This window comes from Platalea leucorodia (genome assembly GCF_965183815.1).
Source record: "Platalea leucorodia genome assembly, chromosome: 7".
Taxonomy (NCBI): domain Eukaryota; kingdom Metazoa; phylum Chordata; class Aves; order Pelecaniformes; family Threskiornithidae; genus Platalea; species Platalea leucorodia.
In genome coordinates, this window is record NC_138829.1 from 52,130,621 (window position 1) to 52,274,799 (window position 144,179).

Consider the following 144,179-nt stretch of genomic DNA (forward strand, 5'->3'; position numbering starts at 1 on the left):
AATACTAGCTGCAAAAGACGTGGAGTAGAGCTGGAGCCCAGCGCCGCAATTGCAAACGTCCAGGGATTCCTCCCAAACCAAAGTGGCCAGAACCAAAAGCTCTTGCTGCTCTTCCAGTACGTACGCCACCCCATTCACAGCCCCACAAACGCAGGCGCTCTCTCTTTCTAGAGCCTCCCAAAGGCCAATACTATCTGACAGGGCTAAGGAGCTACAGCCCAGCTCAGCAATTGTGAACATACAGGGATTCCTCCCACCCCAAAGGGGCCAGGAACAAAAGCTCTTGCTGCTCTTCAAGTAGCTACGCAACCCCATTCACAGCCCCACAAATGCTGGCGCTCTCTCTTTCTAGAGCCTCCCAAAGGCCAATACTAGCTGCCTGGGACGCTGAGGAGAGCCGGAGCCAGGCTCATGCAATTGCGAACGTCCAGGGATTCCTCCCACCCCAAAGGGGCCAGGAACAAAAGCTCTTGCTGCTCTTCAAGTAGCCACGCAACCCCATTCACAGCCCCACAAACGCTGGCGCTCTCTCTTTCTAGAACCTCCCAAAGGCCAATACTACTTGCGTGGGACGATGAGGAGAGCCGGAGCCATGCTCAGCAATTGCGAACGTCCAGGGATTCCTCCTACCCCAAAGGGGCCAGGACCAAAAGCTCTTCCTGCTCTTCAAGTAGCCATGCAACCCCATTCACAGCCCTACAAACGCTGGCGCTCTCTCTTTCTAGAGCCTCCCAAAGGCCAATACTGCCTCCATGAGCCGCTGAGCCGGAACCGAGCTCAGCAATTGTAAACGTCCAGGGATTCCTCCCACCCCAAAGGGGCCAGGACCAAAAGCTCTTGCTGCTCTTCAAGTAGCCACGCAACCCCATTCACAGCCCCACAAAGACTGGCGCTCTCTCTTTCTAGAGACTACCAAAGTCCAATACTACCTTCCTGGGCCGTGGAGTAGAGCTGGAGCCAGGCTCAGCAATTGCGAACGTCCAGGGATTCCTCCCACCCCAAAGGGGCCAGGAACAAAAGCTCTTGCTGCTCTTCAAGTAGCCACGCAACCCCATTCACAGCCCCACAAACACTGGCGCTCTCCGTTTCTAAAGTCTCTCAAAGTGCAATACTATCTGCCTGGGACGTGGATTAGAGCCGGAGCCAGGCTCATGCAATTGCGAATGACCAGTGATTCCTCCCACCCCAAAGGGGCCAGGAACAAAAGCTCTTGCTGCTCTTCAAGTAGCCACGCAACCCCATTCACAGCCCCACAAACGCTGGCGCTCTCTCTTTCTAGAGCCTCTCAAAGGCCAATAATATCTGCCTACGATGCTGAGATTAAGCCAGGCTCAGCAATTGTGAACGTCCAGGGATTCCTCCCACCCCAAAGTGGCCAGGAACAAAAGCTCTTGCTGCTCTTCAAGTAGCCACGCAACCCCATTCACAGCCCCACAAACGCTGGCGCTCTCTGTTTCTGAAGTCTCCCAAAGTGCAATACTATCTGCCTGGGCCGTGGAGTAGAGCTAGAGTCAGGCTCAGCAATTGTGAACGTCCAGGGATTCCTCCCACCCCAAATGGGCCAGCACCAAAAGCTCTTGCTGCTCTTCAAGTAGCCATGCAACCCCATTCACAGCCCCACAAACACTGGCGTTGTCTCTTTTTTGACACTACCAAAGTCAAATACTGCCTCCATGAGCCGCTGAGCTGGAACCGAGCTCAGCAATTGAAAACGTCCAGGGATTCCTCCCACCCCAAAGGGGCCAGGAACAAAACCTCTTGCTGCTCTTCAAGTAGCCACGCAACCCTATTCACAGCCCCACAAACGCTGGCGCTCTCTCTTTCTAGAGCCTCCCAAAAACCAACACTATCTCTCTGGGACGTAGAGTAGAGCTAGAGCCAGGCTCAGCAATTGCAAACATACAGGGATTTCTCCAACCCCAAAGGGGCCAGGAACAAAAGCTCTTGCTGCTCTTCAAGTAGCCAAGCAACAACATTCACAGCCCTACAAAGACTGGCGCTCTCTCTTTCTAGAGCCTACCAAAGCCCAATACTGCCTCCATGAGCCTCTGAGCCGGAACTGAGCTCAGCAATTGTGAACGTCCAGGGATTCCTCCCACCCCAAAGGGGCCAGGACCAAAAGCTCTTGCTGCTCTTCAAGTAGCCACGCAACCCCATTCACAGCCCCACAAACGCTGGCACTATCTTTTTCTGGAGCCTCCCAAAGGCCAATACTACCTGCCTGGGATGGTGAGGAGAGCCAGAGCCATGCTCAGCAATTGCGAACGTCCAGGGATTCCTCCCACCCCAAAGGGGCCAGGACCAAAAGCTCTTCCTGCTCTTCAAGTAGCCATGCAACCCCATTCACAGCCCTACAAACGCTGGCGCTCTCTCTTTCTAGAGCCTCCCAAAGGCCAATACTGCCTCCATGAGCCGCTGAGCCGGAACCGAGCTCAGCAATTGTAAACGTCCAGGGATTCCTCCCACCCCAAAGGGGCCAGGAACAAAACCTCTTGCTGCTCTTCAAGTAGCCACGCAACCCCATTCTCAGCCCCACAAAGACTGGCGCTCTCTCTTTCTAGAGCCTCCCAAAGGCCAATACTACCTGTCTGGTACGCTGAGCCAGAGCCAGGCTCGGCAACTGTGAACGTCCAGGGATTCCTCCCACTCCAAACGTGCCAGGACTAAAAGCTCTTGCTGCTCTTCCAGTAGCTACGCAACCCCATTCACAGCCCCACAAATGCTGGCGCTCTCTCTTTCTAGAGCCTACCAAAGGCCAATACTGCCTCCATGAGCCGCTGAGCCGGAACCGAGCTCAGCAATTGTAAACGTCCAGGGATTCCTCCCACCCCAAAGGGGCCAGGACCAAAAGCTCTTGCTGCTCTTCAAGTAGCCACGCAACCCCATTCACAGCCCCACAAACGCTGGCGCTCTCTCTTTCTAGAGACTACCAAAGTCCAATACTACCTGCCTGGGACGCTGAGTAGAGCTGGAGCCAGGCTCAGCAATTGCGAACGTCCAGGGATTCCTCCCACCCCAAAGGGGCCAGGAACAAAAGCTCTTGCTGCTCTTCAAGTAGCCATGCAACCCCATTCACAGCCCCACAAAGACTGGCGCGCTCTCTTTCTAGAGCCTCCCAAAGGCCAATACTAGCTGCAAAAGACGTGGAGTAGAGCTGGAGCCCAGCTCCACAATTGCAAACGTCCAGGGATTCCTCCCACACCAAAGTGGCCAGGACCAAAAGCTCTTGCTGCTCTTCCAGTAGGTACGCCACCCCATTCACAGCCCCACAAACGCAGGCGCTCTCTCTTTCTAGAGCCTCCCAAAGGCCAATACTATCTGACAGGGCTAAGGAGCTACAGCCCAGCTCAGCAATTGTGAACATACAGGGATTCCTCCCACTCCAAAGGGGCCAGGAACAAAAGCTCTTGCTGCTCTTCAAGTAGCTACGCAACCCCATTCACAGCCCCACAAATGCTGGCGCTCTCTCTTTCTAGAGCCTCCCAAAGGCCAATACTAGCTGCCTGGGACGCTGAGGAGAGCCGGAGCCAGGCTCAGCAATTGCGAACGTCCAGGGATTCCTCCCACCCCAAAGGGGCCAGGAACAAAAGCTCTTGCTGCTCTTCAAGTAGCCACGCAACCCCATTCACAGCCCCACAAACGCTGGCGCTCTCTCTTTCTAGAGCCTCCCAAAGTCCAATACTACTTGCGTGGGACGATGAGGAGAGCCGGAGCCATGCTCAGCAATTGCGAACGTCCAGGGATTCCTCCCACCCCAAAGGGGCCAGGAACAAAAGCTCTTGCTGCTCTTCAAGTAGCCACGCAACCCCATTCACAGCCCCACAAACGCTGGCGCTCTCTCTTTCTAGAGCCTCTCAAAGGCCAATAATATCTGCCTACGATGCTGAGATGAAGCCAGGCTCAGCAATTGTGAACGTCCAGGGATTCCTCCCACCCCAAAGTGGCCAGGAACAAAAGCTCTTGCTGCTCTTCAAGTAGCCAAGCAACCCCATTCACAGCCCCACAAACGCTGGCGCTCTCTGTTTCTGAAGTCTCCCAAAGTGCAATACTATCTGCCTGGGCCGTGGAGTAGAGCTAGAGTCAGGCTCAGCAATTGTGAACGTCCAGGGATTCCTCCCACCCCAAATGGGCCAGCACCAAAAGCTCTTGCTGCTCTTCAAGTAGCCATGCAACCCCATTCACAGCCCCACAAACACTGGCGTTGTCTCTTTTTTGACACTACCAAAGTCAAATACTGCCTCCATGAGCCGCTGAGCTGGAACCGAGCTCAGCAATTGAAAACGTCCAGGGATTCCTCCCACCCCAAAGGGGCCAGGAACAAAAGCTCTTGCTGCTCTTCAAGTAGCCACGCAACCCCATTCACGGCTAAACAAACGCTGGCGCTCTCTCTTTCTAGAGCCTCCCAAAAACCAACACTATCTCTCTGGGACGTAGAGTAGAGCTACTAGCTGCCTGCGACGCTGAGCCTCAGCCAGGCTCAGCAATTGCGAACGTAGAAGCTCTTGCTGCTCTTCAAGTAGCCACGCAACCCCATTCACAGCCCCACAAACGCTGGCGCTCTCTCTTTCTAGAGCCTCCCAAAGGCCAATACTACCTGCCTGGGATGCTGAGGAGAGCTGGAGCCAGGCTCAGCAATTGCGAACGTCCAGGGATTCCTTCCACCCCAATGGTGCCAGGACCAAAAGCTCTTCCTGCTCTTTAAGTAGCCGTGCAACCCCATTCACAGCCCCACAAACGCTGGTGCTCTCTCTTTCTAGAGCCTCCCAAAGTCCAGTACTAGCTGCCTGGGACCCTGAGTAGAGTTGGAGACCAGCTCATAATTGCGAATGTCCAGGGATTCCCCCCACCTCAAAGGTGCCACGACCCAAAGCTCTTGCTGCTCTTGAAGTAGCCAGGGAACCCCATTCGCAGAGTGAATCACCTGGTGGAGGAATTATCCTCAATGCACTCCAAGAGTCTTCTCCACAGCTTACAGCTTGCTCTGCTGTTTTTCCAGCAGATGCCAGGGTGAGTGAAGTCCCTCAGCATGATTAGAGCCTGCGAGCATGATGCTTCCTGTGTTTGACGTAAGAACACTTCATCAACAGGCTCCCTGCAATCAGGCATCCTGTAGTCAACACCAACCATGAAGTTTCCTTTGTTGGCTTGGCCCCTAAGTTTTACCTGTAAGCTCGCAATGTATTCATCTCTGGTTTTCAGAGACAGGTCTGTGCAGTCAATCCATTCTTTTACACAGAGGATAACTCCCTGTCCCTCCTTCCTTGCCTCTACCTTCTAAACAGTTTATAGCCATTGATTGCAGCGTTCTAGTCGTGTGATTCATCCCACCACATTTCAGTGACAGCGATTAGAGTGCAGCTTTCTAGCTGCACAGTGGCTTCCAGGGCCTTCTGTTTGTTACTCATGCTGTGTGCATTAGTATAGAGAACTTCAGCTGGGATATCAACCTTGCCACCTTTTTAGAGGAATATGCCCTAATTCCTCTAAGGCATTTCAAAAATGTTTCCCTGATTGTTGCTGATACATCAGCAGCCACTCTCTCTTCTCTGTTGCTCAAAACTCCGTTCCCTTCCCCCACTCAATTTTAAAGGTCTCCAAATGAGTCTGGCCAGCTTGTTGGCGAAGACCCTCTTGTTCCACTTGGTTAAGTGAATCTCATCAGCTCCCAGCAGACCTGTTTTCTCAAAGGCAGATCAATGATCACACAAGCCAAAGCCTTGAGCATGGCAGCAGCCACGCAGCCACTCATTCATGACCTGTTCAATTTGTCTCCTTCATCCTAAACTGCTTCCTTTTATGGGGACGGTAGATGAGACCACCTATGCTTGAGATCCTTTTAACATTGCTTCAAGGGACATATAGTCTCTTTTAATGGTTCTAAGTTGCCTTACTACTCCACATAGTATCATTATACTCTACGTGGAACAGTAGGAGTGGATAATGATCTGTAGGGGGTCACCAGGCTCAGCAGCCTCTCAGTGATATCACAAATGTTAGCTCCTGGTAGGCATAAAACTTCTCCATAGAAATTGTCTGGACAGCAAATGGGTCTTTTGGTGCCATTGAGTAAGGAATCTCCAACTAGTAATATTTTACATGTTTTTCTGGTGGCACTAGTTTTAATACGGGTGGTTGGATCACGTTCGCATGTTACACTTCTGCATCCAGGCCGTTACTCACGTGCTCTTCATTCTCTAACCCTAGAGCATCACATCTGTTGTGTATGGGCACTTTAGGGCAAGTGGGAAGATTCTTCCTTCTGCCCCATGCAGAGACAAGGATCCCATCTGCTTCATCTCTCAGGTACTTGTGCCAGTCAGCTCAATGTTGAATTCAGGCTTACCTTCCCATTGAGCAGCCTTAAGGCAGGGCTCAGACTGCGACAGCACACAATATCACGCATCAATCTCTCACTCACATTCCTGGATATTGCGCTGCCTGTTGAGCGACTCTTGTAAAACATAGCTACTTTTTTGAACAGTTCTTCTAGCTGGGCACAGTGGTAGCTATGACATCCACCGTTGCCTTCAGGTGCTAGGGGGACTTCCAAGTGCTGGAGCTCCCTGCAATCTAAGGTCTGGACAGCTATTTCAGTCTTTAGGAGGTCTGTTTGGGTGGAGACGTCAGCATACATAGGCTGTAGTGCTTCTGTTCGGGTTTCAGCTTCGTTCTTGCAGTTGTGGCAGGCTGACTCCACTGTCTTTCAGCAGGTCGCAGTCTCCTTGTAGTCCTCGCAAAAAAATGGCCCACTTAATTATAAAATGGTAGTTGTTTTGAAAGAAGTCATCTTTCTAATTCTAATTTCTTGGAGACCTCAATCTTCTGGCTAGGCTTGCTCAGCCACCGGCTAGCTGGAGTGACCATTGGGGCTGTGGCCTAAGTTTGCATGTGAGCAGAGCAAGCAGCAGCTTGACAACTGGCAGAGTGCACTGTCCTTCTTGCATGCCATTCCACACAAATTGCCAATGCTGGGCCCTTCTCAAAGTGGTCATGGCCACTGGTGCTTCCTAGGGGCCAGCTATATGCAGCTTCCCACAGTTTGAACTGGCTGTGGGGATCATGGCACTGCCCAACTCTCACCTGTCCCTCTTGTGGGACCTGTCGCCTGGCAGCTTGTCCCTCCACACACACAGAACCCAAGGATGCTTGGGACCCAGAAACCTCCTCAGACACCCCCAGGGACCTCCCCAAGCCTTGCATTCCTCTCAACATGCGGCAACAAATGCTGCTGCCACTGCCTGCGTCAGCTTCTTCTGGTTTGGACTGCTAATACAAGTCTGCCACACTCCACACTGATATTGTTTGCAGCAGCACACCAGGAAGTCCTTTTGTTTCATTAACAACCAAAGGGCACGCAGGGATCACTAACATCTTTGTCCTCGGACCCTTCAGTCCTTTTCTTGGTAGAGGAATCCCAGCTGACTCCATCCTAATATTCACTGGGCTAAGTAAGTACATGACCTCATTTCCCAGGACAGACACTATGCCCTAACGTCCTAACTGCGTGTACTTGGGTCTCCAGTATGTCCCTCTATACTTGGGCTTCCAGCTCATCCAAGCTCAACCTGTTTTTCAAACTTTCCAGTTTTTCTTGCAATTGTCTTGGTTTTGTTCGGTCATTTTCTAGGGCAGCCAGGTGTCCAGATTTTCCAGTTGTGCTCACAATTCTCTTGTTTTCTTTAGCTGACTTTCTGAGGTGTCCCCCTTTATCTAGGCTTCCAGTTTATCCAAGCGCAACTGGGTCTTCAGATTTTCCAGTCGTGCTTATAATTCCCCTGTTTTCCTTCATCCACTTTCTAGGGTCTCCCGCTGTTGATGGAGGCAAGTTAAAAACAACCAGATACTACTTCGATCTTGTTGCCCTCTGCCTCACCCTACTCCTTGCTTCTGTAAGCATTGCTCAATATCCTTAGGGATGAGGTACTGGGGTAATTTTTTCTCAGATTCCAAATACACTGGGTGGGGGGGTGTCACTCAGGATAAACACTGTGTGACTGGCTCACATGACTGTGTGCAGGGCCACCCTGAACTCATTTCACCTTTTCCTGCTCTCCATTATCCCTCATCCAAAATGTCATTTCCTATTGGAGTCCCATGGGTTGTACGGTAAGGCAGTAGGAGGCCCTGGGATGCATGCGTACATAAGTACTTGGGGCCCGCAGGTGGAACGGAAAGGCACTTAAAGGCCACTGTTGAACCCAGAAACACAATTGGCATGCACAGAAAAGCATGCTGAACAAAAAAGCTCTCAGAAGCCCCTGTTGCACACATAAAGTGACTCAAAGGCCTCAAGACAGCATGAAGGGCACCCAGAGGCCCTGAGAACAGACTGAAAATGTCTACACACAGAAGCAATCAGAATCAAGGATCTGAACAGAAAGGCACTTGGAGGCCCATAGGCAGCACAGAAATGCACACAGAAACACACAGGCTAAACAGAAAAACTTCCAGAAGCTCCTTGGGTTCAACAGAAAGGCAGTCCGAAGCGTCTGGGGCACACAGAAAGGAAATGGAAGGACCCCTCAGGACAAAGAAAGGCACTAAAAGGTCACATAGAAATGCATTCAGAGGCCTCTTGGTCAAACAGAAAGGCACTGAGAAGCCCTTGTCCCTAACAGAATGTGACAAAGAGGCTCCTGGGAGACAGAAAATCACATGGAGGCCCTTGGATTGCACAGAAACGCACTTGGAGGTCTCTGGGCCCTACAAAAAGGAACTCAGAGGACCCTGAATCTAATAGAAAAGCTCACAGAGTCCCTTGGTTCAAACAGGAAGGCACTCAGATGCCCCAGAGCCACAAAAAAAAGGCAATCTGAGGCCCCTGAGTTGAACAGAAAGGTGCACCATCCCAGGGTCTCTGAGTACCTTTCCTTTTCCACATAAGGGCCTTCAAGTGCCTTTTCATGCACCCCAGAGATCTCTGAGTGACTTTCTTTGCTTCCCAGTGGCCTTTGAGTGCCCTTCTGTGCGGACTGGGCCTTTGTGTTCATCTCTCACCCCTTGGTGTCCCTTTCTGTGTGGCTTCAGGCAGCAAACTATGATCCTGTGCACCTCAGGGTCCTCCAAGTGCCCATCTTCACAGCCCAGGGACCTCCATGTACAGTTCTGTTCACTATTCACCCCTCAGTATCACTTTCAGTGCAGCCCCAGAGCCTCCAAGTGCCTCTTGGTGAGACCCACGGGCTTACTTGGGCCTTTCTGTGCACGTAAGGGTCTCCATGTGCTTCTCTGGGGTGGCCTTGGGGATTCCTTCTGCCTATGTGTGCAGCTGTAAGGCCGCCAATTGCCTTTCTGTTTGACACAGGGCTCTCCCAGAGCATTTCTGTGAGGCCCTGGACTCTCTGAATGCTTTTGTGTATTGACCTGGAGCATCTGAGTGCCTTTCTGTGCAACCTTGATGCCTCCAAGCACATTTTTGTTCATGCCAGGGATCTCCTAGTGCCTTTCTGTGTGCCCCAGTGGCCTCTGAGTTCTTTTCTGTGTGTCCAAGGGGACACAGCCTGCCTTTCTCTGCAGCCCATGGGCCTCCAAATACCTTTCCATTCAGTCTAATGGCCACCAGGTGCCTTCTTGTGTGGCCCTGGGTTCTATAGGTGCCTTTCAGGGTGGACCAAGGGCCTCTGTGTGCCTTTCTTTGCTGCCTAGTAGGAATGGTGCATTTTTCTGTGCACCCCAAGGGCCTTCAAATGCCTTTCTGTGTCTTTGGGGGTCTCCAGAGCTTTGTGTGTGTCCCATGGCTCTTCAAGAGCCTTTCTGGGCACCTTTTCCCCTCAGTGGCACCTTCTGTGCAGCCCTAGGGGCCTCCTGCTGTCCAGGGGCCATGGTATGGTTTTCTGTGCATCTCAGAGGCTTCTGAGCCCATTTTGTTGCACCTGATGGGTCTTGGATTGCCTTTCCAGACACTCCAGGGCCTCTAAGTACCTTTCTGTGCACACTAGGGGTCTCCAGGTGCTTTTATGTGAATGCCTCAAGGTCCTCTGGGTGCCTTTCCATGTATCCCAGAAGGCTCAGAGGACAATCTGTCCAGCTGAGGGGCATCTGGGTGCCCTTTTTTGTGCCCATGGAGCCTCAAAGTGCCTTTCTATGTGGCCAAGAGACATCCTAGTACCTTCCAGTGAGACCTCCATGGCTCCCTGTGCCTTTCTGTGCTGCCCAGGGGCCATGGTATGCTTTTCTGTGCACCCCAGGGACCTTTGAGTGTGTTTTGGTGCATCCCTGAGGCTTCCAAATGCCTTTCTTTGTGGTCCAGGGGTCTTCAAGGACCTTCCTGTTCATGTATCAGCCCTCAGTGTCACTTTCTTTGTGGGTCGAGGGCCTCCGAATGCCTTTAGGTTAGACCCATGAGCCTCCTTCGGCCTCTCTGTATGTCACATGTTCATCTCAGTGAGACCTCTGGGCTTCTAAGTGCCTTTTGATGCACGACAGGGACTTCCCAGTGCCATTCTTTGCTTCCCAGCAGCCTCTGAGTGCCATTCTTGTGCAGCCCTGGGGCCTCTGAGTGCCCTTCTTTGCACCTCCATGGACTCCTGTATGCCCTTCTGTGCTTCTCCAAGTGCCTTTCTGTGCACTACAGGGCCTCTGAGTGCCTTTCTGCATGACCCAGGATCCTCACTCAGCATTTCCTAGGATAAGGTTGATGAATAGAAAGCACCAAGAGCTTGGGCTGCTTGTGAAGACATGCCAGGCATACAACAAATAAATTACAACAGCTTGAGACTGCCACAAGAGTGGTTTGCTTCACATGCCAATCTTGCTCTCCCCTTTTTTAAAGCATGCCAGCTTTTGTCTTAAACCTGTGGAATTTTTCTGTGTTATAGTCAACTTTGTTCAGTTAAAGTGAACTAAATAATTCTGGGAACAGTTAAGTACCTCCAGGAAGTAGGTAACTAACCCCTGTAGTCCATAAGCACACCTTAGTTTAATAAGTCATCAGTTATAGGAGATAACTTGCACAATTTTTGCCTTTGGTGCTGAGTCTGCATGTCTCACAGCAACTTGTCCTGTACCTCATACTGTGTTTCTTCTTATCCCCTTACCTTAAATATATATATTTTTGTGAAAATGATTTCTGAAAATGAACTGGTGGTGTCACCTAGCAGAGAAGGGTATTGCAAATACCAGACATGCTCCAAAAATACACATTCTTCAACTCTTTCTGTCTTATTTTTCACTCCTGTTAGTGGGATTGGTGGTCTTGGAAGTTGAACCCCAGCTCCCATTCTCTGTGGTTGTGGAACAATCTAGACTGCAAAAACTAAAAGCCTATAATATAAAAACCCAGAAGACTTTAATATAAGAATTACTGCTGAATGTAGTTTTTTTGAGCATTGATAAAGTTCAGCATTGCCATTTAGATGGAAGGCCTGAAAATCTTAAAAGTGACAAATTAAAATACAGTATTTTATATTAATGCTACTCTTGGTGTTGCACATAACACAGCATGTTAAGGACTTGGTGTTCTCTGCAGCAGTCATCAAAATGGTGGTTCATCTTTAAGCACATGAACGCTGTCATGGAATGCACATGTAAATGATTTAAGTGCTTTGCTGGATTGGAGCCAGGGACTCAACATCTCACAGCAGTGACCTCTCTTGGGAAGACGGAGGATTTACAACTGACTTTGGTTCTGTTCTTGATAAGAATCGATCATTACAAATGGTAAGGGCCTGCCCCAAAAGTCAGCCAGGACTGTTTACTTAAATGTAACCAGGATGCAGGTGTGGTAAGTACAACTAGTAATTTTACTGAAATGCTCAGATTCTTTAGGCTGTGTGTGCACTACAAGCTGTAGCCTAGAAGAGCACGGATGGGCTTGAATGAGCCACTTGGAATAGTCAAGGCAATCAGCTGTCAGAGCCAGGATGTCAGCAGCCTAAATTAGCAGTCTTGCAGTGTGGATGTAAATCTTTCTGTAGCTTCTTCACCCAGCAAGCCAATGCCTTTCATAGAGTGTGTCATGTGAAAAGTTCACCCTGGGCTCTGAGACATTGCCACACTGTGGCTGTAGCCAAGAGAAATAAGTGAACTGGGTTGGATTTCATAAGAGACTCCATCAAAGTGCAGATATTTCTTGGGAAGCCCTGTCATTTTAACGAAGGTAAAATGAGTCTCTGCAACTTTCTTGCTTCATTAAAGTAAAATATTTTACTTTAAAGTTAATGTTTTGAATCACTTCCTTTTCAAATTAAATGGTTCATTGTTCCAGTCACTATATAGATACAACACAGAGTATAGTCAGAGGACCAGATTTGTAGCTCTAACTCCCACAGCTTAACACTTCACTCACATTGGAAGAATTGGGGGCTAACTGTACAGTACTGTGGTCATTAGTGGGAGCAGGCAGGCAGTATTTGGCCATAAATAAACATTACTGGACCAACTTATTTGTGGAGACATCCATCTCTCTAGTAATTTTACCAACCAAGCTTGTTGCTTGGTTTTCTTTTTCTTTCGACTTGTGTGAATAACTTGAGCAGATGGTAAACTGCTTCCACCATGTCTGGTTGGTATTTGGTGGGATTTGCTGAGCAAGATGTGATTGAGCTACACTTGTCCACCTTGACTGTTAGCAGGCTGAAGTGTAAACACCAGAGTAGGTGATAGTGTCCTAGCACCAATATTTACGGAGAGGGAGAAATAAATAAGTTGCTAAACCTCAAACCATATAGCTTGTCCAGTTCAAGAGTCCATTTTGGGCAAGGGTGCCAAGAGTTCTTGTGCCTGTGGCCTTCTTTTGAAAGGACAGGCTGTTTGAGAAAATCTCCCTCCCCCTATTTGTCCCCACCATTTGTTTTCAAAGGCAGACTCAAAGGTCTCTACTGTCTCTTGACTGCAGCAAGAATGTCAGGGAGGGAGGGGCAGGAATGGAGAACACACCTAAATCTTCCCAGTAAAGTCAGGTCATATACCTGATATTGACTCTACACATATACTGTATGCCTACCTCGTGCACCTGCACATGCCATATACATTGCTTAACATGCCTAGTTGAGGTAAGGAGTGTGGACAACTGACAGCATCCTACACACGAAACTCCAGGCAAAGGACATCTTTGGTGGGTAACGGTTCTCCATGCAATGCTGGCATCTCATTACATTAGAGGGTGACAATTCCACTTGCAGGCTGCAAGTACAACGTGGGAGGGTCACCCATGAGCTCACAGAGCTAATAATGTTACCAGTGTAATCAGTAGGATTAGAGGAGGATTATGAAGGTATGTGAAAAAAACAGAGACTGTGCAAGGTCATCTATGTTGCATTATTATTACAGCCAGTGAAAAGTAGTGATGGATACAGCAAAGAGCCCCTCTACAAAAGCTAGCAATGAAAGGGGGTGAGTGATGTTAGCTAATCTCCAAACAGTCCAACATATTTGCATCGATGTTCATGCATTTTGCACATGTTCACAGGAAGCCCAGCAAAACTATGCACTTTTCTCTTTGAAAGTCATGTTCAGCTCAGATCCCATGAGAGGGGTGAGAACTGCAGATATCTGTGAGGAGTCTGCAATATGTGGGAGTTTTTACAACGATAAAAATGAACAAACAAAAAAGTCTTAAACTTTCAAAGGGGCTTAATAGAAGCACCCTTTGAAAAAAAGTATGAAAGTAGAGTAACTCTGCATTTAGCGAATTTCTCAAATGCAGTAATCAAAAACTATTTAAACACCTTTCATGCTGGGTTTTTTAAGAACATTGACCTCCATGCAAGTAATCCTATGCTCCTGAGGAAATTTTGAAATAACAGAAGATCAGTCACAAAAATTATAAGATGAAAAAATGAATCCATAATTTCCTTCATATGTCCAAACAGAAGAGCCAAAATACCTCGTCAGATTTAGAAGAGTCCAGAAATAGTCGGACAATGTAAGATAGCTGGGTCATCTAGTCAAGTGCTGGGCTATGACAAGTCACAGCTGCTTCAAAGGCAAGAAAAGAAAGTTTCACAATGAGAAAAATGTGCATTCTATGCTTTGTGAGTGCCTGTTGCTAGTAGTTATGTTGGATTAAATCCCAAAGCGCAATTTTTTATTTTTTTTTTTTTGTAATAGCCACACGAGGGCAGTAAGCGGTATTTTCTACTAAAGGAAGTTTTCTTTTTTTCTCAGTTTCTGAACGTTGCACAAAGTGCTTGTTCAATAACATATGCAGCTGATATTTGCACAGTAAGGACCTAATGTGAAATAGTACAGTATCTCACCAAGTTTTCAAAGTGATGATCACTTTGACATCCTGAATCAAATTCAGGATTCATGAAAATAACATTTAATGGGGATGTATCATATGGCCTTTTTAAAACAGCATTATTCTAGAGCATATAATTTTCCCACATGTATTCTTTCTACAATGTTATTTTCATGTATTTGTTTCTAAAACCAAAATTTGCCTGCATCAAGTTCTTGACTGAAATCATATTACCTTCCTAGAAAAGCCACATAAAATCAGTCACTGGCAGAGTCATAAACACCTTGCTACAAACATTAGGCCTGCATTAAGATATGCTGAGAAATACTGTTCTACTCTTTTCATGGGCTTTGGTAGAAAGCAGTCTTTCCTTGCATTCTGTGATGTCTCACAATACTGCTTTTTTCCACTATTATTCATTTTAAATCATCCAGAAAATTATAGCCTTTGAAGGAGATGTGCAATTTCAGTCCCTCCTCTGACCAATTAAATTTCTTATATATTGTCATATAGAAGAACACTGAGACTTCTCAGCCCTATATGCTTTTGATAATTCCACATACTGATAGATTTCTTTTCTTAGCCATTTTTCCATTGATCCTTCTGTTCCTTCATTAAACCGGAAGAACATGTTTATGTGTGGTGCTATTCCAGTCATCCAGCAGGTCATCTCTTTGAGTCTTAAATTCATTACCTTCCCAGGCACAAATGCAACTTAGGCTTATTCTCACAGACGATGACAGTATAGAGCTCCAGCAGGCAGAACATGGGGCTTTGCAATAGTCATTCACTGGCTGACAGTATTTTGAAAAGCATCATGGCAGATATGGCTTACCTAGGAAGCTGACCTGCCTATAAGTTAGTAAATAGCCCACAGTCATGTATATTATATTTCTTTATGTCCTGGAAAACTTGTTTGTGAAACATGTTGATGATCTGTGCTTCCAGTCACCTTTCCTTACCTGTTCTCTCAGACCTGCGCCTACTCAGTCACAAATATGGACAAAGTCCACTGGATGTTTACGTCATTTCAAAGAGTCAGCCAAACACCACAAAAGTACTTGTGCACTGCTTAGTTTACTTTCTGCTGGTCATCTTGATAGGAGCTGAAGTTAATGTTGGTAAATAGGTTAGTCAAACATTTTCCTTTCTGTAACAATTTTTATTACTCATTAGGATGGTCTGATAAACACGAGGTCCTTAAACCTGACTAAATACTTCAATTTTTCCAGAAACTGAAAAATATTATGGTTCTTTTCTTAGCTATTTACCCACAGAGCCAATATTTCACCTGCTTCTATTTAGGTGAAGAGTGCCACAAACTTTATTGCCTCCTGCACCAAATGTAAATGACTTTTTCCAGACTCACTTTGCTTGTAGATACCTCGATATGCTCAGGAAATATTAAATTATAAAAATATAAAGGCAATACATTTTTTCCAATTAAGTGAGGAAGAAAGACCAACATGACAAATTGTTCTGGAATAGGCTTCCTCATGCAGGGAGGAGAATAAATACAAAGAGCAGAACAGAAAACTATAGAATAAAACAACACCCAAACTAACTTTTGGACCTGGTAATTCTCCAGCCTTTAAACAATTTTCCTCACTAGTAAGGCCTAAGTGGTAAAAACTAGCCATTGACTTTTTTGGTGTCAGTTTCTGATAGGGAAAAAAGGGAAAAAAGGGAAAAAAAAATCTTGCTTGATGCCAGAGATTCCATGGCAAATGAAAGGAAGATTTGGGCTTCTAATTTAAACATTTATGAGCATCAACCAAGATGTTGGTTTTGCAGCTACAGCTTTGAGCATTATAGCTGGGATCCATCTTTTGTAACGCTGTGTTTAAAGCACATTATTGGACGGTCTGCTAACTAGTTCATCACACTGTGCTGCTTCAGTCTTGGAGAACCAGAGCTGGTATCAGCATGTTCCCGCTGCTTCATAGCTGTCTTTGGCAGTTATGAAATCTCAGCATAAGTGTGGGTACCACCCATTTTGGGTACCATCTGTGAGTATCTGGCACTGCTTTGACAGCTGTGCTGTCCCCCACCCCCACAATGTTCCTAGAGACCACTTGAGATATTATGGCAACATTTGCTTGCCTTTTAAATGCATGTTTCCTCTCTATCCAGTAAGGATGCAAGAAGATTCAAAGTGCCATCAGGGCCAGCAAAGGCAACAGGGCACAACAGAAGCTGAAAAGGAGGAAAGTGGATGCCAGAATCCTGCAACAGACTTCATATAGGCAGAGTGAGGAACTAAAATATCTTTATGCAAGGGTTACCACCATAAATCCACAAAAGAGCTGTGATATTTGCTGCCACAACAACCACACAAGCATACTAGACTACCTGATGAGGACGATGATCAGGTGCTGAGGCTCAACAGTTGTGGCAAGGACAACACACAGAGCATCATGCCACACTGGACCTGCCCCCAGCAGCAGCCTACACATCACTGCTGCAGGTGAGGAGCCACTTCAGTAACCTGTATGTGCACTATAACTATGCAGAGAGATTTTAAACTGCTTCTCTTCCACTGCAAACATGGTCCACGCCCAAGCTGTCTCACACTTGCTTTTTCATGTCCTGCTCCAATTTCTGAAGGATTTTTCCTCTTCTTACCTACTCAGCACTCTGCTTTGCTTGAGTTGGTGGTACTATAGAAGTTAAAGGAAACACATTGGAAATAAATTATGCTTTATTATGGCTGCAGATACAGAAAGATAAGGAAGTTCAATAGAAAAAGTACAAAGGTAGATTTTAATTGTATGTGTGCACTCAGCTTTGACTGAAGATGAGACTTGCATATGCTGCAAATCTACAGGGCCTTATAATCTCTTGGTTATGCATTATACATCTAAAACAAAGTCTATGGAATTGAGCTCATATTTCCACCTGTTTATGGAAATCTACTGGTGCGATAAGAGAGCAACTACAGCACAGACAGTTTTTACTTTGGCATGAACATTATAAGGAAAATGAGCCATCTTTCAGGACTTTGCATAGTTAGAATATCCTTTTCTAAAACTGGTTGGGGAACAGTCTTTGAAAAGAGTAGCACTGTGGATCTTAGTTTGATTGCTGTGACTATAGTTTTCAGTACTGGATACTTTACCTGGCTTAGTTTGGAAGTAGCTCTGGCACTGATATTAGATGCCAAGAGAAGCTTGATGGGGGCAGGGTTGGTCTGATCTAAATTTCCTGTATTTTCTGGAAGGTATTCTGAAATGTAGAGCAAGAAAATCACAAAGCACTATGCAGAATGGAAGAATATGTCCTCACACAGCTGTATTCATCACTAAAGAAGGTATATATGAGTGAGCATGACAATTAACAAGGAAAATGCCATAATGAAATGTGGATGTGTTTCAGTAACCTATGGATGAACTGCTGGCATTTGAATGGAAAAGGCTACACTGACACAGCAATGTTACATAACTGACAGCAGTCCTAGTGAGTATTGTGATGCTTTGGGGTTTTATTTGTTCAAAAGTTATGAAGAAAGTGGAAGGAGAATATTTTAATCCACTCAGCTGGAGGCATGTAGTCTTATCCTGTGCATTTTTCATTCAATGGCAAAATCATGTGAAATAAAAGGAAGTTTCTCCTCCTTACTCTCCACCTGCACAGATCGGTTTTTGCATGGCCTTCCCACTTGCTCTGCTTAGCTTGAACTACAAATACCATTGAGAAACTCAGCTTTGTCCCTAAAGTAGAGTAGCAAGGAATTGAACTCACTTCCTTCATTTTAGGCTTGGTCTCTAAACAGCAGTTCAATCTCCTTCAATCTCTGGACACAGTACGAGAATTACTGTAAGGCACATAATTGCTATACTAGAAATCAAACAAAGAGTCACAAATAGTTAACACCATTGTCCTTGCAGACCTATGTGGGTAGCAAACAACCAGTTCCGCTTCCATCCAGGGGATTGCAGCAGGAAGTAGTACATACAGTATCTGTTGTCCAATCAGCAAAAAAACATCTGCAGTACCCTTTAGTTATCCTTCGGCTGGGGCTGCACGGCTAGAAGGCGCGTCCCCTGGGTGGTGGATAGGGGATCCCTCTCGGGAGGGTGCACCGGATAAAATTGAAGAAGGTGCCGCGAACCAACGCAGCCTAAGGGAAGGCCACCCTGACAGAAAAACCACTGGCCCTCCAAGTCATGGGGGTTGGGCAGGAGGCCAACTACTTCCTCCTGGAAAAAAAAATAAAAAGTTGCAGAAACGACGAGCATCAGAAATGGTGGGGATGGAGAAAATTGTAACGAAGTGAGGAGGAGGAGATGGGGCTGGATCGGTCATGTCCTGAGGGGGAAACCGACGGAAGACTGCGCTGTGGCCCTTGACTCCAGAGCACGCAGCCGCGGACCGATCGAAGTGGAAGAACGATGTTCGCGCCTTGTGTGCCTCCTGGCACTGAGAGAATTCAGATTCAGATTCAGACCCTTTAGTTATGCCTCACATTTGATACTGTTAAGGAAAACTATGACATCAATTTGTGAGCAACTGTTAGTCTGAGTGACAGATTTTCTATTGACAGTGGATTATTTTCAATGTTTTACAAGTGGACATAACAGTGTCTTCCCAAAAGTATCTGCCAGGTCCTTCAATCTGAACAAACCAACCTCTAAATAACCTTCCAAATAATCTCTAAACAAATATCTGCTCCTTGCTAATAATGATGATGTGTATTTTCAGGCCAAGGAGTTTTCTTTCTCAAAGCTTTGCAGAGTTTAGGGAGTGTCACAAACACAACCACTTTTAGGTTGCTACATTCACCGTGGCTTTTTCTAATATATAGTGACCTGTAGTATTGTATTTTTGACTTGCTCCGTTACCTTAGAAAACTTCCAACTACATACTTTTCTTTCAAAACATGGCCAGGCTCCATTTTGCTACTGTTAACACAACCTTAGGCACATGCTGTGAGGCTTATAAGTTATGTCCTTCATACCTGGGATGTCACCCATCTTCTCACATCTGGGAGGGTATCAGGAGATCCATATTCCTCACCCAATGTGACTGGGAAGGACAAAGCCAGGAGTCATAAATATGCAAAGTAAGAAAAAAGAACTGAAACATCAGGAGAGAAATGAAAACCAGGAGATCTAAAAATCGGGGGGGGGGGGGGGGGGGGGCAGATCTGTCACTTGCTGTGGGTGTTTCTACCAAATAGCCACTTGACGCATTTTTCTGAGTGGAGGATCCCCTAAGAGCTTGCCCAGAAGGGCTATCTCATCTGTATTCCATGGCAGTACTATTAATTTTGCTCTTACTGATCAATATTTAGTAAAAATAACTTGGAGAGACAGTGAATTGCTTGGAACGTGTTTTTTTGAGTATGCAGGTGTCAATTTCTTTTGGACTCTTCTGCCAAAGATGCTCAGGCACTTTTAGAAAAATCTCAATGGGGTAAACCCATGGTTACTTGATTATAAATTTAACCTTTCCTGAAAAACTTGGTACTTTCTAAGTTTATGGACATTTTGGTCAGCAGCGTATTAGACCTATACCTATCCACTTCTCAATGGATATTGATAAGTGCTTGTGTTTACCTGGTCTCCTCCTCCCCTTGCTTTCTTCTAGGCTTTATGCTTCCTTCTGAAAGAATAACATCTTCTTAAAATTGCATTATTAGGTACAGAACACTAGAAGGGAAAATTCAGAAGTGTTTGGTTTGGTTTTTTTTCATTGACATGGCATGATCTTAAGGGTAAGGGAGAGGCTTGGTCTGTAGTGTCCATGCTTCTGGATTTGGTCATATGTTTGTATGCTTTGGAGCCTTCAGCCACATCTGGCAAATTGCAGCAGGCCGGAGCGCGTAGCTGGGTGGGTCTGCCTCTAAGGGAAAAATGTATGAATCTCAACTCATACCAGTTCAAAGAAGAGACTTCATACTGACACCACTGCAGTCTGACAGGCCATGACCTCCTTTTGGGACAGAGCAGTCTTTGTGCTGTTATCATACTGAAAGCAAACAGAGCATCAGATATTCAAGCTCTGAGCTTTTGAAAGTGATCAGCCCATTACAAACTTAAAAAGTATCAATTTCAAATTGAGTGCCATTCTACCCTGAGACTGACATATATGCTTTCGTTTGAATTACTTTCACGATTTTGCACTTTTTAAAGAATGCAATTACTTTTGCTGAGATGTATTGTATTTGCTGGAGCAGAGTGGGCTGGCTGGTCCTTCCCAGGGAGGCCATCTTGGCTCCATGGCTGCACTCCAAACAGGTACCCCACGCGCAGTGCTTCCCCAAGGTGCACCTTTTCTCGCACACATTTACACCCCTAGGGCCTCTCCTCGCAATCCCTGGAGCTTCCTCCCCCGGGACGGCTGTGAGACCACGGACACTGTGTTTCGCGGTGCCTCCGAAAGGCAGCCTGCCGTACCCCCAGGCCTCCTCCCCGCTCCAACTTCCCCCTCGGGTCCGGCAGGGCCTCCCTTTGGCCCTGCCCCGGGCTCCCCGCCAATCACACAGCCCAATCCTCCCCTCCCCCGCCTATCGCGGCCCACCTCCCTTCCCGCCTCCGCTCCGCCCACACGGGCCGCGCCCTCCGCCTCCTCCCCGGACCCGCCCCGGACCCGCCCCCCTGCCTTCGGCAGCCAATGGGGGAGCGGGCGGCAAGCCCGGCTCTCGCAGGGCGTGTGAGGGAGCGGTCCCGATCTCACTTGCTTTTTGCTCGTGCTCCCGGTCGTTTCAGCCCGGCTCGGCTTGCCCCGCCTGAGCGCCGGTAACCGCCATTCTCTCGGCAGGTGAGTGGGAGAGGGGCCCGGTCGCCGACAGCGGGCCCCCGGCATATGTGGGGCGCAGGTCCTTGATCGCCGGCTTTCCTGGTTCGGCTTAGCTCCGCCGCCTGCAGGCGGTGGGCTGCGGCGGTCCCAGGGGAATGGGGTAGGGGACAGCGACGGGCTGTGTTCCTCTGTGTCTGGCTGATTCATTGCGGGCTGCCGCTCCACCCCTTTCCCCCTCCCCCCCAGCCGCGACGCGCCTGCAGCGCACCGCCGTCCGCGTTGGGGCTGAGGGAGGACAAGACGGGGGTCTGGCGGTTGGTCAACCGAGACGGGCTCGGTTGGTCTGTTTTTAGCCTAATTATTATTTTCATTAGGGCGAGCACGAAGTTCTGGGGTAAATGTGCGAGTGTGCCGGGTGCTGTTTCCTAAGCGGAGCTTATCCTTGCTGAAGGAAAGGGTGAGAACGCAGGGAGGGTGGTGGGAGCGGAGCCGGCGGGCGCGGGAGGGTCCACCCGGGCGGGTGCGGAAGCGCCCTGGAAAGGCAAGGTGTCCCTGGCATCCTGCTCGCTTTTTCGCCTGGCTTGAGGGTTAGTGCGATCCTGCCGCCGATAAGGGAGCGGAGGGGGGGAGGGGACGGGGGCAGGGGCAGCGGTGTTAGAGTTACACGGGGAGATTCACTAAACCTGCGCCGCGTGAACGAAGACGACATTGGTGACCCGCACCTTCGCGGATTAGTGGCGCTGCTTTGACCCATTATCAGGACGAGTTTCAGCTCTGTAGAAGTGTGCACGCGGCTTGGTATCAGTGGAGGGTTTTCAAGTGTGCGTAAACTTAAATACTTAAGTGTATGTGTGTGTGTGTGTGTGTGAGAGAGAGAGAGACTAGTCCATATACTCATGTGATTCCAGGCTGTTAAACTTTTAAAAACCGCAGTCACTGCAAACTGCTTTTGAGATACACACAAAGAGAAAATGTTATATTTTGTTCATGGTGTGGCAGGTTTATTGCATGAGAATGCTAATTCGACTTGGTGCAAAAGGTAGATTAAGATTTTTGTAGCATCTCGGAACTCCATTTTCTTGCCTCCTTTTCGTACAACTTTTTTTTTATTTTGCGCTATGTTTTCTGCTTTAAATAGAAAAATCAACCTAGAATGTGACTTCAGTTATAATCCACTTATAACAGATCTATACTATTGTTGATGGCACTATAACAGGAAGCACCTTTTTGGAAAGACAAAAGTGCAAAGTGGGATCAAGACAAATATCTTATTCTTCCTCTTATCTGGCAATTTGTCAGCACTTAGAGGACAATCGTATTGAAACTCTGCAGTCTAGAGGAGATTACTGTACAGAAAACTACTCGCTTCCTTATCAGATGTTTGTAGGAGTGTAGCGCTGAGAATGGGGAAGATCTAATGCCTTCATTCTTTCCTTAAACAATTATGTTTTCCCGAATGTCTAACCTCTTCAATTTCCAGATCTACAAGTTCTTTTATGAGTTTTCTGACCAATGTGAACAGATGTTATAGAAAAAAGTATTGTAGTCTTCAGCGGTAATTAGCAGGTTCTTTTCGTGTTGTGAGCATATCGATATACTGATATAAACTAACAATTACCAGTTTATAGTAGCAGAGGTGATATTGTAGGTAAGTATGATGTGGATCTCTATTAGTTTAGGAAATGTAACTTTACATGATTACACAAGCTCTGTCATAGCTGTGACTTGGTTTGAAAGAGAAGTTGATCTGAGGGCTCTTGAAAATTTTGGGCTGCTACAGCCTTGATTCAAGAGCCTCTTCCAGGAAGAAAACATTACTCTTGGTTAAAGAAAACTTGAACATCAAAGAACTGAGGCTTTTTAGCAGAATAGAAACTGTGAAGTTGCACAAGCTAAGTACACCCCTTTTTTTCTCCTAGCTTTGAGATATACTTTGCTTTCTTCATTGCCTGCCGTCCTTCTCGTTGGAAACTTTTGTTTGGCGTTGGCTGTGCCTTCACGGCCCGTGTAGAAAAGCCTGGAGAGGCTGGGGGTGCCGGTACCCCGGGGCGGGGCTGTCCCCGCCGCAGGCCCGGCTGTTGTTGGCCTGCGCGGTCCTGCGGCGGCGCGACCTTTCACCCACTTCTTGGGAGTGGTCACGTGAGCAGGCCCGGAGAGGGGAGGAGCGCCTGGGGGAGGGGCGCGCCCCGCAGAGGCGTTCCTGCGGAGCCGGAGCTGACCCGCCAGCTCCCCATGTTCTGGGGTGGATATCGGGGAGAGAGGAGGCGGAGCAGCGCACGCTCCAGAGCAAATAAAAGCAAATACAAGTTCTGGAGCGATCGGCGGTTAGATGTGCGCTTGGCAGGGAGGATGCTTCTGTTTGCTGCATGCAGGGATAGTCAGTGTTGAATCCTCAGCATGACTGGTTTTGGAAAATCTTGGGTAAAAGGTGACTTAAATGAATGCTTGTATTTAAACAAAACAAAAAAACCCACCTAAAAACTGTGTATTTTTTTAATATTCCAAAACCATTGTCTTTGTCCTGCAGCATGCTGTCTCATAGTTTTGAACTCCACATGTTCAGAAAAACAAGATCTAAATCACTGAAAAGCAACCCTCTTTTTCCAAGTCTGAATTAACTTTAATTTGAATGATCAATTTAAATATTTGTGAAATGTTTGGAACTGGTTCTTCACTCTTTCAGCCTTGTACAGTAAATGATCATTGAACTACTGTGAGAGCAATCCATTCACTTTGCCTTTGGTCAACACACATTGTTGTCCATCTTCCAGGATCTCCAAAGTCCTAAAATGTGACATTTTGCATGTCTTGTAAAAGTCCTGCCATTTCAGAAATATTTGTTGTTGTAGAGAAGATAATAATTCTTCTCTACTGCACAAGCATAGAAGCTCATTAGTGCAAATGGAGAGAGAAGGAAGAGATAAAACTTATATAACTGAAATGTCTAGGTATGTCTTTTATAGCAGTATTAAAAAGAAACACCCAGATCCTGGAGCCTAGGTTTTGGGAGGTGGGGGAGGTTTCTGCATGGTATGGTAACTGCTCAGTGTTTTAGTTTTGCATGTTTATCTCTTGCTCAGCAAGATTATTCTGAATTTCTAGAAGGTCAGAGGAGGTTAAAGAAAGCTTGCTTGGGATATGTACAATATAACATGTATTGCAGTAGAGACTAGAATAATCTAAAAGGTCTAGGAACAGTACAGTAGCCCTACTCTGTATCAGGGAAAAAAAGCATAAATAATATGACAGTTGTAAAAGTTTCTGTTTTGATTACCGTTGTGGAGCATGTCAGTGTTTTGTTTTGGTTTTTGTTGTTGTTGCTGAAGTGTACATTTTGGAACTGTCTTTTACAAGAGCATGCTGTTTGGGAAGAGGAGAGAGGTCATATGTTCTAGAAACTGTAGGGGTTGATATTCCTTAGTGTTAGCCTAGTAATTAACACATTGTCTGCTGTAGCCAGTCTCCTCTACTTCTTTGTCAGACTGTCTCCAATTTGATCAGGTGAGAATACAACTTACTGTCTGTGGCTTTTCTCTTGGAAGTGCCAGTGAAAACAGTTTGTTCTGTGAACATCTCTCCAAGAAATTTTGATGGAATCTGTGTTGACTGTAAGGGGAGTTTAAAGCCTGTAGGCAAACACTTGGATGTCTTAAACTGAAAGATGAACTACGGTTGGAGTCTAGTCCCTGAGATCACCTTGCTTATTGCACTAGCTAGTGATCACAAGTTTGAGCTCTCAAAAATGACTGAGTGGGCAGCAGATGCTGAGTGGGCATCTCAGAGCTGTTAAATGAAGACAGATCCATCCAGATAATACATTCATCCAGTGTAATGGAAAACTGTTTCAGAACTGCTGTTTGTAACTATTCTCTCCACTGCCATCAATTTTTCTAAAATGGTTCCAGTCTTATCCAGTCCCTCTGAGCAGTTGAAAGCTCTGTGTGAATCAAAGCTCAAACTGTTTTTCTTGACTTTGTTTCAGAGCTACAACTGACTGTTTGCCTTTGCTGTAGTGTAATGTTTATTAGGACCTAACAGCATTGGAACGAATCTGCTCCTCAGTGTGTCCTAACCTATTCAAGATCCCAGCTGCAGTGAGCTTGTGGGACAAAATATTTCTGTGTGACAAATAGACCTCAAGTCTGCTTTTAAGGAAGACAGCTGTTCAGGTATGCTTATCTTTCATTCATTGGTCTGTCTGTTATTATCTCTTCCCTTCCATATATGCCTGTTGCTCCAGTTTACCACTTGGAAAGGAGATAAAGAAATTGGCCCAAGATTCCAAAGGAGCTGCCTGCAGAGGGTAGTTAATATTCACCCACAGGTGATCTTGGAAAACTGCTGTGGACAGGACACAAGCTGATAGGTTTGTCAGTTGGACAGCAAGTTACTGTAAACTTCTTAGCTGTTCTGACTTCAAACTGTCTGCTGTGGGTGAGGTTTGCAGTAGGTCCCAGTGTTGCTGTACCTGGGCAAATACATATATCCAGTTCTCCACCTTGGCTTGAACCACAGCATTTGGTCATTTTTTAGATATGAGAAATCCTTTAAGACATTTGCAATTCCAAGGGACCACAGCTGTCAGCTCTAGGTGAGGGTGGGAAGGATTGGAGCCAATGATTAGCAATAACCAAAGATGAGAACTTGAAATTTACATGTCAAATGATGGTTGTTGGAGGAGAGGCTTCTGTGTCTTTCCAAGTGACTTAAGCTGCTTCAGTCACGGCATAGTAATTTTACTTTGTGGACCTTATGAGAGAGAACTGCTGCATAAATAACAGATTCAGTTTTTAGGAGGCTTAAACTGGTTTTAGCATGTGTCAGTCTCAACGAAAGTGCAATGAGAGAACCTGTCAGTTTAACTTTGTTTTCATCAGAACAAATGATAATTGATTGAATGCTATGTTAATTCAAGTTTTAAAGGAGAGCAATTCTTTGGTTTCTGTTTTATTTCTATGCCATAATAACTAGGTTCACCTGAGAAGCCCTGTTGAGTGAATTTAATCCACATGACTATTTATTGCACAGAAATGATTTGGCTTCACTCCTTTCAGATTTCTCTTAATGATTTTGTGTCTGTAGAATGTGATTAATCATTGTAACTTAGGTGAGTTATTGGTAAGACTTGAAAGCAGCAAGTATCAGTGTCTTTTTATAGGCTGAAGCATGATTAGATACTATTGAAGGTTAGTATGCAAGGAAGCTATTTAGAAATAGAAATTGTCTAGAGAATAACAGTGTCTGGTTAATCTTTATAATAAGTTCAGAAGTCAGCACCTTGCAGAATATCACATGAACTATGAATAAGCTGTCTACTCTTTCTGAGGCTTTGATATCTTGTTAACTTTTTGCAGAAGTGTAGTATACACTGCCAGAAAGTGGCATTAGCTAGTAGAATATCCAAGAAACAGATATAAGAGAGACCAGGCAGTCTTTTTGGTCATATGTTTAAATGTTTGAGTGGTATATTTTATACTGTTTACTGAACATTTTATAGATCAAAACTTGAATTTCCTTTGAAAGGCATAAAACTCTAGCCAACTTTGATCTTTGTTTGGATTTCTGTTAAACTGAATGCTTTTTCTTTAGCTTTAGTTTTAACTTTGTTCAACTGTGCGTCAAAGGAGCACCAGATCCACATGAGTAAAAGCATTTTGGGCATTCTCTGGTTAGCTGGCTTACTTAATTGACCCTCTAGCATTAGGGGAGAATTCTGGTATTTATGTCAGATAGTGGTGGGGAGGCAGTCACTCACATAAGAGTGGATGAGACCTTGAGTTACTGAGTCAGTGCTGGATGCTGCTGTACAGCATATACTTTAGTGTCTGAAACTTGCATTTATAGCATACTCCATGAAAACACTTTACTGAAGTCACATCAGTTTTATTATTGATAATACAGACTTTCTTAGTTTGATAGGAACAGTCAGTGTTTCCTCTAGATAGGTATATACATGTAACATGAAATTCCAAGGGCTTATTTTTTATTAGTAGTTTGTACTGTTTTCCACCATATCACTGTAGTATACATGGCACTTAAGGTCAGCTCTAGAAATCTACCTGCTGCCTTAAGACTAGCAGACTCTCATTGGACAATGTAGTGGCGTTTAAAATACCAACATACATTTAAAAACCTTGTATAATGACACACTGATGCTTTTTAGTGAGGGCGAAGTTACTGGCATAATGTTGAAAAATTCAGATGAAAATCTGAAAATTTCATGCAAAATCTCTGTAAAAAATTCTACTGCAAAATCCAGCTTCTGTTATCCTCCAGACTAATAGTACATTTTTGTCAGTTGCAGAAAACTTGCTCTTTTTGAATGTTTGGCTGCTACTACCAATTTGACTTCCAAGCTATGCTGTTCATTTAAAGCAACTGAAGCACAGGATTTCTTGTTCAGGCCTTAGTGTTCTCAAGTTTCTTTTTTGAAGCAGATCTATTATAAAAACTCCTACATTAAATTTTATAAAGCATCTCTGCTAGGTATACAGTTAAAACTGTATAAAAAATAGGATTGATGCTTCCAGCCCTTAATCCTCTTAGTGGCTCTTCAGTGGACTCTCTCCAGTAGTTTCATTTCTCTCTTTTACTGGGGAGCCCAGAACTGGACACAGTATTTGAGATGGGACCTCACCAGTGCTGAGTAGAAGGGAAGATTCAGCTCCCTTAACTTGATGGCAACACTGCTCCTAATGCACCCCAGGATTCTGTTAGCTGTCTCTGTTGCAAGGGCACCTTGCTGGCTTGTATGCAACTTGCTGCAAAGTTGCTTTCTAGCCAGTCTCCAGCATGTACTAGTGTATGGTATGCACTCCCTAGGGGCAGGACTTTGCACTTCTCTTTGTTGAGCTTAATAAGGTTCCAGCCGGTCAAGGTCCATCTGGATGGCAGTGAAATCCTCTGGTCTGTCAGCCACTACTTGGTCTATCAGTCCCTGTACTTGTAAATCCATCTGCAGTTTGGTTCTTTTTTTTTTTTCCTTTGTTTTTTGCTGTCTTCAACCTTTTAAATAGGTTTGACAGCTACTACTTTTGCATGAAACATCTGGAAGGGTGTTAAATTGATAGACTTCAGAACCTCTGCAGAATTCAGACAGGTGAAGACATACTTGATGAATGTTACAAAGACAGCTACACTTACAAAAATTTTTTTTTAAGTCTTTAACCCTTTACATCTGTGTAAGAAGAGATCCTGCTACTTGATGTAAGTATTTGATACACTTTTTGGTTTGGAGAGCCTTGTTTACACAAGTATTTTTCAACCAAAAACTCAAGCAACGTTGATTATCCATAGATTGCATCCACTTCTGGGATGACTGTATAGATCAATGTTACCATTAAACTGTAGCTGGTGGCAAAGTGTGGAAGTAAACTAACATGCTAACAAGTTATTTTAAGATGTTGGCACTGGCTTTGTTGTGCTTCACTACATATCATTTAATTGCAAGCACACTATCTAGGCAAAGTCAGCTGCCACAGAGTAGTCTGAATTACTTTGTGTAGGTGATACTGAAGGCTTGGACTGACACCAATAACAGAAATCTGAAGAGAAATTTGGAATGAAGAGACTTGGCTGGACATCTCAATGTTTGGAATTTTCTTGCTTTAATTTAGTATCTGGTATGAAATCAACAGATTTGAGCATAAACAATTATTCATTGATTTGTATAAAACAAAATGCATTCATAGTTTTGGCTTTCTATGAGAGCAGAAAATGCAAATTTCTATAATAATAGCTTAAACAGGTGAGAGAAAATACTTGATCACTGTCTCAGCACAAACAGAGCGCAGATGTTCGTGTTTTAATACTGGCTCTGATTTCATTAAGTCTGTCCTCAGACTCTTGGAATTCAGTGATCTATCCTAAAGTGCCAAAATTTGTTAACAAATGAACATACAAATGAAATTTTTTTAAATGTCTGTTCTCTTCCAAAATCTGTAGCAAGCTCATCCCCTGAAGGGAGATCTGATGTGTGGACAATAAAATACTGGATAAAACTTTTTCAATGTTTTCAATATTTAAACAAGTTTCAGAGTTGAAGTCTTTTAAGAGAAGTTGAGAGCTCCAGAATTTTTTTCCCATTCTGTATGGCTGCTTGTAACGTTCAAACAGTAACTCTTATTGCTTTGCATTTTGATAGAAATGGAATTTCCCCCTCCCGCCGCCCTTTTCGCTTTGAAATAAACCGTTTTGGGGACAAAGGCAGTATGGCACTTGCTTGTTTTTCTAAGACCTTCTGAGTTCAAGGTGTCTAGCTTTAAATGGAAATCTTAATATAGTTCTAAGTATGTTTCCTAAATAAAATTGGGTTTAATGTACTTTCAAGTGGTAGCTCTCTCCACATCCCATCTTGAAAGCTTCCTTAAACAATGTAATTGTAAATAATTTAGTGTCGCTCTTTTCTCCTCACCAGTCTCTATTCCTATTTGAAGTTTTGAAGTTGTAAGTTTATTTTGACAAAGAAGTGAAGAATTCTTCAAGGTCAGGTTTCTGTTTGGTGGGGGGTTTTTTGTTGGTTTTTTTTTTTAGTTTTTGTTTGGTTAGGTTTTTTTTGTTGGTGGTGGTTTGTTGTTTTGTTTGTTTGTTTTTTGTTTTGTTGTGTTTTTTTTTTTTTTTTTAACTTTTAAGCTTGCTAGTAGGAACTTGGCAGGAGTCAGAAGACATTACCTACATAAGATGCTTCTCATTGCTTCATTGGTGGTACCTTGCATCGGCATGAAGTTATGAGGTCTTCCAGGTGCTTCTGAATTCAGAACTGCCATTATACTTCAAGATGCAGCATGTTCTAGCTCTTAGCACAGGGGCATGGAATGCTGCAAGTCTGCTCACTCTCTATGAACAGCCTGTGGTTTGGGTACCAAAGGTGTCTATTTGAGGGCTCTGACAGTATGAAACCTGTGTGGGGTGGTACGTAGCAGTGTTCTTGGACAAACTGTAGGCAGCAGTCACTGCTTTTCAAAGAAAACTGTCAACCTTTGATTGTCAAAGTAGAATAATTGGAGAGAATTGTTTTGTGGGCTTAGTTTGGTTACTGACAGCTAATCTATAAATAGGTGTAAAAAATCTGTGAGGAGAGCCTCAAACTAAATTGTTGAAGTAGCTTGCAAGTGAGAGTCATAGAATTAAGTCTTTCACCAAGGTTTTAGCTATTCTGGGTTATGTGAGTAAGACTTCTTTCCAGTTTTTCTCTGAATTTGTTAACTGGCTTCCTTTGCAGGAAAAGGAGTTATAGATGTGAAAACTACATTTAAATAATATGTCTCTTTCCAGTGGATGTTTGGACTCCTGCCAAGGAGAAATGGCAGGGTTTTCTCTATTCCAAGAGCAATAGGATATCAGGGAAAAAATGGATTGTATGAGCCAAGCAATGTATGGGAAGCAAGTGGCTGAGTTCTGAGAGGTTGCAGTTCTGCAACCTGAAATCATGAGGTCTGTGAGCAGTCTGTGAGTTAAACCTCAATCTTTGTAGTGTAAATATCCTGAGACTGCAAAAATAGTAGCTGAGGAGGCTTTATGCACAGTAGATGTAACAGCATAGTTTTTCAGACCAGCAGGTCTATCAGGGCTTAGGCCTTCTAAGGTGCTGTGTATTTTCTTGACTTAAAAGTGACATCCAACCTAGCAGTACTCATTTATAACAATGGAAAAAAATTAAGTTTTTTGATTGGCTCAAGCAGGGGTATGGAAAGGGAAGAGGAGAAACATCTGCAGCTGTTACAGCATGTTGGAATTGAAGTAAAACCAGAAAAGAGCAAGGAACAGACAACTTTCTCCTTTAATTAAAAGAAAACAAAAACAGAAACAAAAAAACACCACCAAGTTTTAAGGGGCAAGTGTGTGTTTTTAAGGTACATTAATATGATGAGAGAACACTGAAAGGAATGAAAATAGCCATTGCAGATTACTTTTAGAAATTATTGCACTCTTTTTTTCCCCTTTAAGTAAGACTTTGCCAAACTGCTAGGAAAGTCAAAAGCTCTTGTTTATGGCTCTCTGTTTGCAATGAGGTTAATTAGTATATGCTGTACAGAAATATTTTGCTGACCGAAATGCCTGAAGTTAGAAGAAGTTATTGTTTCAGTGTTAGTTAGCTGATTGATGTGGGTGCTGCCTTACTAACGTTGGCAAGTCAAGTTTATAAGTCTAACGCATGCTCCTTTGTCCTGTGCCCTTTTACCTACTTTGCTAGCAAGCACGTGACAGCAGAGGAATGCAAAGGAGGGGAAGTGTACAGCAGCTTATGATTAAATTGGCCTTTAAGGAGGAAAATAAGTGTTCAAAGAAAGGGACTTCAGGAAGTCTTTGGTGTGCAGCCATCATAATTCAGAACAGTCTTAAAGGCTTGCAGTTTTCTTAAGTAAAGGAAAAGGATATGAAAAGAAACAAGCCATTTGATTGTTTCACATATTAGGGTCAAGTAATACAGTCCTACAGCTAGACTTGTCTTTGTTTTCAGGGCTTGTTTAGTTGATTCAGGATTAATTCTTGCTGGATTAATATTTCTTCATTTGGGAATAAGGAATATTTTCCTTATTGAAGCTTATTTAATTTTATGATCATGCTAAGTTTTAATTCATTAAAATATCAAGTTGACTGTTTATGATTAATGCTATTTATAATTTTTTCTACCTTGGACAGTAGAAATGCATGTGCCTAAAAAGGGAAGGGTTCCTGAAATTATCTCTCTTCAGAAACAGAGAGGAGGATGGTTACAAATTCCCACGCTGAGAAGTCACAGGGGAATTGAAGGGTAATAGAAACTAGTTGATCTGGTACTTAAGACACTGGCATTCCAGAATATAAAATTCCATGTGTGAACTGGAGAACCTGTTGGCCCTTCTTGAGACAAATCCAGGTGCCTGATTCTCCATATGGGGATATGGTTGGTTTTGTTGGTTTTTTGTTTTGTTTTGTTTTTTTTTTAAATACCAGTCTTAATAGTACTGCTAAACATATGATGAATTCTTAACTTTGAGTGCTTTCCCCTTTTGCAAACCTTGTTGAGTCCAGGATATAACATGTATTACTACTGCCTGTCTCTGTTTTATTGCTCTCTTGCAGTTTTGGTCTCAATGTCAAACTTGTGAGGCACAATTTTAATGAATGAATGGACAGCTGACTTTGACTTTCTGATACTTGTCTACAGCAAGGCCCCTATGAATAAGCAGTTGTTAGTGATGAAGTCGTTAAGTACTACAAATTGCAGTTGTTACTAGGGCATACAGGGCTTGTCTTAAAGGTTTTGAAACTGGTGTTCAAAGCTGATTTGGTTTCTTTGTTGTCCTAATCAGACACTGTACATGCATAGATTAAATTGTATACTATCTGTATGACACTGTGAGCTTTAGCTACCCTGCTGGAAACCGGGAAGCCTGATTCACCCAGGACTCAGCCTCTAAAACTTGAGCAGTCCTGGTGGATTTGGGAGGTCTGTGAATTACCATCAGCCACTGTAGCAGTAGTTGTATTGCAGAAGTTTATCATTGCAGGCTGGTCTAGGGATAGGCACTTTCAATATTGCAAACAGTCACTACCTATTGGTCAACAACCTTACTAGATGCTTCACAACAGCACTTATCTTGGTCATCTCTGCCTAATGCTCCTTCTCTTCCTATACTGTGTATTTATTTCCTAAGCCTACTATTACTGCAGCATTCCCAGTGCTTACATTCCCTAGTTGTCTACTCATACACCTTTGCACCCGTTCTTTGTGCTCCAGATGACTTTGACATAGTAGAATATTTACAGACTAGAGGAGCAGCACTACAGTCATAATAAACTGCTTTTGAAGTGCCCAGCTAAACTGCACTGGTTAGCCCTCACATGCTGTTCAACAGGGGATGAACGTCTACCAGAATTTAAGTTTAGTTACAAAGTCTAAGGTTTACAAAAGAAATGTAAATTTCAGCATTTAGGATTCAAAGGGCATGAAGTAGTTGTACTTTATTTTGATTTTGCTTAAATAGAAATGCCAGTGCCACCTTAAAACACTTGGTATTGATAACATCGTGTTTTGTACCAGTAAAAATGTGAAATTAAAACTTGTGCTTGAATCCTGACCTACAGATGGGATTATGGATTTCTCTACCTTGTTGCCATACTTTTAAGAGGATATTGTTTTTAGGATTATGCACAGAAGTTTTGGTAAGCTAATAAATGAATGGGGACAAAAGACTTTGGAATCACAATAGTCTCAGGAATATGTAGTTTGGACCATTTCAATGTTATACATAGAGCCTGTCTGCAAAAATCTGTGTTCTGATTTTAAGTGCTCAAACAACATACTCTGAATTAATGATGAGTAGGGGTAACTTCCAGGATATTTATGTAGAAATGGTGGATACAGAAAGAAAGAAGCTATGAAGATGAGCTGATAAATAAGAGCATACAGTTCAATTTGAATTGGCTGTATCCTCAGACAGAGTTGAGACGTAAATATGTAAACAGAATCACAGTTACATTTCTGTTTTAACTTCCAGTGGTTTTTATTTGAGCCTGTTATGCCTGCCCATTATGATGGTCTTTTGCCTATATTGGCACCATTGTTGATATTTGTTTGGGTAGTTAAACTGAGCTGCAGTTCTATTAAATTTCCTCTTAATTTCATGTTTGTTTACATGAAGGTCATTTTTCTGACAGTTGTGATTTGGTTTCCTCCACTCTGCATAGTTTTGATTTTGCATTTATTTGCCGGACAGAACTCAGATCCACAGGGGCTATAGTGTCTTATTGTTGTGACTGATCAGCTTGAAATTAGGATATGAAAAAAATTTCAGAGGAAGATATGGCCAGAAGCAGCTTTGTTTTGCTAGCCGAGGTGAAGACTTTTGTTTCAAAATGATGAAAAAACCATTTTCTGAATCTCCTTTATCATTGCAGAGTGAGATGCTATGTACCTGCAATACACTTTTTCTAAATATTATGGCTTTAATTTTCTGCTCTGCTCTGAATTTCTATATATTGCATGTATGCACGATATTCAGCTTGCTGCAATACTGCCAAAAGGCCTAAGTTACATGAGAGTGTTTCGCTTCCATTTTCAGCTGTTGTGGTTAGAAGAGGTACCTTAATTAACATACTGGATGTTCAGACTGAGGTGCAAGCATAGTCTGTAAGGAAGAGACAAGTACTGTATGTAAATTTGGCACACTTTGAAATATTTCCCCAAATTACTGTATAGAAGATACTTTGCTAGAAATGGACTAGTTTCTAGTTCCTTTGAACAAAGAGGAAATAATTTTTTAACTTTGCTTTTTGACAGAACTCTCCCTGAAAATGGCAGAAGCTCATCAAGCAGTAGCTTTTCAATTTACAGTAACTCCAGATGGGATTGACCTGCGAATGAGCCATGAGGCACTCAAACAAATTTACCTATCTGGTGTCCATTCTTGGAAGAAAAAGTTCATCAGATTCAAGGTATTTTAAATTAGCCAAGTCCAAACTAAAGACCAACCAAACTTGAGGGTTATTTAATGTTTTATAGATTTATTGAAGTTTTGTTTAGGCAAAACTTATTTTTTTTTGCAAATAAAGTTCCTTATTGGGAAAGACTTGTGTGGGTTTTAGTTAAGACAAGGGATACTGAGGAAGGTAGCACTGGGTGATGCTGTAAAGACTGAAAGGGTACATCTTTTTTATTTATTCTATGGAAACAAGATGAAACAGATGTAGAATTTAACAATAGCTTTAATTTACTTCATTCTCTTCGTAATACATTGCATAATTATGTAATCTTTTAGCATAAGTCAGAAATATAACTAGTTGTGATTTTTAGTGTTATGTCGCTTAGTACAAGACTACACTCTTGATTTTATGTATTCTTTGCCAAAATTAAATTTTCAAATTAACAAGAGTGTTTGCTGTTTTCAAAAAAAATACCTGAACATTTATCTTGTACAAGGTATGCTAAGTAGTAATGTTTCTGATGAGGTATTTGATATAGATTGTTGTGATTTTATTGCTTTGTTCATGGGATCATAAATGGTAAGTATCTATTTTATTAGTAGCAGACTAGATAAGCTACAGGCTATCTTCAACATCTCTTTCAAAAACATATTTTTAACAGTAATCTTAATAAAATCTTCTTATAAAGCTATGAGAAGGACTGTTTAAATGATATAACACCCCCCCCCCCCTTGATTCTGGTTTTCAGTGTCTTGTTCAGTAGAATATTTTTGCTATGTATTCATTTAGAGAGGCCTAACTCAGTGTAAGTGGGAATTATTGAAGTGTCATTTGTTCCAAAGTTGTTTGTTAATTTCAGTATTTTTAGTAAGACTTGCAGCAGAATCAGTGTTGTCTACAAAAGAACTTAAAAGTTCCTTTAATTCTTGATTTGTGACAATTTTCTGTAGCAGTCGAACTTAATCCATTCTCTACTTCTGAGTTAAGCATACGTAAGAATATGTTGGATAATCTTAACCTTTTGTTTAAAACTAAATGACTTAAATGTGGTGGGTTTTGTTTCTTTCCATGGTAATATGAAGTCAACCACTTTGGTATGAAAAAATTATGTGAAGGCTTTTCTTTCCAGAATGGAATTATCACTGGCGTTTATCCTGCTAGCCCATCTAGCTGGCTCATTGTAGTTGTGGGTGTGATGTCAACAATGTATGCCAAAATTGATCCTTCTTTAGGAATAATAGCTAAAATCAACCGAACACTTGATACAACGTAAGTAGACTGAAAAGTTACTGTTCCTCTAAAGGAAATCAGTTTTATTTGTAGCTACTCTTAAAGCTAATCCTGTTAAAATGTATCAGTTTTTGAACAGTATGTTTGTGACGGAGGAAGCCCAGTGAGCAGATGTATGATGGTTGTTAGGTAGGTTGTTATACCAGTATTACTACATTGTTTTCTGAGTATTTGGGAAGCACATTTGGCAAATTGCGTTGCCTTTGAGTTGCTGCATGAGAGAGTGTTTGGAAAGGAGTTTATGAAAAAGGGCTAAACAGGCGTGAAGCTTGTGTAATGCCTGCCCGTAGTACCATCAGACTTATGTTTGCAATATTACGTTCTCTTTAGAACTTAAACTGACATTAACTGGTACATGCTGGCTCTTGTTTTAAACAGTGGCTATATGTCAAACCAAACACAGAATATCGTGAGTGGAATACTTTTTGGCACAGGACTTTGGGTTGCCCTTATTGTCACAATGCGCTACTCTCTAAAAATGCTGCTTTCCTATCATGGTTGGATGTTCGCTGAACATGGCAAACTTTCTGCAGGCACCAAGTTTTGGATGGTAAGGATATATTGTCTTCCTGTTTCATCTTAACTTCTATCTGATCTGTATTCAAAGCCCTAAAAGAGAAAACTTTGTAGGTTGTTCCTTTCTCGTGTTTTCTGTGTCATGGGACAGGATGCTGTTGGGTAGATATTTCTACTAATTACTGTCATCCTTCTGATGCTATAATTAAACTATTCAGGATGGCCTTGTAGAAGGAAGAGTAAACACTGCAAGAATAATTTCTAAATTTGCCAACACCTTTGGACTGTGTGACTCAAATACCTACTTTTTCTCTATGTGCAAGTACAGCTTAAAGAACTCGGGCTGCAGCACTGAAGAATCTTGTCCTCCCCAAAAAGTGCTGCCCTAATTCTTTGTTGAAATGTTAGGATTTCTTGTCATCCATTCTAAAATTTTTCTTATGCTTGAAGAAAATAATATTGAATGCCCTTTCAATTGATTTAGTGGTATGCCTCCAAAATGAGTTGGAGAAAAAGTGTAGGGTAGGTAGCTTGTTATGCAATTTTCACATAAGGATAAGATGAGAGTGATCTGGCTCCTGTTGATTATTGTGGTGCTTTGGAAAAGCATCCTTAAAGGATGCGATAGGCACAAAGTGAGGAAATGTACATATAGGTGCTCCAAGAGATGAAGTGGGTTTTTGTTACTTGAATTCAGTTGTTTCAACTCACTTTTGCCAGTATTGTTATAGAAATAACTTAAGTGCCCTACTATGATAAACTTAGTCTCTGTGGCCTCAAAAATTAACTGGTGTGTGTTAGACTAACAATGTGTCATAATTTGTTATGAAATATGTTCAAGAGCAGGTATCCAGAATGGTACACTAAAATAGAATTTAATGTTCATCTGTTACAAATGAAATTTCTAATTGATAGCTTCTCCTGGAAGCGGTATCAGGAGCCTCATGACTCGAATTTGTACAGTACAGGCTCTGAATGGTAAGGCTTTCTGTCAATTGCTTGAAGCTGTAGCTGTCTGAGTTTTCAGCATGTCCTACCAGATAGATATTTTAAAGCTGTTAATATTGCCTTATCAACCTTAAACAGTATGAACTGTAATCCTACTTACCATGCTTTGTTGCATATTGTATTCATAAATTTGTCTATTATATATGTTGCATATATATTTTGTTGTGTGTTATATATGTTTTAAAATAGAGAACACTATAAAGGTGTATGCCCAACAGTGTCTCGTCTATACTTAATATGAAGCTCTATTTTAATACCTTATTCTTCCTTTAGCTAGTCCTAGCAAAAGAGAAGACTGGTTTCCCTAGTAAAACAGTACCAACTACCTTAGCTTTCTAGATTTTTATTATCCTTTAATATTGTGTAATTTTCTGGAGGGGTTTTCCTGTTGTGGTTTTTTTTTTTTCCTTAGCTGTTTTTCATGCTGATTAACAGCATGAAAAATGCTGTCGTGAATGTACTGTCTTCTGTTCAAATAGTCATGCAGATCAAAAACCTTTAGATGTGATTTCAGTCACAGTACAAAGTGATTTTCAGGCTGGTTGGAAGTCTGCTGGCACTTTCAATGAACATATTTCATCTTCTAAAGTCAAATTTCCTGTACCAGGATTAGGGGAAAAATCTAAGTATTAGCTGCTGTTTTAATAAATAAGTTTAATAATAATCTGTGAACAGATGCAACACATGATAGAATGAGATTATTTGCTGTGTCTGCATATGAAATCAGAGATATAATTATATGTGTCTGTCAGATCACTTTAATGGTCTCAAACTTATAAATTCTCCGCTACAAGTCTACTTAAGAGATAAATACTGTGAAACATGTTTGGTTTTGTCAGTTGAGCAGGTATTCTCTGTCTGAAGATAATTTCAGCCTTTCCTGGCTTAAGAGTTCTGCAATAAAGTTGTCTCCAAGTATGGAATTAAATTTTTCTTATGAAAAGCTGAGGTTTTTTTTCGCACCTGGCTTCAAATTTATCTTGTCATGAAGCACAACTAGATTTAATTAGGCTGATCACTGTGGTGCATCCAGGTACATCTGATGACCCTTGATACAGATCCATTTGCAGAGAGGTCTTTCTTGGTGGTAATACTCTGCAATTCTTAATAGTTTTGTGCTGCCTGAAACAACCTCCTCTAGCTGTGCTACCCAAAGAAATTGGAGGGGGGGGCAGGGAGGAACTCTACATAGTAGAGGTTTTTTTTACTAAGTAGTTTTGCCAGTTGTGGGGGGATAGAAGTTCCTAAGTTCTAGGAATTTAGTAGTGAAATGACATCCTCTGTTTTCTGTCTTTAGTCTATTGGCCTCTATACAATATACGGTATAGGATATTGGAGCAAGATTGGATTTTGACAATAAAGGTTCCACTGGATTGTTGGTGTAATACTTGACCTTACTTTCATGCTGAAATAGGGTGATAATGTCAAAATTCTTTCATGTGTAGCCTAGAAGTTGCATGGTCTAGACGTTCAGCCTAGTCCGTGTCACAGTTGAGAATTAGTCATAGCCAGAAATGCTGCTTCTGTCTTCAGTCTCCCATGGAAAACAGGAGATGCTGTAATATCTGAAGCTAAGATGGGAATTGTTGTCTCTGGCTTTTTTGTTTGTTGCTGTTTTTTTGTAACACAAGCACTGAGTATAACACTGGCATGCTTGCACAATTTGGTATGTTCAAATCATGCAGCAGACTACCTGAGGTAGACTCATGCTTGAAGAAACTCCCGGTAACATCAGTACTATTATTGATGCTGAGCTATAACTTTGGAAAATATTAAATAATGATTTCAAATCATAATTATTAATTTTTTTAAAGGTGGCTATAGTTATCTAGGATCCTTAGCTGAGTGATGGGCTTGGTAATGATTCCTGTTTGGAAGCACAATATAGATATTTTTGTCGTATCTACTATATAGTAAAAGATCAACTGGTAGACTTGCTTTTTTAATCCTTAGAGAGGGAAATGTATGAAGAAAAGAAGTACTAAGTAATTCTGTCTTTATTTTCTGTTGAGATGAAGGTGTGCCATTCATAAACAACAGTATTGCCTGATGACCAGAAGATTGTCTGGGAAGTCAGGAATGACTATGACCGTCTTTCTCGTCCACTGACATGCTGTTTAACCTTTAGGAAGTTAGTTTATGTCACTGCCTTTTTTATTTGTGAACGAGTGATAAATATGATAGTTTGCTAAATTTAGGACAGTATAATTTACCAGTGAAAAGAACTATGAGGTACATTACACTTTATTTCTCTGTCATTTTTCTTTTGTTGAACCTAATAATTTGACGTGTGTATTTCCTTTTTATTTTTCTTCAGGCACTTGTAAAACTCTTCTCAGGACGTAAACCCATGTTATACAGTTTCCAGACATCTTTACCACGATTGCCAGTTCCAGCTGTTAAAGACACAGTCAATAGGGTGAGTACGTTCATTAATTAATTTTCTTCAGTAACACCAAATCCATATTTAGATGCCCTTGTGTTTGGTTTTTTTTTTTTTTTTGCCATGTCTTATAAAAGTATTGCATGGTGGTATTAATGTGGTGTAATGGATTAAAACTTCTGCATAGAAATTAAAATAAAGGCTATGACAAACCACTGAAACTGGTGACAATTTGAAGCCAGTGTACTTCATATTGGATGATGTGATGTCTGTTGATGTAAGACTATGCAACAAAGTGTGGTTTCCAGGGCTTTTAAAACATACTGGGTTTGTTATCTTCCACAGCTTGAACACATAAATGTGTGTTTTATGACACAAAACCTTATAGCAAAGTGTGTAACTAGGACAGTATGTCACAGAAACTGAAGGGTTGATTTTTTAGAGACTAGAAAATATGTCTGCCTGATAATGAAGAAGCAGTACGTCTTTCCCTTTTGAGTGGAAAATGTATCTTTAGAAAAGTAACCTCTTCCACTTATGATTTGCTGACAAATGTCTGGAAAAAGATCTCATTTTTGTCATTTGCAGACAGATGTTTAGAAGAGCATGTACTCTTATTTTAACAACATAGTATTTGCAGCCTTATGAATTGAGTCTGGATAATCTTTGTCTACTGTTCAAATGATTTGTGTAGGAATGGTGAGAAGCTATGTATTAGTTACTGTACTCATGCTGATTCTTTTCCTGTATTCTAGTATCTGGAATCAGTTCGGCCACTTATGGATGATGAAGAATTCAGAAGAATGGAGGGTCTTGCCAAAGATTTTGCATTTAATTTAGGACCAAGGCTTCAGTGGTATTTGAAATTAAAATCCTGGTGGGCCACAAACTATGTGAGTAGATAAATATGAGGCTCAGTCGTTCAAATGACATAACTTAATTTGTTCCCTGTTGCCTTTTTTTGGCTTTCATTCTTTCTTAAATGTAAAAGAAGGCAATTGAAACTGCCTAATATTTTTGTAAAGTGCATCAGAGACCCCCTGATTTCCACAAAAATAATATCTGTGATTTGGTAAACAGTGTGGTGAATGGAACTTGAAAGAATGAATCCTTATTTTGTGTTTGTTATTCTGGAGCAGGTGATTTAGCTTTTGCTGTTATGATTGCTTTTGAGATCTGTTTATTTGCTTGTTAAGCTTGATAACTCAGCAATGGGCCTGGCTACCCAGGTAGTTTAGAAGAGTGATTTAGGACAACTTTTTTTGTATAGAGCAGCTAAAGCCTATGGAAGAGAAATTTTAACAAAAAGTGGGGGGGGGGGGGGGGCACTTTTTAGTTTTGTTCTGCTTTTTTTTTTTTTTTTTTTACCAAAAAGAAAACCCAGACACTAACATCATAGTGAGAACTGTAATATAATTCCTTCCTGATGTATTGTCTAACATCTAGCTATACCCCGTAGCCTAAGCTGAGCTAGTGTCCTGACAAAGGCTGCAAAACATTCAGGAGATCTGATACATTTTAAATATTAACTGAAGATGACAACTTCTTCAGAAGCTTATCAGAGAGCTACCACTGAATTTAATTCTCTCACCCCTTTTTTGCTCTTTTCCCTAAAGTTTAACACAAATTAGGCTTTGTTTGTCTTTTTTACAAGACAAAGTAGGGGGAAAGCTAGCAGTTTCCTTCCTGCTTCTGTATGGAATGTGGAGTCATTAAGACAGAAGACACAAACTGTGGAAATTATGAGATTTTACTGCTTTTGTTTTCCTTCCTGCTATAGGTTAGTGATTGGTGGGAAGAATATATCTACCTTAGAGGACGTGGACCGATTATGGTTAATAGTAACTATTTTGCAATGGTAGGTAAATACTATAAACACCTTATGTGTCGAAGTAGTACTGTAAAATTTCTGCCAGGTATTTTCGTGATATCTTTCTGCTTAGAAATCTATTGCCACTGAGTATGTGACCTTTGTTTTTCTTCTAGTTTTTCTTTTCTACCTACCTGCAGCCAATGTCTTCAAGTACAGCGCTGTCTTAATAATAATAATAAAATTAACACATCTCCTTAGTATATCTGCTTACTACAGCAAGCAATCTTTCAAAAGCTCCATGTAAAATTTCATGGGTAACACAGTTCAACAAGGTGTGCACTCATACTCACAAATGTCTGTACAGGAAGTAAAATTGTAAAAGACCCTAAAATTAAAAGCAAAAAGAGGAAATATGGTGGTCTTGGATTCAAGTTTTAAGTAGCATTGTCATTTCTACTGGGATGATTAACAGCTATCATGTATGTTTTAGGACTGATGCTGTTTAAGGAGACTGTGACTGTTGAAGAAATTAATTTCAAGTCATCAACTCGCTGCGCTAGTGCACTTCATATGTTTTAATGCCTTTTCTATATTGACCAGAATAAACTTTAAGAATGTGGATGAGAAGTACTATCAGTATTTTTTTTTTAAATGTAGTCTGGTAATCGTTAACTTATGATTCTTCTGTGCTTTACAGGACTTCCTTTATTTATCTCCCACAACTGTGCAGGCAGCTAGAGCTGGTAATGTTATCCATGCCATCCTGCTCTATCGGAAAAAACTGGACAGACAAGAAATCAAGCCAGTATGTATATGTTTAAATGGCTTTTGATCTTTTTCTAGCACAGTCTGTAAGAAATAGACCAGTTTTTGGAATGGGAGAGGAGAGGAATGTATTATTGTCAGAACTACATGTAAGATGTAACTGAATTTGTGGTCCCAAACACCTTGGTTAACACTTGAATTGCACATGGGCAGAAACTACCAAGTATCAAAAATGCAGGATTCTGTCATGCCAACTAATTGCAGTATTTGAAATTAATGTATGTATTTGATCTCAAAGATCTTTTCCAGCCTAAATGATTCTATGATTCTATTTGCCCAAAAGACAAAATAGAGGTTTGTACCTCTATAATATGTTATGTATTCTGTATAACAGATGTTATTGGTATGTAATGGTACTTCTCAGCCACTGAAGTCCGAAAAGTCTGTGGTATCATGTAGCGCGCGCACAAGGGGTGGTTGGGACAAAGGACTGGACCTCAAGGCCAAGAGTGGGCCAGTGGCAGCCTAAGTATAGATGGTGGTAAAATCCTGTGTTGCACTAATTTCTAGGTAACAAAGACAGGCAAGGTGAATCCCATTCTGAATTTCTGTTCTGTCCAGTGGCTGTGTGTTGTAGTGAACAAATATTGTGGAAACAATTCAGTACTTTTGTTGAAGGTCATGGCAGGGATGTGATTAGTTGTATGTAACTACAAATCTGAGAAATGTGAACTTTTGTTCCTACACAGCCAGAAATAGCTTTGAAAGAAGAAATTAAGGAGTAATGCATGCTGCATGTATAAGTTTTGCATCCGGACCAGCCATTGAGAGCTCTTTGGCTTTCAGATGCTAGCTAGCTTCAGTCATCCTTCCTGAAGGGTGAGCTTTTGGTAGGAGGGAAAAAAATACAGCTACTGGAATGTCAGTGGAATCTTCCTCATGTAGTTCAAGGAAAGACAATGAAAAGGGGGGGGGGGGGGGGGAAATCCCTGAGCTGATGTATTATAAATCTTACTGTTCTACAGCCTGTCTTTAATCAGATCCTGTTTTTTCTTTCCTTTTTAATTTGCTAATTGTATATGCAAAATTACATTTTAATGTACCTTTTTGGCACAGATTCTTCTGATGGGATCTACTGTTCCACTCTGCTCAGCTCAGTGGGAACGGATGTTTAATACCTCCCGTATCCCAGGAGAGGAATCAGGTAAGCAGGGCCAGCCAAGGAGAATAAACATCTTAATGGAATTCATTTTTTGGGGTATTTTCTGCTAAAATCCTGGTTTTGCAGATAAGGATCTGACAGACAGAAGGACACACCAATACTGTGTTCTGATACTCAGGAAGAAATTAATTGCTGTAGAGTGCATAGGTGTTTTTCCTTTTAGGGTGATTTTGAAACTTCTTCAGTGCTTTTTTTGTCTCTTCCTTTACTTAAAAACTAACTTCAAGAACCTGTTGTCTGCCCTGTGTTTTTTAATTTATAAATAACCTTTACTTTTCTCCATTTTACTCTTTCAGGATTCTTTGATATCCATGTTTTTATCTTTGTAAAAGTTGTATTCTCTTATCTCAACCATTTAAAAATCTTCTGCTTGCTTGACTTTCCCTTTTTCCTTTCAGCTTATGATTCACAACAACATCCCAATGCGTTCTCAATATGAGCATACGTTCAACACTAGTTGTTTACTTGGTTTAGAGGCAGGTACAGTCTTAGTCCTGTCAAGGTTTTCAATGCCACTGTTACCTTGACCTTTTGTATACACTGTAAGACATCAGCTAAGTGAACTCACCTGTAATAAGGACTGTGTCTAAAACTTTCTCTGTAATACATTAAGAAAATATATACTCTGGGTTTTGTTAGTTCCTGCCCTAACCCCCAGCAATGGTCTGACTACCCTAAGCTATAAGTAATTAAGTTTTCACATTTTAATGTTGAATAGAGGGGCGTACCTCTTGACTTACAGCAGAGTCATTTTCACATGAGTCTGTTCCTGCAACTTCTGCTTATTGTGGGAGACTAAGGATATGTTTACATGATCACAAGCAATCATGTTAGCTCAGTCAAAAAAAAAAAATTGTATCTGTAAGTGACAGTTCATATACGCTTTCTCACTGTAGGTGTACATATGCTCTCATTGCATGCATTCATTAACACTGCCTATAGACATAAAAGCATTTCACTTTAGTAATTGGTGAACCTTTGATAAATTGTTGGTTGTATCTCAACATAAAAATACCGTATTTTTTGATGGTCAATACGTCCTCCAAGATCTTGAGGCTGATTCTTCTCCATATGGTGTTATTTTTCTAGAGGTAATGTATCCTTAAAGGTTCCTCATGCGTTTCTCCCCAAGGTAGCCTCCAAAGACCTCCATCAGCTTATCCTAAATTTTCCAGGCTCAAGCTGGTTTTTATGATCTTAATATTAAAGTGTTTTTTTTGTTGTTCTTTTCCCCTGAGTTTTGTCACTGTAAAAGGAGGCAGATTGCATCTAGAAATACTAACATTTGTAGTCAACAGGTGGAAGAAAACATTGCTATCCATTTTTCTCGTTCTTTGAGAAGCAAACTAATAATTTCACGGCAGATTTGAGTGGAGACTTTTGTTGTGCTTTCCACAAAAGCTTAAGCTATATCTACATTTCTCTGATCTGGTTATATGCTGAAGAGCGTCTTAGAACTGTGTTCATGTGTTTATCCAACACTGCATCGTTGTGGCAGCATCAGAATGAAATAAAGCATTTGGCAGTTAGCCTGACAGTCATGATTAGTCGGAGAACAATCACTAGGAATTTGGAATGCAAGGGGTTATTGGTTAGTCACCTCCATTGGGAATGTGCATATCCTACTTGAATATAGGATATTTTTTTTTTTTAACTTTCTCTGAGATTTCAAACTCGCTTTTACGTTTCAGGCTGCCTTTGAGCATGTTAGTCCCATTCAACTACAGAATAAAAACCATTGTTTCTAAACAGACAGAGGGATGTGCCCACTCTTCCCTGCTGGCGGTCTGACATTTGCTGTACTGTATGAAGTTGGATAAGGGGGGGAAGTGGCATTGCCTAGTGGATAAAGCAGTAGATGCATGTGTTGGATAAGGATTTTACTCCCAGTTCTGCTGCTGGCCTTTGGTAGATTATTGAGGAATTATTTCCCAGCTATGCCTCAGCTTCCTTTATCTGCAAAATGGAGAAAAACATGTCCTTGATGTGGTTACTCCCCGATCATGAACTAGTAGCTTAAGTAGACTAGCAAGTTTTAAAATCTCTATTAGACAACTGCAGTGCATAAGCTATTGTTATTTAGAATACTTCAAGTACTGAAAGTGCTACCCTTGCCCCTTCTCTGTCCTCAATAAAATAAAAGGTATGAAGTGTTTTCGTTTAGCTTTGGATTTGGTGTTCTCTTAGTCTGAAATGAGTTTTGCACAGAAGTGTAGAAGTGGCCTATTCTATCACCTGATTAAAATACATCCTGTATATCTTAATGGTTCTCCTCCGTTTCTGCTGCTTAGTCTTTCAAATTAAAGTACAGTCAGCATCATAAAATTACCTTATTTTCCTCCTAAGCATTTCACATTTCCTATTTTACTTTTTCAATTTTTCATTGTTTCTATTTTTCTAAAGGAAAAACAACTTTTGTCCTTTCTGTATGTGGATAAGTGAGTTAAAGACATTTTTCGCAGATTTTCATGAGTAGCTTAATTTCTTGCCCCCTGATTTCAATTTTAAGTGTTTTACGTTACAGTTCCTAATGGAGCAGCATATTTTAAAAAAAAAAAAAAAATCTGTGGCATGTCTTCATGTTAAGTGGTGGTAAAATCTTAATGAACATTGTATCTTATCACCTGAGCAGTTGTTTAATCTTCATGTCTTTTAACAAAGCACACTATGGAGTGAACCGCTTCTTTTAAGCAGGGAAGAGCCTTTATGTCTTTCCATTCCCGTTTTTTTTTTTTTTATAGGAGACCCATGCAGCTTGTTACATGCATCTTCAGATGTACATAAATGACTTCTTGAACTGGCAAGAAAAAGGAAAGGATTTTTTTCATATTACAACAAATCTGTACTCCAGGTGCATAAACCTGTATTTAGGCCCATAAGTAAGGTGTCAGGGCTCAACAACTGTTGTGAAATCAGGTGTTGATGTAGATGACTAATAATCTCACTTTTGCTTTTTACACTCAAGAGGTTGTCTTTTTTGTATGGACACATCATGTACATGAGACAAATACTGGGGGTGTCCTGACTCAGGTTGGGATTATAGAAAAAGTTACCTCACTAGCTGATTGCTTTGCTTCTTCTTGTCCCCCTCTGTGGTGTTTCTCCTCTGTTCACAACCAATTGTATTGATGTACTTGACAGTTGGAGTGATGCTTCTGCCAATCCTAGCATTTTTATCACAGGCATCATCTCTTTGACAGAAATGCAAAGTGGATAGCCAAAGGCATGGTTAACATTAAATTGCTTCTGATCAGTAGATGGAGCATACCTACCAAAACTTTATGGATAGCTGAGAGTACCCAAAGTATAGAACTCTTTCCTGGTACAATGTTTCTCAGATCTCTCATAATCATGACTTTTAGGCTCAGCCCTCGTTTTTGACATCTTTCTTCACCATCTCAGTAATGGGTCTTTTCAGATTCATGGGAATATAACAGTTCTTTGGAGTAGTGAAGGAATTCAATTAACAGTTTTCATTAATTGAGGGCTTCTCCTGGCTGCTGTAGAAACCTTCATTTGTGGTTTGATACAATGCTTTCATGACTAGGTTCAGGCTTATCCCAATTAAGCTACATAAACAATAAAGTGAGGAAAAACTTGTGGTCTATGTTTCTGTTGCACTGACTTCCCTAACACTACGCTTTTTTGGCCATAGATGGAGTATTCACTCTGCATCTGCCAGCATAAATGTGAACAAAAGCTTATGGTACTAAATTTGGGCTCTCTTAAGACTCCCTACAGATTGTACTGTGAGTTGTCTAGCACTTGAATGCAGATGGTTTAAAAGCATCTTTCCTCAGACTCATCTAGTGTGTTCTTTTGCTGACTGCTTAATCAGACTACGCTACTAGTGCTCACTTTTCAGTTACAGAAATACAGATTTAGTTGCTTAATATTGTCCTCCAGTGGGGAAACTGGTGGTGCTATATATGCAAATGATTATCAAATCTGGGTATTTGACTGTTTCGTGCAGGAATCTTTGTGCTGAAATAACATGGGGGAGCGGTTTGTTCCACACTATTTATTAGTTTGTTAAATAAGCTGTGGCTAACTGGTCGTGCATGCAGTAGGCATTTATTGTTATTTAGTGCATTAGTGTTTCGAGGCTTCAGCTTTGTTTTCACATAAGTGATTGCAATTCTAGATACTCTCCAGCATGTGAAAGACAGCAAACACATTGTTGTGTATCATAAGGGCCGTTACTTCAAAGTGTGGCTGTACCATGATGGTAGACTGTTGAAACCCCGAGAAATTGAACAGCAGATGCAAAGAATTCTTGACGATGATTCAGAGCCTCAGGCTGGTGAAGAGAAACTAGCAGCTCTTACTGCAGGAGACAGGTATGGTGGTTATTACTTTTTAAATTAATTTTAATATTTAAAAATAGTTGCAAGACATAATAATTGAATATTGGCTTTGGAATTTTAAAATAGTCTGCAGTCAGTTGATTATATCAGTTGATCACTGGTTTTGTATATTGCTAACATATAACAGCTCTTCAGTCATTTGTAACTACGTGGAGTTAAAAGTAATTTTGCAGTGGCAACCCTATATACAGATTACCTATACTTAGCTGGAGAAGTTTGGTTTAACTGTGGTTATTGTAAGAGTGATAATTGGAAGCTTTACAGCATTACACATTGAACTACTTGAGTTTTATATCTGCTCTGGGGTTCACTGGCATTTTAAAGAATATCTTAAAAAATTAAGATTGAGAATGTGAATTCAGTAACTGTTACTCCATATTCATGACTTGCACCTAGAAAATAAAGCAGTATGTACTCAGTTGGTTCTAAGTGCAAGATCATTGAATTCGGTTAAATTGTGACAAACTTAGTTCAATCTGTCTAGTTGTTTCTGGACAAGGGAGAAAAAGAGCTGTGGATTTTAATATACTTTCTTACTAGGAGTCCTTCCTTTTTCTCCTTTTCTGCTTTAAAACAAACTGAAATATTTTTCCATTGGGAAAACCACATAAATGTATAACTAAACGTGGCACAACCATACAGAAATTACATTGTTCAGGACTTCGTTAACTTCAGATCTGTTTTAGGTATTTACCATGGAACTTTTTATTGACAATTGTCCAGACTTAGATATAGGTTTTAGAACAATGGATATTAATATCTGTTGATTGTTTTCATTATTATTACTTTTTTCTTCTTCCATATAATAGATATTTTCTTTTGTTCAGTTATAAACGTAGATCAACTATAGTATGCATATTGCATGCCACAGAAATGTTGAATTTCTGAGGATTAAGCTTTGCACATGTGTGGCGAAATGTTGAATTGGTTCCTAGGGTTACATTGTACGTGTATTTTCAGAACTTTTCACTGCTGATATCATTTAAAAGCAATGAAATTAGTTGCTTAAAATTTGATAAAAGTAGGAGGAATGTCTCATAGTGATTTTAAGGGTGACAAAACATTGACAAATTCACGTAATCTGTATATAAACCAAATTCTTTTTGCAGAGTACCATGGGCTAAAGCTCGACAGACTTATTTTAGCTGTGGAAAGAACAAACAGTCATTAGATGCTGTTGAAAAAGCAGCATTTTTTGTGACATTGGATGACATTGAGCAAGGGTACAGGAAAGAAGATCCAGTGATGTCACTGGATGCATATGCAAAATCCTTAATGCATGGCAGATGTTATGACAGGTACTGTATTGACTGTGGAAAACACCTTCTCTTTTTTAGAATTTCACTAATTCGTGTGGCTGATACATATGAATTAGTGACTTAGAAGCTGATAAATTTCATAGAGTCACAGAATGGTTTGGGTTGGAAGGGTCCTTCAAAGATCATCTAGTCCACCCCTCGTGCCATGGGCAGGGACATATTTCACTACATCAGATTGCTCAAAGTCCTGTCCAGCCTTTGAACTTTGACTTTGAACACTTCCAATAATGGGGCATTCACAACTTCTCTGGGCAACCTGTTCCAGTGTCACACCACCCTCACTGTAAAAAAAACTTCTCCCTTATGACAAATCTAAATCTACCCTCTTTCAGTTTATAACTGTTGTGCCTTGTCCTGTCACTATGGACCCTGGTAAAAAGTCTTTCTTATAAGCCCTCTTCAAGTATTGAAAGGCTGCAAGAAGGTGTCCCAGAACCTTCTCTTCTCCAGACTGAACAAACCCATTTCTCAGCTTTTCTTCATTGGAGAGGCATTCCAGCCTCTGACCGTTTTCATGGCCCTCCCCTGGACCCTCTGTAACAGGTCCGTGTCTTGTACTGGGAACCCCAGTGCTGGATGCAGTACTCCAGGTGGGGTCTCATAAGAGCAGAGTAGAGGGTGAGAATCACCTCCCCTCGACCTGCTGGCTGTGCTGCTTCTTATGCAGCCCAGGATATGATTGAATTTCTGGGCTGCAAGCATATGTTACTGGCTCATGTCCAATTTTTCAGCCACCAGTACTTGAAGTCCTTCTCTGCAGGGCTGCTCAATCCATTCATACCCCAGTCTGTTGGTGCTGGGGATTGCCCTGACCTAGGTGCAGGACCTTGCACTTGGCCTTGTTGAACCTCATGAGGTTCAAATTTATGTCTCCTTATTTAAATAAACTATTATTTAAAAAAAAAAGCCAAGACCTAGTGCATTTGCATGTGAATTTTTCAGAGTTGAAGTTACAGTATAAAAATGCTTTTGAAATGTACAAAACCATAAGGAAATCTTAATTTCTTTTGTAGGTGGTTTGATAAAGCATTCACTCTTATAGTATTCAAAAATGGCAGAATGGGTCTGAATGCAGAGCACTCTTGGGCAGATGCTCCTATTGTTGGACACCTGTGGGAGGTAGGTGTTTACTACATAAAGTTAATGCAGAAGATAATGTGATATGGTCTGTGCAATAGTCTGAAGATCAGCAGTTACTTTCAATCCCTTGCATTCATGTTGCTGATGAGTGATTATGGGCCTGTGTCTGCAGTGACTGTAGAATTTAAAAAAAAAAAACCCTTGCTTAAAAGGTTGCTATCCTTTAAATTAAAGGTCTTTATTGCATTTTAATGAGCATAGATGTCTTCACAGAAAAGTGATATAGCTCCCTATCTAATTTGTTTATAATATCCTAAATCAATAGATTGTTGCCTCTTTGATACGGCATTGTATTTTGCGTGTATACATGCTCCTGAAGCACTTCAGCTTTCTGGCGCTATAAAAATCCAACACTTACTTTCAAAATTTAAAGAAATGGTACAGAGTTTAACTTTTTCTCTCAGCTATTGTTTGATGAGCTGCAGACTGATAGGCTGTTTAAATTATCTCTTGTATTTATTTGCAATGATTGGAGCGCTTTTTGTCAGATTTGTTCATCATGCGCTTAGTTTATTACTTGAAATCCTATTTGATTTATTTTCTTTTTGAAGCTTAAACCCATAAACAGTTACATGACTCAATCACTCAAAACTATTTCATAAACATTAGCTAATTCTGATTTCATTATGTATTTGTGCAAATGGGTCTCAGGTCTGACTGGTGCCCCAAATAATTTCCTAGTTTTATTATAGGAGGGAATATAACCAGGGAATATAACCAGGGAATAAAGAAGGCCAAACTGATTTGAGATTGACTTGACAGTGCGGTTTAGACTAGCTCAATGGAAGAGTTACTTTGTTTTCTTTTAATGAATGATGTTATGTGCTTGAGTTCATATCTCTGTACTTACTATTAGTTGGTTCATTTTCTGCTAAGAATTAAGACAACTAAAATAAACTAAGTAGGATTTAATTTCCTAAAAATTTATCTGTTGTTAGCTCTTTATAGATTGTTTTTAGAATAGAATGCATTAAGCTTTATTTCATAGTTGGCATGTTCTGACCACTAAGTGAGAAAATTAAATTAAAAGACGAGATTAGAAATATATATATGTAGAACATGCAATAGATTTTTGTCAAGCTTTTTCTTTCCATATTGAGCATTTTTCTTTCCATATTGAGCATTTCATTCCATATTGTCTGTTGTTCGAGTTGTACTGTTCATCTTAGAAACATTCTACTTCCCTACCCAACAGCTCTACTGCACATATAAAATAAACTGTGATTTTGAGTGGGATGCAAATTTTTGAATTCTTGCAGGGATATGCACTTACTCTGAAATAAACTGTTTGTTGATGAACAAGTTTTGACAGATAACAAACTTGCAGAAATTCTCTAGAATCTAAATTGAACAAAGGTTGTGAAATCTAAGACTCTAAGACTGACTTTTTTTTTTTTACTACTAGTAAGTTTGAGGTGGGTTTTAATTGAAACATTCTGTTTAATTCAGTAGCATCTAACAAAATGCGCCAGTGTAATTGAATAGGTGTTTGTGCATATCTGGTATCCTTCCCACTCAGGACACAAGTAAAAATGCCTTAAAATAAGAGGACTTCACTTATAGCTGTTTTCAGTATTTGGAAATGGATTGTATATTGTATTTCACTATGTACTGAAAATGGGTTATATTGATTTCACAATGAAATCCTAATTCCACAGCAATATGTAATGTGTTGCAATTCTGAAGAAGTATCATTCTTTGCAGAATGTAATGACAACTGAGTATCTTGAACTGGGCTATTCAGAAGATGGGCATTGCAAAGGAGATATCAATCAAAATATTCCTATTCCTACCAAACTACAGTGGGAAATTCCAGGAGAAGTAAGTACAGAACAGCTAGTGGTTTGAGGAAGAAGCTCCTCTTTTCCTGAGCAGTCAAAGCATTTAAGTAATTACTGATAACCCTATAAATCAGCTTTAAATTCCTTTGAGTCCTGTAAGATGTGTATTTCATATGTGGACATTACTCAGTTTACTTAAAAAGATATCAGGGGGTTTTAACGTCACTCTTTAAAAATTCTGGCCAAGAAACGCCAGCTTTTACTAGAAACTTCCTTACTTGGTAACATGTCAAAAATAAGTGGCCAGCTATTTTAAATAGTAACTGTATTAAAATGAAGTTTAAGTTGCTGAGGTTTCATTACTATTGTCACAACAAATGCTCCTGTGTAATAGTTCCTTGAGATTAGCTGTCTGTTTTGTGTTAAAAATTCTGTATACATGTCTAATAAGGTTTGATTTTTGTTTTTTTGTTTGTTTGTTTGTTTTTTTGCCTAAGTTCGAGACAAACTGCCATCACCTATTTGGATTTTAATTTTGAATAAAAAGGTAATGGTTGGTGATATGTTTGATTAAGCACATATGGCAGATTGGAAGCCACACAGCTATTGCCATTCTATCTCTGTGGGTCATTCTTTTATGTTCTAGTGATCTGAACAGTCTTAATGCTGGTGGCTTTTTTTAAAGTGTAATTTTTGGACTCTAGATGTGTATTGGCTTAACACTTTTTTTAATTAGCTTTTTGAGTTTTAATGATGTTCCTGACGTGCATAAAGGCAGCATTTCTTATTTATCAATTAAAAATACTTTCACTTTTTCAACAGTTCTCTCAAATGCCATCAAATGCATGCATATGCACATACGTGCATATAGATACTTATTTATTTGTTTGTTTGGTCTAGTGTCAAGAAGTGATTGAGAGGTCTCTGAGCACTGCCATAGCTCTGGCAGATGATGTGGACTTCCATTCATTTTTCTTTGATGCTTTTGGGAAGGGACTAATAAAGAAAGCAAAAACCAGCCCTGATGCCTTCGTGCAACTTGCCCTGCAGCTTGCTCACTATCGGGTAAGAAGAACAGACTGTTTCTGCCTTTTAGAATCTTATTAAATTGGGTATAGCACGTTTGTGATTAAAACGTGTGATTGTGTAAAGTACTTTAGAGTAATCTTGCACTGCTTGTGCAAGGTTGTTAAAGACATTCAATGGAAATTGGTACAAATACTAAACAGATTACTAGCTGGAAATTAATTTTCCAAAGGTTGGCATACTGACACTCATGCAAATTTTTCTCTTCTGCTTACTTGGTCTATCCCTAGGCATTTTGGACTTGAAAGAAGTAGATATAAAACTTCTAGTAGCTGTGGTTATACTCTAAACAATGTTATACTTTTAGTTTGTAGTCACCCTTAATTCAGTAGTCACAGACACTCCCTAGCAGGATTAACTGAAATGCGCGCCTGTGTTTTCTTCTGCTAGTTCACCTTTTCTATAACATGCTTTCAGAAAACACCAGTGTAGCAACATGCATGTTTTGTTTGGTTTGTTTGTTTGTTTGTTTTAAGTAATTCCAAATGGTTTTTCAAAGCATCCAGATTTCCTGGCTGCTATCACCACTTACAGTCTTTCTTACCATTGGTTAGGGTAGCTACATGGCAAATAGTTTGATTACCCACCCACCTCTTTTATTTTGAACACCCATCCTCTTAATCTAAAACTGAACAGACTTTCACAATCTCTTCTGATGTATATTTTAGACAGGTAGAGTTCCTAACGTGTTAGATAAACAACTGTCATTTGGCAAATTTTAATCTGTAGATTGTGCACATCTACAGGAAATACGGAAGCCACACTTCTGGATTTTGCAGACCATTTTCAGTTCTCACATTCTTGAAAATCCCCACACTGGCATGTGTCTCCATGATATTAAACTTTTAACTGGAAATACTTTTAAGGATGTTACAGTTTTCTCGATTAGTTACTACAGTTGCGTGAATTAGGAAGCCACTGAATTTTCAAATAGGTTTTTGATAGCCTTTAAATCAGCTTCTGTTATAAACTGAAGAAGACTTACTGTAAAACGCAGACGGTAGTCCTTGCTAGTTTTGTTGTTCTATTAGCATTTATCAAATCCTGCTACTAATCTTAGTTTTGCCTTGGTTTTCTTTAGGTAAGACTGCTAATGGTGGGCTACTAAAAACTTAACATCGAGTTTAATTTGTGCAGTGATTCATATCCTGTGTGCTTACCTTGAACTGTTGATTAAGAAAGAGTGGCTGAGTCTGACTAAACCTTTCAATTCTTATTTTTCCCTTTTCAAGGACATGGGAAAATTTTCTTTAACATATGAAGCCTCTATGACACGCTTGTTCAGAGAAGGCAGGACTGAAACTGTTCGTTCGTGTACTGTTGAATCATGTAATTTTGTTCAAACCATGGAAGACCCAACTGAAAGTGTAAGTTCATGGTGTTGTTGCCTTATACAATCCATAAGGCACATGAGTTATCACTAGATATCTGTATAAGTTCCCAAATAGTTTTTAGGGTGATGCCTTTGGTTTTTTTAGGAAGGAATTGCAGCATAAGGTAATTGTGCACATTTTCTGTCAACATGGCAGAAATTCAAGGCTATACCAAAAGAGAATGGGAGTAATTTAGCATGTTTGGCTATTTCTTACAGTTCCTGAACTCCAGAAAACTGAGATGACTTGTGAAATTTCTGTGACTTGTAAAACTGAAACATAGATTTGTAAAACAAGTAATGTCATATGAGTTAGGCTTTCCTTTCTGATAGAGAAGCAAATATTATTCACAAGAAATAAGTAGTTGCTCTTATATGTTGATTTCACTGGGTTTTTTAATCTTTCTTGTGATGTTCTGGTTAGCAAACAAAGGAAGCATGGTCTAGGGGAAAACTTCTTGGTTTGGAAAACTTGGACAAAACTGGTTAAAATGTTTGCTGTCAAAATGGAGGGGTGGAGGATGGTTGTCTTGAGGGCTGTCTGTTCTTTAATCCACTGCTAGTCACAGTTTTCACAGATACAGTTGATGAAATATATCATTACATTTGCAGGTTTTGCTAATCTGAAGGGGATTTCCATTTCTTCAATAAAAATTTGACCTGCAAAAGAGGACTTTGTTAAATAGGAATGTACTCAAGGTATTGCATTCAGGCCTCAGTAACAGCTGCATGGGTAGAAGTTCTAATGAAGAAGATGTCTAGGACTATTAATAATCAGTAACTGAACACTTACATAGCACATTCAGTGCTATGCCATTGGGAAAAATGGAGCCCTTGTTTTAGTTATTCCTGCCCTTTATTTGTAGTAGTCTTTTGTCTCTGCACTTTTTTTCTAGTACAGCATTAGCTGGGGTGGTGTGACCAGTTTTGGACACCCATTTGAGGTATGGGTGGATTGGAGAGAGTCTAAAGGAGAGAAAGAAGGATGGTTAGAAACCTCTGAAGAGGATCTCTTAGGAGAGTTTGAACTTAATTATTCTTGCCTACTCTAAAGAAGAGAGAACATTGTGAAAGAGGTAGAGAGCCATGTTGTGCTCAAGAGGATAAAAAGGCTGATGCAGAAATGATAGGAACAATCTGTTTTCTGTCCCAAGAAGTAATGGACTTAAATTTCAGAAAGAAACACATTAGGGAAACATTTTCTGCTCACAAGTAGTAAGGAGGGAAATAGTGAGAACCCTGGAACAGATTACTTGGGGAGGTTGTTTTTTCAATTTGAAGATCTTTGAAAATAAGTTACACAATGGTCCTTCAGGAAAGCATTTTTAGTTGATCAAATCTTAGGGCAGAGAAGTCTAAGCAGATGAAAAGTTGAGGTTCTTTCTAGCCCCATGATTCTATGAATGAATGTTACTGCAAGAAGACAGATGCACAGAGAAAGAGAGGAACTTTTTTCTCCCTCCTCTTTCTGGAAGTTCTATGTAGGTAAAATCCCCCATGATTTCTCAGTATGCTGAGCTGTGATCAGACTAGTGCAAGTCTGGAAATCCAGCCATGTCAACATGTCATACATAACTGTATGGCACAGCTACTATACAACTACCCTGTGTATAGAAAGTAATTTTAGCATAGTCCTAATGTCAGACTTAACTGCAATTACATCTCTGCAGTTAACATCTGCTTTTTTGTTAAAGGAATAAGGTAGCACCATACATGGCAAGATCATATATACAGCAGACTTCTTTCTGCTTGCCTTTTTTTTATGGTTACTACAAACATGATTCTTTTTCAGACTTGTTGATTCATTACTGCCCTTCATCTGGAATGATCAGCCAGAGAGCAGAGGAACCTTGCCTTCATAATGCAATTTTTAGTTTTTATGTGTTATGAAGATTACATTATATGCATTTATATATTATTTTAAAAAGAGTTGTCTGCCTTTAATTCCTGCTCCTACTTTTCTCTGGGTTTTTCCTTAGAATTTTTCCTGGGACTATCCACAAATCTTTACTCCTGAATATCAGTGGTTAGCATGACTACAACTGATTTATTAGTTTCTCATGCTGGAGGCAAATAGGCTGCTCACTGTGTCCCAAATACGTGGTGTAAAATGCAGTGATGTCAGACATAAGAAGTGACAGGTTGCCATATACTCAGTGTGTTGCATTCCACATTATAAAATCTTAACAGAATGGCTATCTAATTGTTTTGAACAGACACTTTCTTTCAGCCCTTGCAACATCCGTAACATTGTTCATAGAATTACAGAATATCTCGAGTTGGAAGGGATCCATAAGGATCATCAAGTCCAACTCCCCGCTCCTTGAAGGACTACCTAAACCTAAACCGTATGACTAGGAGCATCATCCAGATGCTCCTTGAACTCTGACAGGCTTGGTGCCCTGACCACTTCCCCGGGGGGCCTGTTCCAGTGACCAGCCACCCTCTCAGTGAAGAACCTTTTCCTAATGTCCAGTCTGAACCTCCCATAATGCAGCTTCATTCCATTTCCTCATGTCCTGTTGCTGGTCACCAGAGAGGAGATCAGCACCTCCCCCTCCACTGCCCCTCTTGAGGAAGCTGTAGACTGCAATGGGTCACCCCTCAGCCTTCTCTTCTCGAAGCTGAACAAACCAAGTGACCTCAGGCGCTCCTTATAAGTCTTGCCCTCGAGACCTTTCACCATCTTGGTTGCCTTCCTCTGGACACACTCTAATAGTTTGATGTTCTTATATTGAGGCACCCAAAACTGCACACAGTACTCAAGGTGGGGCCTTGCACACCAGTGCAGTGTAGAGTGGGACAATCAGCTCCCTCGACCGGCTAGGTATGCTGCTAGGTGCTAGGATGCACCCCAGGACACAGTTGGCCCTTTTGGCTGCCAGGGCACACTGTTGACTCATATTCAACTTGCCATTGACCCAAACCCCCAGATCTCTTTCTGCGGGGATGCTCTCCAGCCTCTCATCCCCCAGTTTGTACATATAACCAGGATTACCCCATCCCAGGTGCAGAATCTGGCACTTGCTCTTGTTAAATTTCATATGGTTGGTGATTGCCCAGCTCTCTAGTCTATCCAGATCTCTCTGTAAGGCCTCTCTACCCTTAAGGGAGTCCACAGCTCCTCCTAATTTAGTATCATCATCAGCAAACTTATTTAACGTACATTCAACTCCTGCATCCAGATCCTTTATAAAAACATTAAAGAGCACTGGCCCTAAAATTGAGCCCTGGGGAGCCTCACTGGTGACTGGTTTTCCAGCCTGATGTAACCCTTTGAGCCCGACCCATCAGCCAGTTGTTCACCCAACATATTATGGACTTGCCTAGCTGTATACTGGACACTTTGTCCAGAAGGATACTGTGAGAGACAGTTATCAAAAGCTTTGCTAAAATCCCCAAAACCCCACATCTACTGGCTTCCCTTGGTCAACTAGATGGGTGACCTTGTCATAAAAGGAGTTAAACAGGACTTTCCCCTCGTGAATCCATGTTGGCTGTGACCAATGACTACATTCGTTCTCCATGATTTTTACCAGGCACTGAATTGAGACTGACGGGCCTGTAATTACCAGGGCGTTCCTTCTTACTCTTCTTGAAAATTGGGACAACATTTGCCCGCTTCCAGTTGGCTGGAACCTCTCCAGATTCCCAAGATCATTGAAAAATAATGGAGAAAGGTCCTGTGATAACATCAGCCAGCTCTTTTAGTACCCTGGGATGAATGCCACCAGGCCTCGTAGACTTATGTGGCCCCAGCTGGAGCAGCAAGTCTCAACCAAGTTCAGAGTCGTCTGGGAGTTTATCATCCCCCCAGTCAGTCTTCCAACACAGGGCTTCAGGGGTCCCAGGGCCATTCATCAGTGTTAAAGACAGCAGCGAAGAAGGCATTAAACATCTTTGCTTTTTCTACATCCCTATTTGTGAGGAGCCCTTTTTGCTGTCCTTCACAGTACTGGCCAGCTTGAACTCTAATCAAGCTTTGGCCACACGAATTTTCTCCCTACAGCAGCAAACAGCATCTCTGTAGTCCTCCCGTGTTGCCAGTCCTTGCTTCCAATGTCCATACCCTTTCCTTTTCCACCTAAGTTGTAGAAGAAGATCCCTGCTCAGCCAAGTCAGCCTTCTACCCTGCTTACTTGACTTCTGGCACTTTGGAATTGCCTGGTCCTGAGCTCTTAAGAGAAGGCTTTTTAAAAATGACCAGCATTCATGGACCCCGATAACTTCAGTGTTGTCAGTTTGCCTTCTAAAATGGCTGTTGCAGTTCCAGCTTTTCTTAAATCATGTTGAGATTTGCTCTTCTATAACTTTCTAAGACCAGTGTCTCCAGAAACTAAATATACAATAATGTAGTGAACTTGAGTTGTAATCATGTTTGATTCTGGGGTTAGATCACACTTAAAATACAAATTTGTTTTCATTATGCGCCATTTACAGCAGGTAATAGTTGACAGTTGCTAATACCTGAAATTGAATACCTGAGGTTGAAAACCCAGAGGATACTAGTATTTGGTATTAGTTGCATGCATTGTCTTGTACTTGACCCTTAAGTGCTCTAGCCTTGAAAGCCATTGCTGTAACTTAGTTTCTGCACCTCCATCCTCAAACCAGTTCACTTAACTGATTTTTCTTTATCTTTTTTTCATTGTTAGAATGAAAACAAGCTTAAGTCCTTTCGGCTTGCTGCTGCCAAACATCAGCACTTATATCGTCTCGCCATGACTGGTGCTGGCATTGACCGCCATCTGTTCTGCCTTTATGTCGTGTCCAAGTACCTTGCTGTAGATTCTCCTTTCCTTAAGGAAGTAAGTGACTTTTATTGATAACTATTAACGACAGTAAATAATCCTTTGTTTACTTAGTGTTTTGTGATATCTGCTTACATGCTTGTAGAACTCTGGTTTTCCTAAGAAAAATGGTAAGAGTTTAGCTAGCATTGGTTAACATCTGCTGGTAGATTACAAGTTAGTTTAATTTTGCTTTATGTATACATTTATTAATAGACCTATAGTAATACTTTCTGTGAGCTTTGTAGTATAATACATGTTATTAAGGATTGCAAGAAAGATGTAGTCAGTATTACAAAAAAAGTATTGGTTGCTTGTGGTTTTAACATATGTTCAAGGCAGCATAACAGAGGCTGTGTGTTTTCTCTCAAGAATGTTCTTTTGGAACTGTGACAAAATCACTTTATTTTAGTTACTGTGAGTTAAAGGAGCTGTATATTGTGATTTTTTTTTTTTTTTAACGCACAACATTAATGTCACTGTTTGTTACCGTGACAAATGCTTTATTACTTAAACTAGATTTTAAGGTTGGATTTTATAAAAGTAATTATATTGCTTCATATTCCTGTTTTCTGATTAGTAAAAAATGTGCTCTAGCTTGCCTCCGAATTAAGCTACTCACATTTGTCTGCTTGCCTTCCTAAACGTGAGTAGTGGCTAAGTCAAGAATAAAACAACTTTCTACAGCTTCTGCAGACTCTCAAGATACAAGTGTATTGTTAGAGATTTTACAAGCTGCTGACTTACTGTGGTATCTTACAGGGATTTGAATATGATTAACAACCATAATGATCTAGTTGTTAACAAGACCTGTTATTCAGAATTCACCAGGCTATAGACCAGATTAATCTGTTTTGAAATAGCATTTCTGTTGAAAGAACTTTTATTCTCTTTGAGAAATTGACATCACAGCCTCATGTGTTAGTGGTTTGCATATCAGGACAAGTTTAGCTGTTTCTTTCAGCCTTCTTAATTGTTCATTCCATTGAAATGGGAACTGGAGTTATCCTTAAGTCAGAAGGCACTCTGATCTGATCTGAATTCTCTCAGTGCCAGGAGGCACACAAGGCGCGAACCTCGTTCTTCCACTTCGATCGGTCCGCGGCTGCGTGCTCTGGAGTCAAGGGCCACAGCGCAGTCTTCTGTTGGTTTCCCCCTCAGGACACGACCGATCCAGCTCCATCTCCTCCTCCTCACTTCGTTACCGATTTTCTCCATCTCTGCCATTTCTGATGCTCGTCGTTTCTGCAACTTTTTATTTTTTTTTCCAGGAGGAAGTAGTTGGCCTCCTGCCCAACCCCCATGACTTGGAGGGCCAGTGGTTTTTCTGTCAGGGTGGCCTTCCCTTAGGCTGCGTTGGTTCGCGGCACCTTCTTCAATTTTATCCGGTGCACCCTCCCGAGAGGGATCCCCTATCCACCACCCAGGGGATGCGCCTTCTAGCCGTGCAGCCCCAGCCGAAGGTAGAAGGCACTCAATAAAGTAATATTATCTTGATTAGTTTTTTGAGAAAGTTGCATGTTCTTAAACACTGTGTTATACTTGTTTGCATCTCTCTCATATCTAATAAAGGTTTTGTCAGAGCCTTGGAGGCTGTCAACGAGTCAGACACCACAGCAACACATTGATCTAAAGAAGAACCCTGAGATGTTATCCTGTGGTGGAGGATTTGGACCGGTATGTTCAAAAGTACTCCTTTTGAAACAGTGTATTTTGAATATGCCAGTCTAAAAATTTCAGATCTGTAATACCTTAATGTTGCACATCAAAGGTGCAACACATGCTTTTAAATACATGTGTTTAATGCTTTCCCATGATATGGATGTGCTCAGAAAAATCTGCATCACCTTTTCTCGTATCCCAGTACAAGAATGGATTATTCTTAAGGAAATACACAGTTATCAAATGCGGCACAGGGCTCCATGGCAGAGAGATTTTTATCATGTTACCCATGCTCAGAGCTTCTGTACGTCAGACTATTATTAGAGTGACAAACGCCTTATTATTTAAACTAGATTTTATGGTTGGGATTTGTAAAAGTAATTATACTTGACTTGTTCTTTATATTTCCTGGTTAATTAAAAAAAATATGTTCATGCAACTCACATGGTTCTGCTTGCCCTCCTAAGTGTGAATGGTGGCTAAGACAAAATAAAACCACATTCTACAGCTTCTCTAGACTTTCAAGATACAAGTGTATTGTTAGAGATTTTACGAGCTTCTGACTTGCTGTAGTATTTTATCAGGTTTTGAATATGGCCATTGATGATGATATTGTTGTTAACAAGATCTGTTAAGCAGACTGTATGGGGCTATAGACTAGATTAATCTGTTTTCAAAACGCATTTCTATTGAAAGAACAATGAGAGGGATCATAGGACTGCTCTTTGCCACACAGAAATTAGGATGACAAGTATGGCGTATTTTGGCTGGTTTGTCATGCTGGAAGTTGTGTTTTGTTTTGTTTTTTTTCTTTACTTATTCATGTTTCTGATACTGCAATTTAAACTCCTTCCAACTTCAAGAACTACTGAAAGCTGTATCAAGTAAGACTAGCTATTGCAATGCTGCTCATTCATGAGAAACTGGCTTGCTCCAGCAGATTATAAAGTCAGTATTTAGAATCCCCAAAAAGGTGTAGTCTGACAATAAAGTAGGTTTTTGGCTGCAGGAATTTCTAACACTTTTTTTCCTTTTATTTTTGCTAATGCTACATTAACTGCTCCCTTCTTACTACTTCTTCGTTCCTTTAATTTCCTTCCTTCAGTTGCCTGCCTTTCCAAATAACTCTGCTTATATTTCCCATCGTCATTTCTTGTATCCTTAAAAAAACTGTGCTTTGATTTGCTGAAGTTGCCCAGAGATTCAGTACATCAGGCTTTGTGTGTGTGTGTGTGTGTGTGTGTGTGTGTGTGTGTTGTTTGTTGGTTTTGGGGTGGTTGGTTTTTTTCTTTTGTTTTGTTTTGGTTTTTTTCTTTTTCAAGTGTTCTGTAGAATATAGCCCTGTAGAGAATAGAGAGGAGACTATCAGGCTGCTTAGCAGCAGTGGGCAGCTTGAAGAGCTTGAAGGTTGTGATCCTTTCAGTTAGGAAAGAGAGGAAGGAGGGTGGCAGCAGAATAGTCTGTGTTTACTAGGCATACTTTAAATATAACATCAGACTGAAACTTAGGACAGTTAATGCCGCTAATGTTGAAATCGGACCAGAGCTCTGCTCATGATACGGGTGTTCAGAATCATGTCATTCCTGTAGAGTTGGATGACTTTGCCTTTGGGCAAGTTTTCATAATACAAGGCTTGTATACTCCATATTTATATACTGTATTTGTTTACATCTGCAGAATGATCCCATGAAACAGGATGTTTAGGTATACAACTGAACTATTTTATTCCTTTCTACTTAAGCACTGAAGCTATGTAGCTGCTTAGGACCAGACCTTGATAGGAGAAGGTCTTTGAACAAGTATTCTATATCAAAATACTAAAGCTGGGAAATATTGCAGACATATATTCATAAAATGTTAATTCCATGCACTTCAGATGAGACTAGAACTGTTTCCTTAAGTGGAATCACTCTTCAGAAATGATGCATTAAAATGTGAAAGCTTAATTTTTGCTTCTGGAGAAACTGCAACTGATTTTAAAAACTGCACAGTAAGAATTGTGTAATTATGTGCAAGATAATTTAGGAATGGAAGGAAAAAGAAAAAGGTTGACATGGTTTTCTCTTCTTTCTTCTCCTAGGTGGCTGATGATGGTTATGGTGTTTCTTACATTATCTTGGGTGAAAATTCCATCCATTTCCATGTCTCCAGCAAAATATCTTGTTCTGAGACGGTAAGGGTCAGTCCTTTCCTATGGTTTAATAAATCTGTTCTGATGTCTGTGTATAAAAATGTTCTACTCGTTGTCTAAAAAAATTTAGTAGGACTTGCAACATACAGTTATAACGTGTTTTTTCTTTCTCAACATATGCTGTTTTATTGAGGTGGGGTTTTTTGCCTCCATTTCTCCAATTTAATAGCTTTATGAACCAGGGAAACAATATTCTATTTCACTTATGCTTTCAAGCATAAAGAAAGCATGTGGCCCAAAGTCATCTTTACACATCTGTAGTTCCCTGGAACTCATGTAAAATGACTCATATATGTCCCATAAAGAATAAGATCAGTGTCTCCTGTTTTTTGTTATTACAGTTTTGCTTTGATTGGTCTCTGGCTGCAGTTGTAAAGGCAGATAAAATGTATGCTCCCTATTCTTTAAATCTTCTTGGTTTATATAATAGTGAAAGAAGCTGGCCCATAAGTTGTAATCTGTGCTTGAGAAACACAATTATATAAAAAATGTATTAGAGTAACACCCATTATTAGAATGTAGTAGATGTCATCTATTCCATACCCTGCTGTTGCAGAGGCCTGCTTTTGAGTGAGCTTCAATTCATCATTCCCCTTTAGTTTTTTGACTTTAATAAACATGCTGAGTTTGTTCAGGATTACATAGCTGAACTAGTTTTCCTCTTTTGACCTTAACTTGTCTGAGACATATTGGTGCCTCTGGTTAAACATTTAAAGATTAGGAAATACAACTTTGTTTTTTCATACTTCAAACAGTTCTTCAGATGCCTGATAGCTTGTACTTTAAATTTCCCTGTATTTTTTACTTATTAGTCAAGTCAAAGGTCCATACAGAAAAGGCAGCGTTCCATGTGCGTGGTAGGGTCTTTGTAGTAGGTCCTGTAATGTAGCTAATAATTTATATTTGTAATCTTAGTTTCTTCCTTGTACCATTCATCTGACACTTAGAATAAACAGAACAAGTTCATAGTTTGTTTACACTTAGATAATTATCTTCATTTTGAGTACTTAAGTAATTTTTCACTGGCAAATTATTCAGGATTCTGATAGGAACTCAAATACAAAATGTTTTTCTGCTCTTTCAGTACTTCTAGGTCATTAGTCATACACTTTCTGAACATTCTTTTGTTTTCTGAAAATTAGCTTTTGCAAAATCTAGTATAAAAAACAATACTGAAACACAGCTATTTTAAAGTACCAGAAAGCTCTAGCTGCATCTGATTTCAAAAGGAGATGATGTTAGTTCTGTCTGTAGGAAAGTAAATGCAAAATGAAGAACTCGGTAATAGCATAAACCTGGATTAATTTGTATACCATTAAAATTTTTGTGGTCTAAATTCCCCATTTTATGGTAAAATACAAGCCCTAATTCTATTAGCTCCAAAATTACAAAATCTTAAAAGATGCCTTCTTTTGCCTAAAAGATAACTGTTGACTGACAGTACAAGTCTTTGGTTTTGTTTTTTGTTTGTTTTTAAAGGATTCTCATCGTTTTGGAAAAAACATCCAAAAAGCAATGGTTGACATCATGGGTTTATTTACCCATAGTAAAAACTGTACCAAGTGATTTGCCTTATTGGTGCCAAGCAAGCTCCTGTTGTTGGGATAAGAACTCTTCTGAACAGTGAAAGAGAGCAAGGTGTGTCAAACAGTAGCTGGTGAAGAAACTGAGTCAACATCATCTTGATCACCTATGAAAACCTTAGCACTGTATCGAATGTTGTTTGGTTGTTTTTTTTTTTTCTTCAGTAGTTTGGAAGAGTTTATTTCCACAAAGGATGACTTTTGAAATCTTGTATGTTTCTAGGGATGAAGTATAGTATCATTGCATGAAGTCATGTACATTCTAACGCCTGCAGTTTTCTCTTAATTTGTATACACTTGCTCTTTTTTTACTTAAAATTAGTCTACTTGTATTCCAGAATCAAAAGTATAAAACACACCATCTTAAACTCAAATACTAGTAAAAGTTCCATTTGCTATGTATTAATAGCAGAATGTTCTTCAATGTATCTGCTGCTTTATGTCAGTGAATGATGAAACTTGTGGCTGTTTACCTTCATTGTTTTCTTGGGCTTTTTCTTAAAGGTAATTTCTGTAAAGCATAAAAAAAAAAAAATCCCTGATATAACCCACCGTGACATACCAAGTTGTAGAAATTTTTTTTATTTTTTGGGGGGGGAAAGAAAAGGCAAAACATTGGGTAGTGTTACATTGGGTAGTAAAATGTGTCACTTAATTAGCAGATATCACATTTTGCTTATTACTTAAAGCATGTTTGGCACATTGTTCATTTTATTTCTGTATAAATAAATGGACCTGTGTGCTTGTTCATGCAAGTGCCTAGAAAAAGAAAGATCCGAAACTGAGGAAGAAAAGCTTATGCTGGGAGTTGGTTTTACATTGTCTTAGTGGTGAAGGAGGTGAAGTAGTAGTAATGCAGATCTAGTTTTCGAATTATAAGTTAGGTTGATGTGGCGTAAGTAGACTTGAATATGTTGCCATATTGTGCAGTTGGGTTTAAAGCTCTAATGAAATGCTCCCATCTTAAATGGCAAAGATCAGTCCCTATGAGATGCAGGAGTAACTTTGTTTCAGAGCTAGAGATACTCATGTGTTTATTTTGGTGAATGGTATTGGTGGTCATTTGAGATAAGAGTTTCTGGGAATGTCAGTTTAGTCAAATCCAGCCTGTTGGAAGGACCACTACTACATTGCCAACCATCTGCATGAGAAGGGCAAACTACTAAAGCTGTGGAAAATAGCTCCAGAATGGGAAAATCCTGGCCTTCTCGAACCCCTCCTGGGAGATGCTCTTGGTCAAGCACAGTTTCTGAAGGATACAAGGAGGGAGGGGAAAGCTATTTCACTCAAAAAGGAGCGTAATATTTCCAAGTGCAGAAATAAAATGGCCTCTACAAAATGGGAGTAACTGTGTGTGCGATGCTTCTCTTCCCCAGGCTTTATAGGTGTGGTTACTTTTTACATCCTGCAGTGCAGTAAAGTGTACCTGTTAGTGCAACAATTTTTTTTTTTTTTTTTAAATGTAAGGTACATGGTGTTTAGTAATACAGTGAATGCTGCTCCAGAGCTATGCTGATTTTAAAAGGCCTTTGGGGTTGATATATAACTTCTCATTAGACTTTGAATGTTTTCTGACCAGTATTTCTAACTTTCTATGCCTCTTCATTTTCACTCTGATCTAGCTATAAAAGCACCTGTATATGTATGTTTGAGGTGGGAAAGCTCAGAGATCCCAGATGCATGCTTACAAAAATGTAGGAACCCTCACAGGAATTGGCCAAAGACACTCATTATTTGATTAGGTACAGTGTGTGGGAAAGGACACTTGCAGGCCTGGAATTTATCAAACTACTGCAACAATTTTACAATGATCTGTTCTTTTGGACCTGCAGAAATAATGCACTGCTTGTTTATTTTTTTTATTGACCACTGACCAATCTATGCTGAAATTAACATTAAGGCATATTAGCTTGTAGGATTTTCTTTAAAAAAAAATTTAGATTTGACTCTCAGGTTTTAAATATTTCAAGTCTAATTGTAGTTAGTGCAGTTATCAATGCAATTTTACATTCTTAGAGAGTAAGTATAATTGGCACAGAAAACTGGTTTTTATTGTAAATGTTTTAAACATTTTGTGCTGTTAAATGTTTTGGGGGTTTTTTGGTGTTTTTTTGTTTTTTGTTTTAAATTTGGGATAGATCATAATTCCTAAAAATATAAGATTTTTATTTCATTTTCTTTAAAATGTCAACAGCATGTAAATAAAATATGCTTTTTGGATGTAAATCTTAAAAATCCACAGTGAATGTAGGTTATTAATAAATAATTAATTTAAATCTTGATGTTCAATATTGTGTACATACAGTAAAACTGCTTGCTTTTTTGCTCAAAAGCCATAGGAATGTAACTGAAATTACCTAAATTTGAATGAACCTTCTAGTACAGTGTACTTTATAATAAAAATGTTCATATTCCAGAAAAACTATTAATTTGTTATTAAAACCTTGAATCACTTATTCTCAAGTAGTGATTTAAGAGCTCAAAGTTAGGGTTGAGTAGGTGGTAAAAGTCAGGTTGGATGACAATTAAATTGACCTGTTTATTAAATAGCAGTGTGGAACTGGTGGAATACCTCGAATGTGCTTTTTCCAAATTTATTTCAGCTATTTCATGCCAGAAATTAGGAGAGCATTAAGTGCATTTAGAGGCTACCATTGTCAAGGATTAACACCATTCCAAACTAAATATTCTTTTAAGGGTTGCATCTTTTGAGGGACTAAGGAAGCGTGTGCCTGACCTTGAGAATCACGGTTCTAATTCAGCCTTTGTACCAATTGTTTTCTCGTGTAAAATATATTAATTTAAGTTAGGATTTTTTTTATCTTGTTCAATTACTCTGCATCTATGGTTGGTTATTTACATCCAACACTTTGTCTCTATTTTCTACCCTCTTCTGTGACTTCAAAAAATAAAATAAAATTTCACAATTATCACTACTTAGTACAATGTTTAATATCTTTTGTGTCTTCTTCCCAGCTCCCTTGCTGCTGTTTCTGGACTTCTGAAATCATTGCTATTAAATCCAGTTAGGAATGGTAGTAGCAGACTATTCAGTTTATTTTAGCAGTGATTTGTACCTGTCTTGCTAGTTAATAGGGAATGTGTTAATGAACAATTTTTCTTTTTTCAGGTTCAGTAGAAAGAAGAAACAACATAGGTCTTACTTTAGATGAGCTTTTTTCATGAGACTCAAATAACTGCTGGAATATTTCTGTGAAACAGTCTGTCTGCAAGCTAGTGGATAGCACTGGTTTGATCTTTACAGTGAATAATCCATTGAATATGAACGATAAGGCAGTGGTGAATTAGTTCAGGCACAGAAAGTTAACATTGTTAAAATGTTATTTGCTTTATCTGAAGATTCCCAGTACCTGAAAAATCCTTTGAAATTGCATTAAAACTGGGGACTACTTTTGAGACAGTTGAAGAGGATTTTTTTTACCCTTTAAAGGTGATGTTTTTTGAATTGTTGTTTAATAACAAAAACAGCCACCAAACAACAACAAAAAACCCACACAAAACCCACCAAATAGTTTTGTGTGATACACCATTTTCACAGTCATTTAGCTTGCTGCTTTTCTGGATGCTTTTAGCAGCCTTTGCTACATGAAAGAACACAGTGATTTCAATTTCACACTTAATCTCTTAGATACTGTTAGTTCCTGGTTGTATTTCAAACATCTCCCACCAAGGCTGGATACTGAAGTTGTAAATTAATATATTCAATCTGAAGAGAAATGCTGTATGGAAACTTTCTAGCCACAGAAAATACTGATTTATTTTGAGGGTTTTTTCCCCTGTTCCCTTTGCCTGTTTTTAAGGGTGGCAAGTATAAGATTCATCTTATACTCAGAAAATGTTGGCTGTAATTGTACATGATGCATGGTTGAGATTAATGAACTCCTGTTCGAAAGTACTAGAATTAAAAACTTAGCTGTTAGATGAAACCTTTGAGAGGGGAGGAGAAAGCATGGGGTTTCTTTATTTTGTTTTGTTCTGTTTTTCTCTAACTCTCATGGCTGCAGACCTGGGGCTAGCGGGGTGGAAGTTTGTAACAAAAAGCATAAGGAAAAATGGGTTCCAGTTTCTTTTTGGATTAATTTTATGGCACCTTATGGATGAAAGGTAGCTTGAAATTGTTTTGGGTGTTCTTAGTTGCTGTGTTTGGGTTGTTTTTTTTTTTTAATACACAAAATTTCCTAAAAATGAAGACATTCATATATAAAATGAAAAGCCTACGTTCAATTTCTTCTTTCAAGGAAACCATCTTTTATCTTAAATGGCCATAGGTAGTGGCCTGGTAGGTTTGGAGTGTTTTCTAAACCCTGAAATCTTTATGGCACCAGGGTGAAAATTCCCAGATTTACATAGTGAGTTGTAGAAAGGGTAGCCAGCTATTTCACAGATCCACAGAATGGCTGAGGTTGGTAAAGGACCTCTGGAGGTCATCTGGTCCAACCGGATGGTTGCTCGGGACCACATCCAGATGGCTTTTTGAGTATCTCCAAGGATGGAGACTCTACAACCTCTGTAGGCAAGCTGTGCCAGTGCTTGCTTACCCACACAGTGAAAAAGTGTTTTCTGATGTTCAGAGGGCAAAGCCCTGTGTTTCAGTTTGTGCCTGTTACCTCTGGTCCTGTTACTGGGCAGAACAGAAAAGAGCCTGGCTCTATCTTCTTTGCACCCTCCCTTCCACTTTACCTCTAGGCTAAAGTGTCCCCGTTCTCCCAGCCTTTCCTCATAGGATATGCTCCAGTCCCTTAATTATTTTCATGGCCCTTTTTTGGACCTTCACCTGTATGTCCATGTGTCTCTTGAACTGGACACAGTACTCCAGGTGTGGCCTTACCAGTGCTGAGTAGCACTCTTCTACATGGATTATAACAAATAACCTCCTGCTCGTTACCAGGGTCCTGGTTTATCTTTGACTCCTTGTAATGCGAGAGAATTCCCAGGGGGAATTATACTTTAAATACAAAAGAAACAAAAAAATCCTCCGAAACACCCAATCCAAGTTGCAGGCTGTGCGCGCACCCGCTCTTGCCGCTGCGGAGTGCGAGCCTTGCTCGCGCTGCGCCGGGGAGCAGGCTGGCAGCGGCGCTCTGGCGCATGCCCGGCCTCGCTTAACCGTCTGGCGCGCGATCGTCACTCCCCACTCACTGAAGGGCGGGCGTCAGCTATGGGGGAAGGTGAATTGCCTGGGGGAAGGGGCAGAGACATGCCCTCCGCTGAGGGCCCGGGGTGGGGGTGGGGCGTGTCCCTTTCCCTTCTGCCCTGGAAACCAGCGCGGTGATGTGGGGTGAGTGGGGAAGGCAGCCGGAGCTTCTGGGCAGGGCTGGTCTCCCTACCCTGCCCTGCCCCACGGACGTCCCGGAGCTGGTAGTGGTTGATGCATATGGATCAGAGAGACTTGAGCCTTCAGAGGGCTGCCATATCCCAGTCCAGTCAAGGGGACTATTTGCCTATATTGCCTTAGTCTAAATCCAGAAATAGTAGTGATGATAGTGCACGTGGATCTTGGCCTATGTCTTTTTAATGGTGGCCTTGTGATACTCTGTGTAGAGGTGCTTTGGCTTGTGTTGTCTATAACTGGCAATAGTGACATGGAGAGTACAGATAAGGTTTTGTCTTAATGTGCTACTTACTGATACAAACTTAAAACAGTGTAATTATAGCTGTCTAAGTGTACTATGTCAAATTTGATTATTTTTTTTTTTTGACTACTGTTTTGAATCCTGATTTAGGATCCTGCCAGCTATCCCCATTTGTTGTGAAATGAGTGATTTCACTTAAGGAATCACCGTCACAAGTATTAGCAAAAGTGGGTTTAATATGATGTTGTAAAAGTGCAACTTAACAAAGTTCGATGGCAAGGTTCATTCTATTAATTAGTGCATGGAAGAAACATACAAAGGAAAATTGAATTACACTAGAGTTAGAATGATTCACAGAGAGACCGGCGATGCAAAAGGGTAAGGAGGACCTTCCTGTTGAGTCATGAGGTTCAGAGTAGACCCTCTTGCTTTCTAAATGCCTGATGGAGCTTAGGTGTGGCTACGTCCAATCTTAGTCTCAGACTTGGACAGTGGTTTATGTCTAAGGGATTATATGTGCAAAATTTATCAATTCAGCATGCAATCAAAGTTACCAAGACAAAATCAAAGTTACCATACTACAAGGTTATGTGCAATATCGGTCACTTACCAAAGATCTGTCGTTGGTAAAAGGTCTTTCTGCCTCGAGGAGCAACCTTGAGAGGTATCCCAGCTCAAGGGGAGATCACCACCATGCAGCCACACTGCCTAGCAGGGAGAGCTCAAAGAAGGCTCACTTAGGCTGTCACATTTATAGGATAAAGTGGTTGACTTGTAGTCAAATTACATGTGATAGGAAAGGTATGCATGAGGCTCCTTGTACCCACAGCTTTCTTTGTTCCTTGATAAATGAGTCTTGGAAAAGCCACCTGCTATTCATGTCATGGTCAGTGTTCCAAGCTCACAGGCACTGATGCTCTCCGTGCCAGTTGGCTCCTTTGTGGGTTCTCAGAGAACAGGTCAGAACCAGAGTTCTTGGCCCAGCCACGGCTCAGGCCTTTACCTCCTTTGGAGCCTTTACCAATCTACTGCTAGTTTGGTTAAGAGGTCGAGTGCCTCCGTCACAACACTAAAGCCAAGTAGCAAAATTCTGATTTAAGTCTGAATGCTCTTAATGCATTTAAAAGTTTGAAAGAATGTGTTCTTATGTTAAAAGCAGCTTGTTTGTGTTGGCATGGTGGCCTGTATTTTCTGAAAGCTAGATTCAGAACCCCAACAACCTCTTCTAGCGTTACGTTTTTAAGTTTCACAGTTACGTGTTAATTGGGTTAATCTTCAGTGTTATCTATAGTGTTGTTTGGTTAAGACTATTTCATTCTCTTCTAGATAGAAAACTATTCAGAAGAATACTGAAATAGAAAATTTAATTATCTTCAATGAAAAAAATAAATATGAACCAGTTGACACTCTGTCCATGACTATGGAGAATCAGATATTGCTTGATATAAGATCAGTAATAGACAGTGGACTTGTAACTGAAATATTTAGTCAAAGTAGTCCTGTTAGTTCTGAAAACTGTAATCTGGAAACTGCAGTGAATAATCCTATTGAAGAAAGATTCCTGTCTAGTCAAGACAATCATTTATGCACTGTAAATGTGGGAGAGACTTTTTTAGATCACTTCAAGTATCCACTTACCATTGAAAATCAAAATACAATAGTAAAAGTTGAAGTACATCCACATGGAAACAACAGCTGTGATGATGAAGATCTTGAAAAATACAAAGAATTGAAACTTCCAGAAGAAGCTGAACATATGCATTCACCTTATCTGCCTTCAGATGGTGTCCACTTTCTTTCTTCTGTAGCGATGCAGCATAAAAATTGCAGTGTTCCAACTTCAAGCATTTTCTCTCCAGAAGGAACAGTCAATCAAAATGTCAGAATGATACCAGTAAGATTAAGTGAAATAAGAATTTTTATATATTCATGATTATTTGTGACTGAAATGTGGGGAATTGCCACATTAAAACTTATATGGGATCCACATAATGTTTAAAGTTATGGCATAAATTTTATACTAGAACAAACTTAGTAATAGATACAGAAAGAAAATTGTTTTATATTGCCAGAAATATCATGCAGTGTGAACATATGGTTCTGACTGCTGTTCTTTTTTGTCCATGTTATGAGCCATCTTTTTAAATGGCTGGGTAGTTACTTTGCTCATTAAAAAAATCTTACCATGTCACAATATACCCACTTTGGTTTTATATGTTACTGCCTGTATTGGCAACTCTTAGATCATTGTACAAAGTACAAATAGGATATTAACTTTTGTTCTTTAGTTCCACAGGTGACACACTTGTCATCTTAAAATTTATAGTCCAAATGAGTTAAAAAGTAATTTATTTGCAGCAGTGAACCGTATCTGTATTGTTAAATCTCCATGGGGAAAGTAGTTTAGCAAGAGAGATGGGTTTCCCATTGCCTACCACGTTTGGCATTTTTTTCTGTATAATTTGAAGTTACATTTTCTATGTTGCATCAATTACTATCTAGAAAGGTACAGAGCATAAAACTTCTTGTGATGCTCACAGGACCAAATCCATCTGCTTAATGCAGGCTATTCATATGTAGAACACATATGTGTCCTTGCATCTTTGTTTATTGCTGTAGAATATCATCTGAAGAAATCTCGAAATTTTAAGTTTGCACTGTGGCTGCTTCTAGAGGGGCACTGAGTTTTTTTCTGAGAAGGTATCTTGAAATAATTAAGCATACCAAGTTCACGTTTTTTTCCATGTAAATATTTTGACAAACAGTGCTGTTCTCAGATTCAAAAATCAAAAGCATTAACTGCTCCCCCCCCAAACTCACAAAAATCACTTGGTCGAAAATGAGGTCTGATTTTCCCTTGCAGCATCCCACCGAGGTGTCAGGCTGAAGCCAGGTGGCAGCTGCGGGGCTGTCCATGCAGGAAACCTCCTATAATAGAAATCATTGCTGACACTACCCAGCCCAGCATGTTTCCCAGTGACATTTCATCCTGAGATGCTTGAGGTCTACTGTGACAGTTACCTTGCACGTTTTGATTTTCTTTCTGATTTCAGGTTACAGTTATAATTTAAAAATATCTCTGGCTTGGAAGGTTTTTTTTTACACACATTCTCGATATTATCAGTAGTTCTTTAATAATCAAGACCATCAATCTTTTGAACTGTTATTAAGATTCAAAAGACTGATGGAAGCCTCTAGAAAATAAAGATGTGATTAAGGCATAGCAGTTGCTTTTTTCAAAGTCAAGCTGAAGATAATGAAAATTTGTTAGCTTCTGTTTGAGGAGCTAAAAATGATGTAGAAAAAATCTTTCTGACCAGCCCTCTTCATAGTATCCTTTCAGTTTATCACACTAGATCTGCATGTTTCTTTAATCTGCCCTGTTTCTTGAAGGTATTAGAACAAAATTCTAACCAGGTTATAAATCATTTTATTGAAATAAAGAAAGCTGATGGGTTGTTTCTACGCTGCTTGCTTACCCTCCTAAACTGCTGTCTATATTAAGAGGAAGCACAGCACACGCAGAGAGCAAACTGTCTAGTTTGAACAATCTCAATTCTAATTTGAAACTGGAAAATAGTTGGTTTCTGTCTTTGTTCCATTTTTTGGTTCATTTTGTTTGTTTTTGAAAAAACAAATGTAGGTATTAAGTATGATGCTATTATAGTTGTAAATGCATTAGATCTGAACCATAACTATATGTTGAGCAGAAAAAGAAATAATATTCAAGGTATATAACAGTATCTGGTAATGCTGAATAGGCTGCGGCATTTATGTGCTTAATTATGTAATAAAAATGTAAATAACTTCCAATTTTCAAGGTCACTAAGTCAGTTTTTTTGTTTATTCATTTGGCTTTCTGGAAATGAATCATGTAATGCATAAAGTAGTTATAAATAAAACATTCTTTTCTTCAGGTGTTCAGATCATTCATACCTCCAGTTGCAGGTGAGAATAAATGTATTTGTTATGATGAATTTAAAGGAATCCAAAACAGTACTATGCAGTTACAAAACTTGACCAATTGCTTAAATGGTAAGTGCCCCAAGTGACTGAGGCGGATTTTTTTTTCTTCTCCTCTTAGAAGCTTAGGAAAGGATTTAAATAGCTAAATAAATTAATTTCTGGATTTGGTAAATTGCAATATAAGCGTTTTCTGATAATGTTAATATAAACTAAGAATGTTTGAAAGGAGAATGGACCACGTTGTTCATGTATGTTCATGTTGCTTCCACCACGTAGTTCAGTCTTAAGTTTTACTTTCCCTTCCTCTCATACCACCTCCCCATTCCTTCAGGGGACTGTGAAAAACATATTCCTTCTTGCAGCATATTTTTTTTTTAATTGAGTTGAACAATGTTTTTATTTCACTTTGAAGTTTGACCACCAGTTATGAAAGTTAGGTGGTTTGCACCGATGCTGCTGCTGACAGTAAGCTCGCAAGCAGTTGTTTGATGTGTTCTGCCCATAACCTGTTCACAATCTTGCTCAGGGTTAAACTGACCACAAGATTTGATCTTACAAGGTAGTTTATCCTGAAGCTAAATGAATTTTACCAAATGGGCACAATAAACCTTTAAAAGACATCAAAAAGACCCAAACTGAAGCCTGTTTTTTCCAGAAAGTCTGTTACAAAAAAAGATAAATATTTCTTTCACAAGAATGTAATGCTGTAGTGACATCAAAATCTCTTTTATTGATGCTGTAAAGGAGTTCTTTGTAAAAAATACTGATCTTTTTGTAAACAAAACATGCTGTATTTTATGTACTAGAATCTTCCAGTGATATCTGTGGCTTACTTGAGACTAGTGCTTCTGTCTATGATGAAATAGTAAGTATGCATGCAAGATTTTTTTATTATTGGAAGAATCTTTCCATGTTGAATGTCTAAAATGGGATTTATTCTAAGTGCCAGAGGATAAAAGGTTCTTTCAAACACTGTCCTATCTGATCTGATCATAAAAGAGAGGGAAAGAAAAATGTTGTTCCGTAGATTTCCTACACTGCTACATTGTGGAGGAAGGAAGAATAGCATTTGGATTTTTCGCCTGTTTCCATTCTTATTGGCTCAAGTCTAGTTGGCTCCTGTCTGCCACTTGCACGTTCTGGTTCCAGTTCAGACCAGTTAGAGAGGGGGCTTCTCCTAAGGCCACCTGAACACAAACTGCCTAGTGGGACTCCACAATATACCCTTGGGCAGCTGATTAGTATTTGAGCCTTTATCACATGTGCAGTGTGTATAAAGGAACAGAGTGGCGAATGAAAATCTAGCTTTAACATTAGCATTCCCTGCCTATGGAGGGATGTTCTTTGCAACTTCTCTTAAAATGCTTGAATTTTTCAAATATAATTTCCTAGATACATGCAAGACAAACTATAGAAATCCAGGCATTTCTTGAAAGGGAGATTTCTGAAAATTAGTAGAATTTTGTAGCCAGGTTTTCCAAGGTTGTCCATTTGGTGTTTTAAAGTGTGCACTGAGAGGGGCAAGGCTTCATCTGGAAGTGTGACTTTTGTGAAGATGACATTGTAATAAGTTAATGGATCAGCAAGATAGGTGATAAATTGGTTTTCAACAAATGAAAGTAGCACCACGTCTATGATGGAATGCCATGACACACAGTAGCTGATCATCATAACAAAAGTTCATTTTGGAACAATTATCTGATTTATAGGTGAATCTGAATTTGCAGTCCAGTCTCAGTTGACTACTTACTTAGACTAAATCCCAATGATCCCCAGTTAAGTTATATAATTAAAGATTAATTCTTGTTTTGCATAATTTGCTGTGACTATTGCCTAACTTCTCCAAGGCAGAAGAAATCAGTTGCTGCTTCATGATTTTGGAGGCATTGAACTCCGTTGTTACTGTGAAGTATGTTACTGTTCATTGTTATTCTTCAGGAATATTTTTACTGGAAATATAAGCAAAAATCATTCTGCCATTGTCAAGTAAATTAACTATTCTCAGTATTACATTTGAACACAATCCTTGCTTTAAAATATATGATTTATGCGGATAAATTTTAAAATTTATTGTATTTGCTTGGAATTTAAAGTAGATTTTAAAGCATGCCTGTTAAGATTTAAAATTTTTTATTTCAGGCTGAGGTAAGAGAGGCAGTTAGTAATGTTATTGAGAATCACGGAGACAGAGCAATTTTTCAGAACTCAAATGTTGACGAGTCTGGCTGCAAGTTATTAGCGTTGCACAGTGTAGCAGAGGAATCCAGATGTTCACACAGAAATGATTCCAACCCTGTGGTAATTATATCCTGTAATTGATAGCAAAATTATATGCTAGAGAAAATTAACTTATTTGTACCACACTATCATCAAGAAGTCCCACTTAGTAAGTCTTGGATCAAGAATAATAAGGTAGTTCCTTCCTTGGACTCACAGTCTAAGTTTTATCTAGTTATAGTGCTACTTTATATATATATGTATTTAAAAACCATTGTTTTCTATTTGACAGCTGGAAACAAACAAACAAAAAAACAATGTGAAGATTACTTCATCTGACAGAAAAGTCTTGATTTAAAATCACAGCTAAATAAATTAAATGAAACATGAAAAATTATAATGGCATGTTCTGGTTAGGGAACTGAATCTGAAGCCAGCACACTAGTAAATAGCTAGAATATGCTCTACAAAGCCCCATGGAGCACTTTAGAGAACCAGAAATCCATATCACCGAGGTTGAGGAGCTATAGTGTTAGATCTCAATAGCTGCTTCCAAAAATATATTAAAATTAAGGGTCAAAAAGCAAATATCTTAATGCATAATGATCCATTTGTTTGAGAGATTCCAGTCTGTGATTATGAAGCTTTATAAGACAAGTGGTACTTATATGAAAACCTTTATATCTATATGTTTAGAATTACAGTTTCTTAGATGAAAGCTAATCATTAGTTATTCATTCCAGGTTATCTGCCAGTTGGAAGGAGGTACTCAAATACTCTGTATAAACAGTTGTGGCACACAAGAACTAAAACCAGTTCATCTAATTCCTGAGTATCATGACCAACATAATTATCTTCAATCAGGTACAATAAAATGAAAATTATTTCTAGCCTGTCAGATAGTATATCATAGACTGTTAATATGCAACTGCATGTGTTTACGTTCTTAAGCAGCAACAGTGGGAGATGAGCCAAAGCTAATGTAGCTATCACCAGTTATTATTTTACTTTATTTTATAACTGAAAAATCGCTAGGTGCTTCAGTGTAATAAGAATGATGTAATGGAGATGTTGAATTTATTGAAAGTTTTTAATATACAGATTACTTTCCATATAAAACACATTTAGCATAAGCACCTGCATATATTTGCATTTACCCTAGCCTACCACCAAGTGTCACTGTTTCTCTATAAATGAAGAGCAGCGTTGAGGGCTATGGGTATACTTTAGTCTTGGGATTCAGAATGTCTCACTAATATTTGCATAATTATGTAAACTTGAAATGCCATCAGTTTTTAAAGAAGGTGATTTCTGAGGTTCTAAAGTTAATGCTATTTAGATGGAGTAACACGTTTCCATCTGAGCAGCAACAAAGTATTTGAGTGTAGTTTAGTTTTAATTCAAATAAATATTTTTTACCTAAACATATCATCCTCAAAAACATTATGAACATGGTTTATTTCATTATGTATTATTATAATTTTATTACAGTGCTGCATTTTGATGGCAATGTGAAAACAAAGCCGTTTAATATTAGGCACCATACAAGCACAGATATTGCTCTCAATAGATAGGTGCTGAGTGTGAGCACCTCTCAGCAGATGCTCCAGGTATGGAGCCTGTTTACTTATATTTGTCAGAAGCCATCATAAGAGTAAACCAGGCACATTCAAGTTAAAGGTCATTCCTTTATAAAATTCAAACTGTATTTCATTTGCTGTAATGTTAGGGAAGAAAAAGCTGAGGAGTGCACTGGCATAGGTTTTTTAGGTTTTATTTGCTTGAGCTTTCTTCTGTTTTACTCATCTTCACAACGAGTAAAAGAATTAGGTCCAGAAATTATATCTAAAAGTTTCTAGGGACTAACCTGTTCAACTTTTGAATTAAGCTGTCCTTTGGCTTCCTTTTTTTTTTTTTTTTTTTTTTTTTCTTTCTTTCTTTCTTCAGATGGGAAGGGAAGTAAGAAGTAAGTACAGGTATAAGATTCATCTTGTAATCTTACTATGATTGATGTTTGCTTTTTTCTGCATAGGCTGGGATGCTCATGTACTTACATGCTGTTCTTCACCAGGACTTGCACAAAGACTTAATACAGCTATGTACAGTTTTCGCCATGAGTCTTTAGTAATTTACTTCATAAGCTAAAGACCTCTGTTCCAGATGCTGCCTCAGAACTCTGGAAATTTGTAAAATAAGAACTCAGGATTAATATATTCTATTGTTTCTGACATTTTTCTTATTTTACCAAAATATTTTAAGTCTATGGCATTTGAATTTAAATGTACTTGATGTCATAGAGTAAAAACATCCTATGCTCAAATTCCTAGCTGACAAATTAGTGGTGGGTTCTTCTGTCAGGGTTATTTTTGCATGGTCAGGTTTTTATTCTTGTTTTTTTGCAATGAGAAAAACATTGACACTATTGTAGAGTAAGTTTGACTTCAAAACTAAATTGTAGGAGAAAGTGCTAACAGAGGACAGACAGCCTCAGGTAATTTTTATTTATTAATAAAAGAAGTTGAAGATACCAATTTGCCTGTATACTTAATTCAAAAAATATTTATGCATAAATGAAACTTTATACACTGTGAGTAGTTCTGCTGTCTTCAGGTAAATGTCTTCTTTTCAGATGTGGACAACCCTGTAACAGCTGTACTGGGGCAGTTTTTGCCTGTTCCGGGTGGTCTGAATGAACAAGAGGTAAAGAAGCTTTATCCTTTAAACTTGTTAAGTACAATATGCACTCTTTTTCCTTTTCTTAAAATGGGTTGTTAAGTCTATGTTGGGAAGTAATAATTGTATGCATTTTCTAAAGAGTTTAGCTAGTTTGGACAAATTAGTTCTGCACTCAGTATACTTTCTGCATATGAAGGTTTCTGATTTCAACACTTTCTAGAAGTAATACCAGAATTAAAAATACAGTTTTCCATAAGAAGAATAAATTTGTTCCAGTTTTGAAACCTTGAATTTGGTATTATATAGATTATGTTATTTCTGAGAACCATTTTAAGACTTTGTGGGGGTGAAGGAAAGCACATTGACTTTTACCAGAAGAAGGGGAATATTTCCTTCCAGTAGGATTTTTTACACTCCCTTGATTAGGATTTAACAGTCATTAAGTCTTTATCATTTTTGTTGATTTTTTTGTTGTTGTTGTTGTTGTTGATGAAAATTGAACAGAAGACTAAAAATCTTTGCAGATGTTTGGCTTCTCATGTGTTACTTCCAACAGAGCTAGTAGCAAAAATCACTGCAAATTTTTAATTGTTAACTTTTTATTTGTGTGAAGTGAATATGCAATGTCAGTACAAACACAGCAAATGGTTTGTGGATAGCAGCCACTATCATAAAAGAAGGAAGCAAAAACCCAAGGGTCAGATCGAACAATGCCCTAGGGAGTCTTTCATCTCTAAAGGCAGTATATCTGAAAATTTGTGCCTAAACATTCTGGAGCAGTGATGTAGACAGGCTTGTAATTCTTCTCTAACTTTTTCCCAAATTAGTAATTTCCTAGATTTCTTCTCTTGCTTTAAATATATTAATTTTCCTCTTCTTTATGGTCAGCTAGACTAATCATGTATTAAAATAACAGTGAATTCACTGTCCCTCCATTACCGGTAATATCAGCGTAATCCTATTGTTCTTCCCTTGTCTCTCTCCATAACCAGGCCCTTATTAATCATATGTCTGAAGAGACAACAGATCTGGAGTGTGTTTTCTTGGCCTGTGAGCTGATTCTTTTTTTAAATTTTGATAAGTCTTCAACCAATTAGATGTCGTATTGCAGCGGAACATAATGTAAATCATCAAGTCACTAGCCAGTTTCAATTGAACACTGGAATTAAAAGCAACTGAACCTAAAATTATCAGTAAATTGAAAATAGTGTACCAACACTGCAGCACTGAAAGCTGCTTTTGGTTCTTTGCATTGGAAGAAATGGGTTTCCTGACATACTGAATTGTTTCCAAGAGGAGATGCATGCCGTTTTCATGACTCTTGACTTCCATGAGTTTTTGTCAGTAACCTTGGCAATCAAATTATCCCTGAAGCATTTTCTTTGTGTTACTTTTTCTCTGTTAACTTACAAGAGTATTTTTTTAAAAGTTAAGATAAACAGGATATATACATTTTGTCTTGAACAGTTTGAAAATGGACCCTTACAACCAGTAGCTAGCACTGCCACTTTCCATCTAGAATCAAATCTGCATGGGCCAGTGAAAATGACCTCAGAGGGGTAAGATGCCTGAAACATCTTACATCCATGATGACTTTTGAATTTTAAACTGGCAATGACTTCTAGACATTTTCACGTTGCATAGCTGCTTCTGTCTTGTAACAAAAATGCAGTTCTGTAAGAATGCTTTGTGTATATATCTTAGTAGTCATGGTGCCAGTTGCTGGCGGTCAAGACAATGTAGCATGGTTTCAGGTTTTCTTATGATCAGTGCAATTGTGCTGTCCATTTGCCTGAAAAACATTTAATTTTCTAAGTTAAATAATAGATATGTTTCCAAATCTATTTAGCATGTGCTTAGCCTGTATATCTAACACTAATTGAATTCTTTTAATAATATTTAATTGCTAATCATTTTTAAATAAGAGGCAGATGCAACCCCAGTGGGAAAGGTGAGAGAACTTTGCAGTTGCACAACCATTAACACATTGTACGACTAAGGGCAGACCTGTCCCAAGTAGTGACAGCTGGTGGATAGAGAGAGATTACAGGTTGCTTATTCTCTTTTTCTCATGCACTCTGTGAGGCCACAGTTGTTAAGTAGCAACAATATTGATATAAAAACATAAAATCAGTGTTTATTGTTTCAAAACTATAGAATAATTAGATTTCATTGTACTTGTATATTTTTTCAATTTTTTTTTCCTTTTTCAACCTGTGTAGCTTACCTTTTGGTTCAGAGGTTAAAAAGTCTAAGAAACCATGTAACTGCACAAAATCTCAGTGTCTTAAATTGTAAGTAATAGTATATCAATATTTAATAAATGCTAACAACAGTGTATACATGAAAGGACAAACATACAAGAAATGTGTGCTTTAAAATGAATAGTACATATGTGTCAAAAATTACTCATCTGATACTGAGTTACAAAGATCCACAGTTGATGTAAACTGGTGTCACAAAAGCTCAGAATTTGGTGCAGAGGTGTAGATGACTGCATATAATCCAAAGTATGACAAATAAAAAAAAAGCTAGAAGAATTGTTCACAGCATACCTGGAAAATCCTATGTAGAATGTTGTCCTGGTTTCAGCTGGGATAGAGTTAATTTTCTTCTTAATAGCTGATATAGTGCTGTGTTTTGGATTTAGTATGAGAATAATGTTGGTAAAACACTGATGTTTTAGTTGTTGCTAAGCAGTGCTTATACTAAGTCAAGGACTTTTCAGCTTCCCATGCTCTGCCAGGTGCACAAGAAGCTGGGAGGGAGCATAGCCAGGATAGCAGACCCAGACTGGCCAAAGGGCTATTCCATACCAGTATATAAAGTTGGGGGGAAGAAGGAAGGGGGGGACATTAATAGTGATGACATTTGTCTTCCTGAGTAACTGTTACACGTGATGGAGCCCTGCTTTCCTGGGGATGGCTGAACACCTGCCTGCCGATGGGAAGTAGTGAATGAATTCCTTGCTTTGCTTTGCTTTGCTTGAGTGCATGGCTTTTGCTTTACCTGTTAAACTGTCTTTATCCCAGCCTACGAGTTTTCTCACTTTTATTCTTCCAATTTTGTACCCCATCCCACCAGGGGGGAGTGAGCAAGCAGCTGTGTGGTGCTTAGTTGACACCTGGGGTTAAACCACGACAAATGTAAATGCAGTATACTAAAATATAATTTCTCTGTCTTGTTGCTGCTCTCATACGTAAATAATATGCACAGAGATGTATACATGATAATTAAAGTTTGATTTGTTGATGCACTGGGTGTATTTTACAAAATGTAAAATTGAAAGAGAGAGAGAAGCTCTTTGTCTAGGTCTGGATATGGTTAAATTACAGAGGAAGGGACATTTTTCATGAGTAGAAACTGAAAATTTTGCCTAGAAGTAGAATTTAAATTTACAAATTTACACTTAAACCAGTTAATCTTTTCATTTCTTATGTTATTTTACATGTTAATCATAGATATTGTGATTGCTTTGCCAATGGTGACTTTTGCAACAACTGCAACTGCAATAATTGTTACAACAATCAGCTTCATGAAACGGAGCGATTTAAAGCCATTAAGGTAAAAAAAAAAAGAAAGAAAAAAAGTACAATACACATTGGTATCAACTTCATGTATGAAAAATATAGCAGAATTGTTTTTTCTATTAGTTATGGTATTTGAAATATGTTATTTTTAACCTAAATAAAGCAAAGTGTTGCCTCTGTATTATTCTTACATAAAGAAATTCAGGGATTTCTTTCCTTCCTTTTATAGAACTTCTGATACTTTGGATTAAAACTAGTGATGTGTTAACTGAATGAAAATTTTTATTCTTGGAAGGAAGTATTCAACCCCAAATTTAATTTCAGAGTATTTTTTCACTTGAAGGAAAATTTATTGTATCCCAAAGTCAGAGAGTAGTTAAAGGAAAACAAATTATTACTGTCAAAATTATTATTCTCATTGACAGGTCTTCTGCAGTTGGCTGTGTTAGTCTTTCTGGTTGACCCATGCAGCAATGCAAAGTTGGCTCTCCTGGCAGTGACACTGAACCCTGCGCTAGTGAGAAGCAGGTTGCTTCTGCATGTGGAGACTGATTTTATTAGTGTAATAAAGAATAATATGTGGGCTAATTTTTGTGTATATATATCAAGATGCACAATCTGGGCAATAATTTAATCTAATATGTATGTTGTGCTTTGTAAGTTTTAAAGTGATAATGAAAAGTCTTATTCTACTGCTGATGCTTTAAGGATATATTAATGGCTTTGTCCTTCTTATATGCAATTCTCCAGAACTCTTTTTATATCATTCACATCATTTCGGGATTGTCCAAGGCGTTGATCTAATTAGAGTTAAAGCTTTGTCACATCCAACCAGTCAAAGCCTCAGCAATTTTTGCTGTCAATATGCAACTAGTTTTCAAATCAGATGCTTGTCTGTAGTTCAGCTGATGGGGTTGTTGGTGTCTGAGTACTCCTTTCACTGCTATAAATGGCATCTTGTAAAGCGTAAGATATGTTGTTTGTCACTGATGAAAGCATGCCTGTGCCATCCATAAATATTGTACATAAAGGGCATATAACCTCTTTAACCTACCTTTTAGTAGTCCATGACATTGCAAGGTCTTGGGACCTAGTTGAAACCTGCTGTTCCAATCCAATGCTGATTTCAGTGAACGGTCTTTGTATTGGACCATTAATAAAGGAGGATATGTTTAAAACTTCTGAGATGTATGTTACTATGTATGCAAGGGTTCTTTCTTCACTGAGAACTTTTTACTTCTGGTGAAAGTAGCATCAGCAGTGAAAGAAAACCAGCCCCAAGAGAATAGTAGATGGGTCATTTAGGTTATTCCATAAAAACAATGTAAGTTGCTTCCCGTGGAAAAGCCAAGTCGGCTTAGTGTTCTGGAATCTTTGAATTCCATGGAAGACTCCTTTATCCATGGGCTTCATACCACCAGAGTAGAAAGTAAGAACTTCCTTGTTAAACATTGGATCACAGTCATTCCAGTGTTTAATAACATTTCTTCAAATTTCTCATAATCTTGCAATTTTTGTTTTAGGCCTGTCTTGATAGAAACCCAGAAGCTTTTTTACCAAAGATTGGGAAAAGGAAACTAGGAGAAATTAAACCTCACCATAACAAAGGATGTAATTGCAAGCGCTCAGGATGCCTCAAGAATTATTGTGAGTGCTTTGAGGTGAGTCAGGTGAACTTTCCTCTCATCAATTACTACCTTAACATTGACTATATTCTCTAACTAGTAGTTGCTAAAAATAATCAGTTCTCTTCTTTCTTTGGATTTTTCATCATAAAACTTTTTGAACATAGGAGGCACAGTCTCTTTCTTGTCATGTCTTTAAAGAACTGAGTCTGGCTGAAGTTGATCAGCTAACATTTTCAGTATCAGGAGCTCTCAGCCAATGCCTTGCTCCAGAAGAAACAAGGAATGGTTTTCTGCTAATCCTGGTAGTTTCTCTGCATCCATGGTATCTTGTTATCTTGCAAAGTTATCCACAAATTGAGGGGAGGTGTTTTGTCCATGTACAGAACATCAGTCTCCACAGAGAATCCATGGAAAAAAACCTGTCTTGCTTCCTTACTGTATTGATACTGATGGTCTTGCTCTGGGAGTATCCAAGACCAGCACGTCTAGAATAAGCCCCTGGTGGTATAGCTCCAATGGTTGCTCAAATGTATGTTTAATTTAAGATTTATACAATTTTTATTGTAAGTATTCTATATTTGCCAGGCTAAAATTATGTGTTCCTCTATTTGCAAATGCATTGGTTGCAAAAATTATGAAGAAAGTCCAGATGAAAAAAAACAGTTGAATGTGCTAAACTACATGGACATTGGAAATAATGAAGGAAATAACCCAGTTTTAACATCAACATTCGAAACGTTACCAAAATTGAAGACAGACAGGTGACTATTTGGAAATAGCAATGGATAATCCATTGGTCTGACTTCATTAATTTTTCATGTAACCATTATCATAATTATCTAAGAGTTACTAAAATGACAAATGGCTTATATACAAACAATTACTTCACATAGCATTTGCCATTTTGCTTCTACAAATAAAAAAATATCTAAAGGAGAGGCTATAACTATCCTTTAAGAATATAGTATATAGAGTTCAGGGATATATGTATTAGTTCTGCTTACAAAACAGCAGTTATTTATGTATTGATCACATATTTCCTTCTGTCAGTTTTTTCCCCCCTTAGCTTGATGTTTTTCCTTCAGTTTCTCTGTTCTTAAATTTTTCTGTGTTCAAGCATTCATTTCTAACAAAACCTTGACCAAAAAAGTACTAAGAAAATTATGTTATTAATATGTTCACAATGTTCACTTAATAAGCATATTTATATCACTGCTTCTTTCCCATCTCTGCTTCCTTTTGTCCACCTCTGGTCAATTTATTTGTGTTGGCAATTTGGATTGTAAAATATTCTAAGAAGGCCGTACTATCGTGATGTTGTTATGCTTTCTAACATAGTTGTAGCCTAATCTCTATTTTTGGTTGGTTTATAGTCATTTGCCTAGTAAATAGAAACACCTATGAATAACAATTAAAATTAATTAAACCACCTCTTAATTGATTTTAGGGAGCTTTACTCCCAGCTCCAAAATTTTCTGTTTGCATACATCATTTTCTTTGCTTCTTTGCATCAACAATTACCTTGAAATTCTTATCTTAATTCCATTTTTAAAATACTTTCTGATGATCTATTTTTAAAATATTTTAATAATTTCTGCTGTTGGTAGTGTATTGATGGGGTAGATGGTGCCAAGTTATGCCTTTGCTTGAATCACACAGTAGGATGAGTTATGTTATTAATATAGTAGAATAAGTAACGACTCAAGAGTAACGTTTCAAGAGTTTATTCAAAGCAAGGCTGCTAAGGTGCCATTCAGGGAGTCCCTGAGGAGCTTGTTGCTGTTTCCTTTAACAGCAGTAGACTGAATTTACATTGAGTACCTCCTAGACCCTGACTAAGCCTTTTTAACACATTTCCTTGTACATGAGGCAGGATCTGACTACTGCATGTAGATGGAGGAAGAGGCTTGTATAACAATTTTCTGTCTGCACCTGTTGGGCAGCATTTCCATAGATTAATTATGTAGTGTGAACACAGTCTTCCATGTGATAAATTAGAAAAAACTCAGAAGTAATCTGTTAGAAGCAGAAGCTATTCAGTGTAGAAGAGTGAAATTCCTACAAGGATGTATCTTACAGTAACAGTGCAGCTACTCTGATTCAGCTCTGTGCATTCCAACTCTTAACAGAGTTTTGCAGTTTGCATTTTAAATTATTTTGTGTATTTAAAATGGAGATATTTCATACTAGTTTCTTTTCCCCTGTCAGGCAACCAGCTGTATGTATATCTTGGGAAGCAGTGAAAGCAGTATGTGCTTGTCTCCTGGTGCAAGCTGAAGAGGCAGAAAAAAGAGGTTACTCTGTCTGTCTAGCTGAGCGGATGATTATGGAGGAATTTGGGACATGTTTATCCCAGATCCTACGTGCATAATTAAAATCTAAAGCACTGAAAGTTGAATAACGTTCAATGTATTATAAAGCCAATAAGTTGCTGTTGATATGTTGCCATAGTCTCCACAATTTTGCTACTTAATGATCTTACTTTGATCTTTCATAGGAATAATTTCATTGACTTCAGCTGAATTCTTTCTGAATTATGCTGGTGTAAGTGAAACAGCACCACATCCAGCATTTTTCCGAGTAACTTAATAATGTAGAAAGCTTATATTTTCTACTAAAACAGATTTTCTCTGTAGTTAGGACTTTCTGAGCTGATTCTTCAGTCTTTACCTAGACTCTTATTAAAAGTAAGTTTAACTTAAAATGACTTTATTGGATGTTTATATGAGTGGAGATGCAGTAAAAACTCAGTAAGCATTTGCTATCTTAGTTTGGTTATTTTATGAATTGTGAAACAATTCCATTTCCAGTGGTAATAGGCAAATCTCGTAAGTTTAGCTTTGGATCTTCTCTATTTTGGCAATATATTTCTGCTGTCTGCAGATGTACTATTTTTGGAAAACAGAGCAATGTTGTCAGTAGGTTTGGTATTTACTGTTGGGAAAAAACCCCACACCAGACTTTGTTCAACATTCGATTGGTTAGACAGATGAGCTTCATAAAGAATAGGAGGAAGATGACCTCCTTTTTACTTCTACTGTAAAGTACAAGAGTTTGTGGTAGGAAAATCTTTTATGTACCTAGCATTTAGAATTGAAATTTGCTGAATCCTACATTTGCAATCCAGTTTCCCTTAAAGTTTGGAATAGCTTTTGTTTAATTATTCATTTTTCTTACGTGGACATTTTTCTGTGCTACATTTCTTCTTCTTCGCCTTCTCACTTTTGGGATAATAGTAGATTTTATTTTATCTAACAGGAGTAAGCTATTTGCTACCTTGTTTCTGGAAAAGAAAAAAAAATTAAAAATTGTCATCTAAATGAATTGACAGTTTATATAAAAATTAGTGCTCTTTGGGTTTAGACATTTTATGCTAAGTTAATGATATATGCTTAGATATTTTTTATATTTATGCTTAAAAGAATAAAGATATTCTCCATGTCATGTTGATTCATGGAAAGTTCTTGCCAGGACAGCAGGTGAGACTGCATGCTATTTTAAAATTTTGTTTAACAAGAGGTAGGGGTTTTTTTTATTAGTGGTAGTTGATATGTGAATGGATTGCATTTTATATATTTGTTTTTAACAACTGCTGCTGGAGATTGCTGAAGGTCACAGGAGAAAATGGATTCTCAAAGTGCTCCATAAGTGATACGGCATCATCTGTACGCTTCACCCCTTCCTGGGCCCTTCAATTCCTAAGATGATTTCTCTTGGTTTTGGAATTAATACCTGCCTAAAGGCATCATCTTAAAAAGTATTTGTCCCCAGAGAGAGTTACTATAAGATCATAAATCAGAAGAGCACACAAGGGCTGTAGATTCAATAGACACTCCATAAGGAAGCAAATCATGAAGAAAAGAAGAAACCAGCCTGTATTGCTAAATCATGTCTTAAAATCAAATCTCAGAAATCAACTCACCAAAATTCCCAGTGAAGGTGAGGTTCAGTAGGATTAACACTAGTAAACAAGAAACTAGGTTTAGGACTAGTTAAGTATGGATTAAAAATAGCAATTAGGAATAGAAATGCAAAATAAAATTAAAAATTATTGGGAGGAGTAGAAAAAGATAAATACATTTTAAGAGGAACTGTTAGAATCCTTGAAAAACTGATTTCAGCATAATACAGTCTTATCTTCAGATGCATCTTAATTTGAATACACACAGCAGGAGAAAATGCTATAATATAAAATGGCAAGTTATTAAACCCAAAAGAGAGATGAGCTCAAATGACGAGGAAAAAACAATTAGGAAGAAAAATCATAAGATTTTGACTAGTCAAGAGGTTGTAAAATAATAAAGAAAGAGGAAAAAATCACAGGGAAAATTTAAAAGAAATAATATAGAGAATTAAAATGGAATTAGAGTGGGAAAGTTAAGAAAATTCTACCACCAAAAGTAAAGGGTAGGAGTGTAGGGCAGAGACACAAAGAGCATAGTAAGGGAAATGAATGAAGAAGACATGAGCTACAGCTTTAAGCAACATCCCTAGGATTTCATCTCTAATAAACGTGATACATATAATGCTGAGACTTTCACCCAGGGTGCCAGCTAAGAAGCCTTGAGGGAAGGCTTCTGCATTTTCTGCATAAATTTTGAAGTCACTGTATAAATGAGATGGGCATAAAAGAAATTAATATCAATTTGATAATAAAAAATACAAGGCACTAGAATGTGTAATAGTTTACACTGAAGCAACAAAAACTCAACTACTAGATGTAAAAAGCTGAAATTAATTATCTTTTTCATTATAGAGAGGTAAAACCAGTTTGATTTAATATTTTTTATATTACAGATGGTATAAACTCCGTCTGTAAAAACACTTCCAGGCTCTGTGGTGACTAGGATTGTAATTATATTCTGAAAACAAAAAATAAATATAAAGCAGTTGTTGGTAATATATAATGTAATAGACAAGCCTAGCAGAAGCAATTTCTATAATTAACAAACTGAAAAACTCTGTCAAAGAGGCTTATATATTCAATAAAGAAAGCTAGAACTAGCTTTGTGCTCTTAGAAGTAATACTTTTTGTGGTCAGTGGTGAAATTGTTTGAGAACAACATTGACACAGCCAGAGATTTCTTCCTGAAACAGGAATCAGGTAGGAAATATGTATCAATTTTCTTAACTAAGTGTAGCCATTTTGTACTAAAGAAAGGTTTGGTTTCATAAGAAATGTGAAGACTGTCTTGGGGAAAAGTGCACCAGAAATCCAGTCCTGAGTAAGTCAAGGGGTTGACAGCTGTACAGAAAAGATTGAGAAGAGAAACTTCAACTGAATAGAATCTGAACATGTGGGTACTATATTAGGAGGAAAATAGCTTTTCAAATAAGTTGCTAATTTGCCTAATGAATGGAACTTCTTCAAATGGCTTTACGTGAACAAAAAGAGCTAAGCAGAATTGCCTTCAGTCACTGCTGCTTCAGCTAGAAAAAGAAACCCTGGCCCTAGCAAATAAATAAATAAAAAGGAAAAGGATAGCTAAGAGATGAAGCATGGATAGCTATCTTTATAGCAGCTATTGTGCTGTTCTTGGTAATGAATCTTTCTTCCTTTTTAAAGTATTTTATAATTTGTTCAATTTCTGAATGTGACATTATGATATATCAGAAATATATGATATTCATGTTTCTAAGGAGACAAGCAGGAATTAAAAAACAAGCAAGCCCATGGATTCCTAACTCCATGAACTACTCACATTTTAACCTTGCAGATAAAACACAAAGACCTTTTTGAAACTGGCAATGTGTCAGTCCCATCTGAAAATAAGAAATATTCATCTTTTAAAAATAGGTAAGGATAGAGATTATTGTGATGGGTACAATCGCAAAGCTACTTAAAGCAAATGTTCTCATCAAATGTCGTTTTTCTATTTCATTTTTTACCTATGGGTATATCAGACAGTACTCTAAAAGCTTGGTAAGCTGCTGTTAAGATCTTCAGTGCAGAGACCAGGGGTCAGCACATTAAAATTATTTCAGAGAGGTCTCAGACACTTCTAAGAGGTCTCTCTTGGCTCATAACATGCAGTTCAGCTGAAGAATGTTGTAATGTGGTATGTGAGACCTTATTTAGAGGTATGGATTGGTACAGAATAAAAATTACATGGGGAACTGAATGTCTCATATTGGAGGAAAGAAGCGAAACACAATACAATCCTCTCAATGAGATCTTTACATAAAAATTGAAAGTTGCTATCTGATGCCTTCCCTATTAGTTAGGTTTGGAGTTTGTCCTTGTGTGATTAGGGCAGGTGTCATCAAATTTAGTCAACTGTTCTTAAGGATCCTAAGGATTAAATATTTTCCTTTCAATCTACAGATTAAAAAACTTGTAACACGTTCTGACAGGAGACCCCTTCTCCTTCTAGACTACTTGGTCCATTTGAGAAGCTGACATATATGTACAGAAGAAGAAAAGGGTGAATGTCAAAAGAGCTCCAATTTTAATAGATGCAGAGGAACATGAAAGCAAATGGACGTATGAGAGACACACCTGGGAAAGAATGTCAGCTGGAGCAAAGTAGCGAGGTGTAAGAAATAGCTTCTATATTTGTTTTGCATCAGTTTGAGGGAAGGGGAGAAAAAAAGAAAGATGTGAATTATATGGTGAATCATTTATTCATTTCTTACAGCTATGAAAAAACTTAATACTGTTCTAGGGAATATTAGAAAAGATATTTTTAGTAGAGAGAGGAAAATGTTTGCATTATTTTATAAAATGCTGTTAAATCTTCATTTGATAAACTTAATTTGGAACAGGTGCAGTTCTCAGGCTCCTGGGATGAATGAGAATGGAATATCTGTCTTTAGGTGGAGAGAACAAAGGATTTTGATTTAGTCTAGGCAAAGAAAGCCTTAGCAGAGATATGATTCCTCTTTATAAATAAATTCAGGGGATAAGTATCAAAGAGGGATAGAAACTGTTAAAGATGAAGGATACATATCACTTAAATTTGGAATGGAAAATAAGTTTTCCTGACCATTCAAAGAGTAACGTTCTGAAATGGTCTTCCAGATAGGGCACCTCACTACAAGAAGGACATTGAGGTGCTGGAGCGTGTCCAAAGAAGGGCAACAAAGTTGATGAAGGGTCTAGAGAACAAAGCTTATCAGGAGAGGCTGAGGGAGCTGGGGTTGTTTAGTCTGGAGAAGAGGAGGCTGAGGGGTGACCTTATTGCTCTCTACAACTACCTGAAAGGAGGGTGTAGTGAGGTGGGAGTCGGTCTCTTCTCCCAGTAACAAGCGATAGGACGAGAGGAAACAGCCTCAAGCTGCGCCAGGGGAAGTTTAGGTTGGATATTAGGAAAAACTTCTTCAGCGAAAGGGTAGTCAGGCGTTGGAACAGGCTGCCCAGGGAAGTGGTTGAGTCTCCATCCCTGGAGATGTTTAAAAGACTGGTAGACGTGGTGCTTGAGGACATGGTTTAGTGGTGGACTTGGCAATGCTAGGTTAACGGTTGGACTCGATGATCTTAAGGGTCTTTTCCAACCTTAATGATTCTATGATTCTGTGATAGGATAGTGTGAGCCAGGAACCTGAACTATTTAAAAATGGAACTTCAAAATTGCAAAATTAAAACAGAGCTCCTGGAAGACAATAAATTATGTCTGTGATACAAGGCTTTTGGTGTCTATATATTGGCATATTCAAGGCATTTTGAAAGGAGAGACAGTAGATTATGCCATATTTCCTTTGCATGAATCTCATACTTCAGGGCTTTTGCTAGTCACCTATGGCACCCAGAAAAATATTTCTTGATATGTCATTCTTGGAACCCCTAAGTACTGAGCACTAACAAATGCTGAGACAAAATGCAGGCAGTGTGTGTTTACCTTCCTAGAGATATTAAATTCCTCTGTTTAAATGCTCAGGCTTGAATTGATCAAACTTACTTTAGGATCATGAAAGAATTTTCAACCACATGAGATAGGGAATTTTTTTAGGATCCTCTATGAGGATCATTTAGGGTTTTTAATGTACTGCCAATTCAAAGATTTACTTGATGTTGATGCTCTCAGTTTCTGATTCTTTCTGTAGCATGGTATTGTTTTGAATCTCTGGATTCATGTGTAAAATGAAGCACAAAAAAGTGCTGGGAAGTGTTTGGGGAATGTGAAGTAGATGTTCTGTGGTCCATTCTAAACTGTACACAGATGTTGCTTATTGTCAACAAGGGACTGGGTTTGAAGATCCAACCCTGTGTGCCTAAATTCCACACCAACAAAGTGCATGGTACCTGAGCAAGAAGAGCAGAAGAGCTCTGGTGATTGTAATAAGATCAGCCTACAGTCTACTTGTTGCCAGACAAGTCCATAGTGATGAGGTAAATACAATGTCAAACCAGGAATTCAAATCAGTGAGTGAGGATCAACAGGTTATATAACAAGGCACAGATATATCTATGAAGTAGCTCAGGGAGGAGCAAGGCCTGAGCTTAAATGCAGCTCCTGAGTGAAGTGGGGAGGTCCCCAACAAGGCTTCTCACAGCTCTTTCTCACACAAGTCTGATCCAAGGCTACAACTGTGCCATATCAGAGCTGGCCCCCAGCACAGGCAGCCAAACCCCTAGAAGCAGGGGAAGAGGTTGCAGTCTGTTGGTGTACTGGGGTCCTGAGGTATGGTCAGGACAACAGGTTTATTGTGTTCCTCCAGGTTCTGTTGAGTAGGCAGAGACCTATAAAGCAGGTACCCTTTTTTCTCCCTCTCAAATAAACAGCTCATCCCCATTTTACACTTTTACTATTGTTCTCAGTTGTATTAGGGTTTGGGTTTTGTTTGTTTGTTTGTTTGTTTGTTTGTTGTTGTTTTTGTTTGTTTGTTTGGGGAGTGGGGAGGTACATCCTTGCTTAGTACTTTCAGCCTTTGTCAGTGACCCCAGTAAGTCAACACATGCCTTTTCACTATCTTTCCAGTCTTCACCCAGAGGGAGTTCCGGATACTCCCTTTTCAGTATTTTATATCTAGAAAAATTTCTCCTGTTACTGTCCTATTAATTTAGCCCCAGGTTAAGTTTGGCCAGCTGATTTTTTCCCCTTCCATTGTCTGCAGTATCTGGCAATTTCTCTCACCCTGTTGGGTTAACCCTGGCCAGGTCTGGCCTTCTGTATGCATACCTTAACAATTAATAAGTATTACTGAAAGTGATGAACTTTGTACTGATATAAAATTATTATATTCATTGCATTCTATTTTACTGCATTGATAGTGGTAGCAGTCATTTCTTATTGGATGATAAAACTCTAGTGTCATAATTTAATCCCTGTGTTTAGGTGATTTTTGTTTACATTTTTCAGTTGCAGGAATAAAAAAAAGAAAAAAGAATGACTATACCTGATGTTGTGTCTGTTCTATGTATGTTTAGTACTTCGGGCATGTCTGTATTTCTGCTTCCGAGGTAAAGGAATGGTAAGTCAGCTCATTCTGTAGAGCTGCTTGTAATCAATAGAGTGCATGGCATACACAAATGCTCTTCATTCCAACTGTTGCAGTGTGGCAACCTGCTGTGGCATACATTATGTTGCTTATTCATTATAGTTCTTTTTTACAATCATAGTCAATAACTAATTAAGCTATGTCAGACAGACCTTCTGAGAGGTGCTAATAGTTAACAAATTTACTAATTAATTGCACACCACAGAGCTCTGTTTATAGAAATTATGTGGTTTGTGGCTAAGGAGCTAAAGAGGGACTTCAGAGACCTGAGTTCATTTCTCAGCTCTGCTTCGTGCTTCCTGGCTGGTCTTGAGAGATTCACTGAATTTCCATGGCCTTGATTCAGGAAAATGTTTGCATGAATACTGAATAATAAAGTCAAGCATGTTGTCAAGGACCTTCTTGAATCAGGACTCTTGGAAGCAGGATGCCAGGCCCCTCCCTCCCCCTTGTTTTCCTTTAGTCTGCCAGTTATTTAGGGCTCAGTCCATAACCCATCCGAAGTCTCTCCATTTACTTCAGCAAGCTCTGAGTCAGGCCTTTAGAAAGAATAAGGAATATCAGACCCTGAGCAGGTACCTAACGGAACAGGGCCCTGATCCCAGCTGGGGCCTCTACTATAACATAAATTATAGAAATACTGCTAATATGTTTGGGAAAAGAAGAGGTGTATAGTGAATTTGCAAAACCCAGTAGCTATCCTATAAGCATACCCCAAAGTAATGCTTTCATAAATCTTCATTACAGTGTGGATATTTGCCATTCAGTATTACCCACTTCAGAGACCAAATGTGACTCATTATTAAATTACTTCAATCTGTGCTGATGCAGAAGCACCCCTGACACATCTCTTTGTGAGCCATTTCTTCAGAGTAATTGTATTAGTAATAGCCGATTACACAGCAATCTTATGTTCCTACAAAATTAAGGTAATTACTGTAGCTAGAAACATATCCCTCTGTATTCTGTCCTAGCAAGGAAGCTGGTAAAAGGCAATGTAATGCTGCAATTCTTTGTAACAAGAGAAACATTAAGGTATAATTATATTATTGATGTGGCGTAGGAGAAGTTTTCCTGTCTGAAAGGAGCATGGAAACAAAATCATAGTCTGAAGCTACAAATTCCTAGTTCATAAAGGGGAAAAAAAGATCTTTTGCATTTAAGTTCCTTAACAAGTATGGAGGAAATGTATTTGAAATAAGTGAATGAGTTTGTGTTCTGTACTTTGAAAGTAGTAGATGTCTGTCTTTGAAGTAGATTCATTACATAAAAGCTGCATTTTTCTTTGAACTGGATTGTCCAGAGAAGCTGGTAAGTTTTTATACTGAAGTGAATAGATATTAATTTGTTCATATGGCAAACCTCCTGAATACTAGTGTCAGCTTCTAATTAGTCTGCATGCTATAGAATTTAGTTTGTGTTTTAACTTTTACCTTTCTTTGTGTCTTTGAAGGAAACCTGACATTTCACATTTTCTTTAATTCAATATTAGATGTTTAATGTAACAGCTGAGGAAGAACAGACAGGCCATTCCCTGTAAACTTAGCTAAGTAATTAAATCCTAAGTAGTCTAGAAGTGATACTGAAAAGCCAATCTCTTCACAGGTATTATGCAGTGTCAAAATTCATAGACAGATAGTGCTACTAGGTCATTTGAGAGTGGCAGTTTGTGTTTGGGTGTGGGCTGATGAAAGTGTATTGCATGATATAACCTCCTTGCAGGTTGTACTTTCTATTGCATTAATGTGGCATGTTTGAATTGCTGAGTGCAAGCTGATGGCCCTGGAGTAGAAAAGAAATGTTCATTTGTGGAATATTTCTGCAATATATGATATACAAAACTGATAAGAATAACATGGTGCTCCAAATTGCTTTGATTACGAAGGTAAAGCCCAGCAACTGAGTATGGATTGTTCAATTAATGTAGCAGAATATGAGAAAATCAAGTGTCAGGTTAAACTAAATTCCTTTGATGTAAGGATCTTAGCAAATATTGTATATAGTTGCTATTTATTAATAATATTCATGATGAATGAAGTGGCTCCTTTAAAATGTCTAGAAATGAGAAATCTTATGGCATCAGAGTAACAACTTTAAAAACAACTTTTTTGCAAGAAGAGAAATTATGGAAGAAAATGTTGTCTTTTTCTGTTTCATACCAACAAGACCAGGAACAATGGAAAGCAACTTCAGTGGGAAGCTGTCCAAATTTACAGTTTTTTCACATTTTTATATAATTAATCCAACCTCATTTCATTGCATATTTTTTCTCTTCTGTCTTCTTAAGAAGCCTATTAAGATGTACATACCGTCAAAAGCAGTAACAGGCAGTCCTCAAGAGAGATTCTGGCTGCAGTGAGTATGATAACAGTAATAATAATCGTCAGAGATTACTGCAGGTCTGCCATGATTTGGAAGCTGTCAATGCTAGTGCAGATATAATTATGGAAAAGGTATAAGTGATACATTGTCAGAGTCTAGTAATCATATCTGAATTGTTAATAGAGATTGGTTAGGCACTACTATTTAAAAACTTAGAAAACTAGCAATAAAAACATTGGTATTTAAGTTTATCTGTTTTGTTGTTTGTTTGTTTGTTTTTAATCAAGTGGAATGCAGTACTGCTCCTCTGTCTCTGGGAGTAAGTTTGTGTTATTGATCATTTCTATTGTTTGTTCCAGTCACAGTAGTGTTTAAGTAACAGCACACATCAAAATTGGGACCATTGTACTAATGCAGCAAGAGAAAATCTCCCTGTAAAGAGCACGGTCTAGCTCACTGGTGTAAATGGGAAGTATATGGTAAGTAAGTGAAAACAAATGTTATGAGATCTATTTTTTCAGTCTGGGAAGTTTTGAAGTTTCAAGCAACTTTTCAGTTTAGAGCTGTAAGTATCAGACTGTGTGCTGCTTCACAGACTGACCCTGAGAAACCCAGTTTTGCAGTTGTCTGATTATGCACTTACTAAGTACTGAGAAAATTGGAGATAGGCAGGTGAATACAGAATAGATTTCTTCACTGGAAGTGAATATGTGTGTATACACACATCACTTTTTTTTTTTTTTCCAGTAGAAATGAGTAGGCATTCATCTTTTTTTTGGTCACTTCTATGTTTTAACATTTTTGCTTCATTTAAGACAGGACTTTTTTTGAGCTTCACACTGTTTTACTAAGAATCTGTCTTGTAGAATCGCTTTCTTTGGTTTTACAACATACAAATCCCTTTTCTTTGCTCCAAGTGGATATAAGCACATGTAACAGCTGTGTTCTTTATTGGAACAAGAGATGGAGCATTGAAAAAATTTCTTCCTTGGGAGCTGTCCTTTGCAACTGAAGCTGCTATTGGGGTTTTCATAGCCAAATGGACCATCTTGTATATGTTATTTTCTGCATTATAGTACTGGGACAGGCAATAAGGAAAGATTTTCCTTTCTGATGCAGGGGCAGGATTGACCAGTCAGTGAAATCAGTAGAAGTCTTTCTCTTGACTTCAGTCAGTTATGAAAGGCAGTGGTCTTGTATGTGGACTTGCCTATACCCTGATTTACATCTCACCCACACATAGCTCTGTGTATTTTGGAGATAAAAATCTTGTATTTGTGCAGTGTCATTCGCTGTTTCCTTTAGCTCTGCTAAAAGAAATAGTGAAAAATCAAGTCCAGTAATTCTTCCTGCTTTGCTAGAGCATAGAAGATAGAACAGGTGTATGGTAAAAGTGGCAACAAACTTCACTGAATGCAGAACTGAGAGCCAAGGCACTATTTGGTATTTACCAGGAAGGAACAGCAGGCTATGCGATCCTAGATGATTCTTTCAACTATAAACTATGCAGAGATGGTGAAAATTATCACAATTTGTTACAATTATAATATATTAAACTTAGACGAGGGCACCTGGATTTCACTTTTATTCATGTATGTTACCATTGTGCCTAGGACCCTTGTAGTGGAGTAGGACTAGGACCCTCTTCGATGGCAGAAATTCCATCAAAATCCCATCATGGTAAATTAAAAACTAAACCAAACAGAGATGATTAAAGAACATTGTAAACTAGTGTCAGCACTGCAGTAGAGAAATGGTAAGATGTCACAGAGAGAGAGCAGAACTCAGGTCAGTGTTTGAAACTTTTATCATCTTCATACGCAAACACAGACCACAACTGTTTGTCAGTTCATAGCAATATAAATAATTTGATCTGTTTTCTGGAAGTGAATGTAGCAGCTGTCCTGTGTCAGTATGATGGGTGAGCAGCTGAGGCAGCTTTTCAGTGGGTAATTAACAAAATTTAACATTTGCACAGAAAAGATCAGAAACAGCTTGCTTGTAAGATGCTGTTACTTTTTCTAGATCTTATGCAAGAATCTAGCATATTTTTTAGGAAGGTTCATGAAATTGGCAGCAACAATATCCATTAAATATCTGTTAACTACAACAGAGCTCAGAAATCTGAAGTTGAAGAAGAAAGCAAACACTATAAGTTTCATTGAATTAAAAGGTATGAAATAGTAACACAAGAGACGTATCTGCTTATTAATGTTTCTGGCAATTACCTGAATGAGGAATAGGCACACTATGTTGTTTAATGTCTTTTTAAAGATAATGTGATCACTTGTACATGTTGTGTTGTAGAAGATATTTGGCACCTTCTGTGTTGTGAAAATCACAAAGACTGTGTCTACGTGGAGACACCTCATTCTCTTTAGCAACGTAGCTTGTGAGAGTGATAGGCCCAGGCACAGAGAGAAGCTGAATATAATTTGTGGAGTTGAATTAATATTGTAGCATCACATAAGACAGGTTTTAGAAAGAAGCTCTTTGAAGACAGCAAAGAAATGTTTATCTGATGTTTTGAATACTATTGCTTCCCACAGACAATTATGAAAATTATAAGGGGATTTATAAGCTTTTCATTTACTTACACTGTCTCTTGTGCATAATGTAAGGGAAAAAAGAAAACATGAGCCATATTAGTAAGCCTTTAGCTTTCATAGCTTTCAGATGTAACTTCAGTGAGATAAAATGAAGATTCATCATGGAACAAGCTGATTTAACACTTTCTGGTCTTTAGAGAGACTTACATTGTGACATTTACACTGTGACGTTCAGTCTTCACTGACAGCCAGGCTTACTGCACCTACCAAGTACTGGAACCTCTAGGAGAGGGCTGGGGAAGTGAAGGCCCTCCCACTGTAAGCGAAGAGCAAGTTCGAGACTACCTGCTAAAACTAAACAAACAGAAGTCTATGGGACCTGATGATATACATCCCAGAGTCCTAAGAGAACTGACTGATGTAGTTGCAAGACCACTCTCCATCATATTTGAAAAGTCATGGTAGTCAGGTGAGGTCCCCAGTGACTGGAAAAAGGGTAGCATCTAAAAATGGTAGGAAGGAGGACCTGGGGAATTACAGACCGGTGAGCCTCACCTCTGTGCCTGGGAAGATCATGGAATGGATCCTCATGGAAGGCGCATGCAAAAAAAGGAGGTGATCCGAGTAAACCAGCACAGATTCACTAAGGGCAAATCATGCCTGACCAATCTGGTGGCCTTCTATGATGGAGTGAATGCAACAGTCGATAAGGGAAGACCGATCAATGTCATCTACCTAGACTTCCGTAAAGCCTTTGACACAGTCCCACACGACATCCTTATTTCTAAATTAGAGAGATATGGATTGGAAGGGTGGACTATTCAATGGATAAGAAATTGGCTGGATGGGCACATCCAGAGAGTTGCGGTCAATGGCTCTATGTCCAGGTGGAGACCCGTGACAAGTGCTGTCCCTCAGGGCTCTGTCTTGGGACTGGTGCTTTTCAATATCTTTATCAATGATATAGACAGTGGGATAGAGTGCACCCTTAGCAAGTTTGCAGATGACACAAAGCTGAGTGGTGCAGTTGACACACCTGAAGGACGGGATGCCATCCAGGGGGACCTGGACAAGCTTGAGAAGTGGGCCCATATGAACCGAATGAGGTTCAACAAGTCCAAGTGTAAGGTCCTGCACCTGGGTCAAGGCCATCCCAGACATGAGTACAGACTGGGAGAAGAACGCATAGAGAGCAGCCACGCAGAGAAGGACTTGGGGGTCTTGGTGGACAAAAAGCTGGATATGAGCCAGCAATGTGCACTCACAGCCCAGAAAGCCAACCATATCCTGGGCTGCATCAGAAGAGGCATGGCTAGCAGGTCCAGGGAGGTGATTCTCCCCCTCTACTCTGCCCTTGTGAGACCCCACCTGGAGTACTGCATCCAGCTCTGGAGCCTTCAGCACAAGAAAGTTGTGGACATTTTAGAACAGATCCAGAGGAGGGCCACAAAGATGATCAGGGGGCTGGAGCACCTCTGCTGTGAAGACAGGCTGAGAGAGTTGAGGTGGCTCAGCCTGGAGAAGAGAAGGCTCCAGGGAGACCTTATAGTGGCCTTCCAGTACTTAAAGGGGGCTTATATAAAACAGGGGGAGAGACTCTTTATAAGGGCAGATAGCGGTAGGACAAGGGGGAACGGTTTCAAACCGAAAGAGGGGAGATTTAGATTAGATGTTAGGAAAAAATTCTTTACTCAGAGGGTGGTGAGGCACTGGAACAGGTTGCCCAGAGAGGTTGTGGGTGCCCCATGCCTGGCAGTGTTCAAGGCCAGGTTGGACAGGGCCCTGAGGAAGCTGATCTAGTGGGTGGCGTCCCTGCCTATGGCAGGGGGGTTGGAGTTAGATGATCTTTAAGGTCCCTTCCAGCCCAAGCCATTCTATGATTCTATGATTTACAGTAGTTACATTCAGTTAACATTTTTTTTACTATTGTTTTTCAATGTGAGGAGATGTTTGCAGCAAGCAGCAGGAAATCTTGGTTTTATTTAAAGCAGCTGATGTCTGTGTTTTGGGCTGTAAATCTTTTTTTGATGTTCAGAAAGTTCATTGATGTTGAACTCGGACTAAAGTTAAAGAAAAAACCAAAAATGTATGTATTCTCTGGACATTCTGCAGAAAGCAGTACATGATAATCATATCTATGATTAATTTTCATAACCTATTCTAGCTGCACTGAGGACAAGATCTTTTCTCTGACATAAGCAGGTGTTGGATTTGGGTCTTACATCTGTACAGCAGCTGCTGCATATATATGTCTGTTTATCTTACAAGGCTCGAATATTGTTCTTGCTGATCCAGCCTTGAAAGCATGTACTTAGGTAGTCCCATACTACAAGTTGAAAGCTTAACCTTGAATGTTCTGCATAGGCCCAACTGAACTGTGGCATTTTCTTTCCACAACAGCAACCCAAGTGTAAGGGAGAGGTTGCCCATGCAAGAGAATTGCTTTTACATTACTTTGGTCTATTTTCTTTTAACCTTCCAGCAGCATCCCTATGGGCTAAGTCAATGAAACCAAAACTGAAAGTGTTCATTTTCTAGGGCTGGCTGAACTGGCATTGCGAACATCCTTTGCTTTCCCATTTAAAGCTAGTTTCTGCCATTAATCTTCTGGTAATGATTACTTCTACAGGCACTATTCTAGGAAGATTCTGGAACATATATTTAAAGTCCATCTCTGCTGCATATGTGCTTAATCACCTTTCTTGCACAAGAATGTTTTCCCTAAACTGTTGACCCAGTCTGCAAACTGATCTCGTAATGCTACCAATTTCTGAAGTTTCTCAGAAGCAACTGAAGAACTATGCTGAAGACTCCCAGGTCCCTTTCTTAGGACTACCCCAAATTCATTCTTGCGCCCATTAAAATAGTGGGAATGTAATCTGTGTGGCCCCACTCCAGAAAAAGTGGAATCTCCAGATTGTGCTGTTGCATTTTGAGACAGTGGTGCTGTATCTCCAAACAATCACTTCTGAACAGTATAACTTTGTTTTGTACTCACGGAGAGGGACTGTAGTGTCATAAGCACTGAAGAAATTCTGCTTGCCGTAACACTGACATTGCTCTTTCTTTCTGCCGCCTGGCATCATCTCATGCTGTCTGTATGTGGTACTTGCACTACTTCACTGCATCCTTCCCTTGTCAGAGCTGCTCCCGTTCCCTGCTGTGATCTTGTTGCAGTCTGCGTACTTTAACCCCAGCCAGCAACTAAGCCCCACCCAGCCGCTCACTCACTCCCCCGCAGTGGGATGGGGGAGAGAATCAGAAGAGTAAAAGTGAGAAAACTCATGGGTTCAGATAAAGACAGTTTAATAGGTAAAGCAAAAGCCGTGCGCACGCAAGCAAAGCAAAGCAAGGAATTCATTCACTACTTCCCATCGGCAGGCAGGTGTTCAGCCATCCCCAGGAAAGCAGGGCTCCATCACGCATAATGGTTACTTGGGAAGACAAATGCCACCATGCTGAACGTCCCCCTTCCTTCTTCTTCCCCCAGCTTATGTACTGAGCATGATGTCATATGGTATAGAATAGCCCTTTGGCCACTCTGGGTCAGCTGTCCTGGCTATGCTCCCTCCCAGCTTCTTGTGCACCTGGCAGAGCATGGGAAGCTGAAAAGTCCTTGACTAGTGTGAACACTACTCAGCAACAACCAAAACATCAGTGTGTTATCAACATTATTCTCATCCTAAATCCAAAACACAGCACTATACTAGCTACTATGAAGAAAACTAACTCTATTCCAGCTGAAACCAGGATGCAGTCACAGTTCTTTTGGGTGTGAGAAATGCACTAAACTGCTGCTGGCCTTTTCTCGACTCCGGATATACAGAAAGATGACCAAACTTCTGATGTGTTTTTTTTCCAAGAAATAATTGAATTCTTAGAATACCACTGGTTTTAGAGGGAGGGCAGTGCTGTGTCCTTGGTTAATTTTGCTCTTAGAGAATTCAAATTGTCATAGGCAGCAGAGACAGAATAATTTTGACCACTTTGAAAAATCCTGCCCCCAATCAAAACAGATTATTTGGATTTGAATTTAGATTTCAGTTGGTGTACCAAACCAAGGAATGCATCCTCTGTGGTGTAAATAATCCTGTGGAGTTAGAACTACTTACACCACCAAAAAAGCATTTTGCTTTTAATATGATAAAAAACAATAGATATTTATCTGTAGCTAGTATATTGGTAAATTATGTATATTTTTTCTTTAAAAATTACTTTTTAAAAACACACTGAAGTCCTCCAGATTAAGCTTGTAATACTGTCTGTCATTGGCAGAGGTATATCTCCTGCCATCTAGTAAAAATGAGAGAGAGAAACAAACAATTCAGGAATTCCATCAGCACAGCATCCAGTTCAAGGCAACAGGTATTAGTGTACTGTATGTATAAGAGGGAGACTGGATCTGGACAGAGGAATAATTGTGCAGCTTCTTCCAACAGAATGTCAACGCTGACTTTAAAAGACAAGGCTCTGGCCCTGGCTCAGCTAACCTGAAGGTTATTGCAGTAACCCTGAGTTGAGATTTGCATTTTCCAGGCAATTACTTAGATTAAATAGTTCGAATTCCTCATGTAGTGCTTTCAACAAAGAAATTATATGGCCTCTGGGTTCTGCTTATCACTATGGGACAGAAGATACTGTAGTCCTGTACAGCTTTTTGTGCTTGTAGATTGAGATTCAGCCTGCCTGACTTTAGACATGTCTACAGTTGGACATTTACACTAAGGTAGTTGTACAGTCTTGACCATCAATGAAGAAGGAGAGCAAAAGCAAGAGAGAGAGGCCTCCAAAGACAATTAACTGATTTCTGGACATATATCTCTCTCTTCATTGATGATTTGATCTCATCTTAGGATAGGATACATGATCCTCTGGAGATGCTTCTTTTCCTCTGCCTGGAGAGGAAAATTGGACAAGTGGCTTGTGATACAAAAATTCACGGATGCTTCTCCTCACAGTCTGAATCCCCCCCAAGGGAGAAACGGAGTATTCAGAGAGTCCCTGAAATGAAACTCAATAGCAACGAAGTTACTATTAAGCAGGTATTCTTTATTGCAGCGCTGGGCAGCACTGGGGATTCTCCACCCTAAGTGCTCCACCGATCTGGTAGACTTTCAGAGATTATATACTATAAAATCCTACATATTCACAGGGTTTCCGCGAAATCATTTACATAAACATGAGATTTCCTAGAACTTATTAACATATGCAAATGTCCGATCCGCATGCGCAGTCGTCTCCCGTGGTGGTCTTCAGGTGGTCTTTGGGGGTCTTCAGATGAAGGCTCGTAGTCTTCTTCACTGTGTTCGCTGATTGACCTTTGCTTCTGCGCAAACTCAGTCCTAGGATCACGTAAACGGTGCCCTTCAAGGCTGTTGTCATTCTTTTGTGACCTCCTATCTTCCATGTATTTGTTCTCCCAAGGCCCAGTTGTCTGAGATGGGATTATCCTGGAGCCCCCTTAACAACCATTCTAACTACTCCCTAAATCACAAAGGCCTTTCTTTTGTTTAGTTAAGTGACTAAGATATTTAAATATACTCCTTGCCCCTAGGCTTTCAGGAGGCATTTTGATGCAGTGGCTTTGTCTATCTTGGCTTTAACCCTTTCACTTGGACTAGATAACAGACTTCTATTTAGCTAAACTTAGGCAAGATGAATTCCAGCCCTGCGTCAACCCTGCCATCTCAGAAATACAGTTAAATAACACCTCTACTAGGCTTTGTGATGGAATTACTTAAGCCATGTATGTGGACTTCTTGGAGGGTGAAAAGTGCATAGCACAGGTAAAAGGAGGACATTTCATATAAAACTTTGAAGAATAATCCTGTGACTGGTTAAATTCGCCTTGTGTCTATTGTGTATGCACCTCCAAAATATTTTGATTTCAAGTTGAACCCTTCCAAGATCATTCTAGTTATGTCTCAACCTAGAATAAAACTTCTTAGGCAAGGCTGACTTCAGAAATTAGATACCAGAGGACATATAGTATTAAAGCAATGATTCCTGGGTCATCAATCACTCTTTTAAATTGTTCCTGAGATACTGTACATAAATCGTTAAAGTCAAGAGTAGGTCAGATGTAGTCCACAATCCCTAGAGCAAATGCCGCCTGAATAATATCTGAAGCTACTGAGTAGGTGTACTATTCTCTGTTCTTTAAGTACCTTATTAATTCAAATGTCTTGTTTTCAAAGATATTTGTAAAGGGGCTGCCTATTCCGTGACATTCTGTTGTCAAACAGAAGCAAACTTCACATTCCACTCAATCATTACTCACAAGCGCTTGTCTTTTTCCAGTTATTTAATATGTTAAGATGATTGCATACCATGTAGATTCCTATTTATTAGCTGTGACAGGTACACTCCGCCCTTTCCTCCCCCCACCCCCCGAAGATCGGGGCTTTCAACATCGCGATCACCGGCTTTTCGCGCCTCATTTCACGCCTTTTGTGCTCTGCCGTGCCCCCAGGCCCGTGCATCCCTCGGCAGGGGGAGCAGAAGGAGCGAGGAGCTTCTGAATTATGACCAGTGACGACCACAGCTCAGATCCGACACAGGGTACAAATGGGGCGCCGCCGGAGACCCCCTTGGAGCCGTCTCCTCAGAGCAGTGGGTCTGTGTTGGAAACCTCTCCCTTTGGGTTGGGACGGCGCCTTATGAAACCTCCCGAAATGGAGTGCCCTCACCCCCTTCTGGTGAGTGATTTCTTCTGGGTATCCTTGATATCCTTGAGTGAGCCCTCGCCTCCCCTGTGTGAGCGATTACATCTCCTGGGTGCCCACGAGAGGGAGAGTTTCCCCCCTCGTGAGTGTGTGCGCGCGCTTTGGATCACCATTCTCGCGTGTATTAACGTGTACCAGACTGACGCCTCGAACCTGTTATGTGTTAAATGTTATCGGAGTGTTGATGGATTTCAATTCACCCGTTTCTCGTTGGTTTCTGTTGTGTGGTTTTGGTTCTTCTGGGAAATAGAAGTTGTTTGAGCTTGTACTTCGTTTGGATTAATTTCAGTGTACCTCTGTGACACTAGCTAGCCTTAAAAATCATCAGAACTGGAGTTTAAAACCCTGCAATGAATGCATAGTTCAGTTTGCAGGGAGAAGGACAGGTTTGTTTATTTTTGAAAGCCCGAATGCAAGCAGAAATATAAAAGGCATGTTTTAGCCATGTGCCATCAAACTACCACATGAATTAAGGATCTTGTAATTCTGCAAATACTGCTGGACAGTTTCTCCATGAGAGGCACATGTAAAATAAATATGTATCTGAATAAAGTATTATGGCATAAATATAAAAAAAATTCTGCTAAAACAAATTTATACATAATACAAATATGCTTACAAGAACTTTCTTATGGCCATTTCCTAATAGAATATATTGATTTGCATAATTTCATTTAGCACAGCTGTCATGTCATAAACAATTTGATTAACATGCTTTGATTTTCTGTGGTAGTTTAAATGTCTGTTAATGTTTTTCACATCTTAGTCCAAATAAGCATATACCTTCATTGTTTACAGGACAAATTTTTTACTATACCTTAGAGCGTCCTTTGAGGTATAGCATTGATTATGGGCCTCAGCTTCTCAGTATGGCTTTACTCTGCAAGTTACAGAAAAAAGGTAGGTATTATTTCCCCAGAAATGAACCCTCTCATATGATAAAGACATTTTTAATATAATGTTTACCTTACCGGTTTCAACTATAAGAAAAACCATGAAGATTGCACAGACATAAAGCACAGCAACTTTAGTTTTCTGAAAGAAAATAATAATTCTATTTTTTTTCCTGATGCAGTTAGCAAAAAGGAGCAGTAAGTATTACAAACAGCCGCATGCATACATTGTAATCTTACCATTCTGTCATGTCTGCTGTCACTCCCTTCTGTCATCCAAATACTGTCAAAGATTTGCTTTGCAACTCTTTCACCTGTAAAGAGCTAAAGTAGCTGAAGATCATAAAATACACAAATCTCAGTTCAGTTGGTTATGGTCCTTTCGAGCTATCTGCCTTACAGGCAACAATGTTTGCATGCAGATTAGTTTGTGAGAATTAGGTATAGGTGTGTGTATATATATATATATAAAATGTATATATTAGGTATTTACTTTCTTTTGTGATTAAAGCTAGAAAATTATGTTAGGCTCTTTTATATCGGGTAATCAATGATAGTTGGCCCCAGGAGATCTGGAAACAACCTGTACCTGAAAGAAAAAAACCACAACCCGGAAGTTGATTAAATGTCAAGCATTCTCAGTAGGTGGTGCATACATGTAACCTTCATCTTCAGTCCTATCTTCTACTACAACAAAAAACTGACTATAAAAAGATTTTTTTTTAAAGTCCCCTTTCTTAACTGGCACCTTTTATTATTTGTGCATTCTTCTGTCATATTCTTATTTTTAGTTTTTATGAGTTATGCAGTGTCATAGCATTTATGTACCTGTAAAGATTTTATTTTACTTTCCAGTATTTTTCAATGCATTCATTGCAGCCATTATTTATGTTTATATTGCTCCCTGGCTTGTTATATAAAAATACATTATTACTTCACTTTTTTGATATGCGTATTTCAGGCCTTTGATAATTTGATTGCAAAAGCAATGACTATGCATTTTAGTGACTATTATAATGGTAGGATTCATTAGGAAAGTAGCTTGTTCCTGTTAAGAGTGGCCCCATTGATCACATAGGATCAATAATGGTAACTGTACTGTTATTACAGTTTCTAGATTTAATAATGATGAGATGAAAAAAAGCAAAAAGTTATTAACATCTTACCCTTACAGAACTCTCCAAAATTACAATGTGTTTCAACCACAAAAGAAAGGTTGCTTCTTTATACACCCATATATGAAAATGAAGCTAAGGGTTATAGCAAAATATTTTGTCCAGAATAAAACGAAACTAAGAGACAAGGAAGTTGTATCCCCAAGATTCCTGCTTTGCTGTTTGGTATACTTAGAAGCACAGCATGAAAGAATGAGATTTGGTTATGACTGCATGAACATGTCTTTCTCTCCAGTTCTCCAGTTGTTAAACACCATTGCCTATTCCTCATTTGCAGGAAGGCCACTTTTTACTTTTCTGACCTTACAAAGGGCTTCCCAATGGATGTTTCTGTTCCCTCTTTTTAACTTTTTGTGGTGCCAGAATGGTTTGAAGACCTGTTTTTATTATAATATGAAGAAGATGATAGAATCTGATTTTGTGTTTCTTTTCTCAGTTGAAAGTTCCTGTTGCAGTTAAATAGAATTTAGGAAAGGTCTGAAAGAGTAAAGGGAAGACAGGCCAATTTTTGCTCTAAATTTTAACTTGCACAGTATTGAAGTAACCAGTTTTATACCTTGTGGAACCCAAAACTGAAATAAAGCCCTAGGATCTCAGAAGCTATGTTACCAAGCAGTGGCTCATCAACCAATAAACTCAGAGATCCACTGTGTTTGTGACTAGATACAGAGAGAAATTACATGAAGTCTCAATGTGCATAGTACTTAGGCATTTCTCTGCTCAGAGCTGCCTTTTGCCTGTATTGGATCCCATTATTCAGGACAATGAGGGAGAGAGAGATGAGGTGAGCGTGTTCAGGAAGTAGAGTTCCACTGCAGTTGCACGCAGAGATGTGACAACCCAAAAGCTCCAGTAGCACCTGTGCCCCTAGTCTGCAGCTGGGTCAGTGGCTTTTGTGTTCACATGACCTGGGTAGAATTCAGAAAACTACCCCAGAGTTTGTGTTCAGCAACCAACAGCATTCTTGAACCCCTGCATAGACTCTCTTGTAATGTGGAGTTGAGCTAGCTGTCTGTTCCTCTTCTTTTCCTGGCTTCCTCATCTATTCTCCAAGTCCAGAAAACACAGGCAGATGCATCCTTATGCAGCAGAAACCTGGTTTAAATATAATTTCTCGTGGTGAGGCAGGGGAGTGTTATTTTCAAATCTGTATCTGTTAAAAGACTAAATGTATCCATACATGTGTTCTTTCATTGTCAAACTGGTAATATTTTAACAAATTGTAGCTGGTGTTATTTTTGTGTACAAGTGATTACAGTGCTTTTTAGGCTTTAACCAAATTATTTTCTGTATTATATGTGTTCAATTACAGTGTCCACTGTGTGATAAATAACTTACTGAAACTGTTCCAAGACAAATGTGTAGAGTTTTACAACTATTTACCACTTCAAAGCAATGATTTCATTTGGAAAGATATAAATGCTTTATGACTTCACCTCTTGTCTTAAAATTTTAAAGATATGTAGATTAAGGTGGGGTTTTTTTGCAATTATGAGTACTACTTTAAATATATGCAAATTGCTGAACTTAAATCTGAGCTGCTCTTATATTTCATGCAAAACTTTGACTCTTATCTTCTCAGGGCAGCAATTCTGAGTCATCTTGCACACTATCCTCTGTTTTACAATGGCTAGTTGCAGATATTTATGGAAAACTGTGCAAGGAAAAAACATTTATGGAACGAGACTTCCCTCTATCCTCTAAGCCTCAGGAGATCATCAGAGTTAAAGAATGCATCTAGGTAAGCATGTTTACTAATCCCTGATGGAGTCTGTCTAATTACATTTTAATCTGCTTATACATTTGTTGCAGTCTCTTGCGGTAATGAGTTCTGTGATGTGCTGCATGATAATTTTTTTTTTCCATTAGCTTGATTCTAACGCGCCCTTCCTAAGCTTTGCATTATGAGAAATGTATAAGTACTATTTCCTATTCAACTGTTTCTGTCCCCATTTGTGATTTTGTGGACCTATGTCAAATTCTAATAATCTTCCTTTCTTCTAAATGGAAGACATATATTCCATTTCATTTCTCCTTCTAATGGAATCTATTCCACACTTGGCCTTCTCAGTACTTGTTCTACCTCCACTGTTTTCTTTGTTAGATGAGGTGACCAGGCCTGCATAGTGGTAAACAATGATAAGCACATCAGAGATGACCATGATGCCACAGAGATATTTTTTTGTCTCTTCCCCCTCCACTCTTTTCCAGATAATAACTCCCAAAGGTCTTAAAACAAAACAGCTTAAATCCACATATTAATATGTTCTTAGAGCATCAATTGCCAGGGAAAGGCAAAGCTTACATTTCAAGGAACACTATTGATTTGCGTAGGTAAATACAGATTAAAGGATCTTGGTTTCAGAGGACAAATGCTCATCAAGTTGAGAAATTCACTCCTTTAGGGCTTCACAAACTTCTTTTTGAAAGTTAAGTTTATTGGTGGATGTTTGTTATGTGTATATTAGCAAAGCAAGGGATTCTCTCAGCTTTTAAAAAAGCAGACAAGGGAATTGTTTCATTTTGCTTTATTTTCAGCTTTCAGACAGAGAAAAGTATTGGAATCTGAAGATCATCACTGCAGAAAATTTGAGGTCTGATTTTTCACATTTAACCACTTTTGTTTTGTCCACAGCTTCTAACTAGAAATAAGTAAGCCCTTTGAAAATCAAGCTTTTTTTTTTTTTTTTTTCTTTCCTTATCAGCCAGTCTGCTCAAGCTATGAGATCTCTCCTGTTCCTTGTCTGGACTGTCTGCATTAACTATGTTTTCTTCAGTTATAACAGACTTTGAGAGGCAATCCTTTTAATGACTTGTCTGTTTCACGCTGTTGATTTATGTGACATATGTTCTAAGAGAAAAAAAACACACAGTGGTTTTAATGTTCATTAGTTCTTTGCACAAATTTGTATTTGTTGTGGTTTAACCCCAGCCAGCAACTAAGCACCACACAGCTGCTCACTCACCCTCCCCCCCATCCCCTCCCCCAGTGGGATGGGGGAGAGAATAGGAAAAAAAAAGTAAAACCCATGGGTTGAGATAAAGACAGTTTAATAGGACAGCAGAGGAAGAGAAAATAATAATAATGATAAAAGAATATACAAAACAAGTGATGCACAAGGCAATTGCTCACCACCCACTGACCGATGCCCAGCCTGCCCCAAGCAGCAATCACTGCCCCCCGGCCAACTTCCCTGGTTTATATACTGAGCATGATGTCATATGGTATGGAATAGCCCTTTGGCCAGTCTGGGTCAGCTGTCCTGGCTATGCTCCCTCCCAGCTTCTTGTGCACCTGGCAGAGCACGGGAAGCTGAAAAGTCCTTGACTAGTGTAAACACTACTCAGCAACAACCAAAACATCAGTGTGTTATCAACATTATTCTCATCCTAAATCCAAAACACAGCACTGTACCAGCTACTAAGAAGAAAATTAACTCTATTCCAAACTAGGACAGTATTGTTCACTGAGGGTCAGATCATGCACATTATGCTTAATATTTTATTCAAATGTTTACTCTTTGTTTGAGGGGATAAGTTAAAAGTTTTGGTTTAGGGCATAGCTGAGGTAATTCACTGCAAGAGATATGGGAACCCACATGTAAGCATGCTGCTCATAGACTACTAAATATTGCACTTGTTATGGAGATTAAGAGGGGTACCTCTCCCTGAAGCAGTTAGCTTAAAGTATCCATTTGCTTTATTTACAGAAACCTGTGCTGCACTAATGTGAATCATATTGAAAATGCAGTGTAATTACTTGTTCTCCTATGTGTTTCAGGGATGATGTACTCTGATGTACAAAGTGTCACTGTGTGCAGTGATACAAAACTTGTAAAGAGTGAAAACTGGACCACTTCTTGTGTCTTAACTGCTGCATGTGAAATTCAGTATAGCTTACATTTTTATTTCTCTACTAGCAGACCTACTAACAGAGAAAAGGTAACAAAGATAAGATGAGGGGAATACAGGAATATCTTCCTCCCAAAAATGCCATAAAAGTGTTGTCTAGCTGAAGTTCTGAAAATGAAGAAAAGAACTTATTTTTGCCAAAGCTTGTTTGCCCATGCTTAGTGGCAATATGAATTCAGAAAATTTGTAAGAGAAAAATTATATCCCTGAGGGAAACTTTTGTTCATTTTAAGTAACTAGAATGATTTACAGAGTTCCAGGAGCTGGGGTATAGACAATAAACATAAACATAAACAGACTGCCCCAGTTCAATTGTGCAGAAGATAATTGTGGCTGCTGAGCAGTTCTTTCTTTATTGAACAAACTTAGAATGATATCTCATGAACCAGTCCTTGAAGAGATGAAGTCTTGCCTCTGACAAGTCTTTTGTGTAGTATGGGTGATAAAATGAAGATTTGCAGGTGGTTTGTCAAGCACTCAGCTGGGAGAAATAATGCCAGTTTGGAATCAGCTGTTACTCGTGTTATAAGGTGATGTGATAGCCAGAAACACAGGAAGATATTTTGCATAAATCCACTGTGAGTTGGATTGTTAAAACTACAGTCAATTTACAGCTATGGAGATTTTTAACTCTCTATCAACTCAAGTAGCTTTCTCAAATCAATGAAATACTTCAACTGTCCATGTTCTTCTTTGTTATCCTTTGCTAAAAGTTGAACCAAAGCTAGGCAAAATCAGCTTTGCTCTTCATCTTGGCTAGACTCAGACCCCACTGAATTCAGTAAGTTTTTCACTGGCCTCGGTTTTGATCTGATCTGCAAACAGTATTGGTTTTGCCAGCTTTCATAATTTCCCTTGAAGTCCTGTCTGCTGGAAGGATCTGATTGGGGAAAATCTTTTGATATATGTTTTTAAAGTAAGCTTTTAACTTTCATGGTTGCGGAGAAGATGATAAAAAATGTAACTCAGTGTGTTCTCTCAACAATTACTTTTGATTAGGATTGGCAACAAATTTGTTTTGTGGTTTGGGTTTTTTTTTGGTTGGTTTTTTTTTTTATTTCTAGGCTGCCGAATCCTGGAAGGTAGGATAGCCCATGGCTCACTCTGCTTTAGCTGTCTCTTCCATTTAGCCGTGGACTATACTTTTCTTTGTCCTTATCTGTAAACACAGAAGTACCTTCTCTTTTTGTCCCTTGTGGTTCTTGCGAGTTGTGAACTCTTTTTCACTGCAGCTGCTGTAATAATTATCTCTGCATGCTGGTGTAATTTATCTGTACTTCACTTCAATTACATGGCATTTTCCTTGCTTCTTGAACAATTCTTTTTAAAATTTTCGGCATTTAAGGAACTGCTGAAATAGCAAGAATGGTCTTTTGCTGTATGAATAACTTTCTCTTGTCTTGGGCTAATTTGCCCTTGAGTATTTAATGCAGTGTCTATTACTGCTTGCTTGCTACCTTATGCCCTTTTTGCCTTAGATAACGTTCATGATTAACTCCACTTGCCAGATTCCAGGGATTGCTGAAGCCCAGTATCATTATTTTGCTTGGTCTTCAGCTTCCTTTCATTACAAGAATGGACTCTGTGGTTGTTTTTAGCCTTATTACATTCTAACAGTTACTCTCTAGCTGTACAAATCTAAACCATCTGCTCCCCAAATGATTTTTCTCCCCTTTTGAAATTAAAGATGTCTTCAGTGCACTCTAGCCATTTGATGGATTGTCATCCTGTTTTCTTATGTATGGACGGGTAAAGGCCTCACTGCTATAGTGTTCAATTCTTTAAATGCTTCAGTGTGTGCATTGCATTTCCATGGCAAATTTTTTTGTGGGCAGGGGCAGCTGCAGAGGTGGCTTCTGTGACAAGACACCAGAAGATGCCCCCAAGTCAGACAGAGCTAGTTCCAGCTGGCTCCAAGAGGGACCCATTGCTGGCCAAAGCTAAGCCAGTCAGCAACATTGGTAGCACTTCTAGAATCATAGAACCATAGAATATCTCGAGTTGGAAGGGATCCATAAGGATCATCAAGTCCAACTCCCTGCTCCTTGCAGGACTACCTAAACCTAAACCGTATGACTAGGAGCATCATCCAGATGCTCCTTGAACTCTGACAGGCTTGGTGCCCTGACCACTTCCCCGGGGGGCCTGTTCCAGTGACCAGCCACCCTCTCAGTGAAGAACCTTTTCCTAATGTCCAGTCTGAACCTCCCATAATGCAGCTTCATTCCATTTCCTCATGTCCTGTTGCTGGTCACCAGAGAGGAGATCAGCACCTCCCCCTCCACTGCCCCTCTTGAGGAAGCTGTAGACTGCAATGGGTCACCCCTCAGCCTTCTCTTCTCGAAGCTGAACAAACCAAGTGACCTCAGGTGCTTCTTATAAGTCTTGCCCTCAAGACCTTTCACCATCTTGGTTGCCTTCCTCCGGACACACTCTAATAGTTTGATGTTCTTATATTGAGGCACCCAAAACTGCACACAGTACTCAAGGTGGGGCCACACCAGTGCAGTGTAGAGTGGGACAATCAGCTCCCTCGACCGGCTAGGTATGCTGCTAGGTGCTAGGATGCACCCCAGGACACAGTTGGCCCTTTTGGCTGCCAGGGCACACTGTTGACTCATATTCAACTTGCCATTGACCCAAACCCCCAGATCTCTTTCTGCGGGGCTGCTCTCCAGCCTCTCATCCCCCAGTTTGTACATATAACCAGGATTACCCCATCCCAGGTGCAGAATCTGGCACTTGCTCTTGTTAAATTTCATATGGTTGGTGATTGCCCAGCTCTCTAGTCTATCCAGATCTCTCTATAAGGCCTCTCTACCCTTAAGGGAGTCCACAGCTCCTCCTAATTTAGTATCATCAGCAAACTTACTTAATGTACTGTGATAACATATTTAAGAAAGGGTAAAAAATGCTGCACAACAGCAGCTGGGAGAGAGAAGTGAGAAAATGTGAGAGAAACAACCCTGCAGACACCAAAGTCACTGAAGAAGGAGAAGGCGAATGTGCTCCAGGTGCTGGAGCAGAGATTCCCCTGCAGCCCGTGTTGAAGACTATGGTGATGCAGGTTGTCCCCTGCACCCCATGGAGGTCCATGGTGGAGCGGATATCCACCCTGCAGCCCACGGAGGACCCCATGCCAGAGCAGGCAGCTGTGCCCTGAAGAAAGCTGCAGCCTATGGAGAGCCCACACTGGAGCAGGCTCCTGGCAGGAACTGTCCCCCCATGAGGGGATCCTTGCTGGAGCAGCCCATTCCTGAAGGACTGCACTCTCTGGAAAAGCCCTATGCTGAAGGGCATGAGGAGGAAGGAGCACCAGAGACAAAGCATTATGAACTGTCTGCAGTCCCCACTCCCCATTCCCCTGCACTGCTGGTGGGGGGAGGAGGTAGAAGAGTTGAGAGTGAAGTAGAGTCTGGGAAGAAGGAAGGGGTGGGGGGAAGGTGTTTTTAGATTTATTCTTACTTCTCATTATCCTACTCTGATTAATTGGCAATAAATTACATTAATTTCCCTTAGTCAAGTCTGTTTTGCCTGTGATGGTAACTGGCAAGTGATATCCCTGTCCTTATCTCAAGCCACAAGCTTTTTGTCCTGTTTTTCTCCCCCTGTCCTATGAGAATGGGGGAGGATAGAGCAGCTCGGTGAGCAGCTGGCAGCCATCCAAGGTCAACCCACCACAGTGTGGTACTGCAGAAAGCCTTCTCTCCCTGAGCAAGTTTTTTAGTAGGTATCCTATTATATCACCACTCCTTTTGTCTTCCTGTGCATGTTTTAAACAAGTTTTCCACTCACCTCCTTCTGAGTTTCAGGACAGAATAGATACACTGTTGTTACAAACAGTCCAAAAACTCCTCCTTTTTTTCTTTCCCATCTTTTCCTAAGCAAACTGTAGCGATCTGTAACAATTTGCCCAAGCAAGCTCCTGTAATGTCATTTCAGTCATAGCTTTGATAATTTATTAAAAATTTAATCCCATTCACATCCACCCCATGCACTAATCCTAGCCTATTTGTTAAAGGGAATTGGCAGGATTTTTCCTGATAGCCACTCATAAATTCTTTTCTGCCTTGTTCAGTTTAGTCCTCTTTTGATACTCTTAATGCTGGATTGAACAGATTTTGATTATCTTTCTATGACGAATAAAAAAGGAACATCAAATGAGTTATGACAAAGGAAGATGTAATTTTTTAGATTAATTTCTGTGAACTAGCTGTTTCAGAACATCTGTATTGTGATGACCATTCAGGACAATAAGAACTCTAATAGCATAAAGTAACACAATACCAAATGTATTCACTGCACAGAAGAGAGATGTGGCATTTGCCTATGAAGCATATGCTTTTATAAGGTGTGCTGGTTTTGGCTGCAATAGAGTTAATTTTCTTCATAGAAGCTAGTATGAGGCTATGTTTTGGATTTAGTATGAGAATAAAGTTGATAACACACTGATGTTTTAGTTGTTGCTAAGTAGTGCTTACACTAAGTCAAGGACTTTTCAGCTTCTTGTGCTCTACTGACTGAGAAGGCTGGAGATACACAAGAAGATGGGAGGCGACACAGCTGGGACAGCTGATCCCAGCTGACCAAAGGGATATTCCATACCATATGATGTCATGCTCAGCATGTAAAGCTGGGGGAAGAAGAAGGAAGGGGGCAACATTCATAGTGACGGCATTTATCTTCCGAAGTAACGGTTAAGTGTGATAGAGCCCTGCTTTCCTGGAGATGGTTGAATACCTGTCTGCCGATGGGAAGTAGCGAATGAATTCCTTATTTGGCTTTGCTTGTGTGCGCAGCTTTTGCTTTACCTATTAAACTGTCTTTATCTCAACCTATGAGTTTTTTCAATTTTGCTCTTCCAATTCTCTCCCCCATCCCACTGTGGGGGGAGTGAGCGAGCGGCTGTGTGGTGCTTACTTGCTGGCTAGGGTGAAGACCCTTTCAGAGTGTCAGGGCTCAGAGTGCACACCCCCCACCCCTCCTGTGGATTTGGCTGTTTGGGCTGAAGGCAGCTTAAATACGGTGCAGGTACTCCTTGCTCAGGAGTAGCTTTTCAGCTGAGGCTCTCATACATGCTCCTTTCCCAATCTGTGTTGAGCCATTCCTGTGCCTGGCTGATACAGATCCTGTCTGATACATGATCTTGACTTCCTGGCTTGATCTCAGATCTGCTTCATTGCTCTGAGCTTGTCTGGAAATGTGGACTGTTGGCTGAACCTGGTTACCATCACTGTACCTGCTCTGCCCTTCTTGCTCAGGTACTGGGGACTGTGCCCTTTTCAGTGTGGACACTGCCTCTGCCTGCCTTCTTGTCACCCTCAGCTCCCAATTGGTTTCCACTGAGGCTTAGCCTGCTCTTGCTACTCCCTGTCACAGAGCTGTTGGAAAGTGAATAGTTTTGCAACATGACAAGGCTGAAGATTTTACCTACCCTGACTGTGTCTCCATATGCTAGGAAAAAAATCCATCTTATTAACAAGCATCTGATACTTTGCTATGTAGGAAAGGGTTTATATAAACTGATTGCCAACAGTGGCAAGGGACTGAAATTGGTGGGCCAAGAGGTTTGTGTTTTCTGCCATCCCTGAAAGTAAATCCTTTAACCTTGCTGTGCAATTCTGCATGCTCATTGCCCAGTACTATGCCCAGAGTCAATGTCTGACTCTGCTTTGGCCTACCTAAAAGCTGTTTATGCTTGCCTGAACTGGCTCTGGTGAGAACTAGAGGCTGTTGTTCTGAGAATTAGTCATGGAATTCAAATCAAAGTGTTGGGCAACCTATAGGTAATCTAGTTTCTCCCTGTTCATGGGCTTAAAGGCCACCACATTGTTATCTCTTTTACAGGAAGAGGTATTGTAAACCTTAGAGTGGTTAAAACCAAGATCTTTAAATGGGTCAGTGAGGTCAGGAGAAGGGAAGCAACAAAGTTACAGAATGATAATTAAATCTTAAGAGAGAAAAATATGTCTGAGGAGAAACAGCATATGTGAGCTCTTTTTAAGGAGAAGAGGAAAAAAAAAGAAAGCTTTGTGAAAAAGTAGACTAGCTGCTCTCTTGTTACATGCTTAAGTGAGAATCTCTTTGTACCAAGACAAAAGGAAATTGCTGTGAGGCAAGGTAGTGTGATTTTTTGTGATTTTTTTTTCCCCACTGACCTGCTACCTCCTGAAGAGATGACAAGCATCAAAATCACATCATTACATAGTCTTTTTCTTCAGACTGAAGTGAACTCTCACATGAATAGGGAGTGATTTATGAGTTGAGTCCTTATGGTGAAGAGTGTGTGAAGAGCACTCATTAACCATGAATTAGATAGCTAGAAGATGAGTGAACTATTACTCACATAATTCAGTCATCTAATTATCACAGACAATTGATGCAATCATTCTTCTTCATTTGGTCAAGGATAAAAGGCCTGATTCTGATACTCTCTAATTGTGCAAATAGTGCCTTGACTTTACAGGGGATGATTTCCAAGCCTGGACTCAGAAGTGATGAATGATATGATTCACTCCGGTAAAATTTAAATTCATAATCTTCCTTTTGTTTCACAGGGAACAGCCAATGTGTTCTTTGGAGTCCACAGACCACAGACATACACAATGTTTTAGAAACACATTTCTGCTGATTAATCTGAATGATCAGACAATTGACTTATTTCTGGGACTGACACACTGTCTCCAAACCCAAGTATCCAAATTTATGATTCTCTAAATTAATACATTTGCCTTAAAATAAAGAATATATAGATATTGGAATTTTTTCTGGTGCTTTTGAGCACTGAAAGTATGCTTTGTTTTTCTTTGTGACCACTAAGATTACACAAGTTTAGCATTTTGTATTATTAAAGGATGAAATTCTCACATTGTCATATGGCTTCAGGACCTAGAACTTTAAACAGAACTCCAGAGACAGCAAAACTAATGGTAGCATCCCAAAGATTTGGAAAAACTGGTGTCCCCTCAAGATACGGCAATACAATTCCAAAGAATGACTATTTTTTCAGAATGAAATGACTGTTCAGGCTTTGCTTTCCTTTGCCCTTTCACTTGGCGGGTGATGTAAGCAGCAGCCTTGAATCAAAGGCTGCTACTTAATATTACCTTGCTAAGTATAGGTAAATATAGCAGACGTAAAACTGATGAGTTGGTTCTCCCTCAGATGAGAGAAAGTAACTCTGTGTTAGTGGTCTCTCTCAATGACAATTAATTACTTTCTGTTTTCTTTGAATGAGTTGCACTAGCAACTAGGATGAGATCTTACAGTCAGGAACAGAGTTTGCTCTAGATGGTTCTTTTCTTACATGTAAAAAACCACAGTAGTACCTAAGCCTGTCTGTCTCTTTTACCAGTAACTCTGATTGTGATTGGCTTAATTCGCTCTTCATGAATGTCTGATTGTCATTCACTCCACTCTTCTACCACAGCTTTGGGGATCAGTAGCCTTGTGTGATTCAAAGCACAGAAAAATGATTATTCAGAAGTCTTTCCCTCCTTTGAGTCCATCAGGTTTTTGGATGACCAGTGTCTGATATCCTGCATTTCAGGTTTGAGGCCTCTCAAAGTGAGAGTACACTTGTTCCAGGTTAGATAACTCAAGAGTCACCAGTATGTCTTTAAGGCATTAGATTGTAGTGAGTAAGAAGACAGGATGGTCTTTATCTCTTAATTTTGTTTAGTTATGACCTGTGTGCTGTCTGAATTCTACAGTCACATCATGTCTTAATCACTAAATCAGAGGATTTATGACACCTTGAGACATAGCCAGAGGCCAAACCTAAACACAAAAGCTAAAGCCTGGCATCTTCGCCCTGTAATCTCCTGGCACTGACTGCAATCATGCAGCTTCCAGATTCACAAATGGGACCTGCAGGATCATCTGTTACAGTCAGACAGGACCTCTTGATCCCCACTTCTTCTTTGGACTCTGTGCTGAGATTGCCTTTTCTGAGACCTATTTATGACAGTAGTGGCTATGATTCTTTACATTCAATGAGTAGTCTAACTTGTCTTACAGACATCAAATAGCCCACTGCAATCAGTTGGGTAATACAGAAAGGATTGTTAAGAAAGATATCTAAGTCAAACAGTAGTTTCTGCTTCTGGCTAGTGGGTAAATTTAGGTCTAGATATGCACTTAAGTGATCAATGATCCATAGCATGAATGAAATTTCAGGTGACAGCTGTACATTTTCTGCTTATTTTCACTAGCTATTCAAGTTAATGATGCAGTGGCCCATATTATTTCTGTGTCTTCATTTTCAAAGCTCACAATTCCTTTTTAAGTACAATTACCTACCATACCCAAAGTGGTGTTCACACTGTGACCATCTTGTTTACAATTACAAGTGTGATGTTACTGTTATTTGTAACTCATTTTTTGAGAAAGGATTTAAAGGCACTTTTAGAGACCAAATTCTTTCATCCCTTCTTTTTCCTAGATAATGGGTCAAAATGACTTTCTGCAGATAGGAAAGTAATGCTAAGGTTCAGTTGGGACAGAATTTCAGTGTGGGAGTCTGCAGGGACATCACATCTGTCCTGTCTCCTTATTTCATTAGATATCAGTCCTGCTCCTGAACTCCAGAGACAGACAAGTCAAGTCTGTCTATACTGGGATATTCTCTGTTGCAGACATCCCTGGTTTTCGTACCTTAAGAAAATACCTTCTAGTTTTATTCTATTTAGCTCAGTATGCTTTGAACATTGCTATAATAATTGCCTTTTGAAATCTATCCCCATCTCCAAATCTTCTTGCAGATCAGCGGTTACCAGAGAGTGGTATGTGCAAACTGGGTCCCTGAAACTGAAGCCTTTTATTGCAAATGCTCAGCTTTGAAATTTTGTCAGTGTCTGTGTTGTTAGTCCACAAAAGTAAATCTGGGAATCCTTAGTGTGGAGAACAGTAAGTCACAGAATCCAGAGAACAAGTGCCAAAGGTATGACTGTCGTAAAAAGTTATGCCTAAATCCAGAGGTTCTCTGTCTCATCCAAATCACCAACCCCACATTCTGCTGCTGATAGACTGTCCTGTTCAGATGCAGCCTGGGATTGTTGGCTGCGCTCACAATGTTTTCAGAAAGAGGGACCTCAGAGCTGTTCAGATGAGTTGGCACAGTAGTTTATAGGATGCTGTTTGGCTCTAAATAAGATTTGGTTGCATGTAGCTGACCAAGTCATGAGAAACACAGAAGCAGAAAGCAGCTGCATGTTTTCACTTTCCTTCCCAGGCAATGCTCACTGATCACTTTGGAGGGTTGTGACTGCTCTCTGCCTTGTACTACACTTTATTTTTTGAATGAAATACAATACATTTTCAGTGTTGGAATTTCACAATTGAAATCTTGATTCAGCACAGTCCTGTGAGTTGTATATCCCTGAGCAGTTATTTACTCCCTTGTAGCATCTGTGACAGTGACCCCCAAAGCTCCATATGTAAGATTTTATGCTGACCTTTCAAAGGAGTTCACCTCTAAATGGGCAGTTGCCTCCAAAGTGATACTGGCATTTACAGCTCCAGGCTGTTGCAACCATCTCAACATTAATAATGATCACAGTCACTGAGGGTGACACTTTTCAAATCCAGAAAAGGAATAGTTTTTATTTTCTTTATGTGATTTCTTTTTCTGTATTTAAGATGGTGCTCTGACTAGCAAGATATTATAGCTCCCTCAAATAACTAAAATAAAGGAAATAAATATTCTCATGCAGTCACTTGATGACAGATTTACAAGAAAGCTTATTTGCAATGTGAGATTCACACTAACAGAAAGATATACTTTGGAAGGTGCCCTATTACTTCTTGACAAGATTGTTTTCCAAAGAGGGGACTATACTGTAATCTTCCCTATTCATAGTGTAAAACTTATGAGTGTTTTTTCCTCATTATTTCTCAATAAAACATTGGTAAAGCATCCAGACAACCACTGCACAACACCTATGGGTTTTCTTACCTGACTTTACTCCAATGATGTTCTTAATTTTTGTAATGCTAATGCAAGGACATTTTTTTAATAACAATTTACAGTAGGTATGTATCACTAAGCCACTGCATTTCTCTCTGTTAGTCAGCACACAGTGTTTTATTAGTTGTTTTCACTTCCTCGTTTCTAAAGGCACTACTGTTCTTTGTAATTACAATTCTACGTAAAGCAGACATTTCTATAGATTCAAACCTGTTCTGTTAAACATGCTTGAGCTTTTTCATGTAGAGCACTATTACCACCTTGTGGCCATTTAGGTCATCTGTTACTACACTCAGAAGAACAGGACTTGTGTATACTGCAGTCTTCTAAATTGGCAGCCTTCTCTGCTTTATAGTTGTCCTTTGCTTTCACCTGGATGCACAAAAAATAGAGAACTAAAGCATTAAGAACAAACAACCCTAACATGTTCTGCTTATTATTTTAAAATCAAAAACATTTCTTTAAAAGAAAAAAAAAAAAAGCTATAAACCTTGATCCTGCAAATATTTTAACCTTTTCTTCTGGAAACCCTCTACCACGTTTCGCTCAAAGTTTAGCAAGTTGGGGTTGTTTACCTTTAGGAAAAGAATCCAAAAGGGTTGTGACACAGGGCGTAGTAACTGTCTTGAAACATACTGATTTCAGATGGAAACATCAAGAGAAGCAGAGGCTCTCCTACCCTCTTGCCACCAGGCAGAAGGAGGGAACCTAAGAGACGGAGGGGGATGGAAACAGATCCTTGCTCAGCACAGCAGGCGAATCCTCTCCTGGCCTACCTCACCTTCCCAGGTGCTCTTACACAATAGGTATGAGCCTCTGGAACTTGAGGGCCAGGACGATGATGATGCGGACGAAGATGCATCCAGGGGGTTGACTAGGGTGAGCCGGTCGACCCCACACATTACAACTGCTGCTGGTAAGAAAAAAAGAAGGGTAATTGTCATAGGCGACTCCCTTCTGAGGGGAACAGAGGGCCCGGTATGCCAACCGAACCCATCCCATAGGAAAATCTGCTGCCTCCCTTGGGCCCGGGTCAGAGACATTACTAGGAAGCTCCCTAGACTGGTACAACTGATTGTTACCCATTCTTGGTTGTTCAGGTCGGCAGCAATGAGGTAGCTGAGAGAAGTCCAAAGATAATCAAAAGGGATTTCAGAGAACTGGGGCGATTGCTTGAAGTATCGGGAGCGCAGGTAGTGTTTTCCTCCATCCCTGCAGTAGCAGAGAGGCATACAGAAAGGAACAGGGAGACCCACGACATTAACACATGGCTCAGAGTCTGGTACCAGCAGTGGAATTTTGGGTTTTTCAATCATGGGGCAGTTTACATGGCACCAGGCCTGCTGGAGACAGATGGGGTTCACCTGTCTTAAAGGGTGAAAAGAATTCTAGCTCAGGAGTTAGCTGGCCTCATTGAGAGAGCTTTAAACTAGATGCAAAGGGGGAAGGAGATAAAACCAGGCTTGCTAGGGATGAGCCTAGGGGTGGCATGCCTGTGTTGGAGATGGGATCAATAGCCCAACTGAAGTGCATTTACACCAATGCACACAGCATGGGCAATAAACGGGAGGAGCTGGAAGCCATTGCGTGGTGGGAAAACTATGACATAGTCACCATCATGGAAACACGGTGGGATAACTCTCATGACTGGAATGCCACAATGGATGGCTATAAGCTCTTCAGAAGGGATAGGCAAGGAAGGAGAAGTGGTGGGGTAGCTCTGTATGTTAGTGTTTTGATTGTATAGAGCTCAATGATAGTAATGATAAGGTTGAGTGCTTATGGGTAAAGATCAGGGGGAAGGCCAACAAGGCAGATATCCTGGTGGGAGTCTATTATAGACCACCCAACCAAGATGAAGAAATAGATGAAGCATTCTACAAGCAGCTGGCTGAAGTCTCACGATCGGTAGCCCTTGTTCTTGTGGGAGACTTCAACTTACCAGATCTCTGCTGGAAATACAACAGAGCAGAGAGAAAACAGTCTCGGAGGTTCCTGGAGTGTGTCAAGATAACTTCCTGATGCAGCTGGTAAGTGAGCCAACCAGGGGAGGTGCCCCACTGGACCTGCTGTTTACGAACAGAGAAGGACTGGTGGGTGATGTGGTGGTCAGAGACCGTCTTGGGCACAGTGACCCTGAAATGATAGAGTTTTCAATTCTTGGAGAAGTAAGGAGGGGGTTCAGCAAAACCACTACCCTGGACTTTAGAAAGGCAGACTTTGTCCTGTTTAGGAGTCTGGTTGAGAGAGTCCTTGGGAGGCAGTCCTGAAAGGCAAAGGAGTCCAGGAAGGCTGGACATTTTTCAAGAAAGAAGTCTCAAAGGCACAGGAGCAGGCTGTCCCCATGTGCTGAAAGACAAGCTGGTGGGGAAGAAGACTGGCCTGGCTGAACCGGGAGCTTTTGCTGGGACTCAGGGAAAAAAAAAAAAAAGAGTTTACTATCTTTGGAAGAAGGGGCAGGCAACTCAGGAAGACTACAAGGATATTGTTAGGTTATGCAGAGAGAAAATTAGAGAGGCAAAAGCCCAGCTAGAACTTAAACTGGCTGCTGCAGTTAAAGATAACAAAAAAAGTTTTTACAAATATATCAGCAACAAAAGGAAGGCCAAGGAGAATCTCCATGCTTTATTGGATGCAGAGGGAAACATCGCCACAAAGAATGAGGAGAAGGCTGAGGTACCTAATGCCTTCTTTGCCTCAGTCTTTAATAGTTAGACTAATTATCCTCAGGGTATCCAGCCCCCTGAGCTGGGAGACGGAGATGGGAAGCAGAATAATCCAAGCAGGCCCCAATAATCCAAGAGGAAACAATTAATGACCTGCTACTCCACCTAGATGCCCACAGGTCTATGGGGCCAGATGGGATCCACCCGAGGACACTGAGGGAGCTGGCAGAGGAGCTCGCCAAGCCACTTTCCATCGTCTATCAGCAGTGCTGGTTAACCAAGGAGGTCCCAGCTGACTGGAAGTTAGCTAATCTGACACCCATCTACAAGAAGGGTCAGAAGGAGGATCCAGGGAACTACAGGCCTGTCAGCCTGACCTCGGTACCAGGGAAGATCACGGAGCAGATCATCTTCAGTGCCATCACGCAGCATGTGCAGGACAATCGGGGGATCAGGCCCAGTCAGCATGGGTTCATGAAAGGGAGGTCCTACTTGACCAACCTGATCTCCTTCTATGACAAGATGATGCACTTGGTGGATGATGTAAAGGCTGTGGATGTTGTCTACTTGGACTTTAGTAAAGCCTTTGACATGGTTTCCCACAGCATTCTCCCGGAGAAACTGGCTGCTTCTGGCTTGTATAAGTGCACTCTTTGCTGGTTAAAGAACTGGCTGAATGGCCAAGCCCAGAGAGTGGTGGTGAATGGAGTCAAATCCAGTTGGCAACCGGTCACGAGTGGCGTTCCCCAGGACACAGTATTGGGTCCGGTTCTGTTCAATATCTTTATCTATGATCGGGACGAGAGGATCGAGTGCACCCTCAGTAAGATTGCAGACACCATCAAGTTGGGTGTAAGTGTTGAACTGCTTGAGGGTAGAAAGGCCCTGCAGAGGGACCTGGACAGGCTGGATCGTTGGGCCAAGGCCAACTGAGGTTCAACAAGGCTAAGCGCCGGATCCTGCACTTGGGTCAGAACAACCCCATGCAACGCTATAGGCTTGGGGAAGAGTGGCTGAGGAGCTGCTTGGCGGAAAAGGACCTGGGGGTGCTGGTTGACAGCCGCCTGAACATGAGCCAGCAGTGTGCCTGGGTGGCCAAGGGGGCCAATGGCATCCTGGCTTGTATCAGGAATAGTGTGGCCAGCAGGACCAGGGAGGTGAGAGTGCCCCTGTACTTGGCAGTGGTGAGGCTGCACCTTGAATACTGTGTTCAGTTTTGTGCCCCTCACTACAAGAAGGACATTGACATGCTAGAGCGTGTCCAAAGAAGGGCAATGACACTGGTGAAGGGTCTAGAGAACAAGTCATATGCGGAGCAGCTGAGGGAACTGGGGTTGTTTAGTCTGGAGAAGAGGAGGCTGAGGGGAGACCTTATTGTTCTCTACAACTACCTGAAAGGAGGTTGTAGCAAGGTGGGGGGTTGGTCTCTTCTCCCAGGTAGCAAGCATCAGGACAAGAGGAAATGGCCTCAAGTTGAGTCAGGGGAGATTTAGATTAGATATTAGGAAAAATTTCTTCATGGAGAAAGTGGTTAGGCATTGAAACAGACTGCAATCACAGTCCCTGGAAGTGTTCAAAAAACGTGTGGTTGTGGTGCTTAGGGACATGGTTTAGATGTGGACCTGGCAGTTAGGTTAATGGTTGGACTTGATGATCTCAGAGATCTTTTCCAACCTTAATGATTCTATGATTCTATACTGGTTTAGTAACAGCAAAGAGAAAAATCATTCCCATGTCCAGGGTGAATAAAATAAGTGCTTGATAGAAAAGGCAGAAAGAAAATTTCAGTTCTATATCAGGAAATGATTTCTAATAGTAAAGGACAGTGAAGCGCTCACTGACTAGTTTGTTGGAGGGATTGTGGAGACTTTAACACTGGAGGTCTTAAAAACAAGCACTCTTCAGATATGGTTTATGAGTGGCTGATCTTGCTGTGAACTAGAAAATAATTTAGATGACCTCTTGCATTTCTTTCTTGTCCAACAACTTTACAAGCTGAAGAATTATTGGACTTGCAAGTGGGAAAAGAAGTGCCTCTGTGAGGAATTCCTGGCATTTCCTTGGTAGATTGGCTGGTTTGATTGTTTATTTATTTATGTTAGGAAAGGATACCATGACAGAATAATTTCTTGTAAAGTAAGAAGTGGCTTCTGAATAAAAAAAGTTTTGTCTAGAATTTCTCCATAGATTTCTTCTGTCTTTTTTCTTGTATAAATTAATAAAGCTACAGCTACCAAAACTATGAGAAAGAGTTACCAGAGGCCATCTTCTTGCTTGTGTTAGAGCCATAGAAATCATCTCTTGACACAACTTTAGTAGCTGCACTGTGTATCTCTCTCCAACACCAGCATCAGTCTTCAAGATTTCTCCTTTGCTCACTTAAAAAAAAATTTCAGCCCCAAGGTCAGCACAAAACTAAGTCCCTGCTGATATATACTTACTTCCAAATGCTGCAGTTTAAAGACTATATGTAGCTTTCTCACTGAAAAAACTATCCAGAAACCACAGGCATGGCCACCTACTGCTGTTGATTCCCAAAATCCTGGCAGCATAGTGTAGCTTCCAATTTCAGGTATAGTGACTTACCTCTGTTGAGAATAAAACCCCAAAGAGAGAAATAATCCAGGTAGCAACATGAAGTCATCCTGTTTAACAGTTGTTTGAACAAACATCTGCTCTTACATTGCCTCTTAAGACTGGCTTTTCAACTGGTACAAATCAATGTTGCTTCCCAGAAGTCAACAAATGATTTCAGTTTGTGCTATTCCAGCCTTTGGCATTCTAGATCAGCAGCAGTAAGCTACCAAGCAAGCGGGGGCAGAAGGCTGACTTGGCTGAGCAGGGATCTTCTAGATCTTTGGTGGAAAAGGAAAGTGTATGGACATTGTAAGCAAGGACAGGCGATACAGCAGGACTACAGAGATGCTGTTTGCCGTAGTAGGGAGAAAATTCATGTGGCCAAAGCTTGATTAGAGTTCAAGCTGGCCAGTACTGTGAAGGACAACAAAAAGGGCTTTTTAAAATATGTTAACAGCAAAAGGAAGAGGATCAGAGATGATAACATTGATCTGTTACTTGATGAGGTTGATCACCTCAGAAATAGGGACGTAGACAAAGCAGAGACATTCAATGCCTTCTTCACGTCTGTCTTTAACAGCAATGATGGACCCTGGGACCCCTGGAGCCCTGTGTTGGAAGACTGACTGGGGGGATGATAAACTCCCAGACGACTCTGAACTTGGTTGAGACTTGCTGCTCCAGCTGGGGCCACATAAGTCTACGAGGCCTGGTGGCATTCATCCCAGGGTACTAAAAGAGCTGGCTGATGTTATCACAGGACCTTTCTCCATTATTTTTCAATGATCTTGGGAATCTGGAGAGGTTCCAGCCAACTGGAAGCGGGCAAATGTTGTCCCAATTTTCAAGAAGAGTAAGAAGGAAGGCCCTGGTAATTACAGGCCCGTCAGTCTCAATTCAGTGCCTGGTAAAATCACAGAGAACGTTATTCTGGGAGTTATTGAAAAACAATTGAGAGACAATGTAGACATTGGTCACAGCCAACATGGGTTCATGAGGGGAAAGTCCTGTTTAACTCCTTTTATGACAAGGTCACCCATCTAGTTGACCAAGGGAAGCCAGTAGATGTGGGGTTTTGGGGATTTTAGCAAAGCTTTTGATAACTGTCTCTCACAGTATCCTTCTGGACAAAGTGTCCAGTATACAGCTAGGCAAGTCCATAATATGTTGGGTGAACAACTGGCTGATGGGTCGGGCTCAAAGGGTTACATCAGGCTGGAAAACCAGTCACCAGTGAGGCTCCCCAGGGCTCAATTTTAGGGCCAGTGCTCTTTAATGTTTTTATAAAGGATCTGGATGCAGGAGTTGAATGTACGTTAAATAAGTTTGCTGATGATGATACTAAATTAGGAGGAGCTGTGGACTCCCTTAAGGGTAGAGAGGCCTTACAGAGAGATCTGGATAGACTAGAGAGCTGGGCAATCACCAACCATATGAAATTTAACAAGAGCAAGTGCCAGATTCTGCACCTGGGATGGGGTAATCCTGGTTATATGTACAAACTGGGGGATGAGAGGCTGGAGAGCAGCCCCACAGAGGGCAAGACTTCTGATGAGCAACTCACTTGGTTTGTTCAGCTTAGAGAAGAGAAGGCTGAGGGGTGACCTCGTTGCAGTCTACAGCTTCCTCAAGAGGGGCAGTGGAGGGGGAGGTGCTGATCTCTCTCTTGTTACCAGCAACAGAACACGAGGAAATAGAATGAAGCTGCATCAGGGGAAGTTCAGATTGGACGTTAGGAAAAGGTTCTTCACTGAGAGGGTGGTTGGTCACTGGAACAGGCCCCCCAGGGAAGTGGTCAGTTGTTGTTGTCGTTGTCGTTGTCGTTGTCGTTGTTGTTGTTGTTGTTGTTGTTGTTATTATTATTATTATTATTATTATTATTCCTTCTTTTTTTGTCCTATTAAGCTGTCTTTATCTCAACCCATGAATTTTACTTCTTTTTTCCCCAATCGTCTCCCCCATCCCACTGGGCGGGGGAAGTGAGTGAACAGCTGTGTGGTGTTTAGCTGCCTGCCGGGTTAAACCACAACAGTCCTTTTGGTGCCCAATGTGGGGCACAAAGGGTTGAGATAACAACAGATCTGACCAGAGCATGTTAAGGCAAATTTGTTACAAGCATTCATTATATTGGTTTAATAGTTGCTGGTCACAATGTTGATTTATGTGCTCTGCAAGTTGGCATGCTTGCTCTCAAGGTTGTGTTATGTAACACCTTACTTGCAGTATATGTATGTTCCCTGTTGTGATGTTTGTCACCACTGGGAGCTGGATCAAGGTTATCATTTTGCTGCACTATGTAACACCGGCTTATGATATGATGAAATTATTGGTTGTGACACTAACCAGTTATTAGTACTCGGCATTGCCATCATCTCCACACTTCAGGAGCGACCTCTCAGAAACTACTAATAATTACACTCTTTACCTTTTCTCCTTGGAGAACCAACGTATAGGGGAGATGGGGGGGACACTTTTCCCCATTCCTTCACCTTCCTGTTCTCCTTCAGGCTAGTTACAACAGCTCTTGAGAATTTTGAATATCCTTGGGATGTTCAAACCAGCATGGTCCTATTGCTATGCCTCCTGAATGTGGTTCAGGTCTTGTTTAGGGTTAAACAACTATTTAAGAATACCATCCAGAGATCCACCCCCCGTGACAGGCACTGTGGCTACGCAGACCCTGGTGACAGGCACTGCAGTTACTCCAACCCTGGTGACAGGCACTGTGGCTACTCAAACCCTGGTGACTGGCACTGCAGCTGCTCAAACCCCCGCGACAGGCACTGCATCTGAACCAGAGAACCAACCCATCCCAGTATAAGTTGCCCCTATACACAAGAAGAAATATACAAGAAAATCAGCTCATTTAGTAAGGGATGAAGATGAACCAGGGCCATCATGAGAACATGAGGAGGAAGAGGCAGAACCTATAAATGAGATGGTAACCACCTGATTCCTATCGCTGAGTGAGCTGTGAGATATGCAAAAAGATTTCAGTCATCATCCAGGCGAGCACATCGTCATGTGGCTGCTCCATTGCTGGGATAACGGGGCCAGTAGCCTGGAATTAGAGGGTAGGGAAGCCAAGCAGCTGGGATCCTATTCTAGGGAAGGGGGAATTAACAAAGCAATTGGAAAAGGGGCACAAGCCCTCAGCCTCTGGAGGCAACTCCTGCCAGGTGTGAAGGAAAGGTATCCCTTCAAGGAAGACATTATATGTCACTCAGGCAAGTGGGCCACCATGGAGAGCGGTATCCAGTACCTGAGGGAATTAGCCGTGCTGGAGGTGATGATTTATAATAAACTGGACAACGAGCAGTTATGCAAAGATCCACATGAAGTTAGCTGCATATGACCATGTGGGGGAAGTTTGTATGGAGTACACCATCGTCACATGCAAACTCATTGGCAGTAATGACATGGAAAGATGGAGAGGAACAGATGGTGCATGAATTGGCTGGCCAGCTCCGGCAATATGAAGAAAGTCTCTCTTCCTCCCTACGGGCCTGCGTCTCAGCTGTGGAAAAACAGTCATGGGAGTTCCAACGATTCAAAGAGGTTATGTCCTGCTCCCCAACTGTATGAACCAGTATCTCAGCTATTAGGAGTAAGCGTTCCTCTGCTCAAGCGAGAGAATACAGCAGGTATACACAATGGGCCACCCTGTGGTTTTACCTGCGTGACCATGGAGAGGACATGAGGAAGTGGAATGGAAAATATACCTTGACCCTAGAGGCATGAATATGTGAGTTGCAAGGAAAAACAATCACAAAAGGGGCTTCTTCCAGGAAAATTGCTGCTTCAGCTTCCAGTGGGCAGTTCCCCTTACAGAGTAGGAGGGCTGATCTTACTTCTGATCTAAATGAAGGGACTCCTGACTCATATCTACAAGAAGTGAGTAACAAATACCATGACCAGGACTAGCGGGGTCCTGCCTCCAGCCAGGTGGAGGAAAGGGACAACCAGGTTTACTAGACCGTGTGGATTCAGCAGCCTGGCACATCAGCCCCACAGGAGTATAAGGCTCTAGTGGACACCGGTGCACAGTGTACCCTAATGCCATCAAGCTATAAAGGGGCAGAACCCATCTGTATTTCTGGAGTTACAGGGGAATCCCAACAGCTGTATTGGAGGCCAAAGTGAGCCTAACTGGGAATGAGTGGCAAAAGCACCCCATTGTGACTGGCCAGGAGGCTCTGTGCACCCTTGGCATAGACTATCTCAGGAGAGGGTATTTCAAGGACCCAAAAGGGTACCGGTGGCCTTTTGGTATAGCTGCCTTGGAGACGGAAGAAATTAAACAGCTGTCTACCCTGCCTGGTCTCTGGGGGACCCTTCTGTTGTGGGGTTGCTGAGGGTCAAAGAACAACAGGTGGCAATCGCTACCGCAATGGTGCACTGGTGCCAATATCGCACCAACCGGGGGGAGTGAGTGAACGGCTGCAAGGCGTTTAGTTGCCTACTGGGTTAAACCACAACAGAAGGTCTGCAAGAATTTTTCCCAGATTGCGTAGCGTAAGTTTTCAGAAGGAGATGTAAGTCCCAGTTTCTAGCACAATTTTAAGCATTATGGTGCCAAAGTCTTACGATCTTTCAGAGGAAATTTAGGTGATGTTTGCCTCATAAACTCGATCCAGCCAAGCATTTCTCAAGTTTTAGCTGTGGGGACCCAGGCACTGTCATAGCATATGCACACTTGACTGACTGTATTTGCCAGTGCAGGGTGTTCTGTATTGTGTAAGCAGAAGATATGGCCCATGTTACATGTCGGCCCAGAGCTTGTAATTACAATGTTACTATGTATTTACCTTGACAATTTTAGCAGGTTTTTTTGGCCTTGAGATGTTGGTGAGATCATTTTATTTGCTGGCTAACATCACATTTGTGCTTAGATATATGTAAACCAATAGTAACAAAGACCAGCTTTTGATAGTACAAGTTAGTTAGTAGTGTTCTCCAGGCTTCAATCTGTAAAGGGTCAGGCTTTTGAATGTATTTTGGCATCCTAAGATTCAGATTGGTATCAAGTTGGATTTATAAGTACACACAAGTTCTTACTTTAATAATGGTTCAGATTGCATATAAATAATTAAAATTTCAAATCTTATTGGTAATTCAACACCTGACCTCCTTGCATGCTCCCATAAATCCAGTCAAGTGTGTTTCTGCATCTCAAAATAAATTAATGCCTCCAGAAAAACTGTCCTTAAATCACTTTTGAAAAGAGGGGCTTAGAATCCTTTATTGCTTTGATTCTTCTGAAAAATATATCTCAAGTCTGTCCACAAATGTGATTCCACTCCGAATTCACAAAAGGTAGTGTGGTAAAAAGCATCTTTTCTATGTGGCTGATGCAAAGAATAATGCATATGCATAATAGCTACTACAGATCATAGAAGGAAAAAATGTGTTACATCTGCTTCCCTTTACCCAGCCAAGAATATGTGGCTTGTCAACACTGTCACTAATGTGAATAATTGGTAATTACTGTGTTTTATGCTAATAGATAGATAGAGTGGGGAGAATAATACCAGAATAATGATTAACACAACAAAACTATTACGTTTAATCAAACCGAGTTTTGGAAACAGATGTTTGAGGGCTGTGGTGAGAGATAAAATACTGTCTATAATATGCACCAAAAAAGGAATTCAAGAAAAATAGACCAAAAGGCAGAGAAAAATGTAAATGTTTTGAAAAAAAAAAGTGTTACATAGTTTGAACTACATAAAATGAATTAAGATTTCACAGATGTGGGGACATTTCTAAATCATTTCTTTAATGCCTAGAATCAGTAGATGGTTCTGAAAGCCCGAAGTGACAGAAGGATTTAATGAACAATGTACTTTGCAGCAGGTGGAAAGGAGGAGTATTGTTTATGGAATGAGGGTGACTATAGTTTTTATTTCTGAAATTATATTCAGCATAATATCTGAGATTTATTACAATGAGATTTCGTTAATAATGTTGCTCCACTGGATAAGGTCAGATCTTAACTGATACAAATAAACCTACTTTCAAGGTTATCAGTACCACTATACTGACTTTCATACGTCAGGATTTAACCCTCATATGTTGTCTTTGAAGAGCTGTATTTTTAAACGGTGACTAAGTAGGTGACCAGCATGAAAGCCAAGCAGGCACGATTTGCAAAACTGTGTTTTGAAAAGTGGTGCAAACATGTAACAGTTAGCTGTAAGAACATGGTTATTTTTCCTGTCTGCTCCTACTGGTTCTGTAAGTCTTAGGGCCTGGGTTCATTCTGCTTGATTTGAAGAAGCAAACCAAAATGCCTAAATTAAAAGGTTACTCTGGATTCAGAGCCTGGGCTCACTCACTAGCTAGCAGAGAGCAGAAGTTGATTCAGATCTTCACTTAGCAGAACTGCCCTCTTTAGTTCAAGTGCCTAAAGCTTCTGTGAAGAGTCCTGAAAGAAGTTACCCAATATAAGTGACTCCAAACACTGATTTGCAGAAGAAGTGTATAAAATTCTCATGCTAGTCTTTGGAGACTACTTGGAGTAGGGTTTTAATAGCTGCAGAGAACAATAGATGTGAAAACCACCAGAAAGTTAATGATTCCTAAATCTGCTATCTTTTAGCTTAGGAGTTCAAGAGGAATAGGACAACCCTATGAAATTGCAGAGAGAGCTTAGGGAAGCAGGGTGTGATTCCCCTACGCTGACAGCTGAATAAATAGTAAGCAAAGAATACTCATTCTACAAATATGGCATAGGAACTTATATTGACATAAATTATCAGAGCCTCAGTTTTAAATCTTGTCAAGAAATACCACCTTTAATATTGATAAATGTAAATAATAGCCATAATGTTCATAAACCAGATCAACTATTTTCTGATAGAATGATTTTTAATGAAATAGAATCATTTCAAGGAAACATGACCTCGTAAACATTCTGAAGGGGAGATTATAGAAGCAATCCATTCTGAATTAATTATTTAAGTGTTTGTAAGTGATAAATAGTCAACATTTGTATTAGAAACTGTACCAAAGGCAAAAAAAAAAAAAAAAAAAAAAAAATTGCAAACTAAATGGTAACATTTTATCCTGATTTGAGATAGATTGTATTTTGGTATTTTAGAATTTCTCCTCAGACAGACATTCCATATGAGACTCATGTCTCCCAGCACTCAGAAAGGCTGTATGATTTATATGTACTTAATTAGTGGAAAACCTGTGGAGATCAATTCAATTAGAAATACTGCAAATGATGGAACACACACAAATTGAATCTCAACAGAATTTGATCATTTGGGAATAATGTAGTGCTTTACAAGTAAGGAGATAAAATAATTTGCATCTGCAGCTCAACTCTATCTTTTTAAAGCTCGTTTCTGGGATGTGCTGTGTTGCACATAAACTGACAAATACCCTATGCTCTGAGGTATTAAAAATCTTAGCAACTGACATTTTTATACCCAGCTACTGCATCTGAGTAGTAGAGCGATCTGTGAGTTGCAGTTTTCTATGGCTGGTCCATGCTATGCTCAGTCCTTACAAAATTAAGTATATCAGAATTATTATTTGCATTTATTTAAAAATAAATGATAGAACACAAAACAGTGACAGAAGTACTGCACTCTGTTAATGTACTTTGTTAATTGGTGAAAAATCATTTTTTCCTGCTAATTACACCCAGCTCTAAACTTTCTTTTAATCCTCATATCTGCCTTAGAAATCTCCTGAGGTAATTTATATCCTGGCCAAATTACAAAGTATGTCCTGGTGTCCATTTCTAACTTGTTGCTTTTTTGTATCATGTATTCTGAAATAATGTAAAAATACTTCAATCGCTTTTTCTGTGAGTTATTAATGTGTTGCTTCACATGCTATCTCATATTATATCTCCTCATCTTGTTTGAAAGGCAAAAGAATAGCTAAGAAATTGTCAGAATCTTTTGTAAACTAACTCACACCAAGCTTCTTTGTTATGTTACAAAGTTAATGCACTAGTCAGGCAAAAAGGGCTGTAGTTTGTTTTTAACTATGGTACCATTAAACTTGAAAGCAGGATTATGTTAACGCCAGTATCAAGCCCCTCAAACATCCTTAGTATTCTGAGTCCGATCTAATTTTTCTATGCTAATTTTGCAGTCTGACCTTTACATGAGTAGACAGGTGGGAAAATACATGTATCCTGTCAGCTGCCTAATGACTTCCTAATCTGAATAGACTGGTTTATGTCAGCTGTGCCACCAGAAATTCCCTCTTTTACACTGAACTGATGTACATTTAAACAAGTCGTAGTGAGACTACCTGACACATGAAGCACTGTATAAAATTACACCTTTTTGGTTATAGGTAGTATTCATTTCTGAAGCATTTTTAGCCAAAAATGTGTATTTTCCAAGTTTCTTTTGTAAGCTGGCATCAGATGCTGTGCAGATGAAGAAGCCCTGTTTAATTAAACCCTGATCAAGTTTGAAGAGTTGTTTTATACCTCTGTGCACACATGTCCATAATGTGTTCTAAGAAACAATTTAATTACACTTTTTGAGGTAGTGGTTTCATTTGGACCTTGAAGGACTTCTCTTCCATGAATATAACGGTTTCCTTTCTGAACCTATGGCCTCCACAATGTCCTGTGCCTGTCAGTGCCACAATTTCACCATGAGATGTATGGAAAAGGGCTTCTTTTTCTGGAGGTGGGGTTTAAAAATGTTACTGGTCATTTCATCATTAAATCCTGGGTTACAAGAAGTAGTGAATACACTAAGCACTTTTACGACAACATTTAAGAATCTCTCATCTCTCTCCTTACTAGTCTCCTTACTAGTCTGTTTCTCTAGCTAAAGTCACAACCTGTTTAGTCTGTGTATAAAAGTGGTTCCCTGTTGCTGAAGATATTAATCACTTTTCTCTATAGCTTTTCTGCTTCTACAGTGCCTTTTTTTGCAATGAGCTGACCAGAACTGCATCTGGTGTCAAAGTTGGTAATGGTGGCATACTGATGTTTTCTGGTTTGGTTTTGGCTACTTTCATTATAATTCCTAACATTCCATTTGCCTTTCTAATGGCTGCTGAGGTTTAAAAATGACATTTTTTAGAGGACTATTTACAATGGGTCTAAGCTATTTTTCCGGAGATAATTTAGACCATCATTATGTGTATGCAAAATTAGAGTTATTTTTCTCTGTGTGTTTTACTTTGCTTGCATCAGCATTTAATTTCATCTGCCATTTTATTGTCCAGTCATTCAGCATCATGCAAGCCTTCTGTTCATTATCAGAGTTAAATTTGCATGCTGGGTAATTTCATATCACTGGCAAACATTACAACAAAGTTCTACTCATTTTTTTAGACTTTGGCTTTTGTCTTCAGTACAGATATGTGTTTGATCTAATCCTACACAAAAGTGGGATACAGAGTATGCAAATGAGCAAATAAATGAAATGAGCAGGAAGTGGCGTAGGGATTTTTTTTATTTTCTACTGAAACTTGCCACATCTTTTTATTGTCGCTTTGCCCTGTTGAAACTAATTGCTTTCAAACTGTGGTTTAAAGGCCGTCTTTTATAATGTGTTTGTCTGAGAGGCTGATTATGGAGATGTCATTCCAAATATTTGCAGAATTTATGTCTGAGGTGTAGCGACGTAAGACATGCTTTAAATAAAATAAGAATGTTAATAAAATAAGAATGTTACTGAAATTGATCCAGAAGAATGCCCCTTTGTTTTTGCAAAGAGCTGTAGAGGATGAAGAAACAGTCTGCTCGCTCTGTATTTTGGAATATTACCAGTATGTGTTTGAATGCAGTAATTATTAAGTGAAAGTATGTTGACTGCTTTTGGCAATTAGATTATAGTGATCCTTTGTGTTTTTTATAATATATGCATATAGTAGTACAGCATAATGAGTAAGAACTTGTGAGACTCCCTGCTTAGACAGTGATGTAAATCTTCCAAGGAACTTGATCCTATGAGTCTTTCAGTATTTCAAATAATCTCAAATTTCAGAATTTCAAATAAACATTCTAACAAGACCATTCCAACTTTAACTAGCTGACAGTATGCTAATTTGATTTAAGTAATAACTGTTTTCTAATTTTAAACTCAATTTCTTATCCTATTTCAAAATAAAAGAAACTCAATGCTAAGATTATGTTCTTTTTATTAATCATAGATTCAGCTGCTTTGCCATAGAAAGATGACTTGTTATTGAGTTCTGCAAATGGATACTAGTTCTTAGCAGTCAATGAACCAAAGTCCATGGAAGTCAATGAAGAGAATGCCTCTCAATTTTAGTGAGCTCTGCTTCAAGTTTATGATGGGAAATGTGGACATTACTAGTGCAAATAAGAGTTTGGAATTACTGAACTATACTAATGTACAGAAGTTACATTTCACTCTATTCTTTTTTCACATTTTTGGAAGCCCATAAATTTACCAAATAATGTACTGTACTAATGTACACTAATGCACTAACACTAACTAATACACTAACAAAACAGTAAAACATTGTCTGAAGGGCTTGCTCAATAGCTCACTGGACTTCATAAAAAGCGTACTTTGTACACTTTGGAAAGTGAACATCAGATATTAGATCAAAGGCTGAGTGATTATCAGAGGAAGAGCACAGGCTATTGACAACGAGAGATAACCTTGTGGGTTCAAATTAGACAGTAGTGGCTTGACATCTAGAATGTATTCTGCTATGCTAAAAGTGAAAAACAGATTACATAATAGTGTTCCGCAAAATTTCTGTCAGTCTGTGCACTCTAGTGCACAGCATTTGAAAGGATGGTATTTCATTGCACTATGCAGAGAGTGAAAGTCATCTGAATGTGAAAAACTTTTCTAAGATTCTGTATCCTCTCAAACCTTTCCTCATTCTTGATATGGCGTTTATTGTGTATGGGCCTAGCATTCTGGTCCCAGTACATCAAAGCTCTTTCATAGAAATTAAGCATATATTCATGTGCTTTGCTGGACTCAGACTAAAGCATCTCATAAAATATTTTTTTTACCTTAGAGTGGACGGAAGAATTTCTTCATTAAAGAATACAGATCCAGTATTCTTGATGACATAGGAATAGGAATCCTACAGATAGACTTTGTGTAAACCTGTTACCTGTACAGAACAGTTAAATTTGTGTTGCATAAAAGTGTGCTTCGGTCAATGGGCTGGTGTATTACAGGTGAAGAATACAAAATTTAAAATGAACACGAGTTTATTTCATGTCTATGAAAATATGAACAGGAAGTAAGGCATCCGTGAAGTGTAGAAGTACAGACAGATTTGTGACCTAAAAGGGCTCTGTATGGCAGCAAATTGAAGTCACTGTTCTTTTTCTCAGTTAGCTAAAGTACCCAACGTGTAGTATTTATGTTTTATTTCACTGTAATTTTACAGAGTATAGATGCAGTGTAATCTTACAATTTAACCTGGGCTTTGTATATGATGTACTGTGTGCTGGTATGTATTCAATTTTAAAATGAAACAATGTAGTTGCTCTTTATTTTTATTTTATCATTTACCTACAGAAAAATTTTACCAAGGCAAAATTTTACACTATAACATCACAAGAGGGAGGGAAGGGGGGGAAAAAGCAAACAAAAAAATCCAGACAAACGAACAAAAACAGAGGGCAGAATGCTGTTTACCGTTTATCAGATTAATGCAAACAATACTTCTCATCTTCAGCTCGTTTAGATCTTTTGTTTAGAATTCAATCTAAATCTACACTACAACAAAAAAAAATGCATTCTTCTTCAAGACTGGTTTGTTTTCTCTGGTGAAGGTAGTTTGTCAAGTGCTCCCACCTCTGAAAAAAGGGGGGGGGGAGATAATTAACACATATGTAAGTATGCATAATAATCTTAACAATTAAATAATGAAATCCAATTTCAGTAGTACACATTTTTATAATTTTCTTCTCTCGACTATAAGAAGCAAATCCTTGAACTTTTCATATTATAATTTATAAATTATTGAGTTTTTCTTTTCAATGTTAATAATCCTGCTATAATTTCACCTTTTTAGAAACAACAGTGACAGAATGACAATGAAATTATGTCAATTGATATTGCTGGATCCCAGCATCTCAAAAGTTTTATTATCCAGTTATGGCTGCCATCCTACACAGCCTGCTCTATATGGAAAGCCTTTAAAGCTGGAGGGAGCAATTTTCAAGAGAAAGAGCTGAAGGCCACTTTTAGTTATCACCAAGATACTTCTTAGCAGTTAAAATATTCACTTTATCTTGCAGATCGAAATGTATCTCTAATCTGGATAACCATTCCCTGAATCTGAATCCCACGAGTAGGAATTTTCCCCCTCCCTGCAAAGGAACGTATCTAAACCAATATATTTAATGTAGTAAAGTTTAATTTGAGCAAAAATCTTAAAGCATCTCTACCATAATAAAGTATGTTTTTCACCTCCTAAATCTACAGTTCTGATTTTGTGTAAGAGTTTGCACTAGGTCTTGCCAACAAATGTTGTTAAGAGATAATACAATAACATTCTGTGTCCTGAAACCTGGGAATGCAAGAACTATCTCAGGGAAAAGCCATTTTATATGATCTGGACATTCCTTTTTTTTTTTTTTTTTTTTTTTTATGAGGACAGATAATAAAACCATCTTTTCTGAATAAAAACTGCAGTTTGTCATCACTGTCCTAAACAAGGAATTGTTACTTAGCATTATAATACAGCCTTTTTTGCTCATTCATCCCCGGGAAGAACTAATTTGTATTTTTATGAGATGTATTTTATTTTCTTGCCCACCTTAGCAGCTCTTAGCCTACTCATCAGAGATTGCATGCTTAAGCTCAACATGTTTCACACCCTTTCTGTTGTGTCCAGTTATTGGTTTTACTTCCTAGGCTCACATAGCAGGATAAAGGAGTGTTTAGGGCTCCTTCTTCACAGTGGCACAACAAACAAGCTACTAATTTGTCCACAGTAAATATACATGCTAATAATATAATTTAAATATATATTTGAATTATCTCAGGCCCTTAGTACTAACCATAAACAGTTTTTGTTTCAAATGCAAAGTTGATTCAATAAACACTGGGTTGATATTTTCAGTAGCGAGAATTATTTTGCTTGAGTGGATGCAAATCATTTAGAAAATGATGCCAAAGAGGTCTAGAATTTTGTTTCCTAGATATGCAGAAAATGAACATATCTCTTGAAAGTCTTTTTTAATAATGAAATTAAAATATAAATGTAACACAGTTCTTTGTTACTATCCCACGGCATACAGTTGCCACAAAATTACAACTTGTTGTATACAAAGGTAAGAATATAGAATTTACAGATTTATTGAATTGTCTGCTGAGACAGAGAATTCCTCAAATATTTGCAGTAAAAATAACTTTTTTCCTTCCTGTTGTTTTCTTTGCAAGTATATATTATGTTTTTGAACATTTTGTAAACAGTTTTAGAAGCGCTGAAGAGGTTTTTAAAAGCTCAGAATTGTGGGGGGGTTTTAAAAGCAAAACTAATGAAAACTCAGAAGCAGGCAGATCTCTTCACCTAATGTTATAATAAAGTTACCGTTCTCATAGAATCCGCTGTAAGCTCAGTTTTACAATTCTTGTCACAGTTTTGAGACTCCACAGCATTTTGAGCTGTTTGCCAACAGCTTAGTGTTGTTGCAATTTTATGATGTGACTTTATTGTAGAATACAGACAGAAAGGGAGGTGTATTTCATTTGTCACTAACAAGTGTTTCAGAATTTCAATGAACTGTTCTTGGCATTAAACTGAGGTCTTATTTAATGTGTGATTGAATTGTTTTATACTAACTCCCATGTAATCAGACTGTATTTTGTTTGTTTTCAACTCTTCTAAAAGCTGGGTCCATACAATTTTAGTAGCAGCTGTTATTATTTTCACAGTGCTCTGAGTAATCAAATGGTATTAGAACCCTGCTATGTTGGATATTCATTGACCTGCAGTTTGGCAGGACTACCTGTGCTCTTTAAATCAGGCCTATTCCTAAGTGCACCAAAATGGAATCGACAGTTCCCCCCACCACCAGAGATGCTGTTCAAAGTCTTGCACACTCAAATCTGTGGTTGACTTGTACATTCAAGGACAGTCCTATCTTCTCAGTAAATTTCACACCAGAAAGTGTGAAAGATTAAAAAGGTATTCACTAACCTTTAAGATGCAAGTAAGTCAAAAATTCAATTACTGTGCGCACAATGTTTTCATCAGCCAGTGGTCTTCCAAGATTTCCTATAAAACAAGTTGGTTGTTACTTAATGTTAACATGGTATAAAAATCTACTGTATGTGACATTGTGGCTAGGTTTATGAGTACTCTGAAAAAAAAGCTATCTGAAATTTCTTTTTCCTTAAAATCCTTAACGGAAAACTTCATTTCATGGAAGAGCAAAGCCACTTCAAGGTAGGTAACTGCAATTCTCAGAATCAAAATTGCCCAGCTTTGTATGCTATTGCTGCATAGGAACTGCTTTGATACCTTAATGGTTATGGTCTTTAAGGCTTTATGAGTTCTGTTGCAAAGAGAGTTATCCTCTTGTTCTCAACTCCCTCCTTTGTGTTAGCTAGCCTGAGATTGAAGGGAAAGGTAAATTTAGGAAACAAATTAATCAGCTTTGCAAAAGAGTTTTTTAACTGTTGAAGAACTTTTGTTCTTCATGTAGTCTGACTTTGTTCCCAATAAGCCACACAAGTGCTATAGAAGTGATTTGTAGCCCAAAAGCTAGGCCTGGGATTTTACTAAAAGCTCAGAAAGGTATGTTTTTGCATACGTATCTAATAGAACATACATCTCTGATCTTGTGGAAGTAGGCTTTTTGATGCTTTTTAAATGGCCCAATTTATCAGGCTTTCTGGCAGCTTGTTATTGCACTTTGGGAGGTTGAGAAGCATGCTTTCTCTGTCTTTTCTGTGTTAGGAAAAAAAAAAGGGGGGGGGGGACACATCTTGCTTTTTATCAACAGGATGGAGAATTGTTCTATATTAGGGAAATCACCTACCATTTGTTCTCTAAGATTTTTAGTTCTCTGCATACAGAACAGAGGGGTACCTGACTGTCAGTATCTGACTGACAGTCCATTATTACATTACTGAAAATACTGTCCCTTGATCTTATCATAATGGATGTGTTTAATCTCAGAAAATAGTCTGAAAGACTGGCTTTGCAGCAGGTGAATGCTGGGGGAGTTCTTCCATGATGGAAGAGATTTAGGCCTCTAGTGACATACAGGTCAGAAGGCAGACTGAGCTCTGTAGCACAAAAATATTGATGGGTAGTTGTAAGCAACACAGAGGTTTCTAATATATAGAGAGTCAGCATTTAAGAATGCATTTAAGAAATATGCATCTAAAAGTTTTGTCTTCCAGTCTTTGAACTGACACAAAGATGTTATTACTTACATTAATAATACTTGTATTTTTTTGAAGTTTTCCATAATTTAATTTTTATTCCCACCTAACCTATTACGATTTTTGTTATGGTTAATCATTAGTACTAGTTTATTGACCCAGATTTTATTACCATTGTGATATTTACTGGATAAATATTTTTCTTTAGTCACTTGCACATATTGTACATGTGTATTTCTATATACTCTGCTATTGACCTTAATTCTCTATAGCCAATTACTTGCAGACTCTAGTAAAGGAACAGTTATGCTCTTGGAAATTAAAGGTTTTCCTAATTATGCTCATAGATTTTGTTTTTGTTTTGGTTTTTTGTTGTTGTTTTGTTTTTCTGGACCTGGTGTTATGTAACTAATACAGCTTAAAAGTTCTTCTAGGTTATCTGGAGAGCTTGTGAATTTTGCAACATTCCTTCAAGGAGAGAGAGCAGTCCTTTGCATGAATTCTTTTACAGTAATAGTGTAATGCCATTTTAAGATACTTCTGTAAATAATCAGCAGGATTTAAAAAAAAAAAAAAAAAAAACCTTTTCAATTAAAATAAGAACTCTGACTACCTTATCCATTTTTTATATTCAAATCTCCTTTGGATGGGAACTCTATAATAAACTTCAGCTTCAAAGAAAACTTTTGATGAGAGAAGAGAATCTAAAATGACATTCATAACAGAGGCAGTTACATAATTTTCAGGTCCCATCCAGACAAGTTTGGTTGGGTTTATTTGTAATTGTGGAGGTGCAGCAGTCCCTGGCAAAAGAGTTCCATAACTCTTAAAGATCATATTCCTGTAAAGGAGCTGGTAGTATATCCACAAGTGGCAACATGTTGTGATATGAGCTGCATTACAAAAGCCTTCCTTTCACATCATTTCTGACTGGCAAAAATATTTTTACACCAGTGTTTGAGGAAGTCGGTTCTTCCCTCTCCCCCCTTTTTTTTTCTTTTTTTCTTAAAAACAAACTGCCAAACCAAACAAACCAACCCACCAAAACCAAACAAACCACCCAACTGAAAAACACCACACACACAGAACCCCACTATGTAACTATGTACCAGAACTAAACTGGAAGTCATTCTGAGAATGTAACAACTAAGAAATGCATTAATGTTACTCTTCTGTTTACAAAGTAATTATGCCCATGAAATTGTAATTAAGCACATTTCCTTTATTTATGAACATATTTAGTGTTAGCTACATTTGCTTTGTGTTGGGTGGATTTAAAAGAGCCTGCAAGAGCTCTGGGGCTGGGACTCTCTTCCTCCATTACTGCAGTGATGAACGTAATAGTACTCAAGTACATACTGCTTGCTTTGGTTGCAGTGAGGAACCGATCACTCTTTGACAGGCTAAAGATGAGATTCATCCCAGCTCACTTTAGATGCCTACAGCAGATTTAGTTTCTCCCCAGGAGAAAGAAACAGGTTTTTCTAGAAGTTACTACCTCTTGTCCTGAAGTAAGTGTTGAAAATAAATCCTAAAAGTGCCAACTTCTCTTCGTAAAGAGAGTTTAGACATATATTGTAGACACTCAGCTTTGGATGATGAATCCAGAACAAGGCTGTATCCTTTTCATTGCCATTTACTAAATTCTGATACATGCAACCTCAAAACAATATGTTGCCTTGACTTCGGTTTTGACCAGGTTCTCAATCTTTTAATGAAGATAATCCATTTTGCTTAAATATAGGAAATACTGTGAGAGACTTCACATGGATTTTTTTTTTTTTTTTTTTTTTTTTTTTTTTTTTTTTTTTTTTTTAAATAGTGGAGACTCTTACAACATTAACAGTGCCATACAGTTCTGAGGTCTGGATTCAGCTCTGGAATATCAGAATAAAACAAAAAAACCCACAAACCAAAACATCAAAAACAAGCAAAAAACATTTGACAGTTTCTGTAGCCTTCCCTACTGAAAGATTCCATTATGCACTAGGTTTATTCAAAGTAATATAATCTATTATACTTTAAAAGCAACACAATTATGGTACTTTTCCCTAGGCACCAAGACATTTTAAACTATGACCGTGTACAAAGAGCCAAATGGCCAAATTTAATTTTTCTTCCTTTCATATGTTTATTAGGATTTTTGTTAAAGTGCAGGAATAGCCTTGTATCTAGGCAGTTAGTTAACTCAAGAACAGTAAATAAATTACTAAACATAAAAAAAACAAATCAACAATACTGGCTTTCAGAATTTTGTTACCTGCTTTGATATCCTCATCAGGCTGTATTTCACGTTTACCAGTGAAACCATGTTTGTCATTAAAAGATCTGTGGTTATCTACTGCATCTGGTAAATAAATTGAAATCAGAAGAGTTAATTGACTTAATAACAACCTT

At 39.6% G+C, this 144,179-nt stretch overlaps 3 protein-coding genes across 11 annotated transcripts in view; 2 read left to right on the forward strand and 1 right to left on the reverse strand.

Moving 5' to 3' along the window:
* The first annotated feature begins 20,822 nt into the window (after positions 1-20,822).
* CPT1A (carnitine palmitoyltransferase 1A) lies at positions 20,823-67,554 on the forward strand. 8 transcript variants are annotated; one of them, XM_082317838.1, is made up of 21 exons: positions 20,823-20,944; positions 24,906-25,092; positions 34,188-34,342; positions 35,460-35,599; positions 35,999-36,170; positions 39,462-39,563; positions 40,283-40,420; positions 41,308-41,385; positions 42,038-42,145; positions 43,222-43,309; positions 47,472-47,667; positions 48,804-48,992; positions 50,027-50,132; positions 51,858-51,974; positions 52,835-52,999; positions 54,253-54,387; positions 59,048-59,200; positions 60,454-60,645; positions 60,755-60,859; positions 62,925-63,017; positions 64,515-67,554. In XM_082317838.1, exons 3-21 carry the CDS (start codon positions 34,202-34,204, stop codon positions 64,599-64,601), a joined length of 2,505 nt encoding a protein of 834 aa, XP_082173964.1. In that variant the 5' UTR covers positions 20,823-20,944; positions 24,906-25,092; positions 34,188-34,201; the 3' UTR covers positions 64,602-67,554. The 8 variants fall into 8 exon arrangements, with proteins under 8 accessions (XP_082173964.1, XP_082173963.1, XP_082173966.1 ...); XM_082317837.1 differs by lacking the exon at positions 24,906-25,092; XM_082317839.1 differs by lacking the exons at positions 20,823-20,944; positions 24,906-25,092 and adding an exon at positions 21,239-21,380.
* Positions 67,555-71,632: 4,078 nt separating this feature from the next.
* On the forward strand, positions 71,633-86,600 carry TESMIN (testis expressed metallothionein like protein; the record flags this gene model as incomplete). The annotated part of the gene is made up of 12 exons (XM_082317291.1): positions 71,633-72,106; positions 74,130-74,247; positions 74,985-75,043; positions 76,318-76,476; positions 77,139-77,259; positions 79,025-79,095; positions 80,539-80,630; positions 81,294-81,365; positions 82,533-82,635; positions 84,125-84,262; positions 84,815-84,990; positions 86,438-86,600. 12 exons carry the CDS (start codon positions 71,633-71,635, stop codon positions 86,598-86,600), a joined length of 1,746 nt encoding a protein of 581 aa, XP_082173417.1.
* Positions 86,601-138,185: 51,585 nt separating this feature from the next.
* Positions 138,186-144,179, reverse strand: part of GAL (galanin and GMAP prepropeptide) — a gene marked incomplete at both ends in the record, with an annotated part of 8,217 nt that continues 2,223 nt past the window's right edge. For both annotated transcript variants that reach the window (XM_082316879.1, XM_082316878.1), the window contains 3 exons: positions 138,186-138,238; positions 140,590-140,667; positions 144,043-144,129. In XM_082316879.1, the coding sequence (XP_082173005.1) occupies positions 138,186-138,238; positions 140,590-140,667; positions 144,043-144,129 (218 nt within the window). The remainder of the gene's footprint in view (positions 138,239-140,589; positions 140,668-144,042; positions 144,130-144,179) is intronic.

Bases quoted from the DNA above. Each gene is read 5' to 3' on its own strand.
- CPT1A (XM_082317838.1), top strand. From the start codon at position 34,202: ATGGCAGAAGCTCATCAAGCAGTAGCTTTTCAATTTACAGTAACTCCA. The intron at 51,975-52,834 runs GTAAGTACAGAA...TGTTTGGTCTAG, and splicing joins AGTGGGAAATTCCAGGAGAA to TGTCAAGAAGTGATTGAGAG. The intron at 60,646-60,754 runs GTAGAAGGCACT...TATCTAATAAAG, and splicing joins CCGTGCAGCCCCAGCCGAAG to GTTTTGTCAGAGCCTTGGAG.